We start from the raw sequence: 112,642 nt of genomic DNA on the forward strand, positions 1-112,642 counted from the left end.
TATATAATAAACCTTAAAATTATCTGAGGCTTTCGAATGCTTTACAGTAACATCCAAAACAGGGCCCGGCACGGCCAAGCGTGTTAAGGCGTGCGACTCGTAATCCGAGGATCGCGGGTTCGCATCCCCGTCGCGCCAAACATGCTCGCCCTTTCAGCCGTGGGGGCGTCATAATGTGGCGGTCAATCCCACTATTTGTTGGTAAAAGAGTAGCCCAAGAGTTGGCGGTGGGTGGTGATGACTAGCTGCCTTCCCTCTAGTCTTACACTGCAAAATTAGGGACGGCTAGCGCAGATAGCCCTCGAGTAGCTTTGCGTGAAATTCAAAAGCCAAACTACGTCCACTACTTTTTTGATAATGTACGCAGTGTGCTACTGTTGTCATGTTATATAAATAAAACCTTTTCTATTTATTAATAATCATAAGTTAAAATGAAAGTTTATTCATGTGTACACATAATATGGTTTTGAAACGCTTAGAACATTAAACAGAAACGTGAAGTTAACAAATTAGTACTCAACCATAATATGCATAATTAGAACATATACCTTCAAATAAGTATCCTGTGTTTCTCTCATCAGCTGGCCCGGCATGGACAGGTGGGTTAAGGCGTTCGACTCGTAATCAGAGGGTCACAAGTTCGAATCCTCGTCGCACCAAATATGCTCGCCCTTTCAGTCGTGGGGGCATTATAATGTTACGGTCAATCCTACTATTCGTTGGTAAGAGAGTAGCCTAAGAGTTGGCGGTAGGTGGTGATGACTAGCTGCCTTCACCCTAGTCTTACACTGCTAAATTAGGGACGGCTAGCACAGATAGCCCTGGTGTAGCTCTGCGTGAAATTCAGAACAAACAAACAATCATTTGAATATAATAAAATACAACGCTTGATTGGAATAAGGAAGTTTTTACCGATAAAAACACCAAATTTTATTCAAAGAACAACATCAGAATTTCTTGTAGTCTCAGTTCTTTGTGTTCAAAGTGAATCTTGAGGGGCTATTGATTAGTCGTTGTTTGTGAGGTTTGCTGTATTTGTCTCAGAGAAGCCTCTTTTCGCAAAGGTCTGACAATCAGCCAAAGCAAATAGAAAGAAACTGTGTAAATGCACGTGACGCACATAATGGTAGGTAAATAGATTAAGAAACAAGAGACCATAATCTCTCTTTTTTCTCTCTCTCTCTTTTAAAACGTGCTGTTTTTGAAGTATGTATACAAACCGTTTGTTTATAGAAGTACCAGATCATTTTAGTAATTCAATGATTCTGTGTTATTCATTGCGTTAATATTCAATTTGTGCTAATCTTGTAACACCTCAACAAACACCGTATCTTATCCTGCAAAAAAACAACAAAATACACACGAACAAACTATATTTGAAGAGTGGTCAGTTCGTCAAATACGAACATCTTCCGATGTTTACAGAGAAATACAAGCTAGTTAATGTGAAACCATTCGGGCACTGAAGGCTCGAAGGTTTTACTGGTGTGAGAAAGCAAAACCTAAACATTTCATTTGTCAGTCTAATAGTCTGAAACCTAAAATAACTCTTGGAGAGCAATTTCCTGAGACAAGACAACTGAAGTTGAAGTATTTTCTTCATTTAGGGTTAAAAATAAAACATAAAGAAATGCGTGTTTGTTTTCGTTCCGAGAAACTGCTAGGAATGATCCATTTATTATTTATATATCCTTAAGCTAAAGTGTTTTGTTTTACCTTCTTTTAGAATTGTTTGTTTGGTTTTTTTCTCGATAATGTAAATGTCTTTCAACAATTTAATTATTTTTTATAGAACGTCTACAGTAATCGAAGTGAAAATATTTGCATTTTCCGTAAGTTTTTATCAGTGGAAATAAAACTATCTATCTCACGGTCCTTCTGTGGCTCAGCGATCGGTTAACGAACTCAAAACGCCAAAATCTGTTGTTCGAGCTCCAGCGATAAAAAAAGCGCAGCTATTTCATTGTGTAACTTTTCACCAAAAGAGTACCACATTTCTACCATGTAAATATTGAACACCATGCTATGGACTTTATGTATTAAAATTTACGATACATCTAATTTACGAGAGTGCATCCGCTCAGAAATGGAACTGTTGAAAGTTTGTTTAAACGAAAAGCCACAGCGGAGTATCTGCTGTCCACACCGTGGGAGAATCGAACCTCAGATTTTAGAGTTGTAAGTCCGTAAACTTACCCCTGTTCTATCGTCCAGAATATTGGAAGTTTTTATAAGCTCGCGTAGTTGAACCTACATCTACATTAAGCAGGTGGGTGCTGTCACCAAGTTACGTAAGTTGAACAGGTTAATACAGGAATACGTGATTTGAACAGGCTGATACAGGAATACTTTAAAGGTATAAAATCAGTTATATGTAACACTCACTTTTCGATGTGAAGTTTAACGAAGTACTAAAACAGAAAACAGTTTTACCTTTTGTTTAATGTTAAATGCACTACATATAAGTAACATTGTAGTTCTTTGAAGTGAAAAAACTTTAATTATTGGTACATTAACATATTGCAGAGGATTTAAATACCAACAACAACAAATATCGGTCTGCCTTCTTTAATCGATCGAGAATTTTTGATAAGTGGATAGAAAATCCAACCTCTCTGGTTCCGCTACTGAGATCGATCTAGGAGAAGAACGTGCAATTCAGTGTGTTAGTTGAGTTTGAAGAAAGTAAGAAGATAAAGGAAATAACTATTTATATATATAACTATTTATATAAATATCACTATTTATATCCATATAACTACTTATATATATAACTATTCATATATGTATATAACTATTTATATACATATAAATATTTATATATATATAACTGTTTATAAACATATAAATATTAATATATATAACTATTGTTTCACCACATGTTAAAGAACACGGGAAGTAATTCGTTTACTAGGTGTCAGTTAAAGAACTGACAGACTGTTGACTTATCTTACCAGATCATCAGAGACTATTTACGTAGATACGAACTTATCTTACCAGATCCCAGTAATCACAGACTGTGTACTTAGATACGAACTTATCTTACTAGATCCCAGTAATCACAGACTGTGTACTTAGATACGAACTTATCTTACTAGACCCCAGTAATCACAGACTGTGTACTTAGATACGAACTTATCTTACTAGATCCCAGTAATCACAGACTGTGTACTTAGATACGAACTTATCTTACTAGACCCCAGTAATCACAGACTGTGTACTTAGATACGAACTTATCTTACTAGATCCCAGTAATCACAGACTGTGTACTTAGATACGAACTTATCTTACTAGACCCCAGTAATCACAGACTGTGTACTTAGATACGAACTTATCTTACGATATCCCAGTATTCACAGACTGTGTACTTAGATACGAACTTATCTTACCAGATCATCACAGACTATGTACTTAGATACGAACTTTTCTTACCAGATCCCAGTAATCACAGACTGTGTACTTAGATACGAACTTATCTTACTAGATCCCAGTAATAACAGACTGTGTACTTAGATACGAACTTATCTTACTAGACCCCAGTAATCACAGACTGTGTACTTAGATACGAACTTATGTTACGAGACCCCAGTAATCACAGACTGTGTACTTAGATACGAACTTATCTTAGGAGACCCCAGTAATCACAGACTGTGTACTTAGATATGAACTTATCTTACCAGATCCCAGTAATCACAGACTGTGTACTTAGATATGAACTTATCTTACCAGATCCCAGTAATCACAGACTGTGTACTTAGATATGAACTTATCTTACCAGACCCCAGTAATCACAGACTGTGTACTTAGATATGAACTTATCTTACCAGACCCCAGTCATCACAGACTGTGTACTTAGATATGAACTTATCTTATCAGACCCCAGTCATCACAGACTGTGTACTTAGATATGAACTTATCTTACCAGATCCCAGTAATCACAGACTGTGTACTTAGATATGAACTTATCTTACCAGACCCCAGTAATCACAGACTGTGTACTTAGATACGAACTTATCTTACCAGACCCCAGTCATCACAGACTGTGTACTTAGATATGAACTTATCTTATCAGACCCCAGTCATCACAGACTGTGTACTTAGATATGAACTTATCTTACCAGATCCCAGTAATCACAGACTGTGTACTTAGATACGAACTTATCTTACCAGATCCCAGTCATCACAGACTGTGTACTTAGATACGAACTTATCTTACCAGACCCCAGTCATCACAGACTGTGTACTTAGATACGAACTTATCTTACCAGATCATCACAGACTATGTACTGAGATACGAACTTATCTTACCAGACCCCAGTCATCACAGACTGTGTACTTAGATATGAACTTATCTTACCAGATCCCAGTAATCACAGACTGTGTACTTAGATACGAACTTATCTTAACAAATCCCAGTAATCACAGACTGTGTACTTAGATACGAACTTATCTTAGGAGACCCCAGTCATCACAGACTGTGTACTTAGATATGAACTTATCTTACTAGACCCCAGTAATCACAGACTGTGTACTTAGATACGAACTTATCTTACTAGACCCCAGTAATCACAGACTGTGTACTTAGATACGAACTTATCTTACGATATCCCAGTATTCACAGACTGTGTACTTAGATACGAACTTATCTTACCAGATCATCACAGACTATGTACTTAGATACGAACTTATCTTACCAGATCATCACAGACTATGTACTTAGATACGAACTTATGTTACCAGATCCCAGTAATCACAGACTGTGTACTTAGATATGAACTTATCTTACCAGATCCCAGTAATCACAGACTGTGTACTTAGATATGAACTTATCTTACCAGACCCCAGTAATCACAGACTGTGTACTTAGATATGAACTTATCTTACCAGATCCCAGTAATCACAGACTGTGTACTTAGATACGAACTTATCTTAGGAGACCCAGTAATCACAGACTGTGTACTTAGATATGAACTTATCTTACCAGACCCCAGTAATCACAGACTGTGTACTTAGATATGAACTTATCTTACCAGATCCCAGTAATCACAGACTGTGTACTTAGATATGAACTTATCTTACCAGACCCCAGTAATCACAGACTGTGTACTTAGATACGAACTTATCTTACCAGACCCCAGTCATCACAGACTGTGTACTTAGATATGAACTTATCTTACCAGATCCCAGTAATCACAGACTGTGTACTTAGATACGAACTTATCTTACCAGACCCCAGTCATCACAGACTGTGTACTTAGATACGAACTTATCTTACCAGATCATCACAGACTATGTACTTAGATACGAACTTATCTTACCAGACCCCAGTCATCACAGACTGTGTACTTAGATATGAACTTATCTTACCAGATCCCAGTAATCACAGACTGTGTACTTAGATACGAACTTATCTTACCAGATCCCAGTAATCACAGACTGTGTACTTAGATACGAACTTATCTTAGGAGACCCCAGTCATCACAGACTGTGTACTTAGATATGAACTTATCTTACCAGACCCCAGTAATCACAGACTGTGTACTTAGATATGAACTTATCTTACCAGATCCCAGTAATCACAGACTGTGTACTTAGATATGAACTTATCTTACCAGATCCCAGTAAACACAGACTGTGTACTTAGATACGAACTTATCTTACCAGACCACAGTCATCACAGACTGTGTACTTAGATATGAACTTATCTTACCAGATCCCAGTAATCACAGACTGTGTACTTAGATACGAACTTATCTTACCAGACCCCAGTCATCACAGACTGTGTACTTAGATATGAACTTATCTTACCAGATCCCAGTAATCACAGACTGTGTACTTAGATACGAACTTATCTTACCAGACCCCAGTCATCACAGACTGTGTACTTAGATATGAACTTATCTTACCAGATCCCAGTAATCACAGACTGTGTACTTAGATACGAACTTATCTTACCAGACCCCAGTAATCACAGACTGTGTACTTAGATACGAACTTATCTTACGATATCCCAGTATTCACAGACTGTGTACTTAGATACGAACTTATCTTACCAGATCATCACAGACTATGTACTTAGATACGAACTTATCTTACCAGATCCCAGTAATCACAGACTGTGTACTTAGATACGAACTTATGTTACGAGACCCCAGTAATCACAGACTGTGTACTTAGATATGAACTTATCTTACCAGATCCCAGTAATCACAGACTGTGTACTTAGATATGAACTTATCTTACCAGACCCCAGTAATCACAGACTGTGTACTTAGATATGAACTTATCTTACCAGATCCCAGTAATCACAGACTGTGTACTTAGATACGAACTTATCTTAGGAGACCCCAGTAATCACAGACTGTGTACTTAGATATGAACTTATCTTACCAGATCCCAGTAATCACAGACTGTGTACTTAGATATGAACTTATCTTACCAGACCCCAGTAATCACAGACTGTGTACTTAGATATGAACTTATCTTACCAGATCCCAGTAATCACAGACTGTGTACTTAGATATGAACTTATCTTACCAGATCCCAGTAATCACAGACTGTGTACTTAGATACGAACTTATCTTACTAGATCCCAGTAATCACAGACTGTGTACTTAGATACGAACTTATCTTACTAGACCCCAGTAATCACAGACTGTGTACTTAGATACGAACTTATCTTACGATATCCCAGTATTCACAGACTGTGTACTTAGATACGAACTTATCTTACCAGATCATCACAGACTATGTACTTAGATACGAACTTATCTTACCAGATCCCAGTAATCACAGACTGTGTACTTAGATACGAACTTATCTTACTAGATCCCAGTAATCACAGACTGTGTACTTAGATACGAACTTATCTTACTAGACCCCAGTAATCACAGACTGTGTACTTAGATACGAACTTATGTTACGAGACCCCAGTAATCACAGACTGTGTACTTAGATACGAACTTATCTTAGGAAACCCCAGTAATCACAGACTGTGTACTTAGATATGAACTTATGTTACGAGACCCCAGTAATCACAGACTGTGTACTTAGATATGAACTTATCTTACCAGATCCCAGTAATCACAGACTGTGTACTTAGATATGAACTTATCTTACCAGACCCCAGTAATCACAGACTGTGTACTTAGATATGAACTTATCTTACCAGATCCCAGTAATCACACTGTGTACTTAGATACGAACTTATCTTAGGAGACCCCAGTAATCACAGACTGTGTACTTAGATATGAACTTATCTTACCAGATCCCAGTAATCACAGACTGTGTACTTAGATATGAACTTATCTTACCAGACCCCAGTAATCACAGACTGTGTACTTAGATATGAACTTATCTTACCAGATCCCAGTAATCACAGACTGTGTACTTAGATACGAATTTATCTTACCAGATCCCAGTAATCACAGACTGTGTACTTAGATACGAACTTATCTTACTAGACCCCAGTAATCACAGACTGTGTACTTAGATATGAACTTATCTTACCAGATCCCAGTAATCACAGACTGTGTACTTAGATATGAACTTATCTTACCAGACCCCAGTAATCACAGACTGTGTACTTAGATATGAACTTATCTTACCAGATCCCAGTAATCACAGACTGTGTACTTAGATATGAACTTATCTTAACAGATCCCAGTAATCACAGACTGTGTACTTAGATACGAACTAATCTTACCAGACCCTAGTCATCACAGACTGTGTACTTAGATATGAACTTATCTTACCAGATCCCAGTAATCACAGACTGTGTACTTAGATACGAACTTATCTTACCAGACCCCAGTCATCACAGACTGTGTACTTAGATACGAACTTATCTTACCAGATCATCACAGACTATGTACTTAGATACGAACTTATCTTACCAGACCCCAGTCATCACAGACTGTGTACTTAGATATGAACTTATCTTACCAGATCCCAGTAATCACAGACTGTGTACTTAGATACGAACTTATCTTACCAGATCCCAGTAATCACAGACTGTGTACTTAGATACGAACTTATCTTACCAGACCCCAGTCATCACAGACTGTGTACTTAGATACGAACTTATCTTACCAGACCCCAGTCATCACAGACTGTTTACTTAGATACGAACTTATCTTACCAGACCCCAGTAATCTCAGACTGTGTACTTAGATATGAACTTATCTTACCAGACCCCAGTAATCACAGACTGTGTACTTAGATATGAACTTATCTTACCAGATCCCAGTAATCACAGACTATCTACTTAGATATGAACTTATCTTAGGAGACCCCAGTAATCACAGACTATGTACTTAGATATGAACTTATCTTACCAGACCCCAGTAATCACAGACTGTGTACTTAGATATGAACTTATCTTACCAGATCCCAGTAATCACAGACTGTGTACTTAGATAAGAACTTATCTTACCAGACCCCAGTAATCACAGACTGTGTACTTAGATATGAACTTATCTTACCAGATCCCAGTAATCACAGACTGTGTACTTAGATATGAACTTATCTTACCAGACCCCAGTAATCACAGACTGTGTACTTAGATATGAACTTATCTTACCAGATCCCAGTAATCACAGACTGTGTACTTAGATATGAACTTATCTTACCAGATCCCAGTAATCAAAGACTGTGTACTTAGATATGAACTTATCTTACCAGATCCCAGTCATCACAGACTGTGTACCTAGATACGAACTTATCTTACCAGATCCCAGTAATCACAGACTGTGTACTTAGATACGAACTTATCTTACCAGATCCCAGTAATCACAGACTGTGTACTTAGATATGAACTTATCTTACCATATCCCAGTCATCACAGACTGTGTACTTAGATACGAACTTATCTTACCAGATCCCAGTAATCACAGACTGTGTACTTAGATATGAACTTATCTTACCAGATCCCAGTAATCACAGACTGTGTACTTAGATACGAACTTATCTTACCAGACCCCAGTAATCACAGACTGTGTACTTAGATACGAACTTATCTTACCAGACCCCAGTCATCACAGACTGTGTACTTAGATATGAACTTATCTTACCAGATCCCAGTAATCACAGACTGTGTACTTAGATACAAACTTATCTTACCAGACCCCAGTCATCACAGACTGTGTACTTAGATATGAACTTATCTTACCAGACCCCAGTAATCACAGACTGTGTACTTAGATATGAATTTATCTTACCAGACCCCAGTAATCACAGACTGTGTACTTAGATACGAACTTATCTTAGGAGACCCCAGTAATCACAGACTGTGTACTTAGATATGAACTTATCTTACCAGATCCCAGTAATCACAGACTGTGTACTTAGATACGAACTTATCTTAGGAGACCCCAGTAATCACAGACTATGTACTTAGATATGAACTTATCTTACCAGACCCCAGTAATCACAGACTATGTACTTAGATATGAACTTATCTTACCAGATCCCAGTAATCACAGACTGTGTACTTAGATACGAACTTATCTTAGGAGACCCCAGTAATCACAGACTATGTACTTAGATATGAACTTATCTTACCAGATCCCAGTAATCACAGACTGTGTACTTGGATATGAACTTATCTTACCAGATCCCAGTAATCACAGACTGTGTACTTAGATATGAACTTATCTTACCAGACCCCAGTAATCACAGACTGTGTACTTAGATATGAACTTATCTTACCAGATCCCACTCATCACAGACTATTTACTTAGATATGAAGTTATCTTACTAGACCCCAGTAATCACAGACTGTGTACTTAGATACGAACTTATCTTACCAGACCCCAGTAATCACAGACTGTGTACTTAGATACGAACTTATCTTACTAGACCCCAGTAATCACAGACTGTGTACTTAGATACGAACTTATCTTACTAGATCCCAGTAATCACAGACTGTGTACTTAGATACGAACTTATCTTACTAGACCCCAGTAATCACAGACTGTGTACTTAGATACGAACTTATCTTACGATATCCCATTATTCACAGACTGTGTACTTAGATACGAACTTATCTTACCAGATCATCACAGACTATGTACTTAGATACGAACTTATCTTACCAGATCCCAGTAATCACAGACTGTGTACTTAGATACGAACTTATGTTACGAGACCCCAGTAATCACAGACTGTGTACTTAGATATGAACTTATCTTACCAGATCCCAGTAATCACAGACTGTGTACTTAGATATGAACTTATCTTACCAGACCCCAGTAATCACAGACTGTGTACTTAGATATGAACTTATCTTACCAGATCCCAGTAATCACAGACTGTGTACTTAGATACGAACTTATCTTACGAGACCCCAGTAATCACAGACTGTGTACTTAGATATGAACTTATCTTACCAGATCCCAGTAATCACAGACTGTGTACTTAGATATGAACTTATCTTACCAGATCCCAGTAATCACAGACTGTGTACTTAGATATGAACTTATCTTACCAGACCCCAGTAATCACAGACTGTGTACTTAGATATGAACTTATCTTACCAGATCCCAGTAATCACAGACTGTGTACTTAGATACGAACTTATCTTAGGAGACCCCAGTAATCACAGACTGTGTACTTAGATATGAACTTATCTTACCAGACCCCAGTAATCACAGACTGTGTACTTAGATATGAACTTATCTTACCAGATCCCAGTAATCACAGACTGTGTACTTAGATACGAACTTATCTTACCAGACCCCAGTAATCACAGACTGTGTACTTAGATATGAACTTATCTTACCAGATCCCAGTAATCACAGACTGTGTACTTAGATACGAACTTATCTTACCAGACTTCAGTCATCACAGACTGTGTACGTAGATACGAACTTATCTTACTAGACCCCAGTAATCACAGACTGTGTACTTAGATACGAACTTATCTTACCAGACCCCAGTCATCACAGACTGTGTACTTAGATATGAACTTATCTTACCAGATCCCAGTAATCACAGACTGTGTACTTAGATACGAACTTATCTTACCAGACCCCAGTCATCACAGACTGTGTACTTAGATATGAACTTATCTTACCAGATCCCAGTAATCACAGACTGTGTACTTAGATACGAACTTATCTTACCAGATCCCAGTAATCACAGACTGTGTACTTAGATATGAACTTATCTTACCAGATCCCAGTAATCACAGACTGTGTACTTAGATATGAACTTATCTTACCAGATCCCAGTAATCACAGACTGTGTACTTAGATACGAACTTATCTTACCAGACCCAGTAATCACAGACTGTGTACTTAGATATGAACTTATCTTACCAGATCCCAGTAATCACAGACTGTGTACTTAGATACGAACTTATCTTACCAGACCCCAGTCATCACAGACTGTGTACTTAGATATGAACTTATCTTACCAGATCCCAGTAATCACAGACTGTGTACTTAGATACGAACTTATCTTACCAGACCCCAGTCATCACAGACTGTGTACTTAGATACGAACTTATCTTACCAGATCATCACAGACTATGTACTTAGATACGAACTTATCTTACCAGACCCCAGTCATCACAGACTGTGTACTTAGATATGAACTTATCTTACCAGACCCCAGTAATCACAGACTGTGTACTTAGATACGAACTTATCTTACCAGACCCCAGTCATCACAGACTGTGTACTTAGATACGAACTTATCTTACCAGACCCCAGTCATCACAGACTGTGTACTTAGATACGAACTTATCTTACCAGACCCCAGTCATCACAGACTGTGTACTTAGATATGAACTTATCTTACCAGATCCCAGTAATCACAGACTGTGTACTTAGATACGAACTTATCTTAGGAGACCCCAGTAATCACAGACTATGTACTTAGATATGAACTTATCTTACCAGACCCCAGTAATCACAGACTGTGTACTTAGATATGAACTTATCTTACCAGACCCCAGTCATCACAGACTGTGTACTTAGATATGAACTTATCTTACGATATCCCAGTAATCACAGACTGTGTACTTAGATACGAACTTATCTTAGGAGACCCCAGTAATCACAGACTATGTACTTAGATATGAACTTATCTTACCAGATCCCAGTAATCACAGACTGTGTACTTGGATATGAACTTATCTCGATATGAATAAACGGGCAGCAAGGACGAAAGAAGCATTTTCCTATTGGTTAAAAATGCGCGTGACAGCTTTGTTTCTTTTTATCATAACGTATCGTGTTTGCCAGCTTAAAGCGACCATCGGTGTGATTTATTTTGTTACGACAGTCGGACATTTGATGAAATGTCACTTTTTATTTCCAAGCGGCTAGCTGCTGGCGGGCCGGACAAAATAACCTCGAGGGCCTTAGTTTGGTGACCCCTGGACTAAAGGGAAAGCAACTAGTCAACGTCACTCACCGCCAACTCTTGGGCTACTCCTTACCAACGAATAGTGGGATTGGCTATCACATTAAAACGCCTCCACAGCTGAAAAGGGCGAGCGTGTTCAATGACTGGATTAAAACCCGCAGATTGCAAATCGTGTGGCCTAACCATTAGGCACAGATTTCATACAGAACAATTTTCAAAACAAGCTAATTACAATAACTCAATCATAATTAAACTATTAATTAGAAGTACTATCTGAGGATATCCATTAAGAAAGATACACTTTATAGGGTACAATCTAAGATAGTGGGCTATCTGCGCTTGCCGTCCCCAATTTAGCAATGTAAGACTGGGGCTACTCTTTTATCAACGAAAAGTGGGATTGACCGTCACATTAGAATGCTCCGACGGCTGAGAGGACGAGCATGTTTGGTGTGACGAGGGAATCGAAGTATACGATAATGAAACTGATGTATCCTTTACACAACGTTGATTCAGTGAGAATTATATGATAATGAAACTGATGTATCCTTTATACAACGTTGATTCAGTGGGAAATGTTATGATATGTATAACTTACCTTCAATGGTGATACATCTGCTTTTAAACACCGTGTTTTCACCGTACACGTTGACTTTGAATACCTTGTAATTATGACTGCAGATATTTAATACGCGACGACTAGCCAGTGGGTAACACGTCAGTTACGGAAGGAAGGGTGGGGGATAAAAGAAGAGCCGAAAACCCTGACAAAATTAAGATGGACAACAATTTAATTTTTTTGAACTTAGAGGGGCGAGGGCTGTATTATTCTGGTAAAGTAAAAGCTCTTAGAGAAAGAACAGTTTATAAACTGACTGTCTCGGATATTGGTTCGTTCTGTCATGGTGTTAATATAACAATTACAGTTCCGTCGTGTCCAAAGGGTATATTACAGAGAGGGGGGGCTGGGACAGATGACAAAATGATATCAAAACTACAACTATGGAAACGCAAAATTGATAATACAGAGGAATAAGTGCCTCCTTGTCTTTTTCCTGTTGGATCCACTGTTTGTATTCCAATATCTTCAGAAAAAAAACATATATATGCTCCCAGCTGTGGGTGCGTTATAACAGTGATAGTCAAATCCCATTATTCAGTCAGACAAGAGTAGCATTTATTCTCGCCTATTAATTAAAAATTAGAAATGGTTACAGCAGAAAGTTTTCGTAAATTAACACAAATAGCAGAAAACAGTTTTATTTTTATGTTTCTGTAAAGTGTATCTTGAAACGGAAACCAGGCACAGTTTCTATCCTTGTGAGTAAACAAACAGTTTTTTTATGTTTCTGTAAAGTGTATCTTGAAACGGAAACCAGACACAGTTTCCACCCTTGTGAGTAAACAAACAGTTTTATTTTTTACGTTTGTGTAAAGTGTATCTTGAAACCGAAACCAGACACTCACAATTTCCACCCTTGTGAGTAAACAAACAGTTTTATTTTTTATGTTCCTGTAAAGTGTATCCAGAAATTAAGATCTGATTAATGCATCTTTGTTCCCTGATGAGTAAATAAACAAACAGTTTTATTTTTATGTTTGTGCAAAGTGTATCTTGAAACTGAGACCAGACAGATACACCTCTGTACCATGGTGTGTAAACGGCAAATTCACGAACTTACAATGCTGAAATCAGGGGTTCGGTTCCCCTGGGTGTGCAGAGCGCAGATAGTCCGTGGTTAGCTCAGCGTTAAAACAACAATAACGAAACGAATGTATACAAGTATATTTTTCAGTTCGAATGCGCATGTGTACTGTGTAGTATATTTTGTTGCTTATAGCACAACAGTTTCCTCTTTATTGATTCTCTCCTAAATAAAATATTGGATGTTCATGAAAAGGAAAATTAGAGCTAAGAAGCGTTGGATTTGGTTTAAATTTTATTTATACGAAAGAACATAGATTGTAAACATAAAAAATAATTTTAGTGGTGTGAATATAATAAAGTCTTGTATTTGTAGATAAATGTTTATCAAATATTAGATGTTGGCAAACAGATTTCTACCTAAAAGTGAATCAGACAGTTACAAAGCAAAGTGAACAAATTTATACCTAACAATGAATTAAACATTGAAATGAATATGTGCTTAGTAAAGCGTCAAAGCGAAAGAGCCCGGCATAGCCAGGTGGTTAAGGGACTCGACTCGTAATCTGAGGGTCGAGGGTTCGAATCCTCCGTCACACCAAACATGCTCGCCCTTTCAGCCATAGAGGTGTTATAATGTGACGGTCAATCCCCCTGTTTGTTGGAAAAGGGTAGCCCAAGAGTTAGTAGTAGGTGGTGATGACTAGCTGCCTTCCCTCTAGTCTTACACTGCTAAATTAGGAACGGCTAGCGCAGATAGCCCTCGTGTAGCTTTGCGCGAAATTCAAAACAAACAAACAAACAATCAAAGCGAAAAATTCTTGCATTTCTGAATTAAAAACGAAGCAGAAACGTTTCTAATTAGAATGAAATAAACAATGCACTGAAATCGTTTGTATTTAATAAAGGGTTAAATAGCGAGCTAAACTTTTTTTCTACTTACCAACGAATCAAACATGAGAATGTTCAGATTTATGCTTAACAATGAATTAAACAGTGGGAAAGTTATGGATTAAAAGTAAAAAACAAAGAAGTTTGCATCTTAGGAATATGTTACCTAAATAAAGAAATTTATATTTAATAATAAGTTAAACTGGAAATAAATAAGTTAGCACTAGGTAATAATAGCAAGCACGTGAAGAAGATATGCCACTTTGGTGTTTTATTTTTTTGATATAATAGTCGACTGAACAGAGACAATTAATTAATTCTATTCTCGAGATTGAAAGAGAGTTTGTTTGTTTTGTTTATTTGTTTTTTTGAATTTCGCGCAAAGCTACATAGTTATTTGCGCCAGCCGTCCCTCATTTAGAAGAGTAAGACCAGAGGGAAGGCAGCTAGTCATCATCACCACCCACCGCCGACTCTTGGACAACTCTTTTATCAACGAATAGTGGAATTGACCGTCACATTATAACGCACCCAACGCCTGAAAGGGCGAGCATGTTTGGTGTGACGAGAATAGAACGTATTCTAAATTTCGAATGTTTTGTTTTTTATCATACGTAAACTTACTATCGTTTCGTGTTCTAGGTGTCGTTTTACAGTAATTCTTTTTAATACTCGGTAAAATAAGAATGAAAACACGTGATCGAATCAAACATTGTGTTTGATTCAACCACGTGTTTCCCCGTCGCGCCAAACATGCTCGCCGTTTAAGCCGTGGGGGCGTTATAATTTGACGATCAATCCCACTATTCGTTAGTAAAAGAGTAGCCCAAGAGTTGGCGGTGGGTGGTGATGACTAGCTGTCTTCTCTCTAGTCTTACACTGCTAAATTAGGGACGGCTAGCACAGATAGCCCTCGTGTAGCTTTCTGCGAAATTCACAAAACAAACAAACCACGTGTTTTTGTTTTTTTTAATCCAGTACTAAAAAGAAAACACGTGGTTGAATCAAACGTTACGTTACTCACAGAAGTTCCAAACTTTGCATCAAACTAATGAAAATAAATACTGAAGTATTGACAACAAAAGAAACATCTGACACCTGCTGGGAGAAATCCTCACTCCAGTCTTTGTGTTTGTGTGTGTGGCGTGTGACGAAATGTTTGGATACCGAATAACATAATTTAATTTCGGAAACTGTCACAGGTTTATACAGTCTCGTGGTATTAATATCAACAGTTATGAAACTGTTCTTCCTCCTTCAGGGTAAACCCAAGGTTTAAATCCTCTCCGACATAAGTAATAACACTGCGCTGTCGTGTCGTTGTAGTAATATTGACGACATTGTCAAATTGAGAAAGCAATCAACGTACACCGACAAACAAGGACACTGGAGGCCAGAGATGAAACCGATTTCCAACAAGGCCCGCCCATCTGCCGTGTACTGCAATATTACGCCACTTGAGACCTGTCTCTCTCTCGCATTTGGAACTCAAGTCTCTACCTTTTCGCTCTGATACTTCCCGCTTAAATATAAGACACGTGGCTCGTGCCTGCCAAAGAAAATATTTATTTTGTGAGATACGTACTTTGCATTCCTACTAAGCGAACTATAATAAACGTCAGAACTTTTATGACACAAAAGGAAAAATAAGGTAAAATTTATTGCAAAATAATCTGTTTCTCTTTGTCTAAAACAAATCTTTTCGACGAATTCCGAGACATGAATGGTAATAATAGTTTAGGTGACAGCAGCTCGAACGTTTCTCTCTCAACGGAAGCGAATTCGTCGAAGAAGGAACTCTACGAAATTGTCGTTCCGCTCATGCTGACGATGTGTTTCGTCTCCATGTTTTTTAACTTGGTTATCGTAGTCTCTGTAAAGTGGGTCCGTCGATCCGTTTCCCCCACGCTGTGCTTCAACCTGAGCCTGGCTGCGGCAGATGCTTACGCGTCTCTTATTCTAGGACTGGGTTTAGTTATCAACAGCCTGCTTCCAGAGGTGTATAACATCCGGCTTCACACCCGCTGCATCGCCTTGACTCTGGAAGCGTTTCGGCTGGGCGGGCTGTCCGTATCCGTCTACCACCTGCTGGCTTTGACCGTAAACCACTACGTGGGAATAGTACGTCCACTCCACTACGCCGCGACCGTGACACGAAGAGCAGTGGCCGCGACTGTCACCGGTATCTGGGTCGGTTCCCTGTCCTTCTTTTGTCTATATTTTTCTCTTGTGAGAAATCAAGGTTTTCGGTCGCCGTACTGCAGCGTAAACACGTTCTACCAGCTCTCGACGTTCAGAACCATCGTGTCCACACTGTTCTTCTTGCCCCTGGTCATCATGACCGTAATTTACAGTCACATCTTATTCGTGATCCGTCAACACCAACAGAGACTCCTTCAGGTGCCCTCATCTCGTCAGTTCCACCGAAACGTGAAGGCTGTGGTCACCACGCTACTAATCCTAGGAACTTACCTCTTGTGTTGGATGCCCGCAGTTCTCTTCTTTGCTGTCAGCTGTTTAGATTGCGTAGCTCCTTACACACAAATACCAGACACAGTTCTCCTTCCAGTGGGAATCGTCATAAACAGCCTGATTATCCTGAAGTCGTTAGTCAACCCCGTAATCTATGCAGCTCGTATGACAGAAGTCCAAGACGCTCTTCGCGCTATGCTCCCCAAAAAGTGTGATGTTCAACCACCTGATACTGCCGTCAGACAGCGAGCCCTGCTCCGTAGGAGGGGCACCTTCACGTCCAGTACCAGGATGGTGTCTTTCCGTAACTCCACTCACAGCCAGCGCCATATATCGGGTTCTGAGGAGAGCTATACGTAGTTGACAGGTTTAATAAAATATTTACTGGAGAGATTCCCACCTGCGAATGTGGGATTACACTTTTGTTGAAATGTTTATATACGGTCTCGTACTGGGATTGAACGAACAATTCTTTTTCTCTTGTTATTGCACGTGTCGGTAAACTTTGTACGGCTAAAATGTGTATTTAAAAAAGCGTAAAACAAATACTTCACGAATACTCGACGTAAACTATACTGGACCGTGAATATCCAAAAATAAGTAGGCTAAACTGACGTGAAGCGAATAAATCATTTGTATTTAATATATACGAATTGCGTAAACAAAGGTGAACAAATATTTAATATTTGTTTCTCTTGTACACCTTGTAAGCCTGTCTTTCCTCTAATCAGCTTGTAGGTGTTATCGTTCTTTGATGTTTACCGAAAGAAATAAACACGTTTATATATGTATGGCGGTAACAGCGAACACTTGTCTTGAAATTGTTATTATTGTCTTTTAAGATGTGACGTCTGTAAGTGTTTCTTTGGTCCACAGTAAAAACTGTTATGATGAAATATATCAAAATAAAACTATGAATTAGGAGAAAACGAAAGATATATCAAAGTAAATGTCGTTTTAGTCAGGTTCGAGAGTCTCGACCGTTTCGGAACGTGGATGCGAAATGGCGAAGTGCATAACCTGCACCATTTTCTTCGTGCAGCTATTAACTTTGAGAAAAGACACTAGTTTGTATTAAAAGTCAGGGTACCTGTGATAACCACTGTACAGCTGTCAGAAATAAAGTTAACTTGTCTGGTTGCTATTAAGCACAAAGCTACACAAGAGAGTATCGGAACTCGAATTCTAGCGTCGTAAGCTCGAGAACTTACCTCTGAGCCACTGGGTAGCAGCCGATAACTGAAGTATATGAGACAGCAGATGGATAACAAAATCCTAATCCATGACCAGGTGAAAAACGCAGTTGGAACAGAATCAGTTCTCAGTGATCCAGACGTATCAATGATAATGGTAGTCGGACCAGGAATGGGATTTAGTATTATCTTATGGTAAATCATCGACAGTGTTGTTTATTAGTTGTAGAAACTGTATCAAAGTCTGTTGCTAAATAATATTAGCTAAAAACAATATACACGTTCCATTTAGAAGCTGCTTAAAAACCAGTGAGAAATATCGTAAATGTATATAATTTGTAATGTGTTAATTGGAAGCTACATATATATATATATATATCTTTAACACAAACTGCAGTTACGTGTATTTACAGGTTACTGCAGCAATCGAGAATAACAGTTTATCACCTAATTATTCATTAGAAAGAAAACCCGTTGTATTATTATAATTTAGTATTTTTAGAGATTCAGGCTATGTGTGCATTTATTGTATTCGGTTTGGCGTTTGTGACGCTGGATGTTTGTATCAGATAATAAACTTACTATATATATATATATAAGAATTTATTCGCTGTTTATTCTTTTTTGTTTCACAATATATGCATACATATATATGTTCATGTTAAAACAAGAAAACAAATCAACGTATTTGTTTTACATAATATTACTTCTTTATTTTCAAAACGGAAACCTAAACTAACGTATAATTTTATGAGGTTAGATGCTGTTCTGTTATAAATTGAAAGAAATATTTGATTTAGCTTTTAAGATAAAGGAAGCTTACTTTTTTTTTTAATCTATTTGCATTTCAATACTATCATAGTACTGAACAATCTTTAGGCCTAACGTACACTCTTGGAATTCGTTTTCGAGTACTCACGCAAGACTGTCCCTGCTAGTTGTCCCTAATTAAAGCAGCTAATCAATAGCAGTTTTGTTCTAATCAAATGATGCTCGGCCTGCTACTACACTACATGGCCAAAAGTATGTGGACACCCCTTCTAATTAGTGGGTTCGGCTATTTCAGCCACATCCATTGCTAACAGGTGCATAATATCAAGCATACAGCCATGCAATCTCCATAGACAAACACTGGCAGTAGAATGGGTCGTACTGAAGAGTTGAGTGACTTCCAACAAGTCAATTCGTCAAATTTTTGCCCCGCAAGAGCTGCTCCGGTCAACTGGAAGTACTGTTATTGTGAAGTGGAAACGTCTAGGAGCAACAACGGCTCAGCCACGAAGCGGTAGGCCACACAAGCTCACAGAACGGGATCATCGAGTTCTGAAACACGTAGCGCATAAAACTTGTCTGTCCGCAGTTGCAACACTCACTACCAAGTTCCAAACTGCCTCTGGAAGCAACGTCAGCACAAGAACTTTTCGTTGAGAGCTTTATGAAATGGGTTTCTATGACCGAGCAGCCGCACATAAGCCTAAGATCACCATGCGCAATGCCAAGCATCGGCTGGAGTGGTGTAAAGCACACCGTCATTGGACTCTGAAGCAGTGGAAACGCGTTCTCTAGAATGATGAATTATGCTTCACCATCTGGCAGCCTGATGGACAAATCTGGGTTTGGCGGATGCCAAGAGAACGCTAACTGCCTGAATGCATTGTGCCAACTGTAAAATTTTGTGAAGGAGGGATAATGGTGTGGGTCTGTTTTCTATTATTTGGGCAAGGCTCTTTAGTTCCAGTGAAGGAAAATTTTAATGCTACAGCATACAATGACATTCTAGAGAATTGTGTGCTTCCATCTTTGTGGCAGCAGTTTGTAGAAAGCCTGTTTTTGTTTCAGCATGACAATGCCCCCGTGCACAAAGCAAGGTCCATAAAGACATGGTTTGCCGAGGTTGGTGTAGAAGAACTTGTCTGGCCTGCACAAAGCCCTGACCTCAACCTCATCGAACACCTTTGGGATTAATTGGAACACTGGCTGCGAGCCAGGCCTTCTCGCCCGGCCTCAGTACCTCATTTCACTAATGCTGTTGTGGCTGGATAGGAGTGAATCCCAGCAGCTATGTTCCAAATAGTAGTGAAAAGCCTTCCCAGAAGAGCGGAAACTATTATAGCAGCAAAGGAAGGACCAACTCCATACTAATACCCATTGTTTTGGAATGAAATGTTCAACAAGCACATATGGGTGTGATGGTCGGTCATCCACATACGTTTGGCCATGTAGTGTATCTAAGTAATGAATATACGATAACTCAGTATTAGTGCCAACTCATTACATGTGCCAACAGTTTGGTTGTTTACAATTTCGCGCAAAGCTACACGAGGGCTATCTGTGCTAGCCGTCTATAATTTAGCAGTGTAATACCAGAGGGAAGGCAACTAGTCATCACCACCCACCGTCAACTCTTGGGATACTCTTCTATCAAAATAATGGGATTGACCGTCACATTATAACATCCCAACGGCTGAAAGAGCGAGCATGTTTGGTGTGATGGAGGATTCGAACCTTCGACCCTCAGATTACGAGTCGAGTGCCTTAACCACCTAGCCATGCTGGGCCGTGCCAACAGTTAAAGGAAATAGTCCCACTGGTAGAAATCATACTTTTCCTTTGTATTACAAATAACTATACAACAACCGTATGATGTATTAGATGGAAAATAACAAGTCTATAACACCCACCGCCAACTCTTGGATTACTCTAATCGAATATTGGGATTCTGACCGTCACTCTTATAACTCACTCACAGAAGGACACGAGACATGAATCCTCAGAATCATAGTCCCTCACGCCAACTTTTATTATCAGGTCATCCTATACGTAATGTCCAAAAATTCAATACAGTTTTAATAACTGAAATATGTAGTAGGACGTGTATAAAAATGTTCACACAAATTAAAGAAACTAACCCAACTCCACTGTTTTAGATCATTAATCAAATAAACCTTTACGAAGATGGATGTGTCTGAGGAGCACATTAGGTATATGCTTTATGCGTTTAATAAAGGCAGTAGTGCAGCAGAAACAATACGAAACATTCAAGGTATTTATGGTGTGGAGTCTTTTAATGAAATGAAATGTCGAAGGTGGTTTCAGAAGTCCAGATCAGGTGATTACAGCTTAAGTGATGCACCACGTTCAGGTCGTCCTGTTGAGTTTAATGGTGACTTGCTGCTGGCTGCACTTCATGAAGATTGTGTTGTAACAATTAAAGAACAAGCAGAGAAGCTTAATTCAACCCATTCAACAGTTCGTCATCATCTGCAACAGCTTGGAAATGTGTCAAAACTTGGAAAATGTGTCCCCCATGAGTTGACAAAAGCCAAGCTTTAGAGCAAGAGTGGACATTTGCACTTCTCTGCACTCTCGTGAAAGTAAATCACTTATTTAGGACAGGTTAGTAATTGGAAATGAAAAATGGATATTTTATAAAAATCTTAAGCGCTGCAGACAATGGCTCAGTGCAAATAAACTGACTAAAGCACAGCCCAAAATGGACCTCCACCCTAGGAAGATCTTGTTAAGCGTTTGTTAGGATATTGTTGGTGTGATCCACTTTGCGTTGCTGCCACTCAAAGTAACGATTACATCAGACTTCTATTGTCAACAGTTAGAGCGCTTGAATGTTGCACTGAAAAAGAGGCCTGATTTGATCTGTCGTAAAGATGTTGTGTTACATCAGGATAATGCACGGGTCCATGCAACAAGGACCACATCTGTAAAGATTGAAGAGCTCCTTCTTATTCTCCAGACCTTGTCCCATCTGATTATCATCTGTTCCGAAGTTTGCAGAACTATCTTGATGGAAAAGGACTTGGAACACATGAAGACGTCAAAACTACCCTCTACATTCGTTTTCTCCAAACCCCAAGAATTTTATAGAAGACATCCAGAAGTTTGTGAATCGTTGGCAGGAAGTAATTAACAATAATGGAACATACATCATTGATTAAATAACATTAAAAGTATTTGAAATCCTTTCACTTTTTCTGAACCTAAAATTGAACATCACTCAAGGGACGACCTGATATATTCTAGGTCACCATTTTAATACTATGGATCTGATTCAGTGTCGTTGTATTTTCTTATGTTGCATCACACAACATTCGAATTACATTGATAATTCAAAAAATTTCAAAGTTTTAAAATAATGAATAAAATATTTATTTAAAGGGATATCGTGTATTTTCAGAGCAAAATTTTCCCTTTTTCCAAAGAAAGGAAAGAAAAACATTTATTAAACAAAAACACAGAGAGGGCATCACTGAATCATGTACCATTTCTAAATGTATGTAAAATCAGCTGGTTTGGGTTGAGAAAATCTTTTTATGTAGAGGAGCGAACAACGTTTCGACCTTCTTCGGTCATCGTCAGGTTCACAAAGAAAGAGAGGTAACTGAACAATAGCTGACCACATGTTTGAAGGGGGGTTATGTAACTGAGTGTAGGAATGTAGAGGGCGTGCTTAGATGTTTGAATATATTTTTTTATATATGTATAAAGGTGTTCCTTTGTATTGGTTTATTTTGGGCTTGATTTGTTGTATAAGTAAGGCTTCTTTAATTTTGCGTTTGTTTATGTTTGTTTCTTTATTTAATATTTGAGTGTTTACTATGGTTATATTGTGTTGATTTGACTTGCAGTGTTCGAAAACGTGTGAAGGTGACTTTTCGTGTTATCTGAATCTGGTTTCCATTTTTCTACTTGTTTCTCCAATACAGAAGTCGTGGCAGTTATCACATTGTATTTTATAAATAATGTTGGTGTGGTGTTTGTCAGTGTAGTTTTTTCATTAGTATAGACCTTAGTTTTGTGTCTGGTTTTTGAATAAATTTGGTATTAACTGGAATGTCATATTTTGTTACTAGTTTTTGCCAAATGTTGGTTATTTTTTCTACTGATGTCGGGAATATATGGTATGCAGCAGTATATGGTTTCGTGATATTTTGATTCGTGAGATATATTTACTTTTGTTGGTTGATTTTGCTTTCTGTCTAGGTGTGTGAGTACAATGTTTTCTCCGGTTTGTGGAGGAAACTTATTGATGTTGATGAAGTATTGTTTTATTTTGTCTAATTTGTCCTTAATTTTGTCTGGCGACCATAGTTTTATGGTTGTGTTTATTTGGTTCGAATCCCGATCGCACCAAACATGCTTCGCCATTTCAATCGTGGGGGCGTTATAATGTGATGGTCAATCCCACTATTCGTTGGTAAAAGAGTAGCCCAAGAGCTGGCGGTGGGAGGTGATGACTAGCTGCCTTCTCTGTAGTCTTACACTGCTGAATTAGGAACGGCTAGCGCAGATAACCCTCGAGGAACTTTGCGTGAAATTAAAAAAACAAAACAAACAAAACAATTTAGTCCATAAAAACCCGATTTTTTTAATTCCTGGATTAACTCAGATTTCTATCAAAGTTCTCAATTAAACAAGGGTAAATACAGTTATAGTACATACGTTGTGGGTAAAAGCTCAGTGACTTCTTTTGAATAACCATCCATAACATAGCCTCGTTCCCATAGCATAGCCTGGTTTTCAGCTTTACTAGTTATTTTAAACACAGCGCTTGACGAACGGTGATCAGATTACAGTGTTATTTTAATAGATCTCTCAGTCTTCTGACAGTCGAGCCAATACAGGCGCCCCCACACCTTGGACAAGAGAATTCGTAATTGGCAAATAACTAATTTCAATTTTCAAACCTGGAAGTCCTGGCATGACTTAGTAGTTAAAGAGCTTAACCCGCAGTCTGTGGGTCGCGGATTCGAATTCTCGTCACACCAAACACTCGTTTTTTCACCCGTGGGGTATTCTAATGTTAGGGTCGTTCTCACTATTCGTTGGTAAAATGGTATCCCAGATGTTAGCGATGAGTGTTGTCAACTAGTTGCCTTCCCTCTATTCTATCACTGCGTATTTAACCCTCTTGTAGCTTTTCACGAAATTCAAAGCAAACGAAACCTAACCTCAAATAAATAAGTATAAAGTCTAAACACACAATGAAGGAGAGCTAATGGATAGACTGTTGATTATTCATGATGACGAGAAACCCACTTGAAGTAAAAATGAATCTCAAGACGGTCGGTGTGGGTATTAAAACTTTTATTGAAATAGAGAACAACGTTTCGACCTTCTTAGGTCATCTTCAGGTTAAGAGGTTAACCTTCAGGTTACCCATACCAGTCGTCTTTAGATACAGACTGCCGATTATAATGTTTAATTTCTTATTCAAGCTTCGTTACAATATGACGCAAAATCAAAGGTAAAAATATCGGTCTTCCAACTGGAAGCTATCAACAATTAGTGTAGTCTTTCACTGATAACGTTTTGACCAACATGTGTGAGCTAGTCAGTTGAGATGGGTCATATCAGAGGGAAAGATGATTTTACGATGATTAACATCCAACTGTCTATGCAACATACCTTTAACTGTAGATAATTTAATGAACGAGAATAAATATAAATATGCATGCAATTTCATAAAACATAAACTGATATCAGTGTAAATGCATTGATTCATCAGAAGCCCCCAGCTCATCATTGCGTTTCGATACCCATGGTGGGCACAGCGCAGAGAGCCCATTAAGTAATTTTGTACTTAACAACAAACAAACAAAATGGCTCCATGAATTGAGTACTTCACTGTTATCGACATTTTCGGCCATAATCCAGTTAATGTCTCCTCAAGCCAAAATAAATAGTGAGGCATTACAGTTGACAGCTGTTGTATTTAGGACATAATTTGGACCAACACCAAATATCATATATCAAAAGAAATAGAGTTTAAACTAATTTTTTATAATTTTTTTTTTAAGTTCCAAAAATCCTTAAATTTTTATGTGGGAGTGATAATAATATAATTGTGAACTTTTTATAAGCGTGGACAGAAAGTTGCAGAAAAAAAAAACGTTTTCAGTTGGTATTAAGTATAAGATTACATTGTAAATAATGAACGGTAATTCAGTTTAAAAGTCCTGTTTACCTTCTTACTCATAATGAGCTCTTACCCACAACTAGCTCATACGCAAATTACATTTCTTGCCTTATCCAATTTCCGACTAGTATACTTTCTTTACCGTAGGTGCAGTTTACTCTATACTAAAAAAAACAAAAAAAAAACACCAAAAGAACAGAAAACAAAGTTTTACAGGTCAATATAATTGTCTCATGTCGTGTGAAATTTGTTTGCTTTTCATAGAACAGTGACAAAACAACTTTTCCTGTTGTGATGTATAACTGATTACCTTAAGAAGGTCGAAACATTGTTGTGCGCTTTATTTAAATAAAAGTTTCAATACCCATACCAGCCCTCTGGAGAATACATTTTTACTTCAAGTGGGTTTCTCGTCATCACTAATTGAGTACATCATTAAAGTTATGATACAGTTTTGTCCCTTCTTTTCCCTCCCCCACAAATGACACAGCGGAATATCTGCGGACTTACAACCGCTAGAAACCTGGTTTCGATGCCCGCGTATCATAGAGTTTCAACAATATGTTAACATGCTTTCTTTGAGTGAAGCAAATACTTTATATAATAAACCTTAAAATTATCTGAGGCTTTCGAATGCTTTACAGTAACATCCAAAACAGGGCCCGGCACGGCCAAGCGTGTTAAGGCGTGCGACTCGTAATCCGAGGATCGCGGGTTCGCATCCCCGTCGCGCCAAACATGCTCGCCCTTTCAGCCGTGGGGGCGTCATAATGTGGCGGTCAATCCCACTATTTGTTGGTAAAAGAGTAGCCCAAGAGTTGGCGGTGGGTGGTGATGACTAGCTGCCTTCCCTCTAGTCTTACACTGCAAAATTAGGGACGGCTAGCGCAGATAGCCCTCGAGTAGCTTTGCGTGAAATTCAAAAACCAAACTACGTCCACTACTTTTTTGATAATGTACTCAGTGTGCTACTGTTGTCATGTTATATAAATAAAACCTTTTATATTTATTAATAATCATAAGTTAAAATGAAAGTTTATTCATGTGTACACATAATATGGTTTTGAAACGCTTAGAACATTAAACAGAAACGTGAAGTTAACAAATTAGTACTCAACCATAATATGCATAATTAGAACATATACCTTCAAATAAGTATCCTGTGTTTCTCTCATCAGCTGGCCCGGCATGGACAGGTGGGTTAAGGCGTTCGCTCGTAATCAGAGGGTCACAAGTTCGAATCCTCGTCGCACCAAATATGCTCGCCCTTTCAGTCGTGGGGGCATTATAATGTTACGGTCAATCCTACTATTCGTTGGTAAGAGAGTAGCCTAAGAGTTGGCGGTAGGTGGTGATGACTAGCTGCCTTCACCCTAGTCTTACACTCCTAAATTAGGGACGGCTAGCACAGATAGCCCTGGTGTAGCTCTGCGTGAAATTCAGAACAAACAAACAATCATTTGAATATAATAAAATACAACGCTTGATTGGAATAAGGAAGTTTTTACCGATAAAAACACCAAATTTTATTCAAAGAACAACATCAGAATTTCTTGTAGTCTCAGTTCTTTGTGTTCAAAGTGAATCTTGAGGGGCTATTGATTAGTCGTTGTTTGTGAGGTTTGCTGTATTTGTCTCAGAGAAGCCTCTTTTCGCAAAGGTCTGACAATCAGCCAAAGCAAATAGAAAGAAACTGTGTAAATGCACGTGACGCACATAATGGTAGGTAAATAGATTAAGAAACAAGAGACCATAATCTCTCTTTTTTCTCTCTCTCTCTTTTAAAACGTGCTGTTTTTGAAGTATGTATACAAACCGTTTATTTATAGAAGTACCCGATCATTTTAGTAATTCAATGATTCTGTGTTATTCATTGCGTTAATATTCAATTTGTGTTAAGCTTGTAACACCTCAACAAACGCCGTATCTTATCCTGCAAAAAACAACAACAAAATACACACGAACAAACTATATTTGAAGAGTGGTCAGTTCGTCAAATACGAACATCTTCCGATGTTTACAGAGAAATACGAGCTAGTTAATGTGAAACCATTCGGGCACTGAAGGCTCGAAGGTTTTACTGGTGTGAGAAAGCAAAACCTAAACATTTCATTTGTCAGTCTAATAGTCTGAAACCTAAAATAACTCTTGGAGAGCAATTTCCTGAGACAAGACAACTGAAGTTGAAGTATTTTCTTCATTTAGGGTTAAAAATAAAACATAAAGAAATGCGTGTTTGTTTTCGTTCCGAGAAACTGCTAGGAATGATCCATTTATTATTTATTTATCCTTAAGCTAAAGTGTTTTGTTTTACCTTCTTTTCGAATTGTTTGTTTGTTTTTTTCTCGATAATGTAAATGTCTTTCAACAATTTAATTATTTTTTATAGAACGTCTACAGTAATCGAAGTGAAAATATTTGCATTTTCCGTAAGTTTTTATCAGTGGAAATAAAACTATCTATCTCACGGTCCTTCTGTGGCTCAGCGATCGGTTAACGAACTCAAAACGCCAAAATCTGTTGTTCGAGCTCCAGCGATAAAAAAAAGCGCAGCTATTTCATTGTGTAACTTTTCACCAAAAGAGTACCACATTTCTACCATGTAAATATTGAACACCATGCTATGGACTTTATGTATTAAAATTTACGATACATCTAATTTACGAGAGTGCATCCGCTCAGAAATGGAACTGTTGAAAGTTTGTTTTAAAGCAAAGCCACAGCGGAGTATCTGCTGTGCCCACCGTGGGAGAATCGAACCTCAGATTTTAGAGTTGTAAGTCCGTAAACTTACCCCTGTTCTATCGTCCAGAATATTGGAAGTTTTTATAAGCTCGCGTAGTTGAACCTACATCTACATTAAGCAGGTGGGTGCTGTCACCAAGTTACGTAAGTTGAACAGGTTAATACAGGAATACGTGATTTGAACAGGCTGATACAGGAATACTTTAAAGGTATAAAATCAGTTATATGTAACACTCACTTTTCGATGTGAAGTTTAACGAAGTACTAAAACAGAAAACAGTTTTACCTTTTGTTTAATGTTAAACGCACTACATATAAGTGACATTGTAGTTCTTTGAAGTGAAAAAACTTTAATTATTGGTACATTAACATATTGCAGAGGATTTAAATACCAACAACAACAAATATCGGTCTGAGATTCCTTCTTTAATCGATCGAGAATTTTTGATAAGTGGATAGAAAATCCAACCTCTCTGGTTCCGCTACTGAGATCGATCTAGGAGAAGAACGTGCAATTCAGTGTGTTAGTTGAGTTTGAAGAAAGTAAGAAGATAAAGGAAATAACTATTTATATATATAACTATTTACATATATATAACTATTTATATAAATATCACTATTTATATCCATATAACTACTTATATATATATAACTATTCATATATGTATATAACTATTTACATATATATAACTATTTATATATATATAACTATTTATATAAATATCACTATTTATATCCATATAACTACTTATATATATAGATATTTATATACATATAATTATTTATATATATATAACTGTTTATATACATATAAATATTAATATATATAACTATTGTTTCACCACATGTTAAAGAACACGGGAAGTAATTCGTTTACTAGGTGTCAGTTAAAGAACTGACAGACTGTTGACTTACCAGACCCCGCTCATCAGAGACTATTTACGTAGATACGAACTTATCTTACCAGATCCCAGTCATCACAGACTATTTACGTAGATACGAACTTATCTTACCAGATCCCACTCATCACAGACTATGTACTTAGATATGAACTTATCTTACCAGACCCCAGTCATCACAGACTGTGTACTTAGATACGAACTTATCTTACTAGATCCCACTCATCACAGACTGTGTACTTAGATATGAACTTATCTTACTAGATCCCACTCATCACAGACTATTTACTTAGATACGAACTTATCTTACCAGATCCCAGTCATCACAGACTATTTACTTAGATACGAACTTATCTTACCAGATCCCAGTCATCACAGACTATTTACTTAGATACGAACTTATCTTACCAGATCCCAGTCATCACAGACTATTTACTTAGATACGAACTTATCTTACCAGATCCCACTCATCACAGACTATGTACTTAGATATGAACTTATCTTACCAGACCCCAGTCATCACAGACTGTGTACTTAGATACGAACTTATCTTACTAGATCCCACTCATCACAGACTATTTACTTAGATACGAACTTATCTTACCAGATCCCAGTCATCACAGACTATTTACTTAGATACGAACTTATCTTACCAGATCCCAGTCATCACAGACTATTTACTTAGATACGAACTTATCTTACCAGATCCCAGTCATCACAGACTATTTACTTAGATACGAACTTATCTTACCAGATCCCAGTCATCACAGACTATTTACGTAGATACGAACTTATCTTACCAGATCCCAGTCATCACAGACTATTTACTTAGATACGAACTTATCTTACCAGATCCCAGTCATCACAGACTATTTACTTAGATACGAACTTATCTTACCAGATCCCACTCATCACAGACTATTTACTTAGATACGAACTTATCTTACCAGATCCCACTCATCACAGACTATTTACTTAGATACGAACTTATCTTACCAGATCCCACTCATCACAGACTATGTACTTAGATACGAACTTATCTTACCAGATCCCAGTCATCACAGACTATTTACTTAGATACGAACTTATCTTACCAGATCCCAGTCATCACAGACTATTTACTTAGATACGAACTTATCTTACCAGATCCCACTCATCACAGACTATTTACTTAGATACGAACTTATCTTACCAGATCCCAGTCATCACAGACTATTTACTTAGATACGAACTTATCTTACCAGATCCCACTCATCACAGACTATGTACTTAGATACGAACTTATCTTACCAGATCCCAGTCATCACAGACTATGTACTTAGATACGAACTTATCTTACCAGATCCCAGTCATCACAGACTGTGTACTTAGATACGAACTTATCTTACCAGATCCCACTCATCACAGACTATGTACTTAGATACGAACTTATCTTACCAGATCCCAGTAATCACAGACTATGTACTTAGATATGAACTTATCTTACCAGACTCCAGTCATAACACTTCATTGCTGTAAGCGATCGGGGCACAAAAATGTTTATTCATTATATATACATGTGTGTCATTCGATTCAAAAGCAGCCCCTCAGTGGCACAGCGTTATGTCTGCAGACTTACAACGCCAGCGGCCAGGGTTTTGATACCTCTAGAGGGCATAACACAAACAAACAATTCCTGAGTAGTGACTATATAGAGGCTTCCAATAATTTTCTTTAAGATTTATCACATCAAAGGTTATTTATTGCACTATCAATCACTAACCCTCAACCAAATGTTTTAACACACGTAAATATGTATTAATTTAACAACATGCTTTTATCTTTATTTTTAGGATTTCTTAAACATCTTTTCCAAAATTGGTTAGAACCATTGAATTTGTTTGTCTGTTTGTAATTAACCACAAAGCTACACAATAGACTGTCTGTGTTCTGCCTGGCACAGGCAGCGAAATCCTGTTTCTTCTGTTGTACATCTGCGTACATATCACCTTGCCGCCGGAGGACAAAAGCATTGAGAAACATTTTAATATTAGCTGCCTGTAGTGTGAGTGTGTTTGTTCTGTTTTTCTGATTTATTTCGTCATAATATATCACTTCTTTGGAGAGATTTTAGCCGTGAACAAGGTTCGATGAGGCTGGTAGAGCAGAACTGAAAGTATAAGTCCTGTTGCACACGACACCGAATTGTCCCGCGAAATCCTCAAATGGTATTAGTTATACTCAGAACATACAGCACGCTAATAAAGAAGAAAGCGTTTCGTAAAGAAATATTGGCACTTCTCAAACGCAATCCATACGCTTTTACAGCTACACTTAACTATAAACCAAATATGTATTAATTGTATCAGTAAAATATTTTGTTCGGAAAGCTTTCTAATTTCTTGGCCCGGCATGGCCGGGTGGTTAAGGCACTCGAATCGTAATCCGAGAGTCGCGGATTCGAATCCTCGTCGCACCAAATATGCTCGCCCTTTCAGCCGTAGAGGTATTATAATGTTACGGTCAATCCCACTATTTGTTGGAAAAGAGTAGCCCAAGAGTTGGTGGTAGGTGGTGATTACTAGCTGCCTTCCCTCTAGTCTTACACTGCTAAATTAGGGACGGCTAGCGAAGATAGCCCTCGTGTAGCTTTGCGTGAAATTCAGAATAAACAAATATCCGTAAACCAGCGGGAAACATAGTTCTTGAACGAACGTAGATCAATGTTATGAAAGCTTAATTATCACAAATAAATGTGTTTCAAATTGTCCTCCAGTGGTTCAGCGGTATGTCTGCGGACTTACAACGCTAAAAACCAGGTTCGATACCCGTGATGGGCAGAGCACAGATAGACCGTTGTGTAGCTTTGTCCTTAATTCAAAAACGACAACAGCGTTTCAAATTCATGCAGTAGACCAGCTGTTTAACTTTCTCTTTGTTCAATAATGTTGTGCTTTTGCATTTGGATGTGTCTGTGTTGTTTTTTATTTTTTTTGGCTAGATGGCGTTTTCACGTCACATGATAACCGTAAGGCTTAATAACTAAAACTTTCTTGAAACTTTAAGAAATACTTCAAGTCAGATATAAGGAGCAAATCGGGTGAGAATAGAGTGTTTACTGTGTGTACTACATTGTATATTGATTACTGAGTTAGCGAACTTGTTAGTTGGTTTGTCTGTTACTCTTATTTAGTTCAATGCTGAAAATTCTGAGTTTGTTTTAACGAAGTACGAGAGACATGAGAACGAGATTAGTTAGTAAGTGACTGTTTAGCCTTATTTGTAATGTTAATCTTATTGTTAGTTCTCGTGAGTTGAATAAATAAATACTTTTTGTTATCGTCGAGAGGATTGTGCTTTGCGTTATTTTATTAGCGAATTATCTTAAATCAACTTGCACAGAAGTTGAAATTGTTAGAACAATAGCAAATACGTCTTCTCAGTGAAGCTAAATGTTCGGAGTTGTTCATCCGAAGGGTTTTCTTTTTCGAACAGCGTTGTTCAGTTCTCATAGCATATATATATTTATGATAAAGTGTGGGTTGAAGGGCAATTCAAACTAAACCCAAAGAGTGATTACACTATATAAATAACGTCGTGTTTTCTAGTTGCCATGACAACAGCGATTAAGTAGGGTCACTTTCTTTTAATCACGCGGATTACTACCATTAACTTTTACAGCGAGTGCACTTGAGTCCTAACAAAGTTTTGGTTAACACAGCTAATCCCAAATGCCCATAATGACACCTTATAGCCGTATTAAACATATGGTACCTGTATTAAAGCAATAAAGAAAACATTGTACGGACAGGAATTCGACCATCTGAGGCCCTGATGGATACTTACTTTAAAAAAAAAGAAGAGATTTCGCTCCACCGTGAGGTAATGAACGAAGGGTCAAATTAGTCTTTCCTCACTCTTTTAGTTCCAAATTTTCCTGTTCAACATCGTAAACCAAGAGTCTAACCACAATTTGGTCGTTACATTTTTGTTACAAAACGACGTCGAAGAAATGACCACAAAAAACCGTAATTGTACAAATATATGTCCCTAATCAATGCAGTATGGGTATTTATATCAAATAATGTTTTCATCGTAAAGAATAATAACCATCAAGTGATCAGTGTTTTTTTTTTTTTATTTAAGCGCAAAACTGCACAATAGACTATTTGCATCTTGTCCGCCAGGGGAATCGAGCTTTCGTCTGTTTTTTTATTAAGCACAAAGTTACACGAGGGCTATCTGTGCTAGCCGTCCCTAATTTAGTAGTGTAAGTAGGGAGCTAGTCATAACCACCCACCGCCAACTCTTGGGCTACTCTTTTGCCAACAAATAGTGGGATTGACCCTCACATTATAACGCCCCCACGGCTGAAAAGGCGAGCATGTTTGGCGCGACGGGGATGTGAACCCGCGATCCTCAGATTACGAGTCGCACGCTTTAATACGCTTGGCCATATCGGACCCATTATAATTCGAAGCTCATTGTGTGTAGAACTTGGTTGCATAAACAACCTTCCTATGTATATTAAAACATTGTACTGAAGAGATAAAGTAAACAAGTAAAGAAAACAAATTTCAAAAATTCAAAAAGGAAGTAAATCTAGGGATGGCTAATATCAATCCTTCATAAATAATATAAACAAGATGGTAGGGATGGTATTTGCATCATCCCTGCGTAATAATACATACAAGAATTAACATGTAGCAATACATATAACTATTCAATCACTACTAAATTGATCTAGTGTTTGTCTCTTACATTTTAATACAGTGTCTAGTGCAGGGCGCTCAACTCGCAATCTGAGGGTCACGGGTTAGAATCCCTGCCCCACCAAACAACCGCGGTGACACTGTAATGTGACGGTCAATCCCACTATTCGCTGGTAAAAGAGAAGCCCAATTGTTGGCGGTGAGTGGTGATGACTGTCATTCCTCTAGTATTACACTCCTAAATTAGGTACGGCTAGCGCAGATAACCCTCGTGTAGCTTTACAAACATTCAAAAACAAACAGCCCCCCGCTAGTACAGTGGTATGTCTACGGATTTACAACGCTAAAGTCAGGGGTTCGATTCCTCTCGGTGGGCCCAGCAGATAGCCCGATGTGGCTTTGCAATAAGAAAACATACACACACACAAAAAAAAAAACTGTGCCTATGCTATTATGTAGGGGTGAGCAAATGCCATCTTTACTGTCTTGTTGGCTTTGTTTTTGGAGGATTGATATTAAACCTTCCTATATTTACTTCCTTTTTTGCATTTTATTTAGCTATATCACATAATACAAATGATATTATTGCACAAATTCAACCACACTGGTACACAAATACATTTGTTTATATCAGATAAACCAATTACCTTTCTGGCCCTCAGCCCCGGCATGGCCAAGTGTGTTACGGCGTTCGACTCGTAATCTGAGGGTCGCGGGTTCGAATCCTGGTCGCACCAAACATGTTCGCCCTTTCAGCCGTGGGGGCGTTATAATGTTACGATCAATCCCACTATTCGTTGGTAAAAGAGTAGCCCAAGAGTTGGCGGTGGGTGGTGATGACTAGCTGCCTTCCCTCTAGTCTTACACTGCTAAATTAGGGACGGCTAGCACAGATAGCCCTTAAGTAGCTTTGCGCGAAATTCAAAACAAGCAATCTTTGGCCCTCTGTCGGAGAATTGGGAGAAAATTAAGATCTTAAGAAATGGAAGCCATATATTTGTTGTTTTGGCATTACACTATTTCACTTTAAAGTACGTTCCACATCAAACTGAGCACTATTAAAATATACTTACTTTTAATTAATAAATTCACAGTGAAACATTATAAAAAATCTTTGAAACAAGTTCCAAGAGACACATACTCTTTATGTGTGTGTGTTACGAACTTCGAAGTAGCATAGAGATGTTAGACTGAAATATTTTTAGGACCACCGTATAATTGGTTCTTGATCAATTTTCTTATTGTTTCAATATAGTGTTAGAAAAACAGGAATGACCAACCAGACGCAGTTTCGGAGGTTTCTTTCCCTTTTGAACCCAACGTTTCGTTTATCTTTTGTTTTTTCGTACTCTCTCCCTATGGCTCAGCGATATATTTGAAGACTCACAACGTTAAAAATCGAGGTTTTATCCCTAAGGTGAGCATGAATCAGATAATCTGTTGTGTAGCTTCGAGTTCACACACAAAAAAAAACAGACAAAATTTTGACATCTCTTTGCAGTAGATGAATAATTGAAATGTATTTCAAAATACTGTACTTGATTTGAATAGTTACTTTAATTAAAGACGTAAACGTGTTATTAAATAATCAGTGATTGCTAGAAACACAAATGTGTTCCTAAATTAGCGAATTAATGTATTTGCTACATATATATATCTACACACAGAGAGAGAAAAAAAAACGATGTACGACATCAGCCAAGAGTCCAATATTACCATGACGTCTACTCCGTCTCTCTTCAAGCGAACTTCATGATCTTATGAAAACACACGGGTTACAAAAAATTAATTAAAAACAAAACTCAGAAACCATATAACAGGAGAGCTTCCTAATTTGTACCCGCTGGACAAAAGTCTGCTTTTCCAAAGCGCTTTTGTTGTAGGGTTTCGTATTTTTCTCAAGTATAAGAGTTTTGTAATGGCGCCATCTAGTGGCTAGTTTGAAAGCATTTACTTGGCTGCTCATTTAACTGCACATTTTATGACATGTTTGAGTGTTCATAACTTTTGTTTTCCTTCTTTTTTATATGGAAACATATAGAAAGAAAAATAACTAAATGGTCAGATAACATATATTTAAATTTTCTTATATATATCACAAGAGAACATTTTAAAAATAAATTATGTTGAGGTAGTGAATTTATTTACTCAGCAGAGGTCCTTAAAAAATCACCAAAACTACACAACAGCAAGAAAAGATTAAGTCGACGTAAAGAAACCCTATTATAATACGTATAGTATTCTTGAATGAAGTGATAATCTTTTAAAAATCTGATAAACTTTCCAATTTATAATATCAAAAATAAAACAAAAATGTTTTTTTTCTTGGTAACACAATGTTACAACATAAATTTTGCAACTTCCTCAGAGGTGACGATGCTTATTGATGTTATATAGAAAAGCAAATAATCTGTGTACTGTATGATTTTTGTCAGATTTTATCGTAACTTTTTAAGCATAAATTTTTATTGTAATCTATGTTATGACCCCCAGTTGCTCACTAGTAAGTTTGAGGGCTCATACCGCTAAAAAGTGGGTTTCGATACTCGTAACTGGCACAGCATAGATAACCTATAGTGCAGATATGCTCTTAACGACAAACAGACAAAGAAAGCCATGTTTCACCAGGTCATGTATAACAATTTATTAGTTTTTGTACTAATCCTGATGAAACGTAATGATGAAATATAGGTTGTAATAAGTGTTGTATGTATTTTTTTTGTTTTTTAATTACATGGGTTATGTAGGTCTTTCTTTTCTTTAACTTGTACTATCCTTTCAGTACGGACTACGAACTATGAAAAACGACAAATAATGATGTGTTGTTTTCAGACTGGAATGGCCTTGTGGTTAGGATGTATGACTTGCAATCTGTGGGTCGCGGGTTCGAATCACTGTCGCCGAACATGCTTGCCCTTTCAGCCAAGCGACTTTATAAAGTTACGGTCACTCACAGTATTCGTTGGTAAAAGAGTAGCTCAAGACTTGACTGTGGGTGGTGTTGACCAGCTGTCTTTCCTCCAATCTATCACTGCTAAATTAAAATGTTTAACGTATATAGCCCTCGCGTAGCTGTTATTGTTGTTCTGAATTAAGCACGAAGCTACACAATGGGCTATCTGTGCTCTACCTACCACAGGTATCGAAACACGGTTTTTAACGTTGTAAGTCCGCAGACATACCGCTGAGCCACTGGAGGACTCCTCGCGAACTTCTTTGCGAAATAGAAAATGAACTATATATCGTTTTCTTTTTAATTCCAAATGATATATATATATTTATACTTTACGACGTTGTAAAACAAAGATATTAAACAGTGCGTTAAGTAGAAGTCTTAAGTGATACTGTCTTTTTCTCTGAATTTCTTTCCACTAGGGTATCGTTTGTTTATTTTTTGGCAACGATTTTAAATACAAAATATGTAGTTCGTTGGTGAATTTAGGGTTAGTACATACCCAGTATGGAATATTTTGATGCAGTTTTATCATTCTAAGCTTTTTGCAATTTATAAGTCGTACGTATATTGTAGTATACTATATTATTTTATGAAGTTTCTTATTTGTGCATCAATTTTGTAACTAAATATAGTTCAATGTTTATCGTGGTGTAAGTTATACTGGTTCTCGTACTTGCACAAAATATAATAACGAATAGGCTTAATATTAACATGTTTTACAAACTAACTACAAAACCAGGGTAAATGGGTTTCAAACATGTTGCGTGACATTGTTTCTCCTTGCACAAGATTCAACAAATGCCATGTTGTTGACGTTTTAACTTTTATATTTTGCTAATATTCCCTTGGAAATAAATGTAACTAGAAAATAAGTTGAGAATTTGTTTTTTTATTGTCTTTGTATTTTTTTCTTGTATGATGGTTTTTTCTTAATGCTATGGCTTGTTGCTTTTGTTTTGGCTTGCATTCTAGGCCATTGTTTTTCACTATTTTTCACAAAACCTATGGTGTTATTAAGAAAAAAAACTTGTGTAAAAATTTATATTGTATTTTTGTGGTGATTTTTAACTATGTTTGTTATTGTTTTTGTGGTTGTGTATGTGATTATTATGTGTTTAAAACTATTTCTACAGTTTGAATATTTTTAATCCATAAGTATTATAATATATTAGATGTAAAGTAATCTTTCTTTGATACTTGTTTTGGTTTTTGTTGCCATATGTTTTCATTTAAATATGAATTTGTCCATGTCACAGAATTTACAAAAATGTTTACTGCGATCCACTATGTAGCATGTGCTTTCTAACGATTTGGATTATGTTGCTTCTAAGTTTAATATTTGTTTGTTAATAATTAATAGTTTTTAATATTCTATCTTTTACTGGTGTTGAGAAAAATCTCTCTTGTTTCTTTACAAATTTCACCAAAATCTATATTCCATCTATTATTAGTCCAGTGTCACATATTATTTTTCAATATATATATATTGATTTGTCACTTTTAGTTTGTAATTTCTCCACACTCTTGTTTGTTTTCTGTTTGTGTGTATTGTTTTTCCTTCTCATGATTGCTACTGTGTCCTGTGATTTATATCGTGTGGTTGTTTCATTCTTTTCACATTATTTTTCCAATTCATATTTTGAGTTTTTAAACCATGTATTTTTCCTTGGATGTTATGTTTAATTTGTTTTTTTACTTCCTGTACAAAATTAATAATTATATATAGACCCACAGATTTGTTTTTTGTCCCATTTGTTTTTTATTTTTTGTTTTGTTTTTTCATATTGGACTTTTTTTTTATTTTGAGGTAGTCAATTTAACTTGTACCAAAATTTTGTTATTGTATTTTCATCTTTTAGGGATTAATCAAACTAAGTTTAACAAGTTCAGATTTTTTTGGCAATTTGGTGTTTATTATCTGGCATGTTTATAAATTACCTGTAATTTCTTTATTTGTGTGGTTAATGTAAGAGTGGTTTCCAAGCAAGTTGTTAGGGGTGCTGTGAGATTTTTATCAAACAAAGAATAATGAAGAACATAATATATATACGATATCATTATAAGAGGCCTAACTGTACTTCTTTGGTTTGCTGATCCAAACTGTGTTGATGAGCCTTGAATAGGTGAAACTGTAGTCAGTGGCAGAGGGTACAGCTAACTAAGGAATACAATAAACCTCTATATCACATTAATCTCATTTCCAATGAAAAATAAAATAAATCTTTATATATACAATTAAGAACATAAAACAAAAGTTATATAAAAATATTGCATGTAGTAGCAGGGGCGTCATGCAAATCTGGGTTAGTTAGGTCATCATCAGTGAAGAAGCTTGTGATATATGTTTCTGAGCTGTAGTTTGGGTATTATTTTTGTTCGTTGTGTTGTGTAACTAAGTTTTGGACATTTTGTGTATTGTTAGTGATGTTCATTAGATTTTAGTAATGTTTTGTGTGTTGTGAGTTCTTGGGAATTATTTGTTAGTTCTTTCACGTTCTGTAAATTTATGTATTTTAATTTGTTTTTAAGTTCAACGTGCAGGATTTTATGTTACAAGAACCTTAAGTTTCCACTTTTTATTACTACTGAATTTTTGTCTTCTTTATTAAAGTTTTTCCATGTAGTTCCAGGGTGAGATGTAGTCTTTATTAAAGTTTTTCCATGTAGTTCCAGGGTGAGATGTATTCTTTATTAAAGATTTTCCATGTAGTTCCAGGGTGAGATGTATTCTTTATTAAAGTTTTTCCATGTAGTTCCAGGGTGAGATGTATTCTTTATTAAAGATTTTCCATGTAGTTCCAGGGCGAGATGTATTCTTTATTAAAGGTTTTCCATGTAGTTCCAGGGTGAGATGTATTCTTTATTAAAGATTTTCCATGTAGTTCCAGGGTGAGATGTATTCTTTATTAAAGTTTTCCATGTAGTTCCAGGGCAAGATGTATTCTTTATTAAAGTTTTTCCATGTAGTTCCAGGGCGAGATGTATTCTTTATTAAAGATTTACCATGTAGTTCCAGGGTGAGATGTATTCTTTATTAAAGATTTTCCATGTAGTTCCAGGGCGAGATGTATTCTTTATTAAAGTTTTTCCATGTAGTTTCAGGGCGAGATGTATTCTTTATTAAAGATTTTCCATGTAGTTCCAGGGTGAGATGTATTCTTTATTAAAGATTTTCCATGTAGTTCCAGGGTGAGATGTATTCTTTATTAAAGTTTTTCCATGTAGTTCCAGGGTGAGATGTATTCTTTATTAAAGATTTTCCATGTAGTTCCAGGGTGAGATGTATTCTTTATTAAAGATTTTCCATGTAGTTCCAGGGTGAGATGTATTCTTTATTAAAGATTTTCCATGTAGTTCCAGGGTGAGATGTATTCTTTATTAAAGATTTTCCATGTAGTTCCAGGGTGAGATGTATTCTTTATTAAAGATTTTCCATGTAGTTCCAGGGTGAGATGTATTCTTTATTAAAGATTTTCCATGTAGTTCCAGGGTGAGATGTATTCTTTATTAAAGATTTTCCATGTAGTTCCAGGGTGAGATGTATTCTTTATTAAAGATTTTCCATGTAGTTCCAGGGTGAGATGTATTCTTTATTAAAGATTTTCCATGTAGTTCCAGGGTGAGATGTATTCTTTATTAAAGATTTTCCATGTAGTTCCAGGGCGAGATGTATTCTTTATTAAAGATTTTCCATGTAGTTCCAGGGTGAGATGTATTCTTTATTAAAGATTTTCCATGTAGTTCCAGGGTGAGATGTATTCTTTATTAAAGTTTTCCATGTAGTTCCAGGGTGAGATGTATTCTTTATTAAAGTTTTCCATGTAGTTCCAGGGTGAGATGTATTCTTTATTAAAGTTTTCCATGTAGTTCCAGGGTGAGATGTATTCTTTATTAAAGTTTTCCATGTAGTTCCAGGGTGAGATGTATTCTTTATTAAAGATTTTCCAGGGTGAGATGTATTCTTTATTAAAGATTTTCCATGTTCCAGGGTGAGATGTATTCTTTATTAAAGTTTTTCCATGTAGTTCCAGGGTGAGATGTATTCTTTATTAAAGTTTTTCCATGTAGTTCCAGGGTGAGATGTATTCTTTATTAAAGATTTTCCATGTAGTTCCAGGGTGAGATGTATTCTTTATTAAAGTTTTTCCATGTAGTTCCAGGGTGAGATGTATTCTTTATTAAAGTTTTTCCATGTAGTTCCAGGGTGAGATGTATTCTTTATTAAAGTTTTTCCATGTAGTTCCAGGGTGAGATGTATTCTTTATTAAAGTTTTTCCATGTAGTTCCAGGGTGAGATGTATTCTTTATTAAAGATTTTCCATGTAGTTCCAGGGTGAGATGTATTCTTTATTAAAGATTTTCCATGTAGTTCCAGGGTGAGATGTATTCTTTATTAAAGTTTTTCCATGTAGTTCCAGGGTGAGATGTATTCTTTATTAAAGTTTTCCATGTAGTTCCAGGGTGAGATGTATTCTTTATTAAAGTTTTCCATGTAGTTCCAGGGCGAGATGTATTCTTTATTAAGATTTTCCAGTAGTTCCAGGGTGAGATGTATTCTTTATTAAAGTTTTTCCATGTAGTTCCAGGGTGAGATGTATTCTTTATTAAAGTTTTTCCATGTAGTTCCAGGGTGAGATGTATTCTTTATTAAAGATTTTCCATGTAGTTCCAGGGTGAGATGTATTCTTTATTAAAGATTTTCCATGTAGTTCCAGGGTGAGATGTATTCTTTATTAAAGATTTTCCATGTAGTTCCAGGGTGAGATGTATTCTTTATTAAAGTTTTTCCATGTAGTTCCAGGGTGAGATGTATTCTTTATTAAAGATTTTCCATGTAGTTCCAGGGTGAGATGTATTCTTTATTAAAGTTTTTCCATGTAGTTCCAGGGTGAGATGTATTCTTTATTAAAGTTTTTCCATGTAGTTCCAGGGTGAGATGTATTCTTTATTAAAGTTTTTCCATGTAGTTCCAGGGTGAGATGTATTCTTTATTAAAGTTTTCCATGTAGTTCCAGGGTGAGATGTATTCTTTATTAAAGTTTTTCCATGTAGTTCCAGGGTGAGATGTATTCTTTATTAAAGTTTTTCCATGTAGTTCCAGGGTGAGATGTATTCTTTATTAAAGATTTTCCATGTAGTTCCAGGGTGAGATGTATTCTTTATTAAAGTTTTTCCATGTAGTTCCAGGGTGAGATGTATTCTTTATTAAAGTCTTTATTTTTTCCATGTAGTTCCAGGGTGAGATGTATTCTTTATTAAAGTTTTCCATGTAGTTCCAGGGTGAGATGTATTCTTTATTAAAGATTTTCCATGTAGTTCCAGGGTGAGATGTATTCTTTATTAAAGTTTTTCCATTTTCCATGTAGTTCCAGGGTGAGATGTATTCTTTATTAAAGTTTTTCCATGTAGTTCCAGGGTGAGATGTATTCTTTATTAAAGTTTTCCATGTAGTTCCAGGGTGAGATGTATTCTTTATTAAAGTTTTTCCATGTAGTTCCAGGGTGAGATGTATTCTTTATTAAAGTTTTTCCATGTAGTTCCAGGGTGAGATGTATTCTTTATTAAAGTTTTTCCATGTAGTTCCAGGGTGAGATGTATTCTTTATTAAAGTTTTTCCATGTAGTTCCAGGGTGAGATGTATTCTTTATTAAAGTTTTCCATGTAGTTCCAGGGTGAGATGTATTCTTTATTAAAGTTTTTCCATGTAGTTCCAGGGTGAGATGTATTCTTTATTAAAGTTTTTCCATGTAGTTCCAGGGTGAGATGTATTCTTTATTAAAGTTTTTCCATGTAGTTCCAGGGTGAGATGTATTCTTTATTAAAGTTTTTCCATGTAGTTCCAGGGTGAGATGTATTCTTTATTAAAGTTTTTCCATGTAGTTCCAGGGTGAGATGTATTCTTTATTAAAGTTTTTCCATGTAGTTCCAGGGTGAGATGTATTCTTTATTAAAGTTTTTCCATGTAGTTCCAGGGTGAGATGTATTCTTTATTAAAGTTTTTCCATGTAGTTCCAGGGTGAGATGTATTCTTTATTAAAGTTTTTCCATGTAGTTCCAGGGTGAGATGTATTCTTTATTAAAGATTTTCCATGTAGTTCCAGGGTGAGATGTATTCTTTATTAAAGATTTTCCATGTAGTTCCAGGGTGAGATGTATTCTTTATTAAAGATTTTCCATGTAGTTCCAGGGTGAGATGTATTCTTTATTAAAGTTTTTCCATGTAGTTCCAGGGTGAGATGTATTCTTTATTAAAGTTTTTCCATGTAGTTCCAGGGTGAGATGTATTCTTTATTAAAGATTTTCCATGTAGTTCCAGGGTGTAGATGTATTCTTTATTAAAGATTTTCCATGTAGTTCCAGGGTGAGATGTATTCTTTATTAAAGATTTTCCATGTAGTTCCAGGGTGAGATGTATTCTTTATTAAAGATTTTCCATGTAGTTCCAGGGTGAGATGTATTCTTTATTAAAGATTTTCCATGTAGTTCCAGGGTGAGATGTATTCTTTATTAAAGATTTTCCATGTAGTTCCAGGGTGAGATGTATTCTTTATTAAAGTTTTTCCATGTAGTTCCAGGGTGAGATGTATTCTTTATTAAAGATTTTCCATGTAGTTCCAGGGTGAGATGTATTCTTTATTAAAGATTTTCCATGTAGTTCCAGGGTGAGATGTATTCTTTATTAAAGATTTTCCATGTAGTTCCAGGGTGAGATGTATTCTTTATTAAAGATTTTCCATGTAGTTCCAGGGTGAGATGTATTCTTTATTAAAGATTTTCCATGTAGTTCCAGGGTGAGATGTATTCTTTATTAAAGTTTTCCATGTAGTTCCAGGGTGAGATGTATTCTTTATTAAAGATTTTCCATGTAGTTCCAGGGTGAGATGTATTCTTTATTAAAGATTTTCCATGTAGTTCCAGGGTGAGATGTATTCTTTATTAAAGATTTTCCATGTAGTTCCAGGGTGAGATGTATTCTTTATTAAAGATTTTCCATGTAGTTCCAGGGTGAGATGTATTCTTTATTAAAGTTTTTCCATGTAGTTCCAGGGTGAGATGTATTCTTTATTAAAGATTTTCCATGTAGTTCCAGGGTGAGATGTATTCTTTATTAAAGATTTTCCATGTAGTTCCAGGGCGAGATGTATTCTTTATTAAAGATTTTCCATGTAGTTCCAGGGTGAGATGTATTCTTTATTAAAGATTTTCCATGTAGTTCCATGTATTCTTTATTAGATTTTCCATGTAGTTCCAGGGTGGATGAGATGTATTCTTTATTAAAGATTTTCCATGTAGTTCCAGGGTGAGATGTATTCTTTATTAAAGATTTTCCATGTAGTTTCAGGGCGAGATGTATTCTTTATTAAAGATTTTCCATGTAGTTCCAGGGTGAGATGTATTCTTTATTAAAGTTTTTCCATGTAGTTCCAGGGTGAGATGTAGTCTTTATTAAAGTTTTTCCATGTAGTTCCAGGATGAGATGTATTCTTTATTAAAGTTTTTCCATGTAGTTCCAGGGTGAGATGTATTCTTTATTAAAGATTTTCCATGTAGTTCCAGGGTGAGATGTATTCTTTATTAAAGTTTTTTCATGTAGTTCCAGGGTGAGATGTATTCTTTATTAAAGATTTTCCATGTAGTTCCAGGGTGAGATGTATTCTTTATTTTTTGATGTCTTTTCATTTACTTTTTTTATTATTCCCCTTTTATCCCACCCTTTTCCACTCAACTTCTAAAAAAAATCTCACAAACAAACATTATAACTTTTAAGTGCCTCATTTAGTTCTGATTTCAATGTTGATTTGTTTGGTGTGTGTTTTGTTGGTATTCTAATTCTATTTGATTGTTTGATTTGTTTGGTGTGTGTTTTGTTGGTATTCTAATTCTATTTGATTGTTTTTAATGGTATCCTCAAAAGGCAATCTCTTCACTGAAAGACTGAATCTTTAAAGTATCAAGACCAGACAGGATTATAAAGGAGGTCAAAGATCAGATGTGTGAGTCTTTCATTTTCAGTAATGAGCAAGTATAAAAAGAAAATGTAATGTTTTAATTTATAATCAATATGATTATAAACACATCTTGGAGTTTTGTTAGCTGTTTGCAGGCTTGAATGAGCTGTTTTACAACACATCCAGTTCTTTAGTCACATTTATGAATCAGTTCCATTCTACAGTAAACATGATACAAATTATGATAATCTAATGTATTATTTTTCAGTTACTATAATTAAGGACTTTTCATGGACTATTTTGACCAATTTATCCAAGTCATTTACTAGTATAGAGATATGGCAACTGCTACAATTCTGCTGCAGTTGTTACATAAAATACTCTTCTTCTGTGGTGCTGCAGTAATTTTGAAATAGCGACAATCACTGTTAGATCTTATGGTGCACTTGGTTCCTGCTTGTGCATCTGCCTATAAGCTCTGTTATTCCACTTTTCACTAAGTAAGCTTGCTACTGACAAATTCACTTTTGCTGCAGAAAATTGACCAGTTGATAGATGAAAGCTGTTGTGAACAATCTTCACAAGTCTGAGTATATCAATATCTCATTAGACCTAGAAATACCAAAGAACTTAATGTTGTCAGCTTACCTTATTAAATTACAGTAGAACTAGAAATACCAAATAACTTAATGTTATCAGCTTACCTTATTAGATTACAGTAGAGCTAGAAATACCAAAGAACTTAATGTCATCAGCTTACCTTATTAGATTACAGTAGAACTAGAAATACCAAATAATGTAATGTTGTCAGCTTACCTTATTAGATTACAGTAGAACTAGAAATACCAAATAATGTAATGTTGTCAGTTTACCTTATTAGATTACAGTAGAGCTAGAAATACCAAAGAACTTAATGTTGTCAGCTTACCTTATTAGATTACAGTAGAACTAGAAATACCAAAGAACTTAATGTTGTCAGCTTACCTCATTAGATTACAGTAGAGCTAGAAATACCAAAGAACTTAATGTTGTCAGCTTACCTCATTAGATTACAGTAGAGCTAGAAATACCAAATAACGTAATGTCGTCAGCTTACCTCATTAGATTACAGTAGAGCTAGAAATACCAAAGAACTTAATGTTGTCAGCTTACCTTATTAGATTACAGTTGAGCTAGAAATATCAAAGAATGTAATGTTGTCAGCTTACCTTATTAGATTACAGTAGAGCTAGAAATACCAAAGAACTTAATGTTGTCAGCTTACCTTATTAGATTACAGTAGAACTAGAAATACCAAATAATGTAATGTTGTCAGTTTACCTTATTAGATTACAGTAGAGCTAGAAATATCAAAGAACTTAATGTCGTCAGCTTACCTTATTAGATTACAGTAGAACTAGAAATACCAAAGAATGTGATGTTGTCAGCTTACCTCATTAGATTACAGTAGAGCTAGAAATACCAAAGAACTTAATGTTGTCAGCTTACCTCATTAGATTACAGTAGAGCTAGAAATACCAAATAACGTAATGTTGTCAGCTTACCTTATTAGATTACAGTAGAACTAGAAATACCAAAGAATGTGATGTCAGTCAGCTTACCTTATTAGATTACAGTAGAACTAGAAATACCAAAGAATGTGATGTTGTCAGCTTACCTCATTAGATTACAGTAGAGCTAGAAATACCAAAGAACTTAATGTTGTCAGCTTACCTCATTAGATTACAGTAGAGCTAGAAATACCAAATAACGTAATGTTGTCAGCTTACCTTATTAGATTACAGTAGAGCTAGAAATACCAAAGAACTTAATGTTGTCAGCTTACTTTATTAGATTACAGTAGATCTAGAAATACCAAAAAATGTGATGTTGTCAGCTTACCTTATTAGATTACAGTAGAGCTTGAAATACCAAAGAATGTGATGTTGTCAGCTTACCTTATTAGATTACAGTAGAGCGAGAAATATCAAAGAATGTAATGTTGTCAGCTTACCTTATTAGATTACAGTAGAACTAGAAATACCAAAGAATGTGATGTTGTCAGCTTACCTTATTAGATTACAGTAGAGCTAGAAATATCAAAGAATGTAATGTTGTCAGCTTACCTTCTTAGATTACAGTAGAGCTAGAAATACCAAAGAACTTAATGTTGTCAGCTTACCTTATTAGATTACAGTAGAGCTAGAAATATCAAAGAATGTAATGTTGTCAGCTTACCTTATTAGATTACAGTAGATCTAGAAATACCAAAAAATGTGATGTTGTCAGCTTACCTTATTAGATTACAGTAGAGCTAGAAATATCAAAGAATGTAATGTTGTCAGCTTACCTTATTAGATTACAGTTGAGCTAGAAATATCAAAGAATGTAATGTTGTCAGCTTACCTTATTAGATTACAGTAGAGCTAGAAATATCAAAGAATGTAATGTTGTCAGCTTACCTTATTAGATTACAGTAGAGCTAGAAATATCAAAGAATGTAATGTTGTCAGCTTACTTTATTAGATTACAGTAGAGCTAGAAATACCAAAGAATGTAATGTTGTCAGCTTACCTTATTAGATTACAGTAGAGCTAGAAATACCAAAGAACTTAATGTTGTCAGCTTACCTTATTAGATTACAGTAGAACTTGAAATACCAAAGAACTTAATGTCGTCAGCTTACCTTATTAGATTACAGTAGAGCTAGAAATACCAAAGAACTTAATGTTGTCAGCTTACCTCATTAGATTACAGTAGAGCTAGAAATACCAAAGAACTTAATGTTGTCAGCTTACCTCATTAGATTACAGTAGAGCTAGAAATACCAAATAACGTAATGTTGTCAGCTTACCTTATTAGATTACAGTAGAGCTAGAAATACCAAAGAACTTAATGTTGTCAGCTTACCTTATTAGATTACAGTTGAGCTAGAAATATCAAAGAATGTAATGTTGTCAGCTTACCTTATTAGATTACAGTAGTGCTAGAAATACCAAAGAATGTAATGTTGTCAGCTTACCTTACTAGATTACAGTAGTGCTTGAAATACCAAAGAACTTAATGTTGTCAGCTTACCTTATTAGATTACAGTAGAGCTAGAAATACCAAATAACGTAATGTTGTCAGCTTACCTCATTAGATTACAGTAGAGCTAGAAATACCAAAGAACTTAATGTTGTCAGCTTACCTTATTAGATTACAGTAGAGCTAGAAATATCAAAGAACTTAATGTCATCAGCTTACCTTATTAGATTACAGTAGAGCTTGAAATACCAAAGGATGTGATGTTGTCAGCTTACCTTATTAGATTACAGTAGAGCTAGAAATATCAAAGAATGTAATGTTGTCAGCTTACCTTATTAGATTACAGTAGAACTAGAAATACCAAAGAATGTGATGTTGTCAGCTTACCTTATTAGATTGCAGTAGAGCTAGAAATATCAAAGAATGTAATGTTGTCAGCTTACCTTATTAGATTACAGTAGAGCTAGAACTACCAAAGAATGTGATGTTGTCAGCTTACCTTATTAGATTACAGTAGAGCTAGAAATACCAAAGAACTTAATGTTGTCATCTTACCTTATTAGATTACAGTAGAGCTAGAAATATCAAAGAATGTAATGTTGTCAGCTTACCTTATTAGATTACAGTAGAGCTTGAAATACCAAAGAATGTGATGTTGTCAGCTTACCTTATTAGATTACAGTAGAGCTAGAAATATCAAAGAATGTAATGTTGTCAGCTTACCTTATTAGATTACAGTAGAGCTAGAAATACCAAAAAATGTGATGTTGTCAGCTTACCTTATTAGATTACAGTAGAGCTAGAAATATCAAAGAATGTAATGTTGTCAGCTTTCCTTATTAGATTACAGTAGAGCTAGAAATACCAAAGAATGTAATGTTGTCAGCTTACCTTATTAGATTACAGTAGAGCTAGAAATACCAAAGAATGTAATGTTGTCAGCTTACCTTATTAGATTACAGTAGAGCTTGAAATACCAAAGAACTTAATGTTGTCAGCTTACCTTATTAGATTACAGTAGAACTAGAAATACCAAAGAACTTAATGTTGTCAGCTTACCTTATCAGATTACAGTAGAGCTAGAAATACCAAATAACTTAATGTTGTCAGCATACCTTATTAGATTACAGTAGAGCTTGAAATACCAAAGAACTTAATGTTGTCAGCTTACCTTATTAGATTACAGTAGAGCTAGAAATACCAAAGAATGTAATGTTGTCAGCTTACCTTATTAGATTACAGTAGAGCTAGAAATACCAAAGAACTTAATGTTGTCAGCTTACCTTATTAGATTACAGTAGAGCTAGAAATACCAAAGAACTTAATGTTGTCAGCTTACCTTATTAGATTACAGTAGAGCTAGAAATACCAAAGAACTTAATGTTGTCAGCTTACCTTATTAGATTACAGTAGAGCTAGAAATACTAAAGAACTTAATGTTGTCAGCTTACCTTATCAGATTACAGTAGAGCTAGAAATACCAAATAACTTAATGTTGTCAGCTTATTTTATTAGATTACAGTAGAGCTAGAAATACCAAAGAATGTAATGTTGTCAGCTTACCTTATTAGATTACAGTAGAGCTAGAAATACCAAAGAATGTAATGTTGTCAGCTTACCTTATTAGATTACAGTAGAGCTAGAAATACCAAAGAACTTAATGTTGTCAGCTTACCTTATTAGATTACAGTGGAGCTAGAAATACCAAAGAACTTAATGTTGTCAGCTTACCTTATTAGATTACAGTAGAGCTAGAAATACCAAAGAACTTAATGTTGTCAGCTTACCTTATTAGATTACAGTAGAGCTTGAAATACCAAAGAACTTAATGTTGTTAGCTTACCTTATTAGATTACAGCACAGACTCCCAAAGCACACCACTGGTTACAAATGTCCAGCACACCACTGGTAACAAATGTCCAGTTTGACTGAACTTCATGAATAACAACATTTTGCTCTCTTTCATACCCACCCACCCATCATCATCAATCCATGGCCTGGCATGGCCAGGGGTTAAGGCATTCAACTTGTTATCTGAAAGTCGTGGATTCGAATCCCCATCAAACCAAACATGTTCGCCCTCTCAGCTGTGGGGTCAATATAATGTGATAGTCATTACTACTAGTTGTTGGTAAAAGAGTAGCCCAACAGTTGGCGGTGGGTGGTGATGACCAGCTGCCTTCCTTCTAGTCTTACACTGCTAAATTAGGGATGGCTAGTGCAGATAGCCCTCATGTAGCTTTGCCCAAAATTAAAAAACAAATAGTCCTCAATCCAGTTAACTGGTCTTTTCTTAATCTCTTCAACATGTACCCTCTGAATATACCTCATTTGATTCTGAAAACAAAAAAAATTCACAAACTGATAAAGCAAGATTTTTATACACTGTATTGCAGAATATGTGACTACAGAAATTGTCTTTTAGTTAAAATGAACAGATTATGTTGTTTACCTCTCTGGTTGTTACATATATAAGATACAGATTTAGTTATCTAAACTGTTAAACTACCATTTTATGGTACATTTATAATAATTTTTATATTATATTTTCCTCTCTTTCTCTGAATACTATTTCCAGTTTTGAGAAGTATATAGAATTTTAAGAATTTATAATTATTCATAAAAGCAGCATATTGTATTTCCAAATTTCACTTTTTTTTTCAGTGCATATTGTAGTCACTCTTACTTCAGCTGAACAATAGAACATCTTTACAGTTTGAAGAAAAGTCATGTTTACGTGGAAAAAAACTCAGTTACCATCTCGTCCTGAAATTCCACCAGCTGGTGACATCTTGAGAGATTTAGAAAATGTTACAAAGGACGACGTTGTAATATCCGTATCTCCAATATCCCTGTATTCACATTCTCTATCAGGTGAGAATTTTGTTATTATTTATCACCGTGAAGTCTGCTCAGAAGTAGTATTTTAGTTGTGGTGATGCATAGTTTCTGGAGACATTTCTGTGATCTGTTACATTCTGAATAAAATATCATGTTATTTCTGTTTTATTATTTGGTGCCAGTATGGGTCCAACTAAATTAATGAAAAAAATATAAACATGTAGTCATTTTCCAAATTTTTATTTTTAATATGTCTAAAATGGATTCATTAAGAATCTTATTTATTCATTTCCTGATTTAGTATTTTGGGACTTATAACCCACTAGAAGGAAGATTGGTTGTTTTTTTTTTAATAAAATAGAAACTTGTAACTTTAACGTAAGTGTAGTTTTATTGATTTTATCCATTTTGTTTTTAAACTCACTTATCATGGTGATATAGTTGTCTATTTCTCAGTCCTGAGGCTTTAAGAAGTCATAGGTTTGTGATATAAACACATAATGATATTTTTCCCCTGTAACTTTAATCTGTATGAATCACCATGGCTTTCATTTCAGTGGAAACTCATGTAGAGATTGAGAGAAAGTATTGAAAGCTTGACTTGGTGATGTGTTTCTTGTAGAATATATATTTGTGAACACCTTTCAACAAAATTGTAATGCATTTTTTTAACTTATTACTTTATCATTTTATATTACATTTGAATTGTGATTTTTCAATATAATAAGAAATTTTGTGTCTGTGTGGAATGAGATAAGATTAGCTTAGATCAACTTACTCTCAGCCTTTGTATGTTTCTTTTTGCCAGTAAGGCCACATTGGTATAAATAAGTACTTAAATGGACAAAGTAAATCACAGAAACAAAATGAAAAAGAAAGAACAAATAGATATAAAAAAATGTGTTTCAAAGTTAACGCACGTATGAAATTAAACCATTAACAGTAAAGAAAATTGGACTCGTTTATAATTTTGGTAAAAAAGTTGTTTTTGTTGTGATCATAAAGAGTGTAAAACTAGATTTGTTGTTTTTAGAATTGAAACAAAGTGAAATTTTGTCACATAAAATAAAATCTTTTAATGGAAAGTGTTTTTCATTTCTCAAACAAATTATAAAGAATTGTTTTTTTAATTTTCAGAGCCAAAATTTTATACCAATATCTCCAATAAAAATAAGATATTTTTGAGAAGCTACATAGTCTTTAGATAGTTTATTTCAAGTTTCAAACTATTTCGTCAAGTTACCTTAACACTTGAAATCGATGAGTTTTAATTTTTGTCTGTGACTTGTGAAAAAGTAGTTTAATGCTTCCTTTATCCTGTACTTGCAGAAAGCTCTGGACTTCTGAATACGTCCAGCCAGAGTGAACTTGAAAATAAAGATACAGTCGATAGTCCGATCAAAAGTTCATCATCCTTCAGTGAAAGTGATGTAGAACCCGAGGAGGCATTTCAAAAAGTACTTTTTTAAAATGACCTTTTATATAAATTTTAATATATAAATGACTTATTATAAATGACCTTAATAGGGAAACAAACCATGGAATTTTGTTTGTTTTCAAATGACTAAATACTTGAAGTCAAGATCTTCTGAGAATTGGACAATCATTTTGATTTCATGTTTCCTTAACACTCCTACGAAAAGTGGGGCCTAATAGGTTCCAGAGCAACTTGAAAGGTTATTAATATTAGGCTAATAATTTTGTATTTAAATGAAATTGCCATTTAAATCCATTAATGAATGGATTAACGAGATTCCCACTGTCCCTATCTACTATCTAGCGAAACCACAGCCAGGGGAATGGGCTTGGAGAAATCAGGACTAGAAACGTCTTTTCGTAGGAGTGTTAAAATGTGGAATCACTAACTGAGATGCCAGTAAAGAACTTGAAGTAGGAGGTATGAATTAATGGTTGATTATCAGGGCTGTGTCTGGATTAACAGGTGAACCAGTTAGATTTCTGGTGTGGGTGGATAGGATAATTTTATGGGTTCCATATGAGCAGGCTAGTAATTTGCTAGGATATATTGTTCAAACCTTGTTAGGGACTGGTTAAGTTAGGTTTGAATGGGATAAAGAAAATGACTTGAAAGAGAGTCAAAGATATTATTTATACTGGTAAGTTAAAGTTCATTTCTTTTTAACTAATAATTGAAGTATTTTGTAATTAACTGCCGTAATTATAATCTTTGGTAGCAGTTAGTATTTAAAAAGTGTTGGTCAAGTGAAAATGTTACGTTAGAAGGTTCTAACAAAGAGCATTGTAATAAAGGAGTGAATAATTTTATTTGGGTCTGAAAATGACGACAACCAGATCAGGTGGCCCAGTGAAACAACCATCTAATTCTCTCTCTTTCTCAACTAAATCATTTTGCATATTTTTTCAACTTTCATTTGTGAGGATGTTAGAGAAGCTGTTGGTGGTTCTGTTTTCATCATAGTTCAAGAATTCCTCGAGTTCATGAGGAAATATCTTCCCAATCAGAATATGAAAATAGCTGTTAAAAAAAAATGTTACTTAAGCTCTGAAGAAGGTATGATTGGAAAGTTAGTTATATATTAGAAACTGTAGGATCTAGTTTGTGATCCTAAACTGTAGGATCATTACCCTTGGAGGTTTTTGCTCAAATACCTCTAGAGTTGAGAATTGTGTCCCAGACTTTATAAAAGTGAATGAGAGTAACCATAATGAAGATATGGATGTTTATAAATATTCAGTCATGCCAGCTGAAAAGGAATGTATTTATATCAAGCTTTTACCTATCAATTATTATAGTCATATAACTCAACTCATCAAATCTGATACAACAGGACTGAGAAACTCTAAGCGTGTTTACATGTAGCATGTATGGTACTGTTAGTAGAGTTTTTGATGTAGAAAAGCTGATATTTTGGCCCACTAGTAATTAGTCTCTTTAATTATGCATACATAAATAATTTATTGCTTTATCAGTTTTGTCATTTACTACTTGAAATTAATAGTTAATTAATGGATCTTGGCAAGATTTTTAAACAAGGTTTCATAATTTACCAATTTAATTTTTACTGGGCTTCTGCCATATGTTAGAAATCATTTTTTAGTAAGTTGGGCATTTATGTAATTAATAGATAAAATGGAGACAAGAATTGAACTTGCAAATTTGTTTTCTGCCTCACTTTTTTCATTTAGGTTCTTAGTTTTTGGTTTATAATTCACTTGAGAAAAACTTCGTTACTGAAGGTGTTTCTTCAAAGAAATGTTTTTTAAAGGATAACAGTTATCTGCTTGGCACATTTTTACTAGTTTGTAGCACGTTATAAAAAATTTTAAATGACTCTTTCTGCACGTGGTCATTTCGTACTTTTAGTATCTACACATTAGGGAAAAGTAACCTCAGTTAGAAATGGTTACTGTGAAAATTTCCAACCATAAATCATAATCATTGTAATTTTGTGAATAATTTGTGATAACGGGAAGCCCACTTGAAGTAAAAATGTAACTCATGACAGCTGGTCTGGGTACAAACTGTTTTCTGCTTTATCAGTAAAAGTGTTAATACCTGTACCAGCTGTCCTGTGAACAGTTGATATTTGTGATTTTGGCTTCAATAAACATTTATATAAAAAAAAAAAAATCTAATCGGTTGTTATTTCGTAATACTATTGTAAGTTAGTTAAGATATAATAAATTTGTTTAGTTTTGTTTAGCAAGAAGATGATTTAGTTAATTTTGTTTTTCAGGTAAAGCAGTTCTTTGATTTAAATAAAAAAATTGAGAAAAGTCTCGAAATGTTACAATGTCAGACAGAAAAACTTCAAGATGTTACTCAAAGCTTAAGTGAAGAGATGTCTGTGATAGATGAGTCCACGCATTCTGCAACGTGAACTGAAAGTAAGTTCTGCACCAGATGGCTTTTGCTGAGTTTCTAGCTTTGTTTTCACCCTTTGATATACTTTGGTAACTTACAGATCTAGGGCAGTGGTTCCATCAAACCTCCATAAAGACTCATGGATTACAATAAGTATGTAAGCTAGTTTAGTATTTGACTAAAACATATGAAGTTCACAGAATATGTGATCACACGCATGCAAACACGGGGTTGTAAAAACAAATTTGAGAAAATTTAGAATTTTTAATAATATGAATATTTATTCAGAAAAAATTAAATAGAATTTAACTTGTTGATTATTGAAAACTTATTTGTAATCACTGTTTCTCCCAGTTTCCAGGGTAGGCAAACACATTTCTGTTTACCAGTGCGGGTCCATGGACTATTTGTTTGGAACCACTGGACTGGGTTACATATCATATGATATAATGAATTATTGTTTTTAACTTAAAGGATTAATATTTTGGTTTTTTGTTAACTTTATTGTTTCTACTTTGTTAATGGAATTTTTTAAATGTAACCTTGGTTATTTTGACTTAAGTAGAAACCATCACATAACTGTGAAAGTACACATTCCATAGCTTTTAATGAAATAATTATATCTTCGTGAAATTTGGCAGACTTTTAATAAACATTACAAGTGTTATATGCAAATAAGTCATACTTTAAATAAGGTACTGTTATGAAATATTTGACTGTAAATTTATGGAGTCAGAACGTGATTCAGACTCATTCTAGTCTGAATACAAGGTGGTCTTCATGTTAACATTAAAAACACTTGTTTCATCTCATAATTTCTAAATTTCATTCATATAGTAAACTTTATAAGTTGTGTGTTATTTTCTCTATCCTAACACTAAAGGGAACAGGTCCATTTGAGAGATCTTGTAACAATCACAGAAATTATGAAACGAATCTAAGTTATTTTTTTCTTTTGTCTCTCCAGAATGATTACCTGTTGCAACAGAAGATTGCAGATGTTTAAATCGCCTCATGTGCATTGCTGTTTACGCTTGTTTTTATTTAATTCAATCACTCTCTGAGCCATTTCTAACTATTAAATCTGTTTAACAAGCTGTACACAATATTGTGAACGTTTAACTCAAGTTTATTGAATTACGTAGTGCATGTGAATTACTTAGTGCACGTGCTGCTCTTATGAAAAATGTTTTAATTGGACTTATTTTAATTCAGGTTTTTCTTACATAACTGCACAAATTTCTCATTTTTAGATTTTAGTGACCTTTTAACAATGGGTAAAACTATTCATGATGAAACAAGGAATTTATGTCTGATCTTTTGTTTTTTCATTCTCAGCATCTTATAGAATGTAGTCCTTTTTGTACTGATGATAGAAGTACATAAAATAACTTTTTATTTATTTCATATATGCAAGTAAAGTACAAACTAATAACATGCACAAAGCATACAGTGTCCTACAACTATTATTATTTAACTGACTTTCTAATTGAGGTATGAACATCTTAAAATACTTCACTTACCCTGTTGATGTGAATTCAGTGATTAAAACAATGAATCTATTGGCTGAGTAATCTAAACACTGTCACTAGAATGAGTCAGCCTCGTTCAACAATCAGTAACTTTAAATCTCATTTTTCCATTGGTCATGAATAACTCAAGATCAAATGTTGGAGTGAGAGAATTACTGATATTTTGTTAATGATAGAATGTGAAAGGAAGGCTTGGCAAGTGGGTTTGCCTTTCTGGTGTATATCAAAGAAAGTGGATGCTATAAAACCACACTATGCCATAGTAATATCTTCACTGTAAATGTTTAAACTGGAGACATCATATAGGGGTGATTAGAAAATTGAAAATGGCCAATTTAAAACAAATAAGTGTGATACACGATGCTTAAGGGCACAGATTGAGATGTTATTTACATATTTCTTTCTGAAACTGAAACCTAGTTAATAAACCAAATTTTAATATTATATATACGTTTTGTGCCACGTTTATTAGCGTATAATGATTATAAAGTAATTTGATTGAATTTTTCGACATAACTCCATAAAAACTCACAATACGTACACTTTATCTACCAGCATTCAGAGGGTTAATGGGGACAAAAATAGCACTAAAATGTAAGGGGGTTTATAATACTCATTAAAGAATAAAACCCAAACAAATAAATGGACAATTCCAAGCTATAAATACACTTGAAAGAAACTGAATACCTGATCATTACTCTTAATTAAACAAAACTTCAAAATGTCACCAAAGTATTTGCAAACACACAAAAAATCCTCAGGAATGCCATCAAAACTTAAACCCAAACTACAGTCGTGTACAGTCAAACCTAAACAGAAAAGCCAGTAAGGTATACAAAATATGTAGTCTCTCCACTCTTATTGTTGGGCAGTATTCTTTACCATTACAGCCATGGATGTGGGTCAAAGTGTTTATTCCACGATCTTTTAAAAAATATTACGTATTTGATATCACTTATCGACTATTAATTTAACCTACATTACTTATTTAGTGACATATCATAGTACAGGATAGTAAATACCATGTGCAATATATGAGGATGACAAAACCAACTGTACATAAGTATGTCATTGGTTTTAGAGGTTACATGAACTGTACGATGGACACAAATATTTTTATTATTCACATAAACATCACCTTGCAATTCGACTTGTCAGATTTATGTCAGTTCACAAACATATCTGGAATACAAATATTTTTGTAACACATCTGACTTCTGTGTACTGCAGGTTTGTACATTTTAGTGCAAGCTAACTATAGTTTGTGTAAATAAAGATGGTAAATCGGGAATTGTAGGCAACATTTTTTCTCCAGTTTTGAGGATGGTCTGATGCATATTTATTTTAAATAATATTCAGTCAGATATTTTGTAACTTGTTTTATTAAATATCAAAAGTGGTTTAATTGTAATTATATACTTTGTTATTTCAAACCTTTCTGTATTTGTTTAATATTCTGACGTTAGAGACCTCACTAATAAAATCAGACTATAAGAAGTCGTAAGGATGGAATGTTGGAACTAAAATAAAAGTCAGAACTTATTATTGCATTCAGAATATTTTAATGTATATTTCATTACATCTTTGGATTTTGAATACCCACCAGTAATATGTGTATGGACTCACAACAATAAAACCTGAGATATGATCTTCTGTGTTGGACAGAGTGCAAAGATTCAGGTGTGTCAGTCTGCACAGAAAAACAAAATAACAACCAATCAGTAGATGCTAAACTTTAAAATTTTCTTATAAGCTGAAGGTATTTGATCAAATTTAATCTAGTTTAATGTCATGCCCTTATCAATGGTGTTAAAACTAAACTAAAAACTCTGATTAGATTAATCTGATGTGGTTTTATTCACTGAATTACTATGTTAAATTTTCTTGTCGTGGTCAGTTCATTAACTTGCCATAAGAATGTGCTAAATAAAAGACACCTGGAAATTTAGGATAAATTATTTATCTTATGCAAGTTAATCCAAATGTTTAAATTTTAACTATCATTTTTGTAGTTTATAAAGTTGATAAACTAATCAGTGTTAAATTTCTCTGTATCTCACAAGAGAAACGTTACAAACAAAATGACATAAATTAATAAAAAAATAACTGTTTGTCGAATGCACAAACACTGAATGTTTAGTACAATTGTATCTTAGCTTATATGTTGTGTTAGTTTGGCCTCTACAAAACAGCAAGTAATTTTTTATCAATATTTTCACAAGTAAACCTAAAGCAGAATTAAACATGAAAACACAAGTTTGTTCAGTGTTTAAAGAACATGATTTTATAATAGTAAAAGAACCTGAACCGATTCTGCTATGTTACATCCACACTCGCTATGATGTAATTTTATTTCAGGTCGTCGACTAATCATCGAGCAGGCAAAAAAAACAAAGCAAGATATAACGAAGATGACTAGTTGTAATATGATGGCAAAGGTTACGTTGGAAATAGGTTTTCACTGAAAAAATTCATTAAGCATGCAGGAAATACTAAATATTTATTAGCAACGTTCTTCTGTATAGTCTTATGTCGCAAATAATTTTATAAAAAAATATCTTAAAAGAGTAACTTACTTAATAAACTATATGTATCAGAGCTGTTGTAAGTTTAAGTCGGAACATTATTTTGTTGTCATTTGTTTTTTATAACTAAGCATAAAAGAATATTACTATTATGTATAGTATAGTCTTCTGTATAGTCTTATGTTGCAAATAATTTTATAAAAAAATATCTTAAAAGAGTAACTTACTTAATGAAAGACGTCTACAGATATGTACTTCAGAGCTGTTGTAAGTTTAAGTTGGAACTGCATTATTTTGTTGTCATTTGTTTTTTATAACTAAGCATAAAAGAATATTACTATGAAATGTGATTAACAGTTTTTATGGATTGTGTTCAGAAATTAAATTTTTAGAACAATTATCTTTTAATACAAGAAAAAATCCATTGCATGCAGAAATGAGATATTTTGGCTACACCCAGAGACTAATGCATGAATCACAGCTTCTTTTAACTTGATGGAAAGGAACAGATAAACTAGTGAATTTTAAAATAGGTCCATTAAAATATAGCCTTGTCCCAATATTAAACACCAACAAAGCTCATTTGTTGAGAATTTTAAGACAAAACTCCTGACAAGCTGAATGCATGCACCTGACAGTAAAAGTGATTTAATTTCTGCAGCATTGTTTATGGTACTCCTTACAACAGTGATTGTTGCTCATTCATCTGGATCACTTCTAACAAATAAATTATCATTTTGTTTGCTGTACAAAGACACCTGTCATCAAAGTCTGTTGCAAGTGGCTTTTTAAGAACCATGTGTCTACCACTAGGGAGTATTATAGTAATCAACTGAGAGATAAGATAATTGGGCCTACTTGGAAAGTGCAACAAACATCAAACTGTGTGCCAATTAACCAATTCCATCAACAGTGATCTCGAGTTGTGTCCAGTCACTCTACTTCCATAAACATAGAGTGACTGCTCATGTGATGAAGCAAAATAACAATCTGTGAAAAATGCATAAAGCTCTCTAGTATTTTTGTGCTATTTTACTTTGTGAATATTTTTCTAAGATAATAATAAGTTCACCCAACTCTTATTTTTATAAAATTGGTTAAGTGAGCAATTTTGAAACCTCTGTTGACTTTCTTAGCTTTAGAGACGTGATTGTCTCTGTGGTGGAGCTCTGGATTTCAGAAGTGACAACATCAGTTATAATATCATGAAATACATAAAATTCCCACCTTTAAGCTGTGGATGAATTACAAGAGTGATAGTCAATCTCTAAGTATCGGTGGTAGGTAACACAAAATAAAGGGTGGCATAACATAGCTTTAGTCGCTTTGCTGTAAATAGAACAATTCTTTGTTATCAGAGAGACAACTTAAGAGTGTGAAACAAAACTCTACTATTGCTGAAGACAGTTTTGAAACTAGATATGCTATCTGGTGGGTAGAGGTAAGTCTTTGGATTTACACCACTAAAATCAGGGGCTCTGTTCTCCTCAGTGGACATGGCAGAGAGCATGATGTGACTTTCTTTGCTATAAAAACACATACGTGCTGTTAACTAAGAAAATTACAGGCTCATTAATACAAGTTTTGAAAAGCTTGAAAGATAAATGAAGCTTTCTACATAGATACACTAAAAATATATTCAGGTTCGGAGATTAGCAGTTAGCCCAGCATGGTTAGGACACTAAAAACAAGCAAACCAACCAAAGATTAACAGTCTGTAGGTACCGCTGATAAACATACATAGAGCTATCATTTAAACCTGAACCACTGGAGGCATATTACTAATAAAATATCATTTTCTTTACTTTTGTAGAAATGGATTTTAACTAAATATTTGGTATTTATTTGTGGTGCCCAGTGTGGCAAGGTTATTAGGGCACTGGACTCATACTCTGAAGGTTTCAAGTTCGAATCACTGTCACACTAAACGTGCTTTCCCTTTTAATTTTGGGGGCATTATAATGTGAAAGTCAATCCCATTATTCGTTGGTTAAAGAGTAGCCCAAGAATTAGCAGTGGATGGTGATGACTAGATGCATTCCTTCTAGTCTTACACTACTAAATTAAGGATGGCTAGCACAGATAGCCCTCATGTAGCTTTGGATGAAATTAAAAAACAAATCAACTTTATGTTAGGTAGTTCTTGATTATTTATCATCTTTGTTTGACCGAGTTCATTTGTAAAGTTATTAATCAAAGTGAAATATAATTGGAGAAGGCTCTAAAGAAAATTGATTAACTTTAATAGCTTTAATTTAAGGAGGAACTATTAAATTCCTGAGTGTGAGGTGGAAAAATAAATTGTTTAAAAAGAAAAAAAAAATTCTTTGATTTCCTCGTGACGTTCATTCTCTATCAATTTTGGAAGAAAAATATCCTTTAGTAACTAACAAATATAATTCAATCTAAATTCAGGTAGCTGTTAACTGTTGTTGATTTAAAAAAAAAACAATGAGGGAATCCTCAATAGTTGTGGAAGTAATTAGACCTCAAAACGGTCAAGAGATGGAGCTATGAACTAAAAGTCTGTGCTTGAAAAAACAAGAAGGAATCCTCAATAATTGTTGCATTTGAAAACGTCTTAGCTGGGGTTAGAGTGAATAATCTATGAAACTTTTTTTTCGTCAATAATGCAAGACGAAGGGTGAATGTATACCCTATGAAACATTTTTTTTTGGTCAACAACACAAGACGTAGGGTGAATGTATACCCGATTCAATTTTATTACTTATCAGGATCTCTACAAGCTTACAATCAAATTGAAATTATTTTAGGAACGATTAGAGTAAATTAGTCTATGAGACCTTTGGCATGGCCAAATATATCAGTTGAAAGCATTTGACCTACAGCAGATTTTAAAATAGTGATTAGATCTGAAATCGGTCAAGAGATAGTGGAGCTACGAGGTAAAAGTTTGAAAAAAAAACATTCGAAGCTATTCTATATGCCATGGCTAATGAAATATATATATATATATACCTTATTTAAATATCTCCAGTTTAATATATGTAAACCTGTATACAAACCTTTATGAAATTTAAGTAAACTAAGCGGTTTGCTATTAAGATAAAATTAAAACTAATAAAGCTGAGATTTGCGAGGAAAAACAAGAATCAGAAACTATTTTACTGAGACAGAAGTATAAGTAAATTCTATTTGGTTGAGGAATAATTCGTGAGCGTTTTTTCAAGTTAAATAAATATATTCATAAATGAAACGCTTTCGCAAAATATTTCATGTCATTTGGTAGATGATTGTTTGCTCTAATAGATGGTGTGTTTGATTTTCATGTCTTTAATTTTTGCTTTCATTTTCAGCTCATTAAATGGAATGTCAAGTGGACAAAATCGAGCATTTTCGACACCATCTGCTTTTCGCATTTAATTTCTTGCAATTTCGTTTAAAACAATGCATACTATATACCTAGGTATTACATGAAATAAAGTATCATAATAAATGTTTTGGGTGTTCATGCATTGAAGTATTGTATGGTCTTGCATGTAATGCTTGAATGAAATTATTTAAAAACGCTCAGGAATTATTCCTCAACCTAATACATTAATTGTAAATTTGATATTCGAATACTTTTGAGGAACATGTGTGTAAAACAATTTTGTGTGTGTTTTAGTATCTTGTGTTGTTATGTTCTGATACTCGAAATAATGTTAAACCTGATACTTGTGTTATGACATTTTCTCAGATTCACCAATTTGACCTCTAAATAATTAGACATGATTTGCAAAATAATGGGAGGTATGAAAGGAAATTTTTTGGAGAGTAAATTCGAATCCTCTTATTTTTGATTGGGTTTAGCAAAGTAGTAGACTGACATGAAATCCAATAAGCTATTTTTCATTTGTTTTACAATTACAATTAAAATACGCAACAGGCATATTTATGAAGCCTTTGCTAGAGGTTCAAATGCTTTCATAAGTATCTTCCAAAACATTTTCTAAACTTTGGTGTTGAAATCCCAGAAAAAGTGAAGCTTAAATAGAATTAAAACGGACAATGGCCCGTAAAAATGTTAAAAACACAGTCAAAATGGACAGTGTCACCAACACCGATGACACAATCCAAAGTCAATGGTAAATTTTGAGTGTAAACATATCTAAAATGCACAACAGTAGAATGCGAGCTATTGTGAAATAAGTGTCACAATGGTCAGGCCTGATGAGAGGGGGGCAGAGGGCTACAGATGCTGGGAAATATGGGATAAAGAATAATACATCCTCATTTTCATAATATACTTAAAGAAAATCGCAGTACTGCGGCAAGTCGCTTTGCTTCCAAAAAATGTAAATTTTCAACACGTTTGGCTTCTGTCTACCAGAAAAAATTCTTCATACGCCCATGAATTTATGAAAACTTCAAAAAGGGGCCCAGGGACATAATTGTACCTGGGCCCCAACCTGCCTCTCGACGTCCCTGACCAAATAAAAGAAAATAATGGGTTAAAAAGCTGTGACCATTGTGGATTCTTATCAATACAATTTACTCTTTACAATCCCTATGGAAGCTAGATGGCCAAAGAGTAGTAGAAGGTTTGATCTGGAAAAGCTTGATGGGATGTTTTCGCCAGCTGTCAACTGGCAGGAAGCCAAGAATTGATCACAGAACTGTAGTCCATAAATGAAACAGACCCAGGCAAAATGGTACTAGAGCAGACAAACTCAGCTGCGGTGTTGGCGAACTTGTCCTCCTGAGTGCCGACGTGGCCTGGTATCCAGAAAAACCAGATATAAATGGATGACAGAGAAAACTAAGCCAGGAATTTCGAAATTCCAAGGAGAACCGGAGGGTAAGAAATCACGTGAAGCGATTTGGGGCCCATAGACTGCTAAGTTAGTCTGCACAAACTACAGTCAAAGCACTGATTAACTGTTACATGATCCAGAACAAAAGAGATGGCATAAAACTTGGCACTAAGCATAGAAACTATAAAGAGGAGTCTGGTTCTAATCGCCAAGCCATGACAAGCTCCTGAATTCGGACAGTCCATATAAATAGCTACGGAGGGATGGTTCTGGAGATGTTTAGCAAAGAGAAAGCAGTGCTTCTAATATGTAGAATCCATTTTCTTCAGGTGACTCAGTGAATGATCACATGTAGGAATGGTAACATGCGTCGTCCAATATCAGATCCAACTCAGTCATATATGCCCTGATATGGAGGCCAAAAGATGGAATAATATACCATCTTTTACTGAATAGAACAGCCCACAGCGGATGGAAAATACCATCGTGAGGTGCTGTGGCAAGGAACATAGTTTAGTAGCGTATTGCAGGTAGAGGTGCAAATGTTGAAGATATAGAGATAGATCATGGGAGGTGTCATTCAAAGTCTGGACTGGCAAAATGTGAAATGCCACTATGCAGAGCCAGAGACCCTAACGATGAATGAAATCCAGCATTCTAAGTGCAAAAGGCCTGGCTGAACTAGAGACTCACAATCAAGTTTTGATCTTATGAGAACACAATATATCTTTAGCATAAAGCACTTAGGACAAAGCCTTGAGGGTCTCTGTGCTGAACGAATGAGAAAGCGTAGAATCAACACGCATATGGAATTTCCTGTTAAATTAAAAATTCTGAACAAAAACAGACAACTGGCTACAAAACCCACCAGAGTAGAAATCACTTAAAATTCTGTACCTACATGTTGTATCACAAGCCTTCTCAAGAACAAAGAAAACAGAAACTAGGTGTTATCTTTTGATAAAGGCTTCCTTGATTGACGTTTCAAGTCTAATCAGATGGTTCCCATGGCAGAGCACTGTCGTCGGAACATACGTTGAGTGGGTAAAAGGAGGTTTTTAGATTCTATAAACCAAACGAGATGAGCACTGACCATTCTCTTTAAGACTTTACAAGAGCACTTCATTGAAGCAATAGGTCCATTGTTTGCTGGAATCTTGGGGTCCTTTCAAGGCTTAGAAAAGAGTAGTATAATAGCTTGGAGCCAAACGTCAAGAAAGACATTCTCCAACCTAGTCCGGTTAAAAACAATCAGAAGGATAGAAAGAGAGGCGGGAGATAAATGGCGCAGCGTCTCAGTCTGGGTTGGTTGATATAGTGACGGACTGATGAAGAACGATCAGCAGTTCCACGATGGTGAACAGGCAATTTTAGTCAGAGAAATCCGCCTGTTTCTCTTTGATTTGTAACAGGTTGGTCATAAAGAAAAACAAGACAAAACACAAGACATATTTGTTAAAATGTACAAATATATTAAAATTTAATTAAAATAAAGTTAAAATGTATTCTAAAGGTGGGTGTATTAAAATACCAACGAATAGTGGGATTGAAATTTAACGCCCCACGGCTGGGAGGGCGAATTAAAATAAAGTACATAACGACATTTTGACCTAAGATGACGTGCCAATTAAAAACAATTTGTTATTCTTAGAAGATAATCAGACAAGAATCTACCTGATCTCCATTTTACCTGATATTAACCCTGGAACATGTTAAAGTTAGAAACTTGCATGACCAATGCTATGTTATTATTTAATCTGGAGAACCAAAGAAAAGTAGCAAAATTTTATAAAACTGACTTTTAAACTAAAAATAGTTAAAAACATGCTATTCAGCCAATCACTACGTTAGGAACGGCTAACACAGTTAGATTTAGTTACTGTTGTTTAACTTTGCACAAAGGTGTGAGAAGTTATCTGCGTTGACCCTCCATCACCTAGAAGTTACAGATAACAGGAAAAGGATCTAGTCAATATTATCCATCGCTATTCTAATCGAATTGTGGGTTTTATCGTAACGTTACAACCTCTCAGCAAGTTGAGAGGGCGAGCATATTTGGCGAAAGAATTCGAACCTGTAAATTTTGGGTCAAACACCTTATCCACCAGACCATGATAATTTTGGAGGGTAATTAACAAACACTTTATTTATAATAGCTAAAGCTTGAAAACAGAGCGATCAAAACTAGATTTCTCTACAAGAAACTGAGGCTACATATAACATATAATTACTTTAAATTATAATGAAATATGGGTATATTATAATAATTCCTTCTAGATTGTCCCCCCCCCAGTGGTTCAGCGGTATGCCTGCGGACCTACACCGCTAAAAACCGGGTTTCGATACCAATGGTGGGCAGAGCACAGATAGCCCATTGTGTAGGTTTGTGCTTAATTCAAAACAACAACAACTTACTAGGTTACTGGAAAACCTTTACTTAAAGAGTTTTCGATATGTTTATTTCTTATATTTGAAATAACACACAAAAAAATGTTTTAGACCTAATATCTTTGCAATAGGTTTAACAATAAAAAAATATTGAATACTAGCTAAAGTATCCGTTTCCTGGTCGTTTCCCTTCGGTGGACTCAGCAGATAGCCTGATGTAGCTTTGCTATAAGAACACACATGCACACGTTCCATGGACGGAAGTTATGTAAATTCATGATTAATGAAAAGTTATTTTAGGACATGAAATATTGTTTCCTTTATATATAATTGAAACAAATATCATCCCATAAAAGCTGCAAAATGTAAAACCGCAACTTTTGTATGCATCCAACAAACTTTTATGTCAAATTTGGTGAAGATCCATCAACAGAGTAAGAAGTTGTGGAGAAAGCTCCAAATGTGAAGATCTATCCACATTCTGCGAAGTAGTTAAATGGACTTGGAACAGACAACAGATAAACTATTATATTTTTATTAATTAATATTTTATTCTGTAATATTATTTATCTTCGTGATATGTAAAAAATCAACAGTTATTTTTAAAGCCAAATAAAGCATTGAAATATATACTGCTGTTAAAAATACCATAAGATAAACTTTTTAATTTACGTTGTGATTGGCGCATAAGTTACGTATTCAAGATTCTTGTAGTAGAAGTTGTACTATTTAAATTATAGTAAATGTAATGCGAACATCTCAACATTAGATTGTTCCATCGTATAGGAATAATATTTGTCTTTATTATATAAATATGAGTATTTGTTCTTATACTAATTATTTGTAAATTCGAAATATTTTAACAAATGCTTCCTTGCTGGAAGTAAAACTACTCGCTCCTGAGTTTAATTATAGATTGAGTGAGTATTGGCCTATGTTTTGATATTATGGCGTTTTAAATTCAGTTTCAAATAAACTTAAGTTTTGAATCTAATACTGAGTGAGTCATTGTCATGTTATTAGGATATTATTAGAAAAGTATTTTTAAAAATTAATTTTATTTTCTAGAGTTATTTCAGTACTGATGTTCTTTTTGAACAAGTACACCTTTTCATAGAGCAAACAAATTGTAGTGTTATACAAGTCTGTTTTTGTTTTTACATGGAGATTAAACATTTTGTATCATAAATCTCATATTTGATACCATTAGTTTTACTCTTTTAGTTCTATATTTTTTGATTAGGTTAAATATAAATTTTGGCTTTTTAGTCTCCTTAAACTAAAACCGTAGTAGTTAGATATATATGTTTTTAGTTATGTTGAATGGTTGTACTTTAAAAGAATTGTTGTCTAATAACTTAAGAAAGCTGAAGGTATAAGAATGAACACCATCTATTAAAAGAACCAATCAAACCTTCAAACTAAATTTAAATGCTTTTTTTTTTTTTTACATTTATTTATTTGTTAATCTAGCAAATGTTTCAAATAGCTTCATGGCACAATGTTGAACTAAAAGATAATTTTATAAAGGTACATGTTTGGATTTAAGCTTACAAAAGTTAGTAACATATGTAATAACTAATATTCAAATTCTCATTTTTAATTTTATTTTAACAGGCATAAACATATTATACAAAGTCTTATTATTAAATACCTAGATATTACATGATTCTGGTGTCAAAAGTGTTAGTTCTGAATAAACTACTGGGTCGTGGGTTGCTTATTCAATCAGTGGATCTCCCTGTGGCCCAGCTGTTAATCTGAGAACTTATAATACTAAGTTTGGTTTTTATACCCATAATGGGTACAACACGGACAATCCATTGTATAGCTTTGTGCTCAAATAAACAAAACAAACATTCAAAATGAAAATCCTGAGAGCAGTGAGTGTAAGTTTGATAGATTTTTTTTTAATCACTAAGTTATAAACATGTGGAATAGTTTTACTGGTGGTATGATCTGTTTCATTATCTTAAACTTTTTTATCATTTGTTAGACAAATAGTGATAGAGTTGGCTATTTTCATTTTGCATTGGTTAGTTTTATATTTTGTTTCTGGTGAACTTACAGTGAATTACTTGTAGTGTTTCGAAGAACCTACCTTGTAACTTATTCTAGGTTATTGTTATTATTGTTGTATGTATAGACCCAGTGTTATCAGATTTAATTTGTATCTGCTTTAGTAAATTACATAACTGCTTTAACTATGTGTAAGAATGAGGTATCTTGTGTGGTTCTTGCAGGAAAATACCAATTATTTATCTATTTTTTTTTAGTGTGTTTGAATTATGAATCGAAAACATGCAGTTGCAGCTGGAAAAGATCGAATACGGTCTAAACTTCAGGACGTTAAGGAGGAGAAAGAATTAATTATTTCTATTATTGAGAACCTCGTTGCAAAGGTATGTACACTAACATAATATATTTTACTGTCTCTCATCTGTGGCATTGTTTACTGTTTCAATTTTAAAATGTAATTTGAATGTTCTGTGCACTGAGTTTGCATCTTAGATTCCTTAAAGATTCAAGTACAATAGAAACCAACTGTTATCTATAGCTAATTGTTACATCTATATAATATAAAACTGAAGATTTCATGAGTTTGTAGTATGAAGTTATTAAAACTTATGTAATGTTTGTACTTTCTTTGTTGACAAACCTTGTGTTAAACTGGTAAACTCCTACCACGAGATTACTTGATGTGCATTTAGACAACATTAACATCTCTTTCCATTTCTTTTTGTTATATCTTTTGCCTTTTTCACTAGACATTCTTTTCTTGTAAGACATCCTCACTTTTCTAATTTTTTTGCTGTTAATCACTGTTGCTGTGTTGAATATATTCTTTGTACGTGGAGTTTTCTTTATCAAAACTTATCACTTTTTATCCTTCTGTTAGCGGTATTGTTTATTTTGTATTTTCACTTGACCTTATAACCTTTATATCGTTCCTTTTTTTGATGTTGTACAAGTGCTTTACTCTCTGATTTGATTTCAATTCGTTGACTTTTGCTGTGTTTTTGGTTTTATTTTCTGAAATGTTATGCTAGGTTAGATGATTCTCATTTGCTATATATTCTGACTTTTAGATTTTGTTGAATGTTTTTTTTGGCTTCTTTTGTCATGACATTTTTCTTTGAGACAATCACTTGTCATAACAATGTTAGTCCTGACTCACATTTCTTCTAAACTATGTATGCATCAAATTATATTTGGGTCCATGACTTTGTTGGACACGGAGTCTTAACTATAAAATAACATACAAGTTGCATAAAAAATGAAAAACACCATCAGCACTGTAATATCTTGCACAAATTATTACCCAAGGTTCCTATATATTTCACATACAAAGTAAGTTGTTTCACCCAGTGTTTAGAAATCTGTTCTTTATGTAAAATTACTTCTGATGAATTCTTGCTATTTGTTTCACTGCACAATAATTGTATCAAATTACTGAACTGTGATTAATTTCTTTGGAATATCTTCCAGACAAACGAAACTGCCAATTCTTGCCTTGAGGAAGAAAACCAAGCTGCATTTTTCAAGAACTTTCATCAAGTTAGCCAATCATTGGAATCTTGCTCAGAGAAACTTTTTTTTATCAGAATAAACCTCTTGGAAACTGATGAGGGTGAAGAAGTATTACAAGTAAATAGATCTAAAGAAAGCTGTGATGAAGAGCTTTTCAAACTTGATGCCTCAAACAAGGCGACCCCTGACATGAAGGAACAGTTAACAACTAATGATGCAACATCAAAAAATGTGTACAGTAAAGAAACTCTTCTGCACTTGGGTAACAAAACAAGTGTGAGCTCAGATGACAGTTATAACCAAGTCAATGTGGTGGCATGCCCTGCTTCCTCATTTTATTCCACCTTATCAAGTTCATTGACAAATGGAGCATTTGAACAAAATATGAAGTTTGATTCTTATCACAGTGCAATTATTAATGATAGTAAAAGAGTTCAAGAGGATGAAAACCAGATAACTGTAGGTATTCCTTCATGCCAGAAGCATAGAACCCAAAGTTACAACCAGAAATCCAAACAAGATGGACATTTGTCAAACGTGAAAGATGACAACAGTAATGGTCTGAAAGAAATGTCAGTGAAGAAGGTAGTTACTTCAACTGAAAACATCAATGATACCTCTAATTCAGGGAATGTTGGACTCTGTGATGAATTCCAGTCTTCAGCACAGGTGTATCACAGTTCTTTCTCATTTGGTGTATGTGACAAAGAACTTGCCCAGTCAACAAAACACAGCATTGTAAAGGATCAACTAGAAGTGGATAATCAGTCTTTTACCTCACCATATAAATATGACAAGAACTTAGAGTCATTAAAATGTTTTATTAATGTAGGGGGTCAATCTCATATGCTACAGACTTGCAAAAAATCCACAAATTCTAGTCCACAGTATGCCACAACAGACAGTCATTCCTGCATAGGAGATAATTCTCAGAATATTTCACAAGCTTTATTCTCATTTGACATTGTGGAAGAACAGTACCATGCACACACTGGACCTGATGGTACTGAACGTTCTAAACCTTCAGACCCCAACAAACAAGAACATTTGTCGTTATTTCATAACAGATTAAATCAGCATTATTTCACACCATCTAGTGTATGTAGTGAAAGCTCAAAACAACTACAAACAGACATTCCAGAAGGTGAACAAGCCTGTAGCTTATGTGGATCTGAAAATTTTTTAGGGTCATCATCTTCTCTCGGTACACCAGGTTCATGGCCAAATGCATCTCTTGCAGCTGACAGAAATCTGCCGACACCTTCAGTTCCTTCCACAGCATGTTACGAACAAAGTGTTCATTCACTTGCATCACCATCTAGTAGACTGAAGAGCCACCCTTGTCTGCCACGTGCACTTGATCAAAAACCACTAAAACTAGCACGTGCTAATGAGAGAAGTGATTTTGTAATTCGTCCCATACGTGTAAAGACGGGAGAGCCCATACCTGTAGTTGTGTCCCACATTGTCAGTCCATCAGAATTTTGGCTTCAGCCTGCAGGAACAGTGATCGAAGAGCTGTCTCACCAATTGCAGTAAGTGTGCAGATCGTTGTATTTTAAATATAGTTCGTTATTATCGAATAATAAGCACAATGTTTGGAATGATGCACCATTGAGTTTAAATCATTTACAAGTAAGAACCAACTTAGTGAAAAATGTTATTTTCACATGTTAATATAACCACTCAATTTCTCCAACATTTGTTACTACAACATGTTAATTTACCCTGTAGAAACAAGTGACAAGTTGCTAATTTCGCAACCTTTTTACACAGTTAAGTTCACGACTTAAATTACTTTATTATCAATGTTTGTTGATAAACTTGACTTCAGAAACTGAAATTATAATTCAAGTTTTATATTATTTAAATTTTAATTTCTTAATTTCAAATTGAAATATTCAAATGAATTTTAAGTTTCCACCTCTGAGTTACGTTGTGTGGTGGTACTCTGACTTCTTGTATATATGTTTTTCTTTTCTTATAAGGGCCATAGATTGTTCAATGAATTAGAAACATGTCCTAAGGATATTGACAAACCAGTATATAAACTTGTAATCTGTTGTTTTACTGAAATATCACTACCTTTGTTCTGTACAAGTGACACAACCCTCCGATGTCCTGTTTTTTAAGAAATGATTTTGACATTGCTAGTGCACATATATATATATAATCAATAAAAAGAAAGTATTCTAAACTACATAAATCAGATGACTGACTGTTTTATTTTAGTAGTGAAAGTCAGTAGTGCAGCAGGACAGACTGATGTGTTTAGACACTGCTCAGAGAAGTTATAGAATTTTTAAAATTAATTTATGGGTTGGCTAGAAAGTAAGGTAAATTATTAAAGTTTTGAAACATTCTTTTCTAGTGTCTGATGTTGTTTTTTGTTCTGATTATTTTCGGACAATCAACATACAGAGAAAAATCTTATTAAACTATTCATTTGAGTGTGAAAGGCTTTGAGGACAGAGTAAATGTTATGGTTGCTTTCATCTTCATTTATTATTATATTTTGTATACATTATAACAGAAGTAACTTAAAAATATAAGTAGAAACTTACTGGGTTAGATACAAAAACTTCTCTGAAAAAGTCTGATCTCTCTCTTCCTGGATTACATGCAGGCTGGTGCCATCTCTTGTTATAATTTGATGATTTGTTTACACCAAGTGTCTGTTTTCACTGAGTGACTTGTTGCTTTGTTACACTAATTAAATATGTTGAAAAGAACAAAAACACAACAGTGATAAATGAAACAGTCGTGAAAAGATTAAGAGCCTTAAAACCGTTGATATAAATATTTGTAATTACATAATATGTAGTCATTCTTAAAAAAAACTGCTATGGGATTTCTTGATGTATTTAGGCCTAAAATACACATGTGCAGTTTGTTCAAAACCACACACTTATTTTGTGAACATGCATTCAGAAGTTTCTGCATATTCAGCTAAGTTTGCCTTCACTACAGCTTTATATTTACTTTACTTTGCAATATTTAGCTTTGTTTCATTTCACAACTACTATAAACATCATTTAGCTACTTTTACTTTAGTACAGTTGTTATTCTTTGTTTTTGTGAGTTTTCTTTTTTAAACTTATAAAACTATGCCATACATTGAACCCTCTTAACTGTTTCATACTTTGTACTCTGTTTTAAGTACCATTACTTTATTGTTTACTCTACTTGTATTTTTATTAAGCATAGTTATGTGCATGTAATTATGTTAAATAAAGATATGTCTGTCTGAGTTTGTTTGTCTTACTGCATACATTTTTTTTAAAAGACCAGGATTTATTGACGTGATACATAATTCCTAGATTAAAGTGTAACTCAAATAGTGTGTGTGTTTAATTATAGAATAAGGAAAATGCAAGTGAAAAGCACATAAAAGTTACTACAAATGTTTTGCATGTCTCAGCTAGTATTTATATGAATAAAATAATTACTAACTAGTGTTAAAATGTCATCCAGGAACCTCTGACTTCAAGAACCCAGATGTGACTGCACCCATTACTCCATCTATTTCTGCACCATTAGACACGAGTTATGCTCACTATTTTGCATACGATGTTTTGTCGCATATAATTAGGAGCAACAGTAACAAAAATTGAGTCTTAGCTCATAGTTGTTGAGTCATATCCTACAAGCCCACAGTAAAGTGATAAAAATAATTTTAAACAATAATAGTGGAATGAATTAACTATTTCACGATTGCCTTGGTGTATTACATCAAACATGGAACCCAAAGGTGACCACTTAAACCTCCTAAATAAATATCAAATGTTTTGTCTTTCAGAAAATCTTAATATTTAATCTCTTATTTTCTTTGCTCTCACTGTATGTGAGGTTGGACAAATGGACTGATCTCATAACCAGCAAAGGGTTGCGGGTTGAATCCCGGTCGCATCAAACGTGCTCACCCTTTCAGCTGTGGGGGCATTATAAAGTGACGGTCAATCCCACTATTCATTGGTGAAAGAGTAGCCCAAGAGTTGGCAGTGGGTGGTGATGACTAGCTGCCTTCCCTCTAGTCTTACACTGCTAAATTAGGGACGGCTGGTACAGATAGCCCTCGAGTAGCTTTAAACGAAATTAAAAACAAACAAACAATACCAGCATAAAACTATATAAAGGTTGAAGAATTTGATATAAATTGAGTAGAACTATTCTATTCTTTTTAGTATAGACCACAGAGTTTCAAGGTACATGAGAGTTTCTACTTCTAACGTTGTCATATAAATTTCTTATGTTTATTTTACTGTTAGTAGCTGAAATGAGTTTTTTTTAACTTGTGTGTAGTTTAGTCAGAAGGCCATGTAAATAACTGTTTGTTTTTTATGTATACTAGTAAAGTATTTTGATAATTTTGTAAAATGCATCTTTAAAATCTACAGAAATTAATTTGTCTTCCTCCTTCACTTGAGAGCATAAATGAGATGTAGGACAACCAAACATAAAGCAGTGAATCACTTCTTTTGCCATTATTCTGTTTATGTGAAACTTTTAGGAGCAAATGACTCATTTGTTACAATTTCTTCTGTTGGACCTCAGTTCCTTGTAGATCTGGTGATGGTTGTAACTGGACAAAACACATGACTTCCTCCTTATGTAAGGCTAGGGATCCTCCTCCTTCCATGGATTAGATGAAAAGATTCCCCTTGCAGTCAGGTTTTGAATTGGAGATGAAGATCCACCTCATCTTTCTACCATGTGCCAAATGTTAGTTTCCAGTAAATCTGGAGTTGGTTGTGTTGAAGGTGCAAACATGCAGAGATGGATTCTTGGTTCTGGAGATCCTCTTCCCTGTCTGTACCCATTTTTGAAGTGAAAAGTAAAGAACCCTCTTCCTACAATTTGACCCGATGTACAATTGCAAATACTGCCAGGTGTTGGTTGATGTTCAACTATCATTTACGGTATGTTTACACCCTTGTCACTCCACACTAGGGGACCCCATTATTTCTGTATATTTTTTGGAACCTCTTCAAGTTCCTGCTCTTTACATTTTAGTAATATATGACTAAACTGGTGTGTTGTATACATGACTCAGAAGTGGTATGTTCTCCTACTGGTGTGTTGTTATACATGACTCAGAAGTGGTATGTATGTTCTCCTACTGGTGTGTTGTTATACATGACTCAGAAGTGGTATGTTCTCCTACTGGTGTGTTGTTATACATGACTCAGAAGTGGTATGTTCTCCTACTGGTGTGTTGTTATACATGACTCAGAAGTGGTATGTTCTCCTACTGGTGTGTTGTTATATATGACTCAGAAGTGGTATGTTCTCCTACTGGTGTGTTGTTATACATGACTCAGAAGTGGTATGTTCTCCTACTGGTGTGTTGTTATACATGACTCAGAAGTGGTATGTTCTCCTACTGGTGTGTTGTTATACATGACTCAGAAGTGGTATGTTCTCCTACTGGTGTGTTGTTATACATGACTCAGAAGTGGTATGTTCTCCTACTGGTGTGTTGTGTTTAATTTTTTATCACATCTAATGTTTTTGCTTGGAGGAAAAGGGGGATCATTTTTTTTCACTGGTCCTCCACCAATTTCTTATGGGATTTTAGTTTTTGTGAGAGGATCTAAGATGCTGTGTCGGAAGTTAACATTTTCCTAAACTGAAGATGTATAACCATTATATACTTACTAACACTAATATTTCCCACCTGTCCTCCTCATTTCTTATGTGATTTGCTTTGGTTAGTTATGACCAGTGTTGAAGTGATTAACAATACATGATTAGAAGGGCACTAGTAATTAAAGGGTAGTGTCACACTCCTATTGATAGAGGGTTGCTGCATGGTCATTTTCATGTTGTTATGCAGTAATAAGTGGGAGTAGTGAAGATAGTGGCAAACATATATTTGTACTAATAGAGAATAGCAGAAGTTGAGAAGGCTTTTTGTGACAGCAGATGAGTATCTATAGAAAATATATTTGTAGTTTAGATAAATGTTAACTTCCTCTACAAGATTACAAATGATTGTTTGACTTATGTACCTTGGAATGCGATCTTTATATCAGTTATAAACACTTACTTTACTAGACACGAGTAGACAAGAAATTTCAAAATAATGGAGTAGTGGGTGGGGCTACTTTGGTAGGTTAGCAAAATATGTTGATGTTTCAGAAAATCAAAAACAATGGGAGGTTCTTGTTTTATATTCCAACTTGTAAGTGTCTGACATTTGAGTTTTTATTTCATTAACCACTAGAGACATTGTATAGTAAGTGTAATATATTTTTTAACTAAACCATTTTTCTTTTAATTTTCATTTTAATTTGTATGTTAAGGGTATGAATTTATTGAAGGGTTGTTTTTCATTTGACTGTAACTCAAGTACTTTTCATCTCTAAATTTCTAGGTTGGCAGGACAGCAATATCAGAATAATGAACTTCACCCAATAGAAATTGGTTGCTATTGTATGGCAATTTTTCCTAAAGATTACTGCTGGTACCGGGCTGTGGTACTTGACTGTTCATTGTCTGGTAAGGATACAAAGAAAAAAAAAAGTAGAAAATTATTGTGTGTCAAACTTACAACTGAATGAAAACTATATTTCTTTGGTTTAAAATACTGACTTGTGAAAAAGATATAAATAAAAACATTGTGACCAGAATACCTTTTTTGGGGGCCTACAAAACAACATTATTTGAAAATTACAATTAAAAGAAGGCAGAAAAACAAAAATAACATTACCGTTTAGAGAAAGTTTGTCTGTTTTTTCTAGCGTAATAATCTGTAAGTGCCATAAAAGGTGAAGTATGAAAATATAGACGATTTGTGAACTTCAGTGAACTGCAGTTGCCTGTTGAACGAAAAGGAGACAACGGCTTCTGTACTGAGGCATTCATTTGAGTTTATAAAAACAAAAGTTAGAATGTGAAACCCTTTTCGGGACCTCGGACTCAAAGGCTTATATTCATTTGTGCTCGTTGCACCTTCTTTTCTTAAAGTATTGCACACAAATTATGACCGTGCTCATTTGGAGCATTTTGAAGACTGTGTCACATCTAATGAGGAACAATGACATTTGAACTTGCACACGATTAGTTATTTATTGCAAGCTCAGTAATGTTAATGGAACATAGACACACGATTAGTTATTTACTGCAAGCTAAATAATGTTAATGGAACATAGACACACAATTAGTTATTTACTGCAAGCTAAGTAATGTTAATGGAACATAGACACACAATTAGTTATTTACTGCAAGCTCAGTGATGTTAATGGAACATAGACACACGATTAGTTATTTACTGCAAGCTCAGTAATGTTAATGGAACATAGACACACGATTAGTTATTTACTGCAAGCTAAGTAATGTTAATGGAACATAGACACACGATCAGTTATTTAATGCAAGCTAAGTAATGTTAATGGAACATAGACACATGATTAGTTATTTACTGCAAGCTAAGTAATGTTAATGGAACATAGACACATGATTAGTTATTTACTGCAAGCTAAGTAATGTTAATGGAACATAGACACACGATTAGTTATTTACTGCAAGCTAAGTAATGTTAATGGAACATAGACACACGATCAGTTATTTACTGCAAGTTAAGTAATGTTAATGGAACATAGACACACGATCAGTTATTTACTGCAAGCTCAGTAATGTTAATGGAACATAGATACACAATTAGTTATTTACTGCAAGCTCAGTAATGTTAATGGAACATAGACACATGATTAGTTATTTACTGCAAGCTCAGTAATGTTAATGGAACATAGACACACGATTAGTTATTTACTGCAAGCTAAGTAATGTTAATGGAACATAGACACACGATTAGTGATTTACTGCAAGCTAAGTAATGTTAATGGAACATAGACACACGATTAGTGATTTACTGCAAGCTAAGTAATGTTAATGGAACATAGACACATGATCAGTTATTTAATGCAAGCTAAGTAATGTTAATGGAACATAGACACACGATCAGTTATTTAATGCAAGCTAAGTAATGTTAATGGAACATAGACACACGATCAGTTATTTAATGCAAGCTAAGTAATGTTAATGGAACATAGACACATGATTAGTTATTTACTGCAAGCTCAGTAATGTTAATGGAACATAGACACACGATTAGTTATTTACTGCAAGCTCAGTGATGTTAATGGAACATAGACACACGATTAGTTATTTACTGCAAGCTAAGTAATGTTAATGGAACATAGACACATGATTAGTTATTTACTGCAAGCTCAGTGATGTTAATGGAACATAGACACATGATTAGTTATTTACTGCAAGCTCAGTAATGTTAATGGAACATAGACACACGATCAGTTATTTAATGCAAGCTAAGTAATGTTAATGGAACATAGACACATGATTAGTTATTTACTGCAAGCTCAGTGATGTTAATGGAACATAGACACACGATTAGTTATTTACTGCAAGCTAAGTAATGTTAATGGAACATAGACACACGATCAGTTATTTAATGCAAGCTAAGTAATGTTAATGGAACATAGACACACGATTAGTGATTTACTGCAAGCTAAGTAATGTTAATGAAACATAGACACACGATTAGTTATTTACTGCAAGCTCAGTAATGTTAGTGAAACATAGACACACGATTAGTTATTTACTGCAAGCTAAGTAATGTTAATGGAACATAGACACACGATTAGTTATTTACTGCAAGCTAAGTAATGTTAATGGAACATAGACACATGATTAGTTATTTACTGCAAGCTCAGTAATGTTAATGGAACATAGACACACGATTAGTTATTTACTGCAAGCTCAGTAATGTTAATGGAACATAGACACACGATTAGTTATTTACTGCAAGCTCAGTAATGTTAATGGAACATAGACACACGATTAGTTATTTACTGCAAGCTCAGTAATGTTAATGGAACATAGACACACGATCAGTTATTTACTGCAAGCTAAGTAATGTTAATGGAACATAGACACACGATTAGTTATTTACTGCAAGCTAAGTAATGTTAATGGAACATAGACACACGATCAGTTATTTAATGCAAGCTAAGTAATGTTAATGGAACATAGACACACGATCAGTTATTTAATGCAAGCTAAGTAATGTTAATGGAACATAGACACATGATTAGTTATTTACTGCAAGCTAAGTAATGTTAATGGAACATAGACACATGATTAGTTATTTACTGCAAGCTCAGTAATGTTAATGGAACATAGACACACGATTAGTTATTTCCTGCAAGCTCAGTAATGTTAATGAAACATAGACACACGATTAGTTATTTACTGCAAGCTCAGTAATGTTAATGGAACACAGATAATTTGAAAAAATAAATGCTATACTTGTTTTCTAGTCCCTAAAATGATACTATCCATAGAAGATCTGAACAACAATTTTTTTTATTATTATAGATTGAAATATAATCTATTTTATTAGCGTGTGACAGATGTTTTTATATTTGACTGCTAAGATGAACAACCAAATTCTCCCAACACTGTGACTGTGCAGTATATTGACTACGGGAACAAAGAAGTTGTGTCTGCAGCATGGTTGCGTCGTCTTAACGTGGAGTTTTTGAGTGTTCCAAAGCAAGCAGTGCAGTGCTACTTAAGAGAGGTATGTCATTACTTCATTGAATTTGTTTAGTTATAGATAAATACACAAATGGACATAACATTTTATTATTTCTGGTAAGGCAACTTTAAAATTAAAAAAAACAATTAGATTTTCATTATTTCACGTAAGCAGTCAAAATGTGAATTTTCAGAAACATATTTGCATAACAAAAACAATAAAATACACAAGTAGTTTGATTATTACTTTTTTTTTTGTTTAATTTTTGGTACATGTGTGGTTTTTGTTTGATAATTTCTGTTTGAGTAATTACAACTCCAGCCAATGTGTGTGTGTGTGTGTGTGTTTGTCCATTATTTATACTTTTCCTGGCTGTGTTTGTTTGTTTGTAAGCTCCTTTTCTCTTACTGCAAGTCATGTCTAATTGGGGACTTGACTTGGGTCAGATTTTTTTATTGTTAACTGGGTGCGTATTTATTTTCATGCTCTGCAGGGTAGGTTTTACTTTTGTCTCCTGTGTCTTATTGATATTTGTCTTTTATCTTCTAAGTTCTATCAGTAGTGTGTTTACTTTAAGTGTTTCTTATTGTTTTATGTTTTTGGTCGAACTTCAGTTTTGAAAGTTCATTATTTTTATGTGCTTTGTAGACTACAAGTTTCCAGATTTTGTTAAATAATAAGTACTTTCTTACAGTTTTATTTTGTATTTGATGTGTCTTTTTTGGATACATTTTATGACAGTTCCCTGAGATCTGTGGGCTCTCTCTGAAGATATCTGTATTCAATTCTGCCCCCTTTCTCCCAATCCATTTCCCATATCTTCTTCCTTCCTCCTTGTGATTGTACCTCATCTGTTCATCTTGCCTAGTCTGTTCAAGACTTACTGCTCAAAGAAGTGGTCAAAAGGGTGGTACTTATTCAGCCAGAGTTTTATTCCAGTCTAATTTTGTCTGTCAAAAGAGAGGAGATTGGAGACGTGTCATAAACCTGTCTCGCTTGAACTCTTATCTAGAGCCACCTTGCTTGTATATGGAATTCTACTTCTCACTTCTTCATGGGATTTTTCCCTGGACTGCAGATGACAAAATTATTATGAAAGATGCCTATCTTAATATTACAATTGATCCAGTGTCACATCATACCATGTTGGTCAATCATGCCTTATTTCTTTTGTGAAGCGAATTGAGTAGGGTTTCCTCACTAAGTTAGAGAAGTCCCTTATTACCACTTTACAGTATCTTATTCATTTGGATGTTCTCTCCAAACCTTACCTCTGTTGGGCTTAGCTTTCTTCACTGAGGCAATAAAATATGGAGTACACAGTCACAAAAGCCCTTTCTACTCTTTCTATCTCTACACGAGAGGTTCTATCTCTTATGGGGATGTGGGCTTTCTTGGAAGCTCTCATTTCCTTGGTTTGGGGTTACATATTCTCTTCAATGGATGCTTCTCAACCATTGGATCTTCTTCCACAATTCCTTGGGACCAACCTATCACCCTTCTTCATGGGATCAGGGCTGATTTTGCTTGGTGGCTCAGTAGAGACTTGACCATGGTGGAGTTCCCATTCCCTGCCTTATCCCATGTCTCATATATTCACAAGTGATTTCTTTGTGGGTTGGGGATTTCTTTGTGGGAAAATATTTTACATAGAAGGTCAAACGTTGTTTGCTCTTCTATGTCATATAAATTTCTCAACAAGTTGGTTTCTCGACATCACTAATTTCCAACAAATTTCTGGACAGTTTAGGAGGCTACTCTTCATATTGGTATCCTAGAACTATTGTCAGTTTGTCAGGCTTTATCATTTTCTTCAGCTCCTGTGGGAGTGGATAGATGATGTTCATTCTGACATTTCTGCTCTTTTCAGCTATATCACCAAGTAAGAGGACCAAGTACAGATCTTTGTTTTCAGACTCTGGATCTCCAGTACCAGGCTAATGACTATGACATGACAGCCCTAGCATATCATGTTCCTGGAGTTGTGAATCTTGTGGATAAACTTATCTCAACCAGGTTCTCCCCATGGTGCAGTATATTCACCCTCAGGTATTTTGGTCGGTGTGTTATCAACTAGTAACATCACATGTAGGTATGTGTGTCAAACTTTTTTCTGTTTGGTTTTCAGTCCCACAATCCTCATTTCTGGGGGTGGGTGTATTAAGTCAAGATTTGAGGGGATCTTCATTTATATGCCTGCCCTCTGATGAGACTCCTTTCCAGAGTCACCTTATCCAGACAGCTTTTTGTCATCCACTGCTAGTTTCTCTGTACTGGCTGGCTCAGATGTGGTTCCTTCAGCTCTTGCTCATTTTGGAGTAACAACCTCTGCCCTTACCTCTATTCTAATCTCACTTCCAGCAATTATGTTTGGATATATTTTACCCAGTGCTACCAATCTCTTTTTTTTTTTTTTTTTATGTATGGCTTTGGTCTGATTCATTGCCTCAGCTCAGGGACTCAGCTCTAGTGCAGCATCTTTCCTTGTTCGTACCATTTCACCTTCTTCTTTGTCTGTGTACCAGATGTTTTCTTCTTTCAGATTATGGTCTTTTCACTGTAGTTTTCATCCATCCAATTTTTCTGTTTTTAATCTGTCCCAGTTCTTCACCTGCTTCTTTGATCAGGATTTGTATGTGTCAACTGTTGAAAGTTATAGAACTGTTCTGTTGAACACCTTCCATTTCTCTCTCTCTCTCTCTCTTTTTTTTTTTTTACTAGAAAGCCACTTCCTTGCAAGTTATTTCCCTCCTTTTCCATTCCTTTTGGCTGGTCCATCTGCCACATCCATTTTTTCTGCTGAATTGGGATCTCAATGTGATTCTTCCTTTGAACCCTCTGCAACATGTTCCTTTACCATTTTTCCTTAAGACCTATTTTCTCCTCCTGGCAGTTGGTCATTGTCATTCCAGTACTATGTCATGAATGTGTCTTCATGGTGTCTCCTGTCTAGATTGGCCTTCCAAAGACATCAGATATTTAGGAATATTCTATAACATTTTCTCTTATTTCCTTACCTTCCATTTTCCAACTGTAATCTTATTCAGATCCAAATAGACAATTTTTCCAGTTTGTTCTCTATGATCTTATGTTGTTCATACTGCTTCGTTTTGTGGTATTTTATTTATGTGGTTTATTTATTCCATGAAATTTCTCTGTTTTTCATGACCTATCACTTATTATACTCTGTGATTCCCTTTTAAGAATCACAGTCCATCTAATTCAATTTGATAGTAGAAAATGGCCGTAACTTCAAATAACTCAAAACCAGGACTGGAAAGGCCAACTTTGGTGAAAAACACTGCTGTTTGAACTACCTGTTAATCATCCTGGTGAGTGATTATTACAATTTTTGCTACAAGTCTTTTATAAGTTTTATTACTTTACTTTTTGAAAATGGCCATAATGTCAAATAACTCAGAACCAGGACTGGAAAGACCAACTTCAGGTGACTGATGGTGGTTTTTGTGTTTACTTGTTAGTCTTCCTGGCGAGTTATGATAATTACAAATATGCTACAGAAAGTCCTTTACAAATTGTGTTACTTCAGTTTTTCTCTTAACGTTGTAGACTAGATGTAAACATTGGTTTTATGCTATTTGTGTTTTTTAAAATTTTTTGTTTGTTTTACCTTAATTTCCTTTTATGAATTTTATTAATTTTACTCTAATTTTAACCTTTTATCGGATGTTTGGTGCAGATAGCCTAGCTGCTTCATGCCGTAAAACACCAAATCAACCAACCAACCACTTATTATACTCACTGGTCGAGTTCATCAACTTATACAACCAGTATATTCTCACTTCCCCCTGGAAGATCTCTGTTTACGTAATGTTTCTTCAAACCAAATTTATCGTTTTTAGCTGCTTGAATCTGCAATCCTGTTGAGAAGATTAGTTTGGCTGGTATGTGGACAACTGCCAATACATTTGTTGCACATTATCTGCATGTCCTAGGTGTGTCTCTCTTTGGCAGGTATTGTCTTCCTCCTGTTACAGTTCTACACACATCTGTTTACCTTTTGACTGGGGTAAGTCACCATACTTTGTTTTTATCTTATTTATTTCAAATACCTCATGTTTCATGATCCCATCTGTTGATGGGTGTTTGCTGGTTTGGTATGCTTAATATTGTGTTACCTGCAAATGTGTATACTTCGATAATGTTCACTATTGAGATGAGGTTTCTGTAAGACCACCAGTTGCTTCTCTGTTGGAATGTGCATGTGTATGTGTGTGTGTGTGTACATACACACTCACACACAGTTTTTTTTATTATTGTCATTAATGTTTCATGTATAAAGGTCTATCATTGATGGATTTCATTGTAAAGTAGATGGGGATTTATGTCCATTCTTATTGAATCATGATTTCACCAATTGGGATTTTTATGATTTTGAAACTAAGGACTCGCAGACAGCCATTGAACTGTCTTTAGTATGTCATTCCTTCAAGCCTCCCAATGCATATTACCCTCTTTTCTCTTGTAGTTGTACACTGGAGTCCTTGACACTCCTGGTTCTCAGTCTAGAGTGAAGTGTGAAGGAGTTTTCCTTTCTTCTGAGTGGGTTTTATTTAACAAACCAAATCAAACTTTGTGTACCCACTCATTGAAGTGAGGGCTTTTGTCATTATAATTATTGCTGTACTAAACAATGAATATACCATAACATAATATGGAAGATCCAGGGTTCTTACCCCACATGTTTTCACCCAGATAAACTACACTTTCTGATGAAAAATGTCTTTGGCAGGGTGCTTCCCTTGGATGTTTTTGTCAAGGCAGACTGTACTTACCTATACAAATTCCATTCATAGGGTTCTGTCCACATATAGTTATTTCATTTTTCTCCAGCACCACACTGTGGCTCACTGTCACTGCATTAAGTACCATAGCCTGCAACATTTGTGGACAATGTATGACGCACATGTTGATTGTAGGATGTTCATGAAAACCCTTATGATAACATGCATACATTTTTTTTTCTTAATTCTATGTACCCAAATTGTTTTCCCAGGATGTTTTTGCATAGGAGGGCTGCACTTGTTGATCAGTGTCGTAACATTCTCTGATGTAGCCCAAGGCACTACCCTTCGCACATATTTATACAGGCTCATTATCTCTTCCATGGCAGACTTTCCATATTTGTCACTGCAGTGCTGTAATCTTTTTCCTGAACATATTAGTACCTGCCAATGTAGTTCTTCCCTCTTTGTGTTCCAATATTAATTATTGTGTAAAGGGCATACCTGTTCCAGAAGTAGTGCTTTACCTCAAAAGTGTGCTTTCTTTTCATATTCTTGTTCACCTGTTCTTTCATCGTAATTACTTTCTGCTTGATTGGATATTGATGTGTCTTCACTGACCTCTTAACCTTTGCATTGTGGGATTCTACCTTTTGCATGAATGGAGGTAAGACTATTTTGGAAGTTAACATTTTTTTGTACTGAAAATGCATTTCTGATAGGTACTTGCCCCTTTTCACCCATTTCTCATCCCTCCTCTCCACTGATATTGTCTGATAGGTACTTGCCCCTTTTCACCCATTTTTCATCCCTCCTCTCCACTGATATTGTCTGATAGGTACTTGCCCTTTTTCACCCATTTCTCATCCCTCCTCTCCACTGATATTTTCTGATAGATACTTGCCCCTTTTCACCCATTTCTCATCCCTCCTCTTCACAGATATTTTCTGATAGGTACTTGCCCCTTTTCACCCATTTCTCATCCCTCCTCTTCCACTGATATTTTCTGATAGGTACTTGCCCTTTTCACCCATTTCTTATCCCTTCTCTTCACTGATATTTTCTGATAGGTACTTGCCCCTTTTCACCCATTTCTTATCCCTTCTCTTCACTGATATTGTCTGATAGGTACTTGGCCCTTTTCACCCATTTCTCATCCCTCCTCTCCACTGATATTTTCTGATAGGTACTTGGCCCTTTTCACCCATTTTTCATCCCTCCTCTCCACCGACATTTTCTGATAGGTACTTGCCCCTTTTCACCCATTTCTCATCCCTCCTCTCCACCGATATTTTCTGATAGGTACTTGGCCCTTTTCACCCATTTCTCATCCCTCCTCTCCACCGATATTTTCTGATAGGTACTTGGCCCTTTTCACCCATTTCTCATCCCTCCTCTCCACCGATATTTTCTGATAGGTACTTGCCCCTTTTCACCCATTTTCATCCCTCCTCTCCACCGATATTTTCTGATAGGTACTTGCCTTTTCACCCATTTCTCATCCCTCCTCTCCACCGATATTTTCTGATAGGTACTTGCCCCTTTTCACCCATTTCTCATCCCTCCTCTCCACCGACATTTTCTGATAGGTACTTGGCCCTTTTCACCCATTTCTCATCCCTCCTCTCCACTGATATTTTCTGATAGGTACTTGCCCCTTTTCACCCATTTCTCATCCCTCCTCTCCACCGATATTTTCTGATAGGTACTTGGCCCTTTTCACCCATTTCTCATCCCTCCTCTCCACCGATATTTTCTGATAGGTACTTGCCCCTTTTCACCCATTTCTCATCCCTCCTCTCCACCGATATTTTCTGATAGGTGCTTGCCCTTTTCACCCATTTCTCATCCTTCCTCTCCACCGATATTTTCTGATAGGTACTTGGCCCTTTTCACCCATTTTCATCCCTCCTCTCCACCGATATTTTCTGATAGGTACTTGGCCCTTTTCACCCATTTCTCATCCCTCCTCTCCACCGATATTTTCTGATAGGTACTTGGCCCTTTTCACCCATTTTTCATCCCTCCTCTCCACCGATATTTTCTGATAGGTACTTGGCCCTTTTCACCCATTTCTCATCCCTCCTCTCCACCGATATTTTCTGATAGGTACTTGGCCCTTTTCACCCATTTCTCATCTCTCCTCTCCACCGACATTTTCTGATAGGTACTTGCCCTTTTCACCCATTTCTCATCCCTCCTCTCCACTGATATTTTCTGATAGGTACTTGCCCTTTTCACCCATTTCTCATCCCTCCTCTCCACTGATATTTTCTGATAGGTACTTGCCCCTTTTCACCCATTTCTCATCCCTCCTCTCCACTGATATTTTCTGATAGGTACTTGCCCCTTTTCACCCATTTCTCATCCCTCCTCTCCACTGATATTTTCTGATAGGTACTTGGCCCTTTTCACCCATTTCTCATCCCTCCTCTTCACCAATATTTTCCAATAGGTACTTGGCCCTTTTCACCCATTTCTCATCCCTTCTCTTCACTGATATGCTAGTGTTTCTAGTTTGTACCTGTCGATTTTTTTGAATGTGACGACTGTTACAGAGCTGTGCTGATATAGATGGTAGAGAATGATTGGTGGAGGGTATTCACATGATCAGCATGTGTTCTAAAATTGAGAAAAACTGATTGGATATAAAATACTGGTGCACTGTTAGTGAAATATATTTTAGCATTGCTTATAAAGTAATCCAGGATCAAGTTGACTTTGGGTGAAAAGAGGAAAGTACCCATCAGAAATACATTTTATGTGAAAGAAAATGTTAATTTGCACTTCTTGTGTATTAACCTTATAATTACATGTCCCCTTTATGTCCATTTTACAAGGTTTCATTGAGTTACATTTGAAATGTACATTATTATTCAGTGTTTTATAATATCTATGTTTTACTTTATTTGAAAAAACTTCAATTTTGTTTTCTTGTGACACATAAGCATTTACGAGTCTTAGCTTTTGGTCTTTGTAACTTAAGTAATTTTTATCATACACTTGACTTTGATGTATATACGGAAATTAGGCCATTTCCTCTGTTTAGATATCGTCTTCTTCAAACTCTTCAGGGCAAATTTGAAGAAAAAGAAATCTCTTGGGAGAAGCCAAATTCACATGATTCTAAGATTTCACACTCAACACTTTATTTCTGTACATTTTTATAAACAATAGAAATAGCTTATTCTATAGCACAACTTTCTATTGGTTATTTTAAAGTGGGATGCAAAATTGCATACAGTCTCTTTAAACCACTCTTGGTATTTTTGGGGCAGATGTCCTCTCTTTACTAGAATGTAGCATTGTTTTTATCCAGAAATATGTCAGTTAGATAGACAGTTAATTAGTATTTAGGTTTTGGTTGTGTATTGTATTATAAATTTACGTGTTTATATATGTTTTCAACTGCATTTAGTAAAGTTTACTAATGTTTATAAATGTAATCTAAACTGCCTTGGTTTATGAGCCTTAGTGTGGTATGTGTAACAAAAACATTCCACCAAAGGCTAAAGTGTCTCTACCAATGATATAATGATGTTATCTTAAGACATGTTGATGTGTCTCAGTATAGTTAATAATACTAAAGAACAGGAAGTCAAAATGAAGAATTCTAAATAAATTATGCATAAAAATAAAATGTTTTGCAGTTAAGACAATTTATTTTGATTATTTTGGGAAAAATTAAAAGGCATATGTTGTTTTTTTTTTTTTCTGTTTCAGTTTCAGAAATTACTGTATGTTGATGATATTTATAGTTAGAAATATGATAAAGAAAGTGAAAAATAAAATGTAAACATTTACCATAAAAATCTTCTGATATTCATTTAGAAGGTTCTAAAACAATAAGATGGAACAAGTATTTTTACACTTAATGTAAAAACCACCTTGTGATTGAACTATTGAGAGTTTTGAGTGCAAATAACCATAATAAATAAATAAATAACAAATAGAAAATAATAATCTTATTTTTGGTATACAAAACATTTGTAAGCTTTAATAAAATAAAACCAGTTTTTATTAAGGTACATTAAGGGTTCATCATAAATATTGTAGAACTGTGTATAACTCTTTATATGAGTTGTACTAATTGAATATCAACCCATAACCATATGGTTAAAAGAAAATCTATGCTAACTTTATCAGAATATAAGCCCAAACAAAAGCTCTTGTTTTCTGTCATATTGGAAAATAACACAATTGCTTATTGAAAAGTATTAGATGTTTTCGTGGAATTGCTGAACAAAAGTGAAATATAAAGTGTAATAATTATAACAAATTTTAGTCTATTAGTTGCTAGTCCTAGAATTTTTCTGAAGTAGAGAGATTTAGTGCACTGTTGTTTATGGTTTATATGTGTAATTTCATTTTTAGGTGAAGCCCCTGTTTGGGCAGTGGCATGGGTCAGCTTTGGATCAGTTTCAGAAACTAGTTTTGTTACCATTCGGCTTAAGAGCTACATTTTATCAGCCTGTGGAAGACAATGTGCACCCTGTTGAGATCAGTTGTTTTGTACCTGTGCTTCAATCTTATTACAGCATTGCTAGCTCTTTGATTACCTCTGGATTGGCATTGCGAGCTCTGAGCGAAAAGGTAGGTTTCATAAATTTAATCAGGATTATAAAAAACCTGTTATATGCTAACTCATTAGTGAGCTTAACCATAACAACTTTGAAAAAATGAAAATAACATGCTTGTAATCGGTGATACTATGTTTAAATTTTTGTTTTTCGTTTTATAAGTAATCCCTTTATTATCCAATAGTACATTCTTGAAAGTGAGGGTGAAAGGTTTTGAATATTTTTAATGAGTAAATTGAACATCAAATTTCTGGATAAAATTAGTTACTTTCATGCTGTATTTAGTAACGTGAATTTTCTATTTTTTGCTTGAGTTCTGAACTGAAAAAGTATGAAAATGAGTGACTTATTAAATAATTTCTTCTTCTTTTGTGTAATTGCGGTTTATGATTCTTTGAAACTGAACCATTGTTTTCAGGGTAACATGGGAACAGAAGATCACGTGCCTGTCAGCACAGCACAAAATGCAGCATCAGGTTTCAGTGACATGCCACAACATCACCATTTTCAGAATAGGCCTAATCTACTTGTAAGTGATACTTCTCAAAGTTCTCTACAGAATACCAGCGATAGTGAAACAGACTTTACACCGAAGAAAAATGAGATATCTCGAGACGCTTCTGCTGAAGCGTCTGGATCAGAAGATACCAAGCAAACACCCCTCAAGAAAAAGACCTCTTGTCGATGTGTGATACCGGAAATGCTGTTAAATGGAGACAGTCAGTCAGACAGCACAGACCACAGCTCAACTGGTAAAATGTTTTTTTGGAATTGTCTTGTTTCACCAGCAAAAGTCCAGACAAGTGAAGATGGTTTCTTTGTGGCACTTGCTTCTGTTGTGGTCTCTCCCAGTGAATTCTATGTCCATCCGGTAACCAAGGAAAATTCATTACTTGATGACCTGCGTGAAAAAATGGCACATTTCTATGGGATGAAAGTTTTAAAGAAATGGCCAGATAATAGTATTCCATTACATGTAGGCCTTTACTTTTGTTGTCGTTACACTTTGGATAGATACTGGTACAGGGTAAAACTCATAAAAGTTCTTGAAAAAGATTATTACCAAAATACTCCATCTACAGGAAAGGTAAGAAATTAATAAGTCTAAGAAATGATTGATATGTCCACTGATAAGTTTAAATGAGGTCCTCATTAATTTGTAATTGATTTAAAATACAGAATTAAATTATGTTTCTGTTACTGACATTTTTTGTTTAGTTTTCAAAAGTATAAATTATTTTGGGTTTTTTCTTTTGGACAAAGATCACATTTCAAAAATGTGTTATTATTATTTTTTATTGATTAATTATTACTACGAAAAAATAACTTTCAGTCATTGTATTATGTAATGCCAAATATGTACTTTAATATATTAGTATTTATTTCTGCTAAGAATATGTAGTAACAATTACATTAGTGAAATAAACAAAATATATTATTAATGAGCTACTGCTATTAATTGAGATAAACACATTTGAACCTTCAAAGTGTTAAATTTTCTAATAAATGAACAGTTAACATGCATGTGCTCTAGGCTGGTAATAAAAACTCCATCTCATGTTTTTAATGTACATGTTTTGTTTTGTTTTCAGTTTATATATATTTATATATATATGTGTGTGTGTGTGTGTGTGTATTTTAACCATAAATTTTTTAAGCCATAAACAAAACACATTAACATGGAACAAAATATGCTGCATATTTTTAAAAAGAATCCTAAGGTACAAGCTACAACATAGGATTATAAAATGTATCCTAGATTTCGGAGGTGACTGAAAATGTAGGACCCACATTGTGGTGGGGATACACTGTCTATCAGTCTTGACCTCCAATTTGCTAGTCTTCCATAAGAAAATTAGAAATTAAGAGAGCAAGATGTGGGTGCTCAAGCCCAAAATGTCCTACATCTATATCATCCTTCACTGGCTGCAGACAGTTGTGGGAAGGTGACTGCTCTCTAAGTTAAAATAAGAAAAAGATAAACATAAAAAGATGAAAAATATAAATAAAAAATGAAAATAAGGTACTACCATTTGGGGGTAAGTAAGATAAAACTTACCTCTTGCAGTTAGCATTCCTGGCCCCAGTATGGTAGGGACACCAGTTAACATTACATTAGTAAAGTGATAGTTTACTGTGACTGATGTCTTTTATATTTGGCTCAAGGTGTACATCCACATAAAGTAGTGCCAAGTTCTTTCTTTCACACACACACACACACACACACAAAATAGATATAGATTACAGAAAGTGCATGTTCAAATCGGGAAAATTATTTTCTGCTTTTAGAAAATGGTATTTTCGTTAGCATTCATTTGAAGATGAAAGTTTTACAATAACAATTAAAACATCTTTAATGACAGATATTTTGGAATTTCTTCAAATTGTGTCATCAGTGTTTAAACTTCAAAACAAAAGTTAGTTCATAATATTTGAACAACAAAAAAAAACTTTAGCTATTGTAAGTTTTTGTTGTTGTTTTTTATTCAATCAGAAATTTAGAAAGAATAGATTTAAATGGTAACAATGTAATGGAATGTATAACAAAACATGATTCACACATATGTTTACAAAAACAAGAGAAACTGTTTTAGAGAAAGGCTTAAATATAAGTATAAACACTATCTGCACAATAATAATAAATATAAAAAATACCGAGAATCTGCATTAATGACAAATTCATGTATTTAGTGTTGGATGATCATTGAAAGTGAATAGTTTCTGTAATAAAGAGTCCATAATTTGTGGTCTCAGAGCCAAGAATTTTAAAGTTTTCTAGAGTATGGGGCAGTAGTTATTCTCACTGTGTAATCAGCTGGAAGACTTGGGTGGAATAGTTAGCTTATGGCTCTTTCTTGCTGGAATTTCCATATACTTGTGTGCATGTGTATTTATAGATGAGATGTAGTTTTACCTGTATGGGTACCTTTACAGCTACAACAAGTGCATTTATAAAGGACCCATGAATACATGAGAATAGGTGGTAAAGAATCTGTGGTTTAAAACATATTTTTAAATCTAAATGTTGATGTTTAGTGTTCATGTCTCAATGTACATTTCATTATATTGTTACCATTTAACTCTGTTCAACTTTCAACTGAACTCAGTAGCAAAGGTTGTTTTTTTGTAGTTCCAATATTATGAACATTTTTAGGTTTTAACACCGATAATGGAATATGAAAAAAATTCCATAATGTCCATAATTATGTCCATAATGGTGTTTTTTGGTATTAGAGTTTTTAAAATTTGTTATAATTTGAACAGTTTTCAAATTATATGATTTAATTTTTGATAAGTAAATTAAATATTAATATTCTGGATATAATTAATTATTTTTATGTTGTATTATTTAGAAATTCATTGTTATTATGGAGATTTGGGTATGAGAGACTTAGAAAAACAGCAATATACAATTTTAGTGTTTTTCTGTTCACCACAGATGACTAATAGTTAGTGTAATGCGGCAGTGCTATACAATTTTATGAATGTTAAATGAGTTCAAACTACTTGGATGTTTAAAATGAAAGTTTCTGGGTAATAATAGAAAGGAAAATAGTTTTATCAAATATTTTCTTAAATTTCAGTAGTTTTTTTAACACCATATCATTGGTTTATGTGTGTGTATGGGCTATTTTATTAAAATCTGTACAAAAATTGGAGTTTTTATTATGATAAATATTTGACTATATAAACTTTGAGGATTTCCTAAATAAAGTTGGAGACAAAGTAATATGTGTGTGTGTGTGTGTGTGTGTGTGTGTGTGTGTGGAAGTCTCCAATTTAAAGAACAAATATATGGTGAAAATATTAGACAAAAAATTTGTATGTTTTGCTATAACAGTAGCCTTGCTTATATAGAAACTGTATGTTAGATTTAGTGTTAGCAGATGTAGTAGTTTTATAGAAACATGAATTTTTGTGAAACACTGTAAAGGTAAGTGAATAATTGGGTTAATTAATGAGTGTGTTTCTCTGAGTAGTAAATAGTTTCTTAATAGAATGAGTAGATTGCACTACAAATAGTTTTAATTACATTTTTTATATCGTACCTAACAAATGCTTTACTGATGGGAGTTTTTTTGAAACTTCTTGTTCTGTGAGATTTAAAACAAAGTGTTTACCAGGTTTTTATTTTTTTTTACCTTTTGATTTGTGTGACCTTTAGAGATACGTCAAACATATTTATAATGAAGTGATGGAAAGTATCGACAAAAAGAAATTTATTTTAATTGATTAGTATAATTAAATAATTGGAAAAGATTTATATATGTCACAAAGAAATTGTACAGGATGTTGTCAGATGTGCAGTACAGAGGTAGATACAAACCCTACCTCCTTGTAGTTCACATTGTGCAACAAAAATTTTAGATGGAGCATTTTCATAAAATTTGAAATCATCTCCAAGGGGTCTGTTTTTGTTGTTTTTTTTATGCAGAGGAGGAGTTCACGGAAACTTAAACAGCCCTTAACTCCAGTTCTTGTCCAGTTCATTGACTATGGAAATGTAGAAAAGGTTTATCTGAAAGATCTTTATCCATTAGTAGAAGAATTTAGAAAATATCCAGCTTTTGTTGTCCGCTGCTCTCTGGCTGCCCTGAGACCAAAAGGTATCCAGTCTATGAAATCTGAAGATGATGTTAATAATGCACTAGATTTACAGTGGCCAGAAGATGTGGGAAAGAGAATGATGGAACTGATGGGCTTTAAGAAATGTCTCTGTATACAAGTTATTTCCACATCACAAACAGAAACACCAAGGTATGTTCCTCAGTGTTTCCTTCAAGGTTGTGTTCTGAGTACTGAATAATATAAAGCATCCCATTATACTTTTTTTTATTTTTCCCTATTTCTAACTGAATTAATTAAAATAATTTGTTTCGTAAAAAATAAACCTTGTAGATTTTATGATATTGTGTGATGAAAACTTAAAACATCAAAGTTACTTAAAAAATGGATAAATAATTCTTTTTAAATAACTTTTACATATTAATTTTTTCAGTCTTCACTTGATTGAAGAGACCTAAAAACTTTTGATGTAAGCTCTGATAATTCTTAATGTACGATCTAGATGAATAACACGTGTGTGTTGGTCTTAACAAAAATGTTATCAGACTTAAAACACATTGACTCGGAGTTTTAGAAGAGAAGGATTTGAAAAGTGTTGTTAACTGGGGAAAAGTTTTTTGTTTTTTTTTTTCAGTTGAGAAGTTTTTAATATTATTCAGTATGTAAATCTAGTTTTCTGTAACCAGACAAACAACTGCTTCTCCATTTTTATGTCTTGAACAATTTTATTTATGTTAATATATGTATAAAAAAGGTCCAAGTTCAGATCAGACCATGTATATAAATGTAATTATTTTGTGGGTATAAGTATTTCTTATTCAAGCTAGCTCTGTATTTTGCAAGCTAATAATTAGCTAATAGTGTCATTGGATTAAAATAACACCAAAAAACCCCTTACTACAGCCATGAATATATGAATAAAAATAACTAGTTTTTTTTCAACAGAATGTTATCATGAAGTGACATTAACAATAGAAAAACATTTGATAAGCCTTATTAATAAAATCAAACAATCTTACAATCAACACATAATGAGGCATATATTATATCTGTTTTATTATTAATTTCCAAACATTCCTAATCTTATCAAATTAATTTTACAATATATTCTACATATTTGAATAAATTGCCCAGCATGGCCAGGTGGTTAGGGCTCTTGACTCACAACCCCGTCCAAAACCAACTGGCCCGTTTCTCTTTAACATCTACTTCTATCCAGTTTTTCTGAATACTGGGCTGGAACAAGCTTGCTGACACGACAGCTAAGTCCATCAGCTCTGGCACTATCACCGCTGTGCCTGTTCCACACATGGACTATGGTCCTGTATTCAAGGCTCAGCTCTGTGCCAGCTGTGCCAACAAACTTTTCCAAATAACAAACTATATTGGACTTTGACCATCTTGCTTCTGTAAGGATCAGAAAGAGGAAGTTGTTCTAACTAGACTAAACATTGGTCACAGTTTTTCAACTCATTGTTTTCTTTTATCTGGAACTGATGCACCATTGTGTAGTCTGTGTAACATTCGGGTCACAATAAGCCACATTTTACTTTCTTGCCATCGTTATTACTCTCAGTGACGGCACCATTTTAAACATGTTCTGTCCCAAGGTTTATCTATAATGTTAGTCAGTGTTATTGGTGATGGTGACTCTGTCCACCTTGGAGATGTTTTTAGTTTTCCAAAGCCCATTAATCTTTTTAATACCATTTAAGTTTTTTAATTTATACATTACACCTTTTTAATGTGGCTCCCTTTTAAAAATCACAGTTCATCTAGTTCAATTCGAAATTAGAAAATGGCTGTAACATCAAATAAGCCAAAACCAGGACTGGAAAGGCCAACTTCAGGTGACTAATACTGCTGTTTGAACAACCTGTTAGTCATCCTGGCAAGTTATTATTAAAATTTTGCTACAAGTCTTTTAAAACTTTTATTACTTTACCTTTTGAAAATGGCCATAATGTCAAATAACTTGGAACCAGGACTGGAAAGGCCAACTTCAGGTGACTAACTACTTACCTGTTAGTCTTCCTGGTGAGTTATGATTATTACAGTTATGATACAGAAAGTCCTTTATAACTTGTATTACTCTAGTTTTTATCTTAATGCTGTACATTAGATGTAAACATTGGTTTTATGGGATTTATATTTTATTTTAAACTTTGTTTTGTTTTACCTTAATTTTCTTTTATGAATTTTACTGAATTTACTTTAATTTTAACTTTTAACTGGAGGTTTGGCACAGATAGCCTAGCTGGTTTGTGCCATAAAACACTAAATCAACCAACCAACCAATCAAGTTTCCAACATGCCAAACATACTCATTTTTTCATCTGTGGGGGCATTATTATGTAATGGTCAAACCCATTATTTATTGGTAAAAGAGTAGCCCAATAGGTGACAGTGGGTGGTGATGACTAACCCTTCCCTCTAGTCTTACACTGCTAATACAAATGTTAAAATTTTAAACAAATTAATTTACCAAACATGAAAAATTCTTTCATTTATTTGATCTCACTAAGATAATTTTTGTGAGAAAATGTAGACTCAACTTTCTGTCAACTGGTAATTTCTGAACTCCATGTACATTATCTTTGTTACTAACTGGTATTAATCAATGTGTATCTTTTAAGAAACGTTACTTGTAGTTCATATAACCTTTAGCTGCAGCACGTAATTGTCAAGTTAAAGCATAAAACACTGGTAGAAATCACTTTATGTTATAATTTGTGGGTTTTATAAAATCTTTCTAAGATTGAGTGTTAAGAGTCCAGAAGTTTAGCTAATCCTCCAGGCTGTTGTGGTTTTTTTATTATTCCACAACTGACCATAGGATTTGTTACACACACATACATATGTACATATATAAGTGTAGCATGTGGTGCAACGACTTATTGTTTGTTCTGAAATTATGTTAGTTTTATAAAACGTAATGACTACAATTCCGAGATGACAAGTACTCAAGTGAAAAGCAACCCTTCAACAAATCATACTCTTAACATACAACTTAAAACGAAAATTAAAAGTAAAAATGGTTCACATAGAAAATATATTTTATTATATCTACCAAACAATGTCTATAATGATTAACGAACTAAAAACTCAAATCTCAGACACTTACAAGATGGAATATCAAACAAGAACGTCCAATTGTTTTTGATTTGCTGAAACATCAACATATTTTGCTAACCTACCAAGGTAGCCCCACCCACTACTCCATTATTTTGAAATTTCTTGTCTACTCGTGTCTAGTAAAGTAAGTGTTTATAACTGATATAAAGATCGCATTCCAAGGTACATAAGTCAAACAATCATTTGTAATCTTGTAGAGGAAGTTAACATTTATCTAAACTACAAATATATTTTCTATAGATACTCATCTGCTGTCACAAAAAGCCTTCTCAACTTCTGCTGTTCTCTATTAGTACAAATATATGTTTGCCACTATCTTCACTACTCCCACTTATTACTGCATAACAACATGAAAATGACCATGCAGCAACCCTCCATCAATAGGAGTGTGACACTACCCTTTCATTACTAGTGTTCTTCTAATCATGTATTGTTAATCACTTCAACGCTGGTCATAACTAACCAAAGCAAATCACATAAGAAATGAAGAGGACAGGAGGGAAATATAAGTGTTAGTAAGTATATAATGGTTATACATCTTCAGTTTAGGAAAATGTTAACTTCCGATACAGCATCTTAGATCCTCTCACAAAAACTAGAATCCCATAAGAAATTGGTGGAGGACCAATAAAAAAAATGATCCCCCTTTTCCTCCAAGCAAAAACATTAGATGTGATAAAAAATTAAACACAACACACCAGTAGGAAAACGTACTACTACTGAGCCATATATACTCTTCACCCTGTGGTTTCTTTGGGAGTAGTATTGAGTGATGTGGGTTGCTACTCACTGTTTCATTACTTCAGAAGATTGATGTTATGGTGTTTTAAATTTATTATAAGATTATCTGAAAATTTAGTGAAGGTCAGTACATTCCAGGTCGAATACTTTACATTGTAACTTTAGTGTGGCATTAATTTGTGGGTTTCAACAGATTATGATGCCTACGGTGTTTTATGACAAGACGTGGTGTATAGCCAACAAAAAGTGTGGCTGTTATTCCCTAAAATGTTCTTTTTAATTGTTCTAACTGAACATATAGATATATTTTTAATTTGATTTCGGTGCATCTCTCATGCATTTAATATCAGTAGGTTACAACAGAGTTGAGATAAAGGCTTATGGTATATGTAAAAAAATATTCGTATATAGATGGCAGCACTATATACGAATAATTTTTTTTGTGAGTAATGGCAAGTACCTATCAGGCTTACATTTGAAGTTTAGATAGTTTCGGTGTTTTATGAAAAAACATATATGGGGGGGGGGGATTTGTATGGTTGTTAATCCTTCAGATGTTCTTCCTAAATGTACTACCGAAACATGTAGATATACTTTGATATTAAATGTTCCCTCTAGGAAGGATACCTGCTTGAACGTTCATGTTTGGGATACTCAGGGTTCAGATGACATTCTGATAAACTCAGTCCTAGTTGAAGAAGGGCTTGCTGAAACAGATATTTCTCCAATATCAGTAGAAGATAATGAAAAAAGTCGTGCCAGAAGTTGATTCAGAAAAGTCAGATATTCAAACTCCACCATCATCTGGTTAGTGACAGCATTATCTGATTTTTAATGTGTAAAAAATTTATTTTTAGCTTAACGTTACAGCAGTAGAATGTTATTTTACATGTTTTTCTGGTGGAACGTTATTATGTTATACCATCACCATCTTGAACAAACCCTAATTTATGTAATCTTGTACATTATTACTTCTAACTGTAACAGTATATTCAGCACTGCAAAAAACCTCTGTGTAATATATGTTATATGAATAATAATTATTAGTAACTTCTTAACATAAGTTGACATTTTAATTAACATCAAAGTAACTAAAACAAACAGGTATAGCATGGCACTCTGTTTAGTTTTGAGTCTTGGGTTTGATCATGTCACTAACTACACTGTGGTTGCTCTTTCAGCTGTGAGGGTGTTTCAATGTTATGGTCAATGCCACTTAGTTAAGAGTAGTTTAAGACTTGGCAGTGGATGGTGTTGACTAGCTGCCTTTATTTACTGCTTCAAAATTTGAGATGACTAGTGCAAATATCCTTCGAGTAGTTTCAGATGAAATATTTAAAAAAAGGTTTAAAAATTAGTGAAAAAAATGAATTTAAATTAATTAATCAGATATGTTCGTTTTTGCTATAGTATTATGGTTTGATATACTAGTCATTCAATGGATAAAGACAGTTATGGAGTTGGGGAGGTCTAGCTCTTGGTGCTTAAAAATGTAGTCTAGTTGTGGTGATAATACATGTAATTTTTTTAATAATCGTTAATACAGGGTGTTTGGAAAGTCACTGTACAGTTTTGTAATCATGTGTCTTTTCAGTCTATTTCGAGCCAGCAACTGATAGCGGTGTTTAGAAACAAAATAAGAAGGATCCAGGCCTGTATTGATTCCAACGGGGGTCACTTTCAACATTGTTTATAATTGTCATTCATATTTACTTCCTGTATTCTATATTGAAACACATCTTAATAAATGTACAAGTGCACAGTGACTTTCCGAACACCCTGTATTATGTTAGTATACCTTATAACTTGAGAAACCAATTAACACAGTCTCAACTCTTGTCTATTTTTCTTTCTCTGGAAAAGGATGGTCCTTTTGTGAGACCCCTTCTTCATGTTCTTGTCCATTAGAGATGAAATTAAGATGAATAATTATCATAAAATAATGTCTGCTAAAATACAATTGGAGAACATCAAATTGGTGATTGTGAGTTGCATCCAATAACACCTTGCATAACTCAGCTGATGCAAGAGAGTTATGTTACCCTGAAATACTAACACCTTCAGTTCATTAGTGGAAATTAATATTTCTAAAAGTAATTATTACACACAAATTATTCAACAAAAATATTATAATGAAACCAATACCATATGACCAAAATATTGTTAATGATAAAATATAAACTGTAGTTTCCAGAACCACAAATACTTTTGTCCATTTTTCTTATTTAAAATATACTTATTTATCAAGTAATTGGGAGGACATGCAGGATTATGATAGTATGTTTAATGGAAATGAATTGAATTATTCCAACATATTTTTAACAAACTAATTTCCTTTGTACAATGTCTTAAAGGGACAAATACATTCTTAAGAATATATAAGACCAAGTAAGTGGTGGTGTTTGTTTTATTACTTTGGTAGACTGAACAGAATTATTTTTTTTATTCCTTGATTATTTGAAATTTGTATTCATGTACCACAATTTTTGGGTCATCTAATAGAAATCCACTCTGACATGAACAATTGGGACCCCATGGTTGAAGATTACCTCAGTGCACGAAACAGTTATGCTGTTGATATAGATGATCCAGGGGTAGCAGTAACAGGATACAGTAAGATTTTGTTGTTTTCATTTGTTACTTACCTCCATATTTTTTTGTGTTTGTTCTCTCATTTCTAATAACCTTGCTTTATTTCTGTGCATGCAGAAAGATTGTATTTGATTGGGCTTAAATTTGAGAAGTTTGTACAAAGAGCTGTGTTTAGTTTATAATCTGCTTTAGTTTGTCCAGAAGACCCTACCTAAAGATCAACATTGGAGGAAAAAAAAACAGAGAACTTAGAATCATTATTACCTCTGTCACTGAAATGGACAGAAGTTATTTTCTCACCCCTATTTGTTTGTCTCAAAACTGGCTAAATGGATTTAGAAGGTGTACATTGGACTGTGACTAAACTCAGAAGTGCTTAGTTTTTGGAGGATGAAAACTGAACGTCAAGGTTACAGCAAGTTTGCAAAAATCCAAAACAGCGACTACCTGTTAACATAGGTACCAATTTTAACACTAGTTTTACTCTATAAGCTATAAAAATGATGGGATTTTGATGAAACGTGGCAGATATTGTTCCTCGTTGTCTTACCAAAAGTGTCCCAAGACCATAAAGATGGAGATACTGACACATTTTTTTACACTTTGAGAACCAAAAATGACAACTACCATATTATTAAAGTATGTGCTCTGCTGAGTTACCATCTAGATGTCTATATTTTTGCCAAGGTTTATGTTTATATAATACAATATTATATAAGGCTTAGTAAAACCTTGAGGCCAATCAACATATTTGTTTCTTCTTTGATAAAAATTTACAAGATTGATAAGATATGAAGTTGCTAGACTTTAATATGAGTGTTTCCTTAAAATTGAAGCTCTGTATGTGCTCATAAATGTTAAGAACTTGCATGTGAAGATAAAGAAGGATATATATAATACTTTAACCATACTCTACCTGTCGAGGGTACAGAAGGAATAGTCTGTGTTTTACCCATGTGCAGTTTCTGAAACTTGCATTAAAAATAATGTAGAAAAAACATCTTGTAATTAAAGTTTAATTTGTCCACCAGTCCTGCATAAGTGTATGTTACGACAAATGGAATGCAAGAAACATTACTGAAATGGTTAAGGAATGGTATTGCTGAAGACTACGCAGAACTTAAAATCATTTTATAAAATTGAATTACCATGGAATTTTTTTTTTTCATGTGCAACAAAGAATCTTAGTACAAGTGTTGAATCAACAGAAACAAGTGGACCTTTTTTGTTTCGGAGAACTAAACATACAAGTCCATCATCGGAGTTGAACAGTACGAATTGAATGGACAATCATACTTTTTTGTAGTTAGATATACAATTACCATTTTAAGCATTGTATCTGTTGGAGCATCACTTACTTTTCCCACAGATGCTCAATCACATGGAATGTTTAAAAATATGTAAGGTGTTTCTTCTGATTTCTATGAAGTAGACCATCCATATATCAACTTGTGAAAATGAACTGTATCTTGAATGTCTTTGTACCTTTAATTTTTTTCCCATTTTCAATTATTGATTTCCCACAATATCAGAGGAATCTCTTGCAAAATCAAATGATGTCTTAACACAGCCAGTTACATTTTGTTGCACGTCCATATGAGCTAATTAGTGTTCAAAATATTCTGGTTACAATCTCATTCTATCATTGCAAAGTCATTCATGATGTATTTTGAAGGGTTAGGTGTACTTGGAAAATTAATATGTGTACTTTTGTTTTGTTTTTGTGAACTAGTAGGAAAACAAATGATTATCTTGCACTGTTACCAATCAGAATAGCATTAATATGCATATGAGATGCAACACACACCCACACACAAAAGATTTTTTGTCAAACTATCCAGTGGTTCAGTAGTAACACTGTAGGCTTATGACCTAAGAATTTGGGTTCAATATTCATTATGGGCAGAGCACAAATGAGAATCAAACCAAAACTTTCCCATCAAAACAGTTGCTTTCCAACGTGGTACAATAATGAAATTTTTAGTCAGTTTCACCTGACAAAACTGCCATATGTTAACTTTAGCAGAAACGTGTATGTTCAATGGTTTTATGCAACAAATTTATATGAAAACTATTTTTGGATGTGTTACAGAAGCTAAAGATGAGCAATATATCTGCAAGTATTTTAGTGTGAAGGGAAGATGCCCGCGAGGTGAAAACTGTCATTTTGAGCATGTCTACACTGGAGACGGTAAGTTGTTTGGAACTTAGTACAAGTTGTTTTGGTTTATACCAAGCGTTTTGTTTGGCTAACATTCCCAAAATGTGCTGAGAAATCTTGCTATAATGGTTATAGCATGTATGTCAGTATCTATGTATGTTACCAAAACTTGTTTGCTATCTACTGAATGGCTCCACAAACAAAAATCTGTAAAATGTTTACACTTTGGGTATTTAGGATTGAGAAAAAAAATTATAAAAATGGCTGTGGTATGTGTGACAACCATTTGTTTATTACATAACACAACTTTCACTAGGACTTTACATGAGAGTTTGATTACATATTTATTGGTATAATTTTATAATGTAGTACTGAGAAACTGGAGTTCCTAAAAAAAAAATTTTTTTCGATAAATGGTACATTTTTTAAAAACACTACAGTTTATACCAGAAAAGTTGTGAAATTTTTTAGCTCTTTACATTTAAATAATTTTGGTAGAATGAGCCATGTATGACTAAAGACCATAATATAAACACTTTTCTCGTTTACTTCTCAGAAAAGAAAAAAAAATGTGTATTTTTATTAAAAACCATGTTATCATTTTTAGATGGCACAACCAGAGATGTAGAAGAGGTTGCGAACAATTGTCCACGACTAAAACTACCAGCAGTTGGGAGTTACGTGGCCTTGAGTTTGTCTGCTGTCTTCAATCCAGGACACTTCTATGCTGTCTTTCCCTATGGACCAATTCCTTTTTTCAAAATTAATGAAAAAGGTATGTCAAAAAACAACAATGTATATTTGTAATATCTGATTAATTCAGCTGTTTGCTGTAGGAATAGGTTTTAATATACTGCTAATTATATTTGTATATAGGATATATGTGGCTTTGTTACAGTATTGCAATATCTTTGTTATAGCTGAATAATTCATTAGCTGTTTTTAAAACTTGTCATATTTTTCATCATAAGAATCATTTCATCCAGTGTCTGCTCATTGGTTGAATATAGTGAAAGTAATTATTTTGTCCAGTCATCAGTTATGTGTATTAAACACATCTCACATTTCTCCAGTGAAGTGTTTGGTATTTCGTGATGACGAGAAATCCACTTGAAGTAAAAATGTATCTCAGGACAGTTAGTATGGGTATTAAAACTTTTACTAATAAAGCAGAGAACATTTCAACCTTTTTAGGTCATCTTCAGGTTAACAAATATAAGAAGGTTGAAACATTTTTCTCTGCCTTATTAATAAAAGTGTTAATACCCATACCAGCCGTTCTGAGACACATGTTTGGTATTTGTTTCATCCAGTTTCTAAACACGACTTATTTATTTCAACAGAAAAGATCAGTGTTTTTTAATAAAGTGTTTTGTGTTGTTTAACTACAAGGAAACTCTTTACGTATTACTATCACTTCCTTCAAGTTGTGGGTTTCTTCAAAACTGGTTTAAAAACAGTCCTAAAATAACTTTTCATTCTTGTGTTTTGAGCTTATTTTTGTTGATATTTAGGTCCTACTACAGAAGAAGAAAAAGAAACCCTGGAAGCTCTGATAAAGGCTATGACGTAAGACTTAAATTTTTTGTGTTCTTTTGAAATTGGATGTAGCAGTGGATGTACACTTTTTTCAACAGATCTTATTTTCTTGTTTTATATTGAACATTGAGACATCTGTTGAAAACTACCCTTTGAAGGCACTGTGAAGAACTCGATACAGAATAGAGTGTATTGATTTATTGTGTTGATGGTCCTTACATTTTAATTCAGATTTTTTAAAGTAATCTTTCACTTTCTGCATACAGCTAGTTTTGCTTTAGGTTTAGTTTGGAGAACATTCTTCTTTTCTCTCCAAATGCTGTTGATATGTAAACATTTATTAAGTTGCCATTGGAATCTACAGGTCTTTCTCATGCAATCTTTAACTTTCTTGATACATGTAGGTAAAAGTTCACAGTTTTTCAGAGTTGTGTTAACTGGACATCAAAACACAATCTAATTTTAACATAATTTCGGTTCTTAATTTCATAAATATTTAATTAATTTCTCAGTCTTGTTTGTGTTACCTGACATTTGTTTACTGCAACTTGTCCATTTCCTGTTTGGTCTTCATCATTAACCGATGTTCTAAGTTTAATATGAATTACTCAGTATAATATAGATATTACTAAGGCAGTGTTTATGAATTACTCAGTATAATATAGATATTACTAAGGCAGTGTTTATGAATTACTCAGTATAATATAGATATTACTAAGGCAGTGTTTATGAATTACTCAGTATAATATAGATATTACTAAGGCAGTGTTTATGAATTACTCAGTATAATATAGATATTACTAAGGCAGTGTTTATGAATTACTCAGTATAATATAGATATTACTAAGGCAGTGTTTATGAATTACTCAGTATAATATAGATATTACTAAGGCAGTGTTTATGAATTACTCAGTATAATATCGATATTACTAAGGCAGTGTTTATGAATTACTCAGTATAATATAGATATTACTAAGGCAGTGTTTATGAATTACTCAGTATAATATAGATATTACTAAGGCAGTGTTTATGAATTACTCAGTATAATATAGATATTACTAAGGCAGTGTTTATGAATTACTCAGTATAATATAGATATTACTAAGGCAGTGTTTATGAATTACTCAGTATAATATCGATATTACTAAGGCAGTGTTTATGAATTACTCAGTATAATATAGATATTACTAAGGCAGTGTTTATGAATTACTCAGTATAATATAGATATTACTAAGGCAGTGTTTATGAATTACTCAGTATAATATAGATATTACTAAGGCAGTGTTTAATTTTTATAGCCTTCAATTTTCTTTACATAGCTATGAACCGGAAAGTCAAACCCACTTGCCATGCCCTCCCATCACATCTTTTATTTCTCAGATTTCTAATAATTCTCTCTAGTACATTATTTATAATCAGTGGAAAGACAAAGTTTTGATTTACTAAATGATATGTAGTGCTACCTTTTTCATAGTAACAGTTTGTGTCGTCTTTTTCTACGGTTTGAAAGTTGCTATTGCCAAGTTCAGACTGAGCAGCTAAAGGAAGTTTGAAAGTTGCTATTGCCAAGTTCAGACTGAGCAGCTAAAGGAAGTATTTTAAGGCACTTGTGCCTTAGATAAAAAGCCAGTTAGATTGTAATATTTTTATGACATTGCCATATTTTGTTTTTGTAAGTGCATATTTGAAATAGAACTCGTTTGATGAATAATTTATTTATCATTACAAGAAGAACTAACCCTTTCTGCGAGGTTGGAGACCTCAGTCGACTTGAAGGCTCAGCACGGCAGGTGACCTTCCTTTATTCCTGTTATTCTTATGTATTGAATTCAACATATATAGTATTGGGTACAATCACTAAACATTTCAGGGACTTTTGTTGAGTTATTGCTCAGATATCATAATACTGATACTGTAATTAGGTGAAGTATCAAACATATATATTGAGCGCCATGCCGAACATTAAAAGTTGTTATTCAGTGCTGAAAGGGTTAAGTTTCATCAGCAAGGCAATGTCAAAACTTGAGAAGCCAAACATAAGTACTAAGTTCATTCTTTCACATATGTTTTCATTTACTTTTGCAAAAGTAACTGCAATATAAACATGAGAAGCTTATTAGGTTACATAGTAAAACAGAGAAAACTTTATCGTGAGTGACACGTGCATTATGTTATTTAATAAAATGGTTCGAGCTACAAATTTGTTTGTATGGCTTACAGGTAGTATCATGAGATTATTAGTTTAGGCTTAGTTCTAAAACCCATAGTAAAGTTAAGTAAAAAAAGGTGTGAGTTGTGTAGGACAAATAACTACAATTTTCTCTTACAATCTGCAAACAAATAAAAATAAAGAGGGTGTAACTTACATTTATTTCTAATTTTTGTGATGATTATATCAGTAAAACAGGTAAAATATATACTACAGAAACTTCTGATGTTCATTTAGGAGGTTTTGGAAGTTATACAAATTAAATATGAAAACTGTAAGATGAAAAAATAATTTTTTATGTTAACTTAATAGATCACCTTGCACCGATACTATTCACTGTTCAATAAGAGATCTTTAGTATAAAAAAAACCTTCAATATAAGTTTTCTGGTGTACCCAGATATAATGAAGACGCACCTTCTTTCCACACGAAAAGTTATTGCACGTCTTGTGGTTGAAGTTTGGTCAAAGTGACATTATATCTACACATTGGAGAGAGTGAAACAAATAGAAAAACGTAATTCAACTTGTATTTCACTACCACTTGTAAAAACACAAAAAGGAAATGAGAAAAAAAATACAAAGTTTTCTATTAGAAAAATGAAATTGCTTTAATTTGTTAAATTCAATGAAATTATTTTCCTCAAAATATTCTAAAACGCAACATAATATATCTCGTTTACTGTTACATCTCATGTTCTCACCTTAAATGTTAAATTAATGTCAAATAGTGGGCCTGGCATGGTCCAGTAGTCAGAGCATTTGTTTTGCAATCAGCAGGTTACATTATTGAAACTTATTTCAGAACATGACTGGGGGGTTATTGTAATGTTATGGTCAGTTCCATATTTATTGGTAAGGAGGAGTAGCCCAAGTGTTCGTAGTGGATACTTGTTATTGGTTATAAAGTCTACTTTATTGTAGACTTAGTAGTTCTGAGATAAATCATGAAATATGAATGTTCTCACTGTTCTGACCCTAGAAATCTTGGGATCAAGAAATTTCAAACTAATTCTCTCGTCTTTATACATTTCAAAAGAAAACATTAGAAATCTTAGATTTTACCATTCAATGATTTGTAAAATATCAATACTATGTGTGAGGTTATTTATGACAGCTGTTACAAAATATTTTATTTGTTTAAAGGAAAAAATCAAAATATGTACTTTATATACAAATAGTTTCACAGAAATGCCCCAAATTGTAAGTTTTAATGCTAATAATAATTTCCTCTGACTTGCTGTCTTTATTGTCATCAAGTTGTATTTATTTTCATCATGCTTCAAACAATGTCACTTTTAGGTTTTCATATAATTAGCTGTTCTAAAATCATAGTAGTGCCCACGTTTATTTACTTTTGTCATTTTGTTTCTCTCTTAAGACTGTTAGTTAATTTAGTATGCATCACATAATGATTTGGTCTTCATGTGCTCTGGATTAGTTTTAAAACATATCTGGTAAACCTAGCTAGTCAAACGTTATGACCGGTAAACACGTACCAGAAAACTTATTCTGAGTAAACAAAGAGTTTATGATTTTTTAGATGCTGTTTACATCTCTCTCTCTTACTTCACATGATAGATAGATGAATTATTTTTACAAATTGTGTTTTTAGGGAATATTATTCCAGAAAAGTGTTTGTTCAAGACCCAAGTAGTTTGCCTTCTCCTGGACAAATAGTTTCTGCTCGAAGTGAAGTACATGGCCACTGGTATCGTGCTAGGGTACTCACCATAGAATCTGAAGGAAAAAATGTTGAGGTAAAAACGTCTGAATTGTTTTTAAAGTGTAAAATAAATATTGATCTATGCCAGAATCTGTCTGCATGATGGGGGTTAGAACCCCTGAAGTCTTGTAAATGATAACTGTACCTGTTATCCAGTACAGTGGGTCCCCATCATATGTTGTATTGTTTCATTATTATGGTATTCACCAGTTACTACCCACGTATCAAATAAAGTTACCTTGTTTCATTTCTAGAGCATTTTAGCATTGGCTAATTTTTTAGCATTTATCAGTATTTTTGGAAGAGTATCACCTTGTTTTATTACTAGAGTGATATAACATTGTTGAACAACTTTACCACGTACAGTTTTCATAAGTGTACTACCAGCATGTGTGTGAAACAGCTTTCCATTACTAGAGTATACCAGTGTTGTTGGACTAGCTTACGGCAGAGGTTCTAAACATGTTGTGTGAACATACAATTCTGCAGTAAAGTCATGTTACACTCTTTGAAAGTTATTCAAGGGTGGACTGAAAATTTTCAGGAGTGTGTCCCACATAATACATTTAAATTTTGTGTTGTTTAAGACATACATCCCACTTTACAGGACAAATAAAGGGGATTGCTAGTATAAAATTGAAAGGTGTTAACCCTATTATGACTGGTGAGTTCCTTTCAAGTGTCTAATATACACCTGCATCTCATGTAGCCAAGGTTAAGTAAACGTAATGATTAGCAATTATTCTTTTAACAACTATTTTGTTAAAAATATTCTACAAATGATGTTTTAACACCATGTGATATTATTTATTGTTAACTCACAAAGAAACTTTGAAAACAAATGTTCAAAATTACATTTCTGTGAGGATACTTTGCTTGTGATAAAAACATTTATAGGTTTCGTGAAACTTTTACCTGCTCCTCAAAAAATCATGGGTTGTATTGGCTGAGAAATGCATGATACCTTGAAAAAGTTTCATTTCTTGTTTGTGAATTTACTTCAGTATGGATGGTTTTATTACCACGGCTTTCTCTCTTCCCACTCTTTTATAATCTCGCAGCATGTTCTCTGAAAACATTACTAACGAAATTCAACTTTAACAAAAGCTACAGCTGATAGCTGTGAGTGAGTTGATAGAAGGGATTTTAGTCTTTGCCAACTTGAAATAAGTTAATAAGGCACATGTTTCAAAGTTTTTCAAGATATTGACTGCCAGAAGTCACTGAAGACATGAACTGATTTACTCTAACATAAAGTTTACAACACTCGGGAACAAACCAAAGATCTGGGAATTTGTGTGTCTAGTTTTCTTTTGATTGTTTTTTCATTTTAAATTATATCTGTTTAAAAGCTACAGGACTTTGAGACAAAACATCAGATAAACTTTGATTATGGTAAGTGACTGCAAAATATTCTGATTACTCAAATCCTTAATGCACACTGAAAATTATTATTTATTGAAAACAAAATATATTTATTATATATTTTATATTGACCTAGAGTGTTATTAAACACCAAGATACTTAGTTTGATAAAGGTGATGATAATACTGTTTTGGTTGTTTTTTTTATGATTCTGAAGTCAGAAATGGTGCAATAGAAAAACAAACTATTGTAACAAGTTTATTAACAAATATTAATAAAGTTGAAAGTGATTTATGTGTATAAAATAGAACTTTCTGATCATCAGTATAAAACAAATTAACATTTTAAGAATTAGAAAAAGAATTTTTTGATTTTTTTTTTTTCAGAAATTTCTAGGAACAAAATTTTGGAATAGGAAAACTAAATCTTACAAGATTTTGTTATAAGTTCATACAACTTATAACAGTTGTTATGTATTCTTTATGAATTTCCAGTTAACTTTTATTAACTCATTCACTGTCATGAATTCATATCTATGTATATATTCCTCTACAGCTATGTTCTGTGAGTTTCAAATACTTTGCCAACATCTGAAAAGGGTATTCCCATGTGGCATTTTGAGTCAAATTGATTTTGTACAACAATATCGGTAGGCTTATGTTATAATTGGAGAAATGGTAGGAGAAATTATAAACTCATATTTAATTTAACTAAACTGGGCGAGTTTTAGTTAAGAAACAAAGATCCTGGATGTAAAGTTTGTTTATGAGAGAACCACATGTAAGTATACATTAGAATGTTAGACAGTAGTCTCTTACTATACTTATGAATTGAGCAAGTAGCTTTTTCCCTCAAAATGTTTGGCCTGTAAATCAGTGCATATGAGATCCTGTTTTGTACAATTTAAATCTAATGCTTCGTACTTAATGGGAAATGTGGATTTACCCATTGTGAATTGTGCTGCTGTATGACTGGTCCTATTCTTTCAACGTAAGTAAAGCTGTAGATACCTTCTGTTTTACCAATGAAGGACAATGCTGTCATCTTCACATGTAACTTTACAGCAATACTCTCCACAGGCAGAGCAGTTATTACCTTTAGAGAATAACAAAGGCAGGTAGAATGAAGCAAGTTAATGGTTTTCTGGAAAGTACAAGAAAACTGCATAGGTTTAGAATAAAAGGTAAAAGTATCTATATTAAAATAAGAAGGTACAAAATGTATTGTTTGTTTGCGTATCTCTGTCATATCGAACTTTCTAATGATTACAAGTATCAAATTTCAGATAATAAACTGAAAATAAACTTTGAACTGGAGAGCTGTCTACAAACATGACACCAAAAGTATCAAAAGATACGTGATCCAGCAGTTGTTTCTTCTGTAACAGGTATTTTATCTAGACTTTGGTGACTGTGAATGGATCCCTATCAGCAATATTCATGACTTAGAACCCAGGTTTTTGTATTTACCTGTACAAGCTGTAGAGTGCTTCCAAGCAAACATAGAGCCAATAGGAAGAGAGAAAGGACTAAAGTGGTCTGATGCAGCTAAGTAGGTTTAACGTAGTTTTGGTTTAGTCATCATAATTTTTGTTTTTTATTAGTTTATTGCTTTTTTTCATTGGATTTTAAAATATATTTATTACCTGTTAATGTTTCACATAACTACAGTAAAAAATAAGTCCATTGATAAACAGTTTTCTTTTGATTTCATTAGTTTATGTTGTGCTCTTATTGGACAAATAAAGGGGAAAAAGAAAAGAGACAAAACTGGCTACTGTTCATACTTACTACATTCTTTATTGATTTCCCTTCTCTGTAACCATCTTTAGCTGGAACAGAAACTACTTTTCCATATTGTGTCAATTAAAATGACCAGAGAGACAACTTAAGTAAACGAATTAATTTAACACATTAAATTTTGGATTAAAACATCATAAAAAAAACTAGTTTTTATTTTCTTCCTTCCAGAAACCTCTAAATATTTGGCTTGTGTATTAGTTACATTTAGTCCACTACATTTCTTAATGCATAATTAAGTCCTACAACACGAAACTTTTAGATATTTGACATCCATATGCTACACTCATCAATATCCACATTTTGTTAATACATAATTAGAATTTGTCTAGTCAGACTCCAAGAAACCTTTAGATAGGATTTTAAAAAAACTAAGCCATCACAACTACCTTGGAACTGATCAAATCAAACAAACACCAATAGAATGTTTGCACAAAACTCCCAATGGTTTAACATTTTATGTGAATTTAATGGATTGTAACAATTTGAGAGGCAGTGATACATTCTCTAATATTGAAAAAACTGCTCTAAATGTTTTACTTGGATATCAGTTACTAATAGTAGGTTTCATTAATATATAATTAAAGTTATCAGGCCACAGGCTAGTAAGGACCACACTTACATTTTGTTCCACCTAGCTATGGCATTACCTGGCTGTGATCCTTTGAACAACCACAGTGGCTCTGCAAGTGTTATTTGTCTTGCTAGTAACTATCCATTCCCAGTGTTATGGTACCATGCTCCCGTTCACTTTTTGCTGTACTCTCAATGCTTTTAGAATCTAAAAATTGTGTTTTCAACCTGCGGTAAGTACAGCACAGATAACTCGTGTAGTTTTGTATTTGAAGACAAAGAAAGGCCAACTCTTATTGGACTTTTGTTTGGCTTTTACAGTTACAAAATGACGTTAGGTGGCATTAGCTTAGTTCTGTGAGGTCGTGTATCAGAGAAACAGTCAATGGGTTCAGCTAGTGATACTAATATTGAGTTTTTTTTCACTTTATTAATGTATAAATAGCCCAAGGTTTGCATTCCTATTATATAAAGTAAAATGTTTATGTGAAAGTATTTATTAGTAAGTATGACTAGTCTTGATTCAGTTATATTTAAAAGCCATTTTGTTAAGAATTAGAAAATTGTAGTTCATCAGCATTTTTTTATGCTTGTCTGTATTAATTTTTGACGAAATTCACGTTTTTTTTTAATATGCGAGAAAGTAAACTTTTCTATGTTTGTTTTATTTCAGAAAAATGTTCAGTGAATTAGCCTGTAACAAGCTTCTTCTAGCTCATGTTGTGAACAAGTAAGTGGTTTTAATTTTGTTTCAGTAACATATAAAGTTGATTATAATTATCACAAACTTGTACTGCTTTTAATGCTTGTATGAACACTTGTAAAGTTTTTGCTATAAAGATACTTTAACTTTTGAAAATTTTGCACTATAACAAGTAGAGATTTGAACAGTTTGTGTTAAAATCAATATTTGTTAGGGTGCTTGAAAACACTGATCAAGATTATATATCTGAAGAAATTTAGTGAATTCATTGGTGGTATTCAAATTGAACAAAATATTAGTAATTTACGTGATATTACATTAAAACAGTGATAATTTAATCGCATTGTTCTTTACTCGCCCAAAGTTTACGGTAAGATGAAAGTATACTAATATTTCAACTGCACAATGCATGTTTTATAGTAGTGGTCCTTTCCACCACCAAGGACCCCTTTTATTATTATTATTTTTCCCAACATACCCCATGCTTTTGAAAGATTCCATCTAACTCTCACCAAACTGTTCTTATTAACTAATAATAGTCTCGACTTTTGACGTTATTATTCTGCAAACTTCCTTTGCATTGCTTAAAGAAAATAGGTCATGAACAGCTCATATTGAATTCAGTTATTGTTAACTTTATTGTGCTTTAGTAATTAAAAGCATGTTAAACATTTTACAGTTCCTAGGCACTAAACTAACTTTGGTGAAGACTAGTTATTATTTTACAAAATGACTCCTGCCTTTAAATGGTAATGTAAATATTACTTGAAAAAACAAAATGTACTGAATAATTAGTATATTATATTTACAGTATGCAATTTTAATTATTTTTTTTTATAATTCTGTTTATGATTACTGAGGATAAAGTCAATATATCATAATGTTATAGAAGCCTAGGTATCAAGGGTTCATTTACTTTTCTGTGAAAATGCTACACAGTATGTAACAGAGTTTTTCAGGTTTAAATGGAAAGCTGTTCCTACTCCCTCTGTTATTTTATTATGAAGATTTAGTGACTTAGTCTTTCAAATATTTACAATTGAAAATTAAGAACATCAGCAAAATCTCTCCAGTCTGATCTGTGCGTGAAGTATATTTTTAATAATACTATTATACCAGTATCATTTGTTGCATGTGCAATAAGTTTCTTTACTGAATTTTCTAATCAGTGTAGCATGTTTTGTTCAGATTGAATTTATCCATGTGCAAAGTTTCTAATATTTGAAGTACATGTACTTGTATATTCTGTGACAGATGTGTGCATAAATGTTCAGAAATAAATGGGTGTGGGGAGCTGTCAGACATTCCCCTTGGTTTATAAAAGGTTAGTATTGTGAGTTATGAATTAATGTTATCTTCAAGGGTAAGAATTTTTCATTTTCTCTCTAGAAGCGAAGATGCATTATATATTGAACTAAAAGTTCCCCTGGACAGCGGTCATATCTCAGTCAGCGAAGCCTTGATAGCAAGTGC

General features: G+C 34.2%; 3 protein-coding genes across 14 annotated transcripts; all 3 read left to right on the plus strand.

Annotated features, from left to right (window-relative positions):
* Positions 1-16,627: 16,627 nt before the first annotated feature.
* On the plus strand, positions 16,628-19,165 carry LOC143245931 (melanocyte-stimulating hormone receptor-like). Its single transcript, XM_076492184.1, has one exon. The coding sequence runs from the start codon at positions 16,628-16,630 to the stop codon at positions 17,738-17,740; it is 1,113 nt and encodes a 370-aa protein (XP_076348299.1). The 3' UTR covers positions 17,741-19,165.
* Positions 19,166-36,677: 17,512 nt separating this feature from the next.
* LOC143247630 (uncharacterized) lies at positions 36,678-58,530 on the plus strand. Of its 10 annotated transcripts, none has more exons than XM_076495981.1 (6): positions 36,678-37,356; positions 44,714-44,792; positions 50,418-50,627; positions 51,924-52,051; positions 54,314-54,464; positions 58,332-58,530. In XM_076495981.1, the coding sequence occupies exons 3-5, from the start codon at positions 50,483-50,485 to the stop codon at positions 54,455-54,457; spliced, it is 417 nt and encodes a 138-aa protein (XP_076352096.1). In that variant the 5' UTR covers positions 36,678-37,356; positions 44,714-44,792; positions 50,418-50,482; the 3' UTR covers positions 54,458-54,464; positions 58,332-58,530. The 10 variants fall into 10 exon arrangements, with proteins under 10 accessions (XP_076352096.1, XP_076352093.1, XP_076352102.1 ...); XM_076495978.1 differs by lacking the exon at positions 58,332-58,530 and adding an exon at positions 55,409-57,523; XM_076495985.1 differs by lacking the exon at positions 58,332-58,530 and adding an exon at positions 55,409-57,523 and having other exon boundaries at positions 37,270-37,285.
* A 7,316-nt stretch (positions 58,531-65,846) lies between these two features.
* Positions 65,847-109,645, plus strand: LOC143247631 (uncharacterized). 3 transcript variants are annotated; one of them, XM_076495990.1, is made up of 15 exons: positions 65,847-66,077; positions 67,920-68,045; positions 69,133-70,709; positions 75,551-75,675; positions 78,633-78,778; positions 87,856-88,074; positions 88,480-89,148; positions 92,497-92,819; positions 97,122-97,310; positions 99,006-99,116; positions 101,188-101,286; positions 101,864-102,031; positions 102,771-102,825; positions 106,619-106,763; positions 109,482-109,645. In XM_076495990.1, the coding sequence occupies exons 2-9, from the start codon at positions 67,932-67,934 to the stop codon at positions 97,270-97,272; spliced, it is 3,324 nt and encodes a 1,107-aa protein (XP_076352105.1). In that variant the 5' UTR covers positions 65,847-66,077; positions 67,920-67,931; the 3' UTR covers positions 97,273-97,310; positions 99,006-99,116; positions 101,188-101,286; positions 101,864-102,031; positions 102,771-102,825; positions 106,619-106,763; positions 109,482-109,645. The 3 variants fall into 3 exon arrangements, with proteins under 3 accessions (XP_076352105.1, XP_076352104.1, XP_076352106.1); XM_076495989.1 differs by lacking the exon at positions 65,847-66,077 and adding an exon at positions 66,113-66,563; XM_076495991.1 differs by lacking the exon at positions 65,847-66,077 and adding an exon at positions 66,625-66,643.
* The last annotated feature ends 2,997 nt before the right edge of the window (positions 109,646-112,642 follow it).

This window comes from Tachypleus tridentatus, chromosome 3 (genome assembly GCF_004210375.1).
Source record: "Tachypleus tridentatus isolate NWPU-2018 chromosome 3, ASM421037v1, whole genome shotgun sequence".
In the NCBI taxonomy this organism is placed as follows: domain Eukaryota; kingdom Metazoa; phylum Arthropoda; class Merostomata; order Xiphosura; family Limulidae; genus Tachypleus; species Tachypleus tridentatus.

What these genes read in the sequence shown, in the direction of transcription:
- LOC143245931 (XM_076492184.1), top strand. Translation starts at nt 16,628, where the DNA reads ATGAATGGTAATAATAGTTTAGGTGACAGCAGCTCGAACGTTTCTCTC.
- LOC143247630 (XM_076495987.1), top strand. Translation starts at nt 50,483, where the DNA reads ATGTTTACGTGGAAAAAAACTCAGTTACCATCTCGTCCTGAAATTCCA. An exon ending in GTATTCACATTCTCTATCAG is followed by an intron (nt 50,628 to 51,923) that starts GTGAGAATTTTG and finishes CTGTACTTGCAG; the next exon opens with AAAGCTCTGGACTTCTGAAT. An exon ending in CCGAGGAGGCATTTCAAAAA is followed by an intron (nt 52,052 to 54,313) that starts GTACTTTTTTAA and finishes TTTGTTTTTCAG; the next exon opens with GTAAAGCAGTTCTTTGATTT.
- LOC143247631 (XM_076495990.1), top strand. Translation starts at nt 67,932, where the DNA reads ATGAATCGAAAACATGCAGTTGCAGCTGGAAAAGATCGAATACGGTCT. An exon ending in ACTTGACTGTTCATTGTCTG is followed by an intron (nt 75,676 to 78,632) that starts GTAAGGATACAA and finishes TTGACTGCTAAG; the next exon opens with ATGAACAACCAAATTCTCCC. An exon ending in ATACTCCATCTACAGGAAAG is followed by an intron (nt 89,149 to 92,496) that starts GTAAGAAATTAA and finishes TTTTTTATGCAG; the next exon opens with AGGAGGAGTTCACGGAAACT.